This window comes from Dendropsophus ebraccatus, chromosome 6 (assembly GCF_027789765.1).
Source record: "Dendropsophus ebraccatus isolate aDenEbr1 chromosome 6, aDenEbr1.pat, whole genome shotgun sequence".
Lineage (NCBI taxonomy): Eukaryota > Metazoa > Chordata > Amphibia > Anura > Hylidae > Dendropsophus > Dendropsophus ebraccatus.
The window spans coordinates 15128304-15272482 of record NC_091459.1 but is presented as its reverse complement, the minus strand read 5'-3'; the positions used below and the strand labels follow the sequence as shown (position 1 = coordinate 15272482).

General features: G+C 43.9%; 1 protein-coding gene across 2 annotated transcripts; it reads right to left on the bottom strand.

The window, feature by feature from the left end:
• Nucleotides 1-42661: 42661 nt before the first annotated feature.
• On the bottom strand, nt 42662-87957 carry EPHB3 (EPH receptor B3). 2 transcript variants are annotated; one of them, XM_069974535.1, is made up of 16 exons: nt 87669-87957; nt 58161-58225; nt 56882-57554; nt 56618-56773; nt 54745-55074; nt 54455-54579; nt 53112-53274; nt 51488-51593; nt 50396-50451; nt 47816-47938; nt 47387-47634; nt 45257-45472; nt 44818-44967; nt 44541-44734; nt 43675-43830; nt 42662-43574 (listed from the first exon to the last, which is right to left on the bottom strand). In XM_069974535.1, the coding sequence occupies exons 1-16, from the start codon at nt 87715-87717 to the stop codon at nt 43466-43468; spliced, it is 2919 nt and encodes a 972-aa protein (XP_069830636.1). In that variant the 5' UTR covers nt 87718-87957; the 3' UTR covers nt 42662-43465. The 2 variants fall into 2 exon arrangements, with proteins under 2 accessions (XP_069830636.1, XP_069830637.1); XM_069974536.1 differs by having other exon boundaries at nt 50396-50448.
• Between the last annotated feature and the right edge of the window lie 56222 nt (nt 87958-144179).

Here is a 144179-nt window from a genome sequence, read left to right as displayed (position 1 = left end):
GGAATTGTAGTTTTGCAACACCTGGAGGGACGGAGTTTGACACCCCTGATACTGAGGTAGATCCCAACTGTATAAAGGTTCTGCAGACCTGATAAGTGATTATAGTGCAATTACATCCTGTCACTCACAGTAGGCGTCTTCTCTGCATGAAGAGACGTCCACTTTTCCTTTTCTTCTCCATCTGGCTCCGGCCATCATAAAGGCTTCTCTGGCCATGACTCCTCTCCACGGGATCTGTCAGACAGACATTTTAGGCTTCATGCTCCAGCAACATCCTCATCTATACATCCCCCCATATAGAATAGCCCCCCTGCTGTACATTATTCTATAAAGAATAGCCCCCCTGCTGTACATCCCCCTATATAGAATAGCCCCCTGCATCCACCCCATATAGAATAGCCCCCTGCATCCCCCTCCCATATAGAATAGTCCCCCTGCATCCCCCTCCAATATAGAATAGCCCCCTGCATCCCCCTCCCATATAGAATAGCCCCCTGCATCCCCCTCCAATATAGAATAGCCCCCCTGCATCCTCCTCCAATATAGAATAGCCCCCCCTGCATCCCCCCATATAGAATTGCATCCCCCCATATAGAATAGCCCCCCTGCATCCCCCTTCCATATAGAATAGCCCCCTGCATCCCCCTCCCATATAGAATAGCCCCCCTGCATCCCCCTCCAATGTAGAATAGCCCCCCTGCATCCTCCTCCAATATAGAATAGCCCCCCCCTGCATCCCCCTCCCATATAGAATAGCCCCCTGCATCCCCCTACAATATAGAATAGCCCCCCTGCACCCTCCTCCAATATCGAATAGCCCCCCCCTGCATCCCCCTCCCATATAGAATAGCCCCCTGCATCCCCCTCCCATATAGAATAGCCCCCTGCATCCCCCTCCCATATAGAATAGCCCCCTGCATCCCCCCAATATAGAATAGCCCCCCTGCATCCCCCATATAGAATAGCCCCCCTGCATCCCCCCATATAGAATAGCCCCCTGCATCCCCCATATAGAATAGCCCCCCCTGCATCCCCCCATATAGAATAGCCCCCCTGCATCCCCCTCCCATATAGAATAGCCCCCCTGCATCCCCCTCCCATATAGAATACCCCCCTGCATCCCCCTCCCATATAGAATAGCCCCCTGCATCCCCCTCCTATATAAAATAGCCCCCTGCATCCCCCCATATAGAATAGCCCCCCCTGCACCCCCCTCATATAGAATAGCCCCCTGCACCCCCCTCATATAGAATAGCCTCCTGCATCCCCCCATATAGAATAGCCCCATGCATCCCCCTCCCATATAGAATAGCCCTCTTGCATCCCCCTCCCATATAGAATAGCCCCCTGCATCCCCCCCCCCCCCCCCCCCCCCCCCAATATAGAATAGCCCCGGTCGCATCGGCCCCACGTTGATTGGATTGGAGGAGCATGTCAGGAGCGGGCCGCAGTGGTGATTTTTTTTTTTTCCATTAGACAGCCCGGGCGGCCCACGGACTGGTAATCTGGCCAGCCCAGCAGGCATTTGCCCGCCTTGCCAGATTACCAGTCCGGGCCTGCAGACGTATTTCTGACGATGGGACAGGAAATTTATTCAGTTTGGAAGACGGATAGAAAATAGATAAAAAACTGGTGGATTAGGCTGCAAACACACAGGGCGGATCCGCAGCAGATTTCTCGCTGCAAATTTGCTGTGGATCCGCCCCGTGTGTTTGCAGCCTTAGGCTATGTTCACACACAGTAAAAGACCGGCCGTTGCGTGACCCGGCCGGGTCCCGAGAATCGCCGGTCTCTGAAAAGATCATCCCGGCCGCTACTGCAGTCTTTGCAGCCGCAGAGTACTGATGTGGGCGCATCAGTGCGTGCCCGCATCAGAACCCCACACTGCACACAATGGAGAGTGCGGCCGGAGCCGTTCGCTCCATAGTGTGCACTGACAGGGTTTCCTGCGGCCGCAGAAAACTGACATGTTAGGTTTTCTACGGCGCCGCGAGAGATCCCTTTCGGAGTGTATATCATGTGTATACACTCTGGCCGGGATTCCATAGAAGACAAGGCAACGTATCTCTTTGTAAAAAGTACGGCCATTGTTGCAATTACTTTTACGAAAAGAAACATTGTGTGACCATAACCTTAGGCTATGTTCCCACACAGTATTTTTGCTCAGTATTTTGCAACTAAAATCAGGAGTGGATTGAAAACACAGAAATGTTCTAACACTTGAAATTGAGTGGATGGTCGGAATTTAATGGTAAATAACGGCCCTTATTTTAAAACAACGACCGCCATACGCACAGCAATGGTGTTTTTGAGACAAGCAGAACAATCCCATTGAGGTCTATGGGACAAAAAAATTAAAACACCATGTGGGTAAGGACGACCAACTTCTATTGACCTCCAACTAACATCTGGCAAAAAAAAAAAAAAAATGGCTTGGCGGTTTTATTGCTGTTTTTCAGAGATTATAAGGCAGTGTGAAGCCAGCCTAAGTAATATGCTAGCAAGCTCTAAAAGGGAGGGTTTCTAATCTCAGCACCTGTGTGAACATATCTTTTTTTTTTTTTTTTTTTTTTTTTTTTTTATTGGAAGAGTTTAATAACTGTCTCTCTTTTTCCTCATGTGAGTTCCATGTAATGTTGCAGATCTATTGCTAAAAACAAATTCTTGGACTTACTGACTCACTTCTCACATTTGGATTCTAACCTGGTTTTTGGTTAAACACACTACAGGAGCCCCGCATTTTACCTTAAAAAATATTCATGTGGTGTCCCACTACGGGTGTTTTGTGTTTCTTACACCTGTCGCAAAAGCTTTTTCTCCAGGTTAAGTGGTGATTAAAGATGAGCGAACCTGGAGCATGCTCGAGTCCATCCGAACCCGAACTTTCGGCATTTGATTAGCGGTGGCTGCTGAAGTTGGATAAAGCCCTAAGGCTTGTGGAAAACATGGATATAGTCATTGGCTGTATCCATGTTTTCCAGACAACCTTAGAGCTTTATCCAACTTCAGCAGCCACCGCTAATCAAATGCTGATCGTTCGGGTTCGGATGGACTCGAACCCGAACCCGGTTCGCTCATCTCTAGTAGTGATGAAGGTATTCTGTAGTTCTCAGGACTACTGTGACAAGAGCCCAAGGGACCCATCACAACCCGGCAGGTCACTGACCATTTTGGGGAGTACAGCCAGCCTCTATACAAAGCAGGTACTACCATCACCCCTGTGTGCTGGACTAGCACTGGCGTCATGACATTACCACCCTTGGCTGAGCTGTACAACACATCCAACCAACCACCACAGCAACACCTTAGCACGTCACCGGTCGGGCATCCCCACATTTTTGTGATGAATCTGAGAAACTGGACAGCTGCTTTGATGGTGCACCTGTATTTTCAAGTGTCCTCCTATAACAGGGATGGGCAACCTTCAGCTGCTGCAAAACTACAATTCCCATCATGCCTGGACAGCCAAAGGCAAACTATTCGGAGAGCGTTTTACGAGCCGTGGAAAGCACCCACACATAGTCCTCCCCCCAATAGCCGTGGTATGTTGCTGATAATCCTGGCACTATCCTGCTCCAGTGATTTCCTATGGACGTCGGGCTCATCTCTCTTTGCACTCAATATGCAAATGAGCGGGCGGCCGTTTTATTGGCATTTAAACAGTGATTTATGTGTGTCATTGATGGTGCAGTTGTCAAATCGGCTTCCCGCAATCGTTTTGTCATGGTGGCCTGAGGCTTTACTAGACCTCCGAGGCTGCTGTGACTGAGTTATTGCTGATTTATTATTGCTATAGTCTCACCATAAAAAAAAATCAACACCCCCCATTTACTATTTCCATAATTTTTCAATTAAAAAATAGAAACAGATAAATATTATTGGGATGACCACTTGTGGAATTGTCCAGACTATTAAAATACACCATTACTGGTCCCATGTGATAAATGGCACACATAAAAAACAAAAAACAAATGCCAGAATCAGATTCTTTTGACCATCTGATGTCCTGGCTACAGAAGCCAACCAGGCCCTGAGGCAGAGTCTGATCTGCTATGTTTGTCAGGTAACATAATACACTGCAGTACAGATCTGTACTGCAGTGTATTATATGTGCTATAAACAGATGACACAGTCAAGTCCCTTAGTGCTACAGTATAATAAAAGTAAAATGTAATAAAATACATAAATAAGTAAATCCATATGTAAATAAATAAAATACACAATTCCTCTTCCCCATTGTTCCCCATTATACATTGTCTTTGAAAAAATTATGAATAATCCAGACCCAGGGCTGTATTTACCACTAGGCACCCGTGGTACGGTGCTAAGGGCAACACCTTGCAGGGGGGCAGCACCAGGGAGCAGGGGGAAGGAAACAACTTTTTCTTAGTTGTGCAGACACAGTATGGCGGTGTTATCCAGTCACAGTATAGCTGTGTTGTTCAGGTCTGCTGTGGCGGTGTTATTCAGTCACAGTATGGCGGTATTGTTCAAGTCTGGTGTGGCGGTATTATCCAGTCACAGTATGGTGGTATTGGTCAGGTCTGGTATGGCGGTGTTATCCAGTCACAGTATGGTGGTATTGGTCAGGTCTGGTATGGCGGTGTTATCCAGTCACAGTATGGTGGTATTGTTCAGGTCTGGTATGGCGGTGTTATCCAGTCACAGTATGGTGGTATGGTATGGTGGACAATGTTTCTACATGTACGGAAATGCATGTGGCCTAAAGCACGCTCCCCATGATGGGGCACCTTCAGGTTTAGTGCCTAGGGCAGCAGCAGCTGTTAATAAGGCCCTGTCCATACTAAAATTAAAAAAAATGTGGTATTTCTGTAATTGTACTAACCTACAGAGTGAAGGAGTTATTTATACTGCACAAAATAAAAAAAATTAAAATAAAAACCACAGCAGTATTCATACAACCTCATAAAAATAAAATAAAAAGCAATTCCTGACTCACATGTACCTCAAATTGATACCAATAGTATTAAATAGTTAGTAAGACTGGAGAAAGACACATCCATCAAGTTCAATCAAGCAGTGTGCGCTGACAGGGCAGAGAGCCGTAATTCAAGCAGAATTACTTTTTTTTTCCCCGTCTCTTCTCTGTGTTTTAGCTAGGAGGAGGTATGGTCCATAAACAGTCAGACGACAAAACCACAGACCATGACGTAAAAAACGAGCCCCCCATAATTCATGATGATTCAGTGGGCTCCGAAACAGTTAAAGCTCTGCGCTACCAAACTGACGTGCCTGTGTCAGTACAGTAGTGAGGACGTTTTACTGCTCTGGAGCCCACTGCATCATATTGAATTATTAGTTCAGTCCGTGCCATACAATCTGCCTACGGGCTGTATATACGGAATGTTGGAATGCAGCCTAAGGCTATGCTCAGATGTTGAGATATTTGAGGGTTTGGCACAGGTTCTGCGGCTAAATCCTGATATAAACTGAGGGTCCTATTGCACAGAGCGATTTTTAACGACTAACGATAAACGATCGCAAACGAGATGTTTATAGTTAACTTGAAATTGTTCACCATATTACACAGAACGATGGTCGTTAGTCACGATTGTTATTGCGATTGTTACTATGATCGTTTATTCCTTCTGATCCCAGCAAAACAATGAACAATGTGCAATTACACTGAACGATTAGTGAACAAATGCGAAACTTGAGGGAACGAATGTGGAATTACAGCGAATGATTAACGAACGATTAACAATAATTTTAGGTTCAGATCTAAATCAACAACATTACACAGAACGATTATCGTTTAAATTTGAACGATATAACAATTTTTCAAACGATAATCGTCCCATGTAATAGGGCCCTGACACTCCACCTTAAGAGTAAATGAATGGGGTACTTCTACATACCCATGGCTGGGAACCTGGGGCTCTCCAGCTACTGCAAAAATACAATTCCCATCATGCCTGGACAGCCAAAGCTAAAGCTTCAACTATCCAGGCATGATGGGAATTGTAGTTTTACAACAGCTTGGAGGGTCTGCTACCCCTGTTATATACTATTTGCATGCAGTGGGAAAAAAATCCATGATGGATACGTACGTAGCATGACTACGGACCGACCATTTTAGTAAACTAAAGATCGGCACTTGTTTACCGGACGGTCTGATAATTAGGCAGTAGGGGCAGCATGGGCATCGTTAGCGACGTCCATGCAGCCCTTGCCCAAACACTTGAAACCTTACCTCTCCCCGCTCTCAGTCTTTTCTTCTGTGCTCCACAGCTGACAGACTGCTCAGCCAATCACAGGCTGCGGCGATCCTGGCCTGTGATTGGTTGAGGGTCCCGTCAGCTGACAGGCCACTCAGGCTCCGCTGCCGCCGGAAAGCTGCAGAGCGCAAGAGAGAAGACCAGAAGCAGGGAGAGGTAAGGTATCAGGTGTTTGGGCAATTGTTAGCCGTCGGTGCCCAACCTAAGTCCAAACCTAAGCCCAGTAGACAGTAAAGGAAGGTCCCGGCACTCACCAAATTCTTTAGTGTACTTTTATTGTGGTATTCACATGATACAGGTACAAACAAGGATGACGCGGCATTTCGGCCTGTGGCCTTCCTCAGTTGATGAAGGCCACAGGCTGAAACGCCTCGCCCTGCTTGTTAGTACATGCATGATGTGAATACCACAATAAAAGTACACTAAAGAATTTGGTGAGTGCCGGGACCTTCCTTTATTGTCTACTGGGACTATTGCCTACCATGAGCACAACCTCTACAGCAGAGTGCCGTCTTACCCCTATACTACAAACCTAAGTCCAAACCTAAACCAACAATCAGCCAATGATTGTTTCCTCGGCTGATCGGCGTTTCTATAATCGGCCAAATCGCCCCGATTCGGCCCATTATAGCTCTGTGTAATAGGGCCCAAAGCCTGCAGTGAATAGAAAAGGAAAAGAGAATTACACTACTACTTTTGGCTTCTAAAATTGCCTCAAAACGGCCTATGTGTGAAACCACCCTGGCAGTCACTGTTTCCATTTCACGGAATACGAGCAATAAAGAAAATTTATGTTTTTAAAACACCCATTCCCATTTCTACGTTTTATCAGGATTGTGAGATTATTGTGGAACAAACACTGGGGCTTTAACCATTTCAAAGGTATAAAAAATCTACGGAAAATGAAGCAAAGCACAGCGAGACCTAATGTTTGGCCTGACTGGTAATGCTTCGCTGTTTCCCTGCCAAGGTCTTACCGCCATTTTTTGGCAACTTTCTCCATAAACACACTATGTAATAATATTTCAGTATTGTAATCTGTTTAATATTATTATGATCTTTGTGTAATTGACTGTAAGCTGACCTCGCTTTCCTGACAAATACTGGATGGTTTAAGTAAATACATAGATACTTCGGGCTTGTAATTGACTAGTTATTATGGGCAGACGGAGGATGACTAATACGGAACGCAGCTCATCTGCTACAACAAAGGCCAAGTTCTGGAACTTTCTTTAGAAGAGTTAAGTAGAGAGATAAAAAGGGAGGAGGAACCGAGAATAAAAAAGCAGAAAAGCTGGTTGTAGGGACGTAAGGATCATTGTGTTGTGGGTTCTCCACCCAGACACAAATCCCTCGGCAGTGACGAACCATTCAGCTTCATGGAGACAGAATGCAGAATTGTGCGGCATTCCTGAGCACAGCAGTTTAGTATCAGGCAGGACCAGCAAGTCAGCTCCATTGTCTTCTGCTTTTTATATCACGGACAATTCTACATTGTCTGTTTTGCATACTGGAAATTCCATTGGTTGCCTGTTCGGTGTATTGTGTCGTGACATGAAAGCCGGTCTTTACATAGCGATCTCTGCCATCTGTTCACTCAAATTCTACTATTAAAGCATTTTCAACTTTTATAATGGAAGCCGGAACGTTAGAGAGGTTATTTAGCTCTGGAAGTCATTGATAGAAGACGGAACGCTGTAAGAGAATCATGGCACAAAAAAAATGATAGACTTTGAAGGCAAATAAGGATGGATTTCTAACCTTTTTACCATGAGAGATTCCCTTTCTAAGGAAGAAGATCTGATTTCTTCTTCTTTTTTTTTTTTTGCTAATTTGAATGTACTGTAAATCTTCCAGATCAGGCAACTCATTTTAAGGGTATATTCACACGTACCGGATCCGCAGCTGATTTCATCTAAATAACTGAACACAGCATCAAATCCGCACCATCAGATCTGCTGCGGATCCTGTACGTGTGAACGCACCCTAGAACACGAGGAAACACAAAGTGCAGCTTCTAAATCTATAATATTCTTATTTGTAGGGAAAAAAGTCATGCATGTGAATAGGGACAGCATCCTAATGGGATTCAAAGTCAGGAATTTAAAGGGGAAACTATGAGCAGGTTAGACCAATCTAACCGGCTGATATGTCCCTATTGCACAGGAGACGCAGAGGAGGAAGGTATGTATCTTACCTTAATCCTCCATGCGGTTCCGGTGCAGTTAGTAGTTGAAACCACAGCCCGGAGCCCCCATAGCATCGACTTGGCGCTATAGAGGCAGTTTTCCTAACGGTGCTCCGGGTCGTGGATTCAACTACTAACTGCATCTGAACAGCGCAGAGGAGGAAGGTAAGAGACATACCTTACTCCTCTGCGTCCTGTGCACAATAGGAACATATCAGCAGTTCCCCTTTAACATATTAATCAGAAACCTTACAGGAGTTGTCCAGTGAAAAACTTTTTCTTTCAAATCAACTAATATCAGAAAGTTATGTAGATTTGTAATATACTACTATTAAAAAATCTCAAATCTTCCCATACTTATCAGCTGCTGTATGTAATGGAAGAAATGTTGTTTTATTTTCACTCTGACAGAGTGCTCTCTGCTGACATCTCTGGCCAAGACAGGAACTGTTTCTATGGGGATTCATATGAAACCAAGACAAAATTCCTGTCTCGGCCAGAGATGTCAGAGTGTTAGAGTGAAAATAAAACAACACTTCCTGCAGGACATACAGCAGCTAATAAGTATGGGAAGACTTGAGATTTTTTTAATAGAAGTGAATTACAAATCTATATAACATTCTGACGCCAGTTGATTTGAAAGGAAAAGTTTTTCGCTGGACAACCCCTTAAATTTTGTTTCTCCTGAGCCATTCAGAGGTATACTTGTTCCTGTAAATTGGACCATTGTTCTTTATAACCAAAACGTTCTTCGGTTTGGTCACAAAGAAACAAGTGAAAATAAATAGATGGGCGTCCTCTGTTGGCTTTCCAGTGTTCCACCACTATTCTGAGCCATGAGCTGCAGAGGGCATCTCATGCTTTACGCTGTGCCACCCTTCACTTCATACACAGCGCTGCACCGTACATCGTCTGAGAAAGCAGAACCATACTCTCACACGCTGTGCTGCACAGCGCTGTGTATGAGGAGGAGGGCAGCACAGTCTAAAACATGAGATGCCCCCTGCAGCTGACGTCACGGCACAGAATGGCGGTGCTGGAACGCAGCTGTGCAGTGATGTCACACTTCCAGCGGCAGAGTTCCATAAAAAGTAATCATGGCTGGAGAACCCCTTTAAAACTCTTAGACAGCAAGGAGGAATATTGCTTCATTGTCACCTGGACATTCATGCATCAATAACCTTTGATCTTAAAGGAGTTAAAGGGGTACTAAGAGCCTTATTATTTTTATGGAGATTTTTTTTTTTTTAGCATTGTCAGGAACTGTCCAGAGCAGGAGAGGTTTTCTATGGGGATTTGCTGCTGCTCTGGACAGTTCCTGACATGGACAGAGGTGGCAGCAGAGAGCACTGTGTCAGACTGGAAAGAATACATCACTTCTTGCAGGACATACGGCAGCTGATAAGTACCGTACTGGAAGACTGGAGATTTTTAAATAGAAGTAAATTACACATCTATATAGCTTTCTGACACCAGTTGATTTGAAAGAAAAAGATCTTCGCCGGAGTACCCCTTTAACATACCGTCAGCACAGAGAACTTGTCAATAATAAAGCAGGGAAGCCATAGAAAATATATTTTTTAGCAGACAATGGTTATTTTATGATTACCCTCTCTCCATATACGTAATACCGGATAATATAAATGGCCTCCTATATATTGTGGACAAATCTGCATCTCTTCGAGCCGATGTTTATGAAATGCTGATTATCCAATTCCCTAATTTATAAGAACAGCTCGAAACCCCGTTCTGATGCTGGAAATGAGAGTTGTGAGCGGCGGCGGCCGTTGCTTTCATCCAGTCACCAATTAGTATCAGAGAAATGATGAGACTAAATTGCTCTTCAGCGGTCATTCATCTATGTAAATGGAGAGACCCAGAACATTAGGATGCAACCTTCTACTGTTCTCTACAGTCATTTTCCTATCACATAACCCACCGGAAAACTGACAAAATGGACTCGCACATTTACATGTATGGGGATAAAAACAATTAGAAAGTAAAAGATTTGTCATGTTCATCCCCTGGAATAACTGCGCTTTAAAGTTTCCGAATTCAGTAAAAAACCTACGACCTGGACATATAAAGATAATGGGGGAGATTTATCAAACATGATGTAAAGTGAGACTGGCCCAGTTGCCCCTAGCAACCAATCAGATTCCACCTTTCATTTTCCTGTGCCTGTGAGGAATGTAAAGTGGAATCTGATTGGTTGCTAGGGGCAACTGGGCCAGTCTCACTTTACACCATGTTTGATAAATTTCCCCGATATATGAGTATAAATAAGATCATTTTCTGCACAAGAATAGATTTTTATTAGTATGAAATTAGAGAGGAAGGGTCTGCTTTTATTGTTAGCACCCCTTGTGTCCATTGTATACAACTGTTATGTAGCTTAGTTGAAAATCTGGTAAGTGCACTATTATTTAGCATCAAAACAAATAAAAAAAGAAAAGTCAGTTAAAAAATTTGGATGAATTTTTTTTTTACCTTTTAGGCTATGTTCACACTGCGTATGAATCCGTCCGCAGTTCTTACGCCGCCGTATATGTGCGGCTGAAACGACGGGCGTGGGAAAAGTAGACATGCGGCCGGATGCGTACGAACCGCGAACATACGCCCGTAGTAGAGTTATGCTTCCCTAGCTTGTTTCCTAGCGATCTGAAACAGGTCATTTTCTTAGAAATCTTCGCCCAGCCCAATAAAACTCACAGAACCTTTTGGATCGAAAAATCAAGTTAAATTTGGCTGAAATAAGTACTTTGTACGGGACCGCATGGAAATCCACGGCCGTGAGTTTCAACATTTCCGTCCTCAAACAATGGTCTTGTTCATTTTTCACGGCGCCGTATACAATCCGGCCGTAAGCTCATACGTAGTGTGCACTGTGCGGGCGTATATCGAATACTTCCCAGCGAATGCATCAACCTCAAAAATACGTGCGTATATTCGCGGTTCGCTCTACGGACAGATTCATACGCAGTGTGAACATAGCCTAAGGCTGTATGTATGCTTTACTACTATTACATGGCAGCCCTTCTGGGCTTGGTCCCCTGGTGTTGTTTCCTCAAATAAATACATAAAATGGTGTATGATATGGTGGGCACTAAGCAAAAGTCTCTGTCAGTAGTAATAACTTTTTACAGTATTCAGAAATTTGTAAATTAATGGGCCATTGCTTTAGCGAGATATTGTACACAGTTAAGGCTGACTTCACACTGCTTTAAAATCTTGAAAAAAATGCCATGGTGTATTTTTATTTTTATTTTTTTTTGCAAAAAAGGCCAGTGGCCAGATGTTACCTGGAGGTTAATGGAAGTATGTGATCCGCCTTCCATGGGATTGTTCTTGCTGTGCGTATGGCGTTTTTTTGTTTTCTGGCGTTTTTTGTCACGTTTTGTGGTCCAGCGGCTAGGTCATATGAAAAAAAAACCCAGCACACAAAATCTCCTCAACCACAAAAAAAATCAATCACATGTAATGTCAAAAACGCCAGAAAAAATGTTGTTTTTTTCTGGCATTTTTTTTTTTGGGCTGAAAACCGCCAGACAAAAAGTGTGTGTAAGTGCACCCTGATTAGCGCTTGTTTGCAGTGCCTTTAAAAGGCAAGACTAATCGTGTGACCGGGCAACCCTAACGATCACTGTATGATGTGCTATTGGCCGTACATTCCATTTACATTGAAAGCTGAGCGGCCATTAGAGGCACAAAAGAGGCAATAAGCTGATGAGCAGGCGTTTTCCCGCTCCGCAATAGGACCCTTAAAGGGGTATGCCGCTCAAACATAACTTTTGATATGTTGCTGCCCATGGTGAGACTTACAATTCCTTCCATACTTGTTATTATCTATTCAGTCTCCTTCCCCCAGTTCTCAGCTGCTGCTCTCTGCTGAAAACACAAGAATCTGTGCGTGAGCTTTTCTCTCTGTCTCCCCCTCCTCCCTTCTGAGACAGCTAATGTAAACAAGTCCCGGCAGGCTTTATCTGCAACATTGTAGCTTCTTTGTAATGCCGGGAGGGTTATTCTGAGGTCAAGTTGCTAATGAACTCACTGTGATTATCCTTTCTAGCTTTACAAAGAAGCTAAAAAGTTGCAGATAAAGCCAGCCAAGGATTTATTTACAGAAGAGAGAGGGAGACAGAAAGAAAGTCTCACACAAAGAATTCAGCAGAAAGAAGCAGCTGAGAACTGGGGGAAGGAGACTGAATACATAATAACAAGTATGGAAGGAATTGTTAGTCTCACCATGGGCAGCAACATATCAAAAGTTATGTTTGAGTGGAATACCCCTTTAAGGCCCTATTATACGAGCTAATCTTAGAGGAGCAGGTGGGTTTGACCTTGGGAGGAGTGAGGGGGCTGCCCGGATGATCTTTAGATCGTCTGGGTGGCCCATAGAAGATAGCAGCGGTCTGCTGCCTATTACACGGAGCAACGACCAGCAGACAATCGCTATCGGCATCGTTGTCTTTGAACGTGTTCAAAGACAACGAACTGCTGACATCGTACCTATTACACCAATTATCAGCTGTAATGGCCAATAATCAACCGCATACTGCCAATAATCCCTTTGTGTAATAGGACTTTACACTTTTTACAACGCTCCTTGCCACCAATCTCCTTTCGTGGCTATTAACCCCTTCCAGTCAGTAATCTGTATATATACGTTCCTGCACTGATGAGGCTTCTTGATGTGAGCGGGACCGCTGCAGTGAGAGCGATCCTGCGCACATCAGTGTCCGGGGCTGCAGTTAATGAGAGTCAGCTGCGATCCTGCAGCTGACTCTCATTAACAGTCGGCTTAGGTTGCAATACTGTAGATCAGTTCACTATCTAAAAAAACGTCCATGTTATTCTCCTATTGAGTTTTTACAGAAACATTATACGCGAATCAGCAGAGAATAGGTAAATCAATGCAAGTCTGTGTACCTGTAAAACGAAGGGGATTTTGTATATCTCCGCTGTTAGTACGGGAGGCTTGTTGATAATGAGCAAAAATATATGAAATAAAAATTCTGGCACATATGCAAAATAAAAAAGATTGTGCATGTAAGTTGGCAGCAAATGGGCAGTGTCATATAGCCACTCATAAATGACCAGATGGCAAAATAAAGGAGGTATTTACCAATGCGAGGGTGACTCATGTCCCCCACACTCAGAGCGGCTTCATGAGCTCATGTCATTTTCTTACTTTAAGTAATTATATGCTGCAGTCCAATCTAGATTAGGATCATTTGGAAGGATTTAATAGTTTTCGTATACTGAAAGAAACAAGGAGGAAAAACAAACCAGACAGGTCTAAATAGTCCATAGCTAAAACAGCACATTCATCTAAAAGATATCAGCCGCAGAAGATGAGCTAATCTGTGCAGAGCAGATAACCCTGCCATGGATGTCCCAGCTCTCTCTATACAACTCCACATTATACAATGGGCATTTAGGAGGTTTCATTTAGAAGAAAGACATTTAATTTGGGTACAGTGGGGCGAAACAAGAAAAGGTAAAATAAGCAAAATAAGGCTATCTGTCATGATGCCATTATAGTTAAATACTTTAGAGGGTTTTTTTTTAAGTGTTTGTGTCGTAACTTTTAAAATCTAAATCAACAGTAGATGTGATATAAAGCAAGTTTGCAATTTACATCCATAATTTTTTTTTGTTGTTGTTATCATGTTGTAAAACAAAGCTATACTTACCAGAAATACAGGTCCAGTCTCCTGAAGGCTGCTATATAACAGCTATACTTACTTGTATACAGGTCCAGTCTCCTGAAGGCTGCTATATAACAGCTATACTTACTGTATCCAGGTCCAGTCTCCTAAAGGCAGCTATATAACAGCTATACTTACTGTATCCAGGTCCAGTCTCCTGAAGGCAGCTATATAACAGCTATACTTACTGTATCTAGGTCCGGTCTCCTGAAGGCATCTATCTAACAGCTATACTTACGTCTATCCAGGTCCAGTCTCCTCCAGGATGCTATATAACAGCTATACTTACTCTATCCAGGTCCAGTCTCCTCCAGGATGCTATATAACAGCTACACTTACTCTATCCAGGTCCCGTCTCCTGAAGGCAGCAATATAACAGCTATCCTTACTGTATCCAGGTCCAGTCTCCTGAAGGCAGCTATATAACAGCTATACTTTCTGTATCCAGGTTCAGTCTCCTGAAGACAGCTATATAACAGCTATACTTACTGTATCAAGGTCCAGTCTCCTGAAGGCAGCTATATAACAGCTATACTTACTCTATCCAGGTCCAGTCCCCTGAAGTCAGCTATATAACAGCTATGCTTACTGTATCCAGGTCCAGTCTCCTGAAGGCAGCTATATAACAGCTATACTTACTGTATCCAGGTCCAGTCTCCTGAAGGCAGCTATATAACAGCTATACATACTGTATCCATGTCTGGTCTCCTGAAGGCAGCTATATAACAACTATACTTACTTGTATCCAGGTCCAGTCTACTGGAACTCTTTAGTCTGGTTCTAATTGAAATAAAGAGACTAAACACATGAAGTCCCAGCCAGTACAGAGAGTCACAGCTTAATGTGTTCATCAGTCACATGACTGCCTTGTCTGTGAGCGCACAGATGACCTGGGAAACACTGGACTTCCTGTGTTCAACTCTTTGAAAAAAAAAGAGTCAGGAGTCTGGAAAGTTTACTAAGGAAAACTGTATGTGAACTCACTGTTATTTTCACACAGTCACACAACTGCACCTTAATCTGGAACTACCAAACCACTAAACCATAGCACGATTGCTGCAGAAGTCTTGGCAAGCTCAGATTTTAAAGGGGTTGTTCTCCAAAAAAATGATTTCTTTCAAATCAACTATTACCAGAAAGTGGCCGAGGTTTGTAATTTATTTCTATAAAAAAAAATAATCTCAAGTATTCCAGTACTTATCAGCTGCTGTATGTCCCGCAGGAAGTGGTGTTTTTTTTCCAGTTTGGAGTGCAAGAGAGGTTTTCTATGGGGATTTGCTACTGCTCTGGACAGTTCCTGACATGGACAGAGGTGGCACCAGAGAGCACTGTGTCAGACTGGAAAGAATATGCCACTTCCTGCAGGATAAACAGCAGCTGATAAGTATTGGAAAGAGATTTTTTTAATAGAAGTAAATTACAAATCTCTGGCACCAGTTGATTTGAAAGAAAAAAAAATGATGAACTACCCCTCTAAATTCACAATCCAGCCATGTGAAAGAGCCTTTCCTTGAATAGACACTGGGTACATCTCTATTCGCCGCTACAGTCACGCCTGCTGCCATTTGCCTTCTGCAGAAGTTGTGAATTAGCTGCTAGGCTGCAGATAAGACAGGACACTGGCTACTGTATTGTCTACATTCAAGAAATGACAGGTTGCCGCTAGCTCAGGGACATTTACAAAGACTGGTGCCATTTAATATCTTAATTAGTGAGAAGTGGTCTGGAAAGGAAGCGATGTGTAGTAGTAGATGAACAAGAGGGATAACATTCCAGGGAAGACAGCGCTCATGGCTGCCCATCATGCATATCAGCAGGTCACATGGAGGTAGCAACACAGGTGACATGTAACAACAGAAGATTAAAGGAGGCAAAAGGAGTGGACAATGTTTAAAAGGATCTAAGGTCCACTTAAAAAACATAAAAAAAACGGAAATAATGCTAACATGGTATTAGTAACCCTCATGCGCAGACCAATGGGAACACTTCAAAGGGATTGTTTTTTTACTTTTTTTTTTGCACATACTAGAAGAGCCATAGACTTAGGGTGATATTACACGGGCCGATGGGGGCCCGATAATACCTGTAAACGAGCAGCGATCTGTTAGATCGTATCTCGTTTACTGGACCTATTACACGGCCCGATAATCGTTCAACAAGGGCTGCAGGGACATCGTTACCGATGTCCTTGCAGCCCTTGCTTAACTATATACATTACCTATCCACGCTCCAGGGCTGCTGCTGCTGCTGCGGTCTTCTTCTCCACGGGTCCGGCACGCTCTAACTTCAGAGTGGCCTGTCAGCTGACAGGCCGCTCAGCCAATCACAGGCCAGGACCACTCTGAAGCTAGAGCGAGCAGGACGCGGGGAGAAGAAGACCGCAGCAGCAGCAGCCCTGGAACGTGGATAGGTAATTACACGTAGCGGTGCGCGGTCGGCGCCCGACAAAAATAGGTCAGAACCTTTATGAACGATCAGCCGATGATCGTTGTCATCGGCTGATCGTTGTATTTATTACATAGAGCAATAATCGGGCCGATTCGGCCGACTATCGTTCCGTGTAATAGTACCCTTAGACTTTACAATATGCAAGCTATGTTCGGTCTGTTTCACGAACGTACTGTATATGTTGTGTTTGCAGGACAGTTTACTACACGTGTTTCCCCCAAATAAAACGTATACATTCATGAAAGAGACAAAATAGCCGGCCACTAGTAGAAAGCCTATGGCCACACTGTGGTTTTTTTTTTTTCTGTCTTTCAAATCAACTGGTGTCAGAAAGTTTTATAGATTTGTAATTTACGTCTTTAAAATAAACCTCCAGTCTTCTAGCTGTATGTCACAGACATAGACATAGATATGCAGGACATCTAGCAGCTGATAAGTACTGGAAAATTTGAGAGCGTTCAAAGATGGGCAAGCAGAGGCTATGTTCACACAACGCACTATTTTTGAAAAGAAGCGCCATTGTTTTCCATTAAAACAACAGCCGTTATTTATACTGCAATGAAATGCACTGAAGTCAATGCAACAACGGACGTTCTTTTAAAAAATAGTACGTTGTGTAAACATATGTTCCCACACAGTATTTTTGCTTAGTATTTTGCAACCCAAAGCAGGAGTGGATTGAAAACATAGAAAGGCTATTTAGTGGATGGCCACCATTTAATGGCAAATAATTGCCGTTGTTTTGAAACAACCGTTGTCGTTTTGAAATAAGGCCGTTATTTGCCATTAAATGTATACTTTGTATATTTGTATGTATGACCTTGGTATGTATGATCACCTCTAGATCTAAAAGGGAGAGAAGTCCAGTTTCTTATCTAGAATTGTTCAACCCCTTTAATAAACATCTCACTTTTAGGCCATGTTCAAACAACATACTTTTTATTTAAAAAGAAAAAACGGCTGTTCTTTTCTATTAACACAAGGGCCTTTCTTTTCCCAATGCAATGATTTGTCCTGAAGTCAATGCAAACAACGGCCATTGTTTCATACAATGTATTGAACAGCTATAATGATCATGATCATGTCAATTATTTCTGGCCGTTGTCCATAGACTTCTATGCACTTTTCATTTTTAAGCAATGGCCGTTGTTTGATACTCAAAACAACGGCAATTGTTTCAAGTGCCAAATAACGGCCCTTGTGTATACTTTGTGTGAGATCAAACATGGTGTAAAGTGAGACTGGCTCAGTTGCCCCTAGCAACCAATCAGATTCCACCTTTCATTCCTCACAGACTCTTTGGAAAATGAAAGGAGGAATCTGATTGGTTGCTAGGGGCGACTGAGCCAGTTTCACTTTACACCATGTTTGATAAATCTCCTCCTATGGTACTTATCAAAGACCAGAGAATGTATAATAGATGAACACAGGTGAATGTAAAAAAAATATAACAATAATAATAATAAAGTATGACTTTATATGTCACTAGGTCCCACAACTGCTGTGGTCTCCGGACTCTGGGCAGACACTTGTTATGCTGCGTTTACACGGAACGATTATCGTTCGAATTTGACCGATAATCGTACATGTAAACGCAGCGAACGATCCAACGACGAGCGAGAAATCGTTCATTTCTTACAACATGTTCTTAAATCATCGTTCGCATAAAATTCGCAGACCGTTCTGTGTAAACGGTCGTTCACCGATTTAACCTATGTGCGAGATAGGCTTAAGCGATCGCAAAACGATTTTTCCGTACGATATATCGTTCCGTCTAAACGCTGATCGTTCTAAAAAATAAAATTGTTACTTCGTACGAATTATCGCTCCGTGTAAACGCAGCATTACACTGTGCTCAGGCTTTTACCCCCAGACGAGGGCAGAGAGCACAAGCTCACTCCTCTGCTTCATATAGAAGGAAAAGTTAAAATAACATCTCAGTTAATTATTGTAGAGGAGAAATAGCTGCGAATGCCAGATCCCTCCCTGAAGAACACTGAGGTGTGAATAGAGGATTGTTCGGAGAGCTCGAGTGAGCAGGAATCATGTGGGAAACTACTGATAAACCTGTCTCATTCTGATTAACTAGGTCCACGCAGGTGTTTACACTAGCCGGCTGCAGCATCTGCACCCTTCCCTGCCCGCCATGCACCGCACTGCCAGCGTCCACTGACCGGGCGAGAAGCAGAAGGCAATCATTGCCACCGGTGGGAAGAAGTTAAACTTTAAGATGATAAAACAACAGTGAGATTTTCTGGGTCTTTGACTCTGCAGCATAGAACACAAACATACCACCAGCTACCATACAGCTACTACTGACGCTTATCTATGTGACATAATCAGAGGAACTGCAATCCACCTGGAGCATATGGTCATGTTCACACTGTGTATGGGCCGGAGACAAATTAAAGGGGTAGTGCGGTGCTAAACAATTATTCACAAAATAACACACATTACAAAGTTATACAACTTTTGTAATGTATGTTATGTATGTGAATGGCCCCCTTCCCCGTCTTCCCCCCGCCACCCACGCTAGACCCGGAAGTGTTGGTGCATTATACACATCACATCTCGTGTCGACCCCCGTCCGCCATCTTGGGACAATGACGACATCTTCGGGAGGCCGGCCGATCCGCTCCATCCGTCTCTCATGCCGGCCCCCTCTGCCGCGATTGGCTAAGCACAGTTATGACGCGGCAGAGGGGGGCCGGCATGAGGGACGGATGGAGCGGCTCGGCCGGCCTCCCGAAGATGTCGTCATTGTCCCAAGATGGCAGACGGGGGTCGACACGAGATGCGATGTGTATAATGCACCAACACTTCCGGGTCTAGCGTGGGTGGGGGGGAAGACGGGGAAGGGGGCCATTCACTAACATAACATACATTACAAAGTTGTATAACTTTGTAATGTGTGTTATTTTGTGAATAATTGTTTAATGCCGCACTACCCCTTTAATGGGTGTACCATAACTGGAGGGAATCTATGAATAGTGACGCTTCATGGTCATGTTCATACGCTGTAAGAGACCGGCTGTTCCGTGACCCGGCCGGTCTCAGAAAAGATCATCCCGGACAGTACTGTAGTGGGGATTAGAACTCCCCACTGCACACTATGGAGCGTGCTCCCGGAGCCGCTCGCTCCACTGTGTGCACTGCTTAAGGCTGCATTTACACAACCGTAAAATTTTAGGGACCATTGAAGTGAATGAAGCTATTCACATGATCCGTGCTGCGACCCGCACCGCGAAAAATAGGACATGTCCTAGTGTGGATTGCGCCATGGATTCCCCCCCCCCCAACCCCACCTCAGAGATAACAGGAGCGCCAGATGTGCTCTCCTGTCATCACATCTACTTCTCACCTATTCCCCTGGACCGCCCAGCTTCATGTTGACTAGAAGTGGCCTGGACTACGCTGCCTTCTTCTCCCGGGAGCGCAGTCCAGGCCACTTCCATTGAGCGTGTGTAGCCGACCTGCATGGGGAATAGGTGAGTAGTAGAAGCAATGACAGGAGAGCACATCATGCGCTCCTGTCATCTCTGCTGCTGGGGGGGATCCGTGCCGGGAGCAGCGTGCGGGGGGAGGGATCCTCCTCCAGATCGCGGCACGTATCGTGAATAAGGCCGAGGCTGGGGTCACACTGTGTTTTTGCAATCAGTAGGGTGGGTTCGCAGAATTGCAGTGGATTTCACCCTGTGAGTTTGCGGCTAAATGCACTGTGATTCTGTTATGTGTGAACACACCCTTATGAAAAAAAATGGATGAAAAACCGAATGCATTTGTATCTGTATTTCCATTGACTTCCATTATTAAAAAAAAACAAAAAACGGATCCTATTTTTAAATGTACACAAAAATGGGGTGGACCAAGTTTTTGAGTGCACTAAAAAACTGATGAGTTTTTCTAGATGGTGGAAGTCAGTGGAAAAATGGATCAAAACAGATGCACACAAATGCACCCGTTTTTTTTTTTTTTTTGTTTTGTTTTTTCAAAAAAGCAGTGTGAACCCTCGCCTAACAGAGATCACAATTTTTTATCACTTTTGTGTAAAAACACAAATCGCTCATTTTGCTATTGATCCCTCGGTGCGGCATAGATTACTTTAAACTTGTCCAAACATGCTTAACAAAACATTCAACATATCTCAGCTAGAATATTGTGCTAGGCAAGAATTACACAATCATCTACCTGCCATTACAACAAGCTTCTTTGAGGTAGGAATGGGGGAACGCATTCTTGCTGTCTGCAGTTACCATTACGGGCATACTTTATACATTAAAGGAGTAGTTCAGCACAAAGAAAAAAAAAATCTTTAAAATCAACCGGTGCCAGAAAGTGCAAGAGATTTGTAATTTACTTCTATTTAAAAATCTTAAGTCTTCCAGTACTTATCAGCTGCTGTATGTCCTGCAGGAAGTGGTGTTTTGTTTCCAGTCTGACACAGCGCTCTTTGCTGCCACCTCTGTCCATGTCAGGAACTCTCCAGAGCAGGAGAGGTTTTCTATGTAATCCATGGCCAGTGTCTAGCACAGGAGTAGGGAACTTTGGCTCTCCAGCTGTTGCAAAACTACAACTCCCATCATGCCTGGACAGCCAAAGCTAAAGCTTTGGCTGTCCAGGCATGATGGGAGTTGTAGTTTTGCAACAGCTGGCGAGCCAAGGATCCCTACCCCTGGTCTAGTATCTGCAGCCTAATTTCCATTCTAAGCACATGGTCTCAGATGAAAGGTGTCTCTGCCTAGTTAGCGCCAGTGTGACGGTGTTAGTGACAGGGCAGGCTTTCGCATTAGATCGGGCCTGTATTCCATCACAATAAATGATGCATCGATGATCCATAACTTCTTTACCACGCTTCCCTGCTCTTACGCAGCTGATGCGGCAGCTGTCCCTGAATCCGCTCTGTAAGCCGTCAACTGTTCCCATTCTAAAGGAGAAAAGGCTAACAGTGAGGGGAATTGTCCTCGGCAGCCACCACATTTGCTAAAACTGCTAATTGAAGCAGCGAATTAGTGACAGATTAACCCCGCAGATCCAGCTTTTGTTGCCATTCTTCTTATCTAATCCCAGTTAGTTTAGGAGTATCACATGATCTATAGGCTTATTATGATGGGAGCCAAGCCGTCCTGTGAAACATTCCATGCATGAGCGCATGGAGAGGTACCCCCACCCAGATAGATATATATAGATATATATATATATATATATAACAGCATATCCACCGATCTATGACTATACATAAGGCCCTACTCACACATTGGTTGCTAGGGGCAACTAAGCCAGTTTCACTTTACACCATGTTTGATAAATCTCCCCCAATGTATTTAAATTACCCTATTCCCAAATCCGTACAGGGCCGTGATCCATGCCGCAAAAAAAAAAACAAGAAAAAAAAAAAAGGACAGGCTCTAGAACCCTATGGGATCCGTATTTTAGCGGATGCAATTGGCAAAAAAAAAAACGCAAATAGGGGGAGATTTATCAAACATGGTGTAAAGTGAGACTGGCTCAGTTGCCCCTAGCAACCAATCAGATTCCACCTTTCATTCCTCACAGACTCGTTGGAAAATGAAAGGTGGAATCTGATTGGTTGCTAGGGGCAACTGAGCCAGTTTCACTTTACATCATGTTTGATAAATCTCCCCCATTGTGACTAGTTTATTATTAAGTACACTTTAAAATTTTTGTGGATCAGCAAAAAATTACAGATGCAATATGGACGGAATATTGTGGTCTGAAAAATATACTGACATGTAAATAGACCTCAGGGCCCTATTCACTCTTCCGTAATTCTGTTCGCGGGTCCGCAGTTCCAGGCAGAAAATGGGGTCAATGTATTTCAGTAGCCCCATTCACACATCCGTACTGGTCCGTGATCCGTGCCGCAAAGAAAGGACAGGCTGCAGTGCGGACTGATATTACTCCACGGACACACCAATAGAACTCTATGGAATCTGTATTTTAGTGGATGCGATCTGCAAAAAATAAGGATCGGCAAATGGCGACTAGTTAATTATTTAGTACACATTTTCATTTTTGCAGATCAGCAAAAAATACGGATGCAATATGGATGGAATTTTGTGGATTGGAGATGAAAAATTGCAAACTCAAATTTACGAAGGGGAAGATATACTGATGTCCAAATAGCCCCTAAGGCCCTATTCACATGTCCGCAATTATGGACAGAAAATAGGGTCAGTCTATTTCAATAGCCCCATTCACACATCCGTAGTTGTGTACAGGGCCGTGCCGCAAAAAAAAAAAAAAAAAAAAAAAGGCCCTAGTGTGGACTGAAATTCCTCCACGGACACACCAATAGAACTCTATGGGATCCGTATTTTTTGATGCTGTCATCCGCAAAAAAATACGGACCTGCAATCGGCAAACAGTGACTAGTTCATCATTAAGTACACTGTTTCATTTTTGCGGATCAGCAAAAATTACGGATGGAATTTCGTGGATTGGGGACAAAAAAATTGCGGAGTGACAAATATACTGACGTGTGACTATTGTAATATTTGCGGATAGGAGGATACATTATAGGCAGTGGCGTAGCTATAGGGGTCGCAGCGGTCGCCATGGCGACCGGGCCCCTACGCTAGGGGGGCCCGCACGTCCCCCTTGCCACTTGTCTCTGAGCATCCCGAGAATCTGCGGCTGTGCAGCTTCTCGGGATGCACTGATCGCTTTGATGTTCCGCCCGCACAGTGAGCGGAACATTAAAGCGATCAGAATACAGGAGAAGGACCTGTCAGCGTCCTCCTCCTGTATTTCCTCCCATAGGCTGCCGGCACTTCATACCAGCAGCCTATGGGAGGCCGGGACGTGACCTCTCCGGCAGGCATGATGACGCCTGCCGGAAGTCCCGTCCCTGCGGCTCGCAAGATGGAGCCCGGAGAGGAGGAGGAGAGCTGCTGCCTGCAGCCACAGCGCGGATTGGGAGAGTAGGTTGTTTTTTTTTTTAGGGGCACCTCTTGGGGCATTATTAGTTCATGGGGGCATCTCTGGGGGCATTATTAGTTTATGGGGGCACCTCTGGGGGCATTATTAGTTCATGGGGGGCACCTCTGGGGCATTATTAGTTCATGGGGCACCTCTGGGGGCATTATTAGCTCATGGGGGCACCTCTGGGGGCATTATTAGTTCATGAGGGCACCTCTGGGGGCATTATAAGTATATGGGGGCACCTCTGGGGGCACTATTAGTATATGGGGGCACCTCTGGGGGCATTATTAGTTTATGGGATCACCTCTGGGGGCATTATTAGTATATGGGGGCACCTCTGGGGGCACTATTAGTATATGGGGGCACCTCTGGGGGCATTATTAGCTCATGGGGGCACCTCTGGGGGCGTTATTAGCATATGGGGGCACCTCTGGGGGCATTATTAGTTCATGGGGGCACCTCTGGGGGCACTATTAGCTCATGGGGGCACCTCTGGGGGCACTATTAGCTCATGGGGGCACCTCTGGGGGCATTATTAGCTCATGGGGGCACAGCAGGGAATCCTACATACAGGGGGCACAGCAGGGGATCCTACATACAGGGGGCATCCCACACAGCGCAGTTACTTTGGGAGCCTACAGGGGGGAGAAAGGAAGTTGCTAGAAATGTGCGGAGCCTAAATTGTTTGTCTCGCAGGTTCTGAAAAGATGAAACATATCTGGAAGGACTCATCATGGAGGTCTGGGCCGGATGGAGAGGAAAAGGGAAAGTGACGCCTCAGATCAAAGAAGACGTCACCTGTGAGTCCCTGTATGACGGTTTTCTTATTTTGTAGAACATCATTTAGTAGGGGCGCCCCGAGGTGGCAGCTACTACATTATCTGTACTCAGAGATATCACTGTGTTATCTGTGGTGTTACATAGGACTGCAGGTGACAGCTACTACATTATCTGTACTCAGAGATATCACTGTGTTATCTGTGGTGTTACATAGGACTGCAGGTGACAGCTACATTATCTGTACTCAGAGATATCACTGTGTTATCTGTGGTGTTACATAGGACTGCAGGTGACTACTACATTATCTGTAATCAGAGGGATATCGCTGTTATCTGTGGAGTTACATAGGACTGCAGGTGATATCAGGTGACTTCTCCAGGTTGCAGAAGTTCAAACTTCATCGTGCCCTGCTGACAGTTTATTATGGGAGTTGTAGTTTTGCAGCATGTGGCTCTTCAGGTTGCAGCACTACAACCCCCATCGTTTCCAACTGGCAGTTTATGATGAGAGTTGTAGTTTTTAAGCTGGAGAGTCAAAGATTGGAATACAATGATTAGACAATGACACAGTACAGTCCATTAATTATAGGGGGCAGTAGTGCAGTACATGAGGTGGAGGCAGTGACAGGGCATTAGAACATGGTGGCACATTAGAGTAATTGGATATAACGTTAGATAGGACTTTGCCTGATCGGGTGAGATGGGGGGCCCCAAGCAAACATTTTGCACCAGGGCCCATCAGCCTTTAGCTACACCCCTGATTATAGGCCAATATTCTTTGCATATTTTATATACACGATTACATCTCTGATTCCACCCCATACTACGATGATAAATACGAGGAAGCAAACCTATATCTTCCTTGGGGCGAGAAGCATTTTTGCAACTATGGGAGCTGCTCTTTAGCCATACATTTGTCAGCTATACCTGCAACCAGATACTATGTGTGGCCCCATTAAAATATTAACATTCAGCCAAGTCGAGACTTGACCAATCTTCAGCACAGATTTTTCTGATGTCTTTGAACAGGGCGATACGGAAACCAAGTAGTTCCCAGTTCTCTTTTTGAAGGTACACAGCACAGATTTTTTTTTATTTTTTTACATTTCTTTCCCCCTGTTTTTATTGGATAATACGCAGCCAATTTAATCATTAGTAGGTTGTTTCAACTCGTGAAAGAAATGATGTTTGTTATGTTGGTTAGGGGATTGTGTACTTGCACAAACACTGCATAGAAAGTTGGAAGCCCAGCTGGAGCGAGACTCTACAAAAGGAAATGCACATTCAGCAGGTGGAGGGCGACACAATTCAGCTCAATCTTTTCAGGAGATTCTGTCTCTTTCATCTAATGAATAGATAATTAGGAGTTAGGAATCCAAATTCTCTCATTCTGCTTAAGGAGAAGAAAAAAAAAAAAAAAGGAAATATTTTTTTTTCACCCAAAAGGGCGAGGACTTGGTAACAACACCTCCTCAAAGATGGAGAACAAGAGCTTGTTCAGAGTAGCAACCAACTTACACTCTGGCTGGGTTTAAGGCTGTTGACACAATGCAGTATTTTTTAAAAGAACGGCCGTTCTTTTCAGCCCGGGCGGCATTGCATTGAAATCAATGCATTGCCACCCGTTCCATGCAAACTCCGTGCCGACAACGGCCGTGCAAAAAAAATGAGCAAGTCAATTAATAACGGCCGCTGTTCATGCTGCTGTCCGAGCTCTGACGGCCGCAGGAACATTAAAAAAACAGCCGGTGTTTAAACAGTATAACAACGTTGCTAAGCAGTGTGTGAACATAGCCTAAAGGTTTTGCTGGACAAAAGACTGGCAAATTGCTGCGGTTTGGATTTGCACATGAAAGTAAATCACGTCCGTTATTGATTTTGAAAAATTGCTCTTTTTTTTCTCCACCTGTTTACACATCATTTTATTTCCACTGAAAGTTACAGCCGTATTTTGGTATTATTTTACTGTGTGAACATAGCCGCATTGTAAAAGGTGTGCGGTTTCGCAGCTCGGCTCACTACCCATACATGTGAACCCAGGAAGTGATGAGAAACATTTGTTCCACAACCCAGTGGCTGAATACATTTAGGCTAGTGTTAAATAGGACGTCGAGAATTCACGTTACCAGTTCAACATTAACACAATAGAATTGCATGTCCAGAGCTTTTAAGCTATCAGGTGTTTTAGAAACAGTGTGAAGGATTTTGCTGAAGCTATCATTCCCTTACAGTCTAGAAAAAAAACACAACACCTCTGTGTATTCTAGACTATCGATAATTGACTTTATATACATGTTCATACCACTGAAATTGTCACCGTTACCTTAGAAAAGTTTTGACGTGTCACAGAGATATGTCAAAAGTTTTGATCGTTCCGAGTCGGAGTGTTCACACCCATACCGATCAGGAGAAGACCGCAGCTGCAGGGCATCCTCTCCCGGCTCCGTGTCAGCATAATCAGTCGGCTCCATATACTTTATGAGCCCGACTGATCACGTGACACAGAGCGGGGAGAGGACCACGCTTAGCTTCTTACACTTTCCCCTCGCCCCGACCAACTCTATAAGGGAAAATCCCAATTCACAATTTATGACAGCAGCCGTATTATATAAGAATACTGGGATATTAGGTATTGTGCCATTTAGGTGACCCCCATTTAAGTGAACCACGTGATACCTAATGACATAGCTAGTCTAGGGCAGAAGCCGTTCTCCACCGAGTCCCGAGCAGGACACCCACCCAACATGCCATCTGTATGCCTAACAAATAAGATGGAAACAAGCTAGTGCAGATGGCAAAAACCACACCAAGGAAGAAACTATGACCAACTATATACAACTATTTATACAGAAGATATGCTTCAGCACAAGCCCTCCGTGTAAAACTTTTCAAGACATCTTGGAACAAGAATAAACGCAGATTTAAAGGTCGAAACAAGGCTTCCATGTGACACATGCTTTCCAAACTTGTTCCTAATTGTCAAACCCACAAGAGAACACAGGGGTATGTAATAAACACGTAAAGCACACCACAAAAAGAGTAATTATTGAAAAATTCATAATTCTGTATTCAAAAAATATATAATGGCAAGAACAAATACACATATATGAAAACATAATGGCTGCAAAGCCCCCTAACCAACTTAAAAACAATTAAAAAATACAACAAGGGCACCTATGAAGTATAAAGGTACCCATGGACTCAAGCTAATGTGCCAAACCCTTCTGTGTTCTGCAGTTATTGCCTGTGCCAGTGAAGGTATGTGGCGCTCCTCCCAAAGCGTAAAGTACCTAAAAACATTCGTCTTGCATTAACATGGTGACACTAGTGAGAATACTTTTTTTTTTTTTTACATTGTTGCACAAATATTTATAGCCCCAGGGTAGTATATCCTTATTACCCCCACAGTGACAACAAGAAATTTGCATTGTCCAGAAAAAAAATTTTGGTGACATTTTTTCTAATTTTCCATCTTTCTATCTATATCCTAAAATAATCCTGATATCTTGTAGTTTTCATTCTCACCACTGGGGCTAAAACTAAGCTGAGACTTCCTGTTCTGTCTGTAGTGATAAGAGGAGGCTGCTGTAAAGTGATCTGTACTGCATTTCAGCGTCATGTGACACCAGTAGATATAGGAAATCCTACAACTGGGTCAAGGAACCCTTGGATTTATTTGTGGGTATTTAATTCCCACAGTCCAAAATTTCTGAACAGAGTAAAGCAAGTAGTGGGACTGTGGTTGAATCGCTATAATGATTCTTATAGCGTGTGTTTATTGACATATATACAAGTGAGTGGAAATCAAACACAAACAATTATATATAAATAACGTAGATCCTAGTCTGATTATTTTATTTTACAGGGGTTGCAGATATAGAGGATAGGTCACCCCTGTTGAACCCTGCCTATTGCTAAGGAGGGACCCCCTGGTTTAGGCGTCCCCAAACGTCAGGAAGGACTGACTGTGCTTGGGTTACAGCTGTCTATTGTCACTGATGTCAGTGGTCAAGATATGAATGTATACAGATAAGATGTAAAACATGGCAGGTGTAGAGATAGGTTTGTAGTTTAGTGTAGTGATATCCCTTCTTCCGTTTCCCAACGCGTTTCCCTTGTTCTGTAGCGACAAGTTCCTCAGGGAATAGGAAGATTGTTGGTAAATAATTGGGATATACCTTAGTAATGGCAGTGGTCTTATCCAAAGGGGATTGGTGTTCACAATCAGATGTCAGTGGCAAAACATGCAGGGAGTCACCCCTGTTCAGATGTAAGGAAGGTGGTCCCTGGGCACTCCAAAGTTCGTTATATAACATATAAAACGTTGTTCCTCTGTAGTGTTTCCTCTTCTTAATTGCCCGGTTATTCAGATGCTTTGAGAAGAGCCCCTTCCAGAAGATGGATTTATCCCGATGTGTCCCCATTGCAGAGTGATGCGCTGTGAGGCGTGTGTTGAAGCCGGTCCGTAGTCTCACTGATGATGAGCTAGATGCTGTCTGTTTGACTGCGGTCCGTGCGTCCACGTGTGTGGACTTCTGTTTCTAAGTATTGGCTCAGCAATAGGCAAAGTTCAACAGGGGTGACCTATCCTCTATATCTGTAACCCCTATAAAATAAAATAATCAGACTAGGATCTACTTTATTTGTATATAATTGTTTGTGTTTAATTTCCACTCACTTGTATATATGTCCATAAACACACGCTATAAGAATCATTATAGCGATTCAACCACAGTCCCACCAGTAGATAAAGGAGACAATAGCTCCCTGTGGAATAACCTCTTCAAAGGTCACAGAGCGCACTCAGTAATGTTTTACATTCATCTCAAGGGGACAGAGTCTTTCTATTGTTGTCTATGTCTATGAGTCTTGCTGTAAAGCATGTCACTAAATGCTGTTAAGAACAACCCAGACAATATGGCTACCCCCATAACAATGTACTGGAAGTAAATTTAAAATAAAGTCAGAAAATAGAAACAGATTAGAATAATAGAACAAGTTTTAGTATCTGACGCTTATCAGTTAAAGAAAATTTAGGTGACACATTACCTTTAAGACAAATGAACAATGAATAGCTATGTTCACACACAGTATTTCTGTCAGTCTTTTTTCAACCAAATCCAAGAGGGGGCTGTCAGTCCCACTTCTGATCTTAGGGCCCTATTCCACCGGACGATTATCGTTAGCATAATCGTTAACGATTAACAATCTCAAACGACCGATATTGCGAAAGACCTGAAAACATTCACTCATTTCCATGGAACGATAATCGTTACTTATGATCGTAATTGCGATCGTTTCTTCTTCCGTATTTCTTCGCTATTGCGTTCGTATCTATTGCGAACGACCGAACGATGTCTTATTCAATGCGAATGATTTGCGAACGTTTTGCGAACGAGCAACGATAAAAATAGGTCCAGGTCTTATAAAGCGATCAACGATTTCTCGTTCGGTCGTTAATCGTTACTGCATTTCAACCGAACGATTATCGTTTAGATTCGAACGATTTAACGATAATCTGAACGATAATCGTCCGGTGGAATAGGGCCCTTAGTTGAAAAGAAAGAATGACAAATACTGTGTGTGTGAACACAGCCCAAAAATATAATGGTGCCGATTATGTTGTTTCCGAAATGTTGGATGAATTCATGACAGTACTCTGCAGGGGAACTGGGATAAACAATGAGAACACCTTATAGCCGATTTCTGCTGAAGAAGGATTTCTGTGAAACACCACGGCACTAAATTAAGGAAGAATGTGTTCTACATCACAGAGCATTATAAACGGCCTAAATATAAGAAGAACACAGGTGTCCTGCAGGGCGGAAGTCAAGCAATACTGGAATCTGCCCCAACAGCTTTCTTGGGGAATCTATCAAAGGAGATGACTCAGGAGGCACTTCAGAAAGAAGAACTGGCTCAGTGATTCCATGTGACTACAGTATACAAAGAAAAGAAAGAAAGAGACAGAGAAAAAAAATGACACTGGGACACTGATTAGAGCGTCTCAACTAAATCCCAGTGTCAGATCCCCATAACCTTAGTAAGCCATGTGTCCCAGCCAACAAAAAGAGTCTCAGTAAGACAGGAACAGTCTACCCAATACCTGCAGACACTGCAATGAGCAGCTCAAGAACAGAAATGACTTTCATGGCTTAAAAAAAAAAAAAAAGTGTACTAATGAAGAGAACACACATCATAGTTATTAAAGGAACTTATGGGATAAGAATAGTGTGGCTGTCCGCCATGTTGTGTGTTGCATTGCAGTTTAGCCCCATTCACATCGTTAGAACTAAGGGTCCTATTACACGGCCCGATCATAAACGAGCACCGATCTGCTAGATTGGCACTCGTTTATTGAGCAATTACACACGCTGACTATCAGACAGCAAGGGCTGCACTGACATCTTTAGCGATGTCCGTGCAGCCCGTGCCTTTAGTCTAAAATAATTAAGTATTAAAGGGGTATTCCACCCAAGAGCTAAAAAAAATGAATTCTCCCTTTTTGGTCTTACACACCAAACCCCCCGAGTATTTTGAGCCATCTCCTGTCTTTCTAGCTGCCGCCGTTCCTGAGCTACAAGTTTTTCTAAAAGCGGGTCTATATCCAAGATGGCGCCGGCCAGGAAACAACATTTCCCAGCATGCACTGCACCTCAGAGCCAAATGCAAAGTATCAGCTCCTGTGCAGTTATCTCTGGCTGCTGTTTTTGCATAAAAGTCGGTCCTTCTCTGTGACTGTTTCTACCTCACACACAACAGGACCTGTTACCTCACAACACTAACTGGACTCAAGATCCTTTTATGCATTGCCTCTCACTGCAGAGACCAGGGAAGATCGGAGGACACCAGGGACCGTGGTAAGGCAACTAGATGCTTTATTATTTTATACTATAATCATCAGCAGTTGGCCGTGCAACGCTATTACACATAGCGATGTGCGCCTGATGATTTTAACTATTATCGTTCATAAACTCACTCCAATGACCGCTCGTTAACGCTAATTCGCTAATCGGTTCGTAAAATTAGAAATCTTTCAGTCATTCGTAAAAAGGTTTAATAAAAGTAGGTGTGTCGTATGGTCATGATCACCCCGGCGAATGTTTTAAACGACCATGTAACAACGGCAAAATAATCGTTATTATGTATTATCGTTTGCTAAAATAAATCGTTTAGTGATCGTTAACAAGCGGTTGTTGGAGCGAGTTCATGAACGATAATCGTTCCGTAAACAAATCGTAAAGAAACGACCAGCCGATGATCGTTTTATCGGCTGATTGTTCTCTCTATTACACGGAGCGATAATCGGCTTAATTTGGCCGATTATCACTCCGCGTTATAGGGCCCTAAGCCGCAATACCAGACCCAACCTTTGGACTGGGACGTGGCTGTCCTGGAAGAAAACTTTAATCCTGTAAGCCACTTTACGTTTCAAGATATATTGTGGGAAAGCGCAGAACGGCCCAGGTAACTCTAGGACATAGTCATAAGGTTCTCGAAATCTACAAAAAACAGTTCGCCGGAAGGTTTAATATGTCCAAAATCTGTCCAGCAATAAGGAATTCACCGCTATGAACTTCAACAGTGCGTTCACCGGTTTTCACAGAATTCTTCTCAGCAAAAGTAATTTTACTTAAACAAATCACAGTGAAACTCCATCCAGTAAAACATAAGGCCGGCCGAGGAGGGAGAGGCCGCATACCACAAATAGATTCCCCCCAGATCCTGTGCAGACCCTACCAATCTGTTTATCGTCCCACTTGCCTACCCTCCATTTTACATCGTAACTTTTTTTTTTTTGGCCGGTCTCCCAGCTCTAGTCCTTCACAGTCACTAGACAGCTTTACCTTTTTGGCCGTGGAACCAAGAAACATTCACCTTTTCTAGACAAACATGTCAGCCATGCAAGTCTTCAACCTTCCCCCGACAAGAATAATTGAATCTAACAGTGTGCTTAAAAAGGATCCATGTTTCCAGTGTGCAAAGTCCTGAATCCACTTGTCTTTTCCATTGAATTTCTTCCAGATTTGAATGAATGTACTGTATGCATTAGACTCAACCTTTTCTGACCTCACACGGTGAACAGTGAAATCTGTCAGAGCCGTCGAAGGCTTCTAGTTATAAGTAGAAAGTGATAGCGGAGAATGTGTCTACGTTACAAAGCACCTGTCCCGGGCACTATGAAGGGAGACATTTACTAGGCCAATCTAATATTCATGACAACGCTGCCTATCAGTTTACTTGGAATCGTCTTAAGAATATTAGTCGGGAAGAGTTTCGGTGATGTCACTCCTTCCATGTAATCGGATAGGTTGCCGTTGTATTAAAGTTGGCACAGAACATGATTGGCACCTCTACACGGGTGATGGATGCTTGGTCAATCTAGTCGGACATGATACAGGTGAACTATCAAAGGGGTTAGTCAGCGGTTTTATTCTGTTTTTAAAATTGGATGGGATTTTTTTTTTTTCTAAAAAAGGTCAAACTGATCTCCCCCAGTGCCTAGTCCCCGATGACCACCACCTGATCTTGACCTTGAACAAAGGAAATACCCAGTAATCCAATCCCGAGCCAAGACTAGCTGAGCAGTCATTTCCTGCAAGTCCCGAGAGGGAGAGCAGCATGTGGTGAGCAGCGGGGACCAGACACCATTGGAATGACAGTGGTGAGGCTGGAGAGTATGGCTTTTTTTTTTTAATCTTAGTCTAGGATAAAAGGCTGGACAGCACATGCCTGGGATAAACATATATATCCTAAGATAATAAGGAAATACTATAAGGGCAGACTAGATGGACCTGGAGGTCTTTTTCTACTGACAATCTTCTATGTAACACCTGTACTCTTTTTTTTCTACAGCCTAAAGGGGTTGTTCACAAAAAAAGAAAAAAAAAAGAAAAATTCTTTCAAATCAACTGGTGCCATTAAGTGCCAGAGATTTGTAATTTACATATATATATATATATATATATATATATATATATATATATATATATATAAATATATATATATATATATATATATATATATATATATATATATGCAGTGTCCCAGAACATGCAGACTACTACTCCTATTATGGCCATTTCTATTGCTGTGTCAATGCCTGTTCTGGTAAGTGTTTGCACTGCAACTGCTGCTGGTTTTCCCCTAGTATTCTCTGGTATTGTGCATTTTCATGTGTATTCTCATGTGTTCCTGTGTATTACAGTGTACAGTGGTATGCAAGGCTGTTGATCACGTGACCTGTAACCATGGTTCCTCCAATGGCCGACTAGCTCTGGCCAGGAGCAACCATGTGACCTCCCACTTCCTGCTGACAAGTTAGTCTTCCCCCTGCTTCCAAGCAAGGAGGATGTGTGTCGTCCCTCTCCTGCCTCAGAGGAGTTGGGCTTCTTCTCTGCAGCTCCCACTTCACCATAAGAAGAGTGACTGAGTCTGCTGCTGTATTCAAGTCTTCGGCTGTATCTGCCTGCTCAAATGACCGGAGTCTTCTCTCTCATCTGGGTGTCATTCCGTTATTTCTCCTCATCGCTGCAAGGATTCACAGCAAGTATTATTCTCAAGCTAATCCACCCAGCACCGCTATTTCTCTCATACTCCTACTCCCATCATCCGGCACGTATTCTCACAGCCTATGCAGCACCACTCCTGCCTTATTTGTCAAAGCCTGCTATATACCCGGTTGCATCCGGACAGAACTGTTGCTACTAGTTACCTCATCTATAATAAAACCGCTGTTACTGAACCCTGGCATTGGTGTCCACTAACTGGTGCCCTGACTAAGTGCAGCGAAGAATCGCATGCCCATCATCACCCGCAGATTCCACAGACCGGCCCTACAGCTGTGCCGCCCTCAGGCCTATACCGTGACAAGTATAACCCCTGCGGCTGTCCCGGTCATTGCCCGCTCATAACACCAGCACTGCGGAAGTGGCCCCCAGGGGCCAGGGCATCGCATTTTTGGCGTCACGAACAGGATACAGACTGTGTTGTGCCAACTGTCAGTGTCCCCAGAACTGTACTGTTACCCCCCAGAGACTTTGCTATTGCCGCGCTGCGGCCTGCTAAGGGGTCAAGTCAGCCGGTGACGCACTGTCTTCGCGCGCGCGCGCGCTCCGCCCCGGCCCTGCAGTATCCAAGCCTCTGTTGCAGGAGGGAAGGAGATTGTGCCCGGACCGCCGGAAGTGTTGATGCTGACTTCCGCCCTATTCCTCTCCGGTCCCGGACACCCTGCCTATCGGTGCCTGCTGTTCCAGCAAGCTCTCCTCGCCCCTGCTTTCTTCCAGGCGCCTTACACCAGAACCCCTCGTCATGTCCACCGGCCATCACAGTGACTCTGACGGGTCCGGCAGTTCGCCGACGGCCCGAAGAAGGCTTCCCGCGGCTCCCGTTGCTATGGCTACCGCAGCGGTCCCATTCTTCATTGGGCCCAACAATCTTCCCAGTTATAAAGGAGAACCCCACACGTTGGCTGATTTCAAGGAAAAAATTTCCCGCACCCTTGAACTTGTCTCACTCTCTCCCACTCAGCAGGTGCAGTTGCTGCTAGGACAACTTGAGGGTCCCGCTGCCGAGGAGGTGCGGTCATGGCCAGCTACGGAGAAAGCTAATGTACAACAGATCCTGACCCGGCTGAGTAAAGAATTTGAGGTACAGTCACCCACGGAGGTCCGCCTTAAGTTTTATGACCGACGACAAAGGCCAGGTGAGACCCTCAGAGACTATGCACTAGCACTCCAATCTGCCTACCGGGCCCTGAGACAGGTTGATACCATAGACCCCTCGGCTGTGGAGAGTATGATCACTGACCGCTTCATAGAGGGGGTGGACTCTAGACTCATCCAGAGCCAACTGCGTATGCTAGCTGCCCAAAACCCTACAATGCCTTTCCTGGACTTCAAGACTCTGGCTCTGAGGGTGGTTGGCATTGACAATCCCTGTGCCGGCTGTACTCCAGGTTCAGATTGCCCGGATCCGGTGGGACCTATACCCTCACCTCCAGTGCCCACTATGGTTCCACCAGTTTCCGCTATACAAGCTGCCCAACAGTCTATCCCGGCTAATTCACCAGCGATCCCTGCTCTCCTTACGCAAGTGGTTGACTCTCTCTGCCAAGCCCTAAGGGGGCTACAAGGGGCCTATCCAACACCTCCACCACCACAGGACCCCTGCCCTGAGTATTCAGTTCCCGATCGGCCTCCTCCACCGAGACTTAGATCCCCTGAGCGCCCCTATTGCCGCCACTGTAGGCGACATGGACACTACCGCTCTCAGTGCTATCAGTTAAACGGGCTACCCCTGGGTCCGAGGGCCAACACCCAGGAGGTCGAGATCCAGGCCCGCAGGAAGCACAGTGGTTCTCAAGGTTCCTCTCACAATGCCCGCATGTGACTCTCTGGGTGGACGGAGTCCCCCTGGAGGCTCTGGTAGATACAGGTTCCCAGGTTACCACTATCCCGAGGCATGTGTTTGAAGAACATTGGGATCTGAGAACCCTAGGTCCAGTTGAGAAATACCGTCTGAAACTTATTGCTAGTAATGGTCCTCCTATTGTGCAACTAGGTTACTGGGAACCCACTGTCTGCATAGGGAAGCGGGAGCTAGCGCGTCAGGGTATCATTGTTACTGAGGCTCAGGGAGATAGTGGGACCGTGGTATTAGGCATGAATATTATCCGTCATGTATTCACTGAAGTGTTGGATGCCTTGAATGCCTCTATGTCTTGTGCTATGTCTCCTCAGTACAGGCAAGCCGTTCAGAAGACCATAAAGGTGCTCGCCGCTCAGCGGAAATTTGCCAATCCTCGAGGAGAAATCTGCCGTGTCCGCACTAGAGATGCTCGTCCGATCACCATCCCAGCTAACAGTGAGTTCCTCATCTGGTGCAGGGTCCGTCCAGGCCTCAACAATGCTGATTATGTGGCCCTTCTGGATGCTATTGAAATTGAGGGGCAACCTCTTGTCAGGGCCGCTAGAAGCCTGGTGACCGTCTCCAATGGTCAGGTCCCTGTCCGTCTGGTGAACCTTGGAGACTCCTCAGCTGACCTACCCAAGTTCACCACCGTGGCCATGTTATACCAACTCGATCCTGAGGACATCGTCTGTGAGGAGACCATCGCCTATCAGAGTTCCATCCGTGGCACTCAAAGGGACTCAAACAGGGCTCTCGCCCCTTGGTGGGATGAACTCCATATTGGCGATGCCAATACCCCACTTGAATACCTCCACGGCATCCTCAAGGTGGCCAAAAGGTATCACGAGGCCTTCAGCAAACACTCCCTCGATTTCGGGAAGACCAACCTGGTCCAGCATCGGATCAACACTGGGGACCATTTGCCTATCAAAGAGAAACATCGGCCAATCCCTCCTGCCAGCTATCAGCAGGTCAAGAAACTGCTCAAGGAGATGAAAGACTCTAACGTTATCCAAGAGAGTCAGAGTCCGTGGGCTGCCCCTATTGTCCTCGTGAGGAAGAAAGACGGTAACATCCGGTTCTGCGTGGATTATAGGAAGATAAACACAATCACCCACAAGGATGCCTATCCTTTGCCCCGGATCGAAGAGTCTATTGCTGCTTTGGGGTCAGCCGCCTACTTCTCCACCTTGGACCTCACCAGTGGGTACTGGCAGGTGCCCATGGCACCCGAAGACCGTGAGAAGACGGCCTTCACCACCCCCATGGGACTATTCGAATTCACCAGCATGCCCTTCGGTCTGTGCAACGCCCCCGCTACCTTCCAGCGGTTGATGGAAAGGTGTCTCGGCCATCTCAACTTTCAGAGTGTCCTGCTCTACCTAGATGATGTGATTGTCTATTCACGTACCTACGAAGATCACGTCCATCATCTGGCTGAAGTGTTCCAGGTCCTAATCGATCACGGCCTGAAAATCAAGCCTTCCAAGTGCCACCTTCTCAAACCCCAAGTGAACTATCTGGGGCACGTTGTGAGTGCTGAGGGGATACGACCCGATCCAGAGAAGATCTCGGCTGTGGAACACTGGGATACCCCTAAGACCGTCAAGGAGGTGAGAAGCTTTCTGGGATTTGCCGGCTATTACCGCCGCTTCATTCCCCACTTTGCCCAAGTGGCCGAGCCCCTCAATGAGTTACTCCGGGGTTGCCCTCGAGAAAGCTACAACCGACGACTCCCCGTCGAGTGGTCCGAACGGCAGGAGGTTGCTTTTCAAACCCTGAAACGCCTGTTGACCACGCCTCCTATCCTGGCCTACCCGGACTATAACCTTCCTTTCCGGCTTTACACAGACGCCAGCTTCCAAGGCCTGGGAGCTGTGCTGTCCCAGGTTCAAGATGGCCAAGAGAGAGTCGTAGCTTATGCCAGCCGGAGTCTTCGGGGTGCTGAAAAGAACGATAACAATTATAGCTCCTTCAAGTTGGAGTTACTAGCCCTAGTGTGGGCCGTCACTGAAAAGTTCAAGGACTACCTGGCTGCCACCCCTGTTACCATCTATACGGATAACAACCCGTTGGCGCATCTCAACACTGCTCGGCTGGGCGCCCTGGAGCAGCGGTGGGCTTCTCGACTGGCCAATTTCCAGTTTGAAATTAAGTACCGCAGTGGCAAGGCTAACGTCAATGCAGACCTTCTGTCCCGACTATCCAAGGGCGAAGAGGCCCCAGAGGACAGCGATTGGGAAGACGTAGAAATGCCTCCCTTCTATCAAAGGTTCGCTACCCAGAGTGCTATTGATGTAGCCGGGCCTGAAACGCCTTCGCCTCCACCTAGGGCCCCGCAAGACTTGGCCAGGTGGCAGACCATCCAGGAAGAGTCCCGTGTCCTGGGGGAGATCTATGACTACCTCTCTACTGGTCGGGTCCCCATGCGGATAAAGAGGCCCTATCCTGATGTCGAGCTAAGGCGACTCTGGAGGCAAAGAAAGAGGCTCTTCTTACAGAAGGGACTGATCCTGCGGAACTCTCTTGATCCGGTCTCTGGGGAGAGGTGCCACCAGATCCTCATTCCCCGACGAGACGCTAAGATGGTGCTAGATGCCTACCATGACCGGTCCGGTCATTTCGGGGTACACAAGACGGAGGCCACTATCCGACAGCGGTTCTACTGGATCGGGATGAGGGCTGACATCGAGAACTGGTGTGCTGAGTGCCCTGCCTGTAATATCTCCAAAGCTGGGGGAAGAGAAGTCAGGGCCCCTTTGCATCCAATCACCTCCCACCGGCCGAATCAGCTAGTCGCCCTGGACCATGTGAAGCTAGCCCCTACAAGATGCGGGTATACCTACGCCCTCACCATGGTTGACCACTACTCCAAGTGGGTAGTCGTGGTACCTGTCAGGGACTTGACCGCCAAGACCACTGCTCTTACTTTTTACAAGGAGTATGTAAAGCACTATGGGTGCCCAGAGTCTCTGCTGACGGACCGGGGTCCGGCCTTCGAGTCGCAACTTTTCCAGGAGCTGTGTGCCTACCATGAATGTAAGAAGCTCCGCACCACGGCCTATCACCCTCAAGGGAATGGTCTGTGTGAAAAAGTTAACCAGGTCTTTATCAACATGCTCCGAACGGCTTCAGTGACAAAGAGAGTAGAGTGGCCCCACTTGTTGGATGAACTAGTGGAGATCTATAACAATACCACTCATTGTTCCACTGGCTACTCCCCGTTCTACCTGATGTTCGGCCGCCAAGGCCAACTTCCTCAGGACCGTGCTCTTGGAGTCCAAGCTCCTGACACCTTCAACCCCCTACCTGAAACTGACTGGGTTCGGGAACATCAGAGGAGAATCCAGGATGCCCGGGAAATTGTTGACCGGAGGATGGGGGAGGCTCAGCAGCGCCAAGAGGATGCCTACAACCTAAGGGCGAATGCCACACCACTACAAGTGGGGGATAAAGTTTGGCTAAAGAAATATCATCGCTCTCACAAACTTGAAAGCCTTTGGGAGCCTGAGCCCTATGTCATCTCCTCTATCCCTTACCCAGAGACTGATGTGTATGAAGTCAAAAAGCCTGGGCTAGCCCCACAGACGGTGCATCGGAATAGGATAAAACGTTGCACTAAGGAGGACCTACAGGGCCTTACAGCACCGTGTCCGGTACCTGCATCCACGCCTCCGGCTCCCCCAGCAGCTCCAGCTAAACCTCTCTCTCTGGAAGAAATGTTCCAAGTTGAACCGTTCCTCATGGCCGTAGGCTATCCAGCGTTCCCTGTACCCGTTTCAGCGGTTTCTCCACTTCCAATTGTGCCTCCAACGACTCCATCTCTACAACCAGACACTGGGGGTGATCTTCCACCGGTACCTGCACCAATCACTGTTGAAGAGGATCCTCCGCTGAGACGGTCTGAGCGCTCTACCAGAGGAATTCCTCCACTTCGTTACAGAGACCAGAGCCCTTAAACTGTTTCTGTTGTCTAACTGTTTTGTTCCAGTTCCTGCAACGTTCAAGGTTCGTGCCTGGTCCTCCTGACCAAGTTCCCTGTACTAACCAGCCATGAGCTGATGGACACTTACAGTAACAAAAGGTTCTCTAGTGCCTGTCCCAGAGCCTTTTACATGGACGATGTCTAATTGCCTAAAAGAGACTCTACCTAACAGAGACACTTAACCCATTCCTTCCTAATGCACTTTCCTGTGATTGTGTGTTCCACACAGGGTATTATTGCACTTATTTCATTATTGCACTTTTTCTACTATTGCATTTCAGTGTTATCAGAGTCTTTGTATTTCCTCCTCTGAGTAAGCAAAAGGTTATTTAGATTGCCTCAGAGTAGAGTGCCTCTTTTGTAAAACAGTATATTTTCCAGTGTCAAAGTCAGATAGCTCCTCCTCTGAGTAAGAGAAGTCAGTTTACATATACCTCAGAGAAAGTCCAGTTTATGTAGGAGTGTATTTTCTCATCCAGTCTCATTATTGTGTATTATTATCGTATCTATAGCTGGAAAGATCTAGTTGAGCCAGTTCGTATGCAGATTTTCCTCAGATTTTCATTCAGATTTCTCTCAGATTTTCATTCAGATTCATATGAGCCAGTTCTCCTCAAGACCTCGCAGTATTTGTTGTCTGTTGTGTTTCCCTTCCTTTTGTTTCCAGTATTTGTTCGCCTCTGTCTTGTCCCAACACAGTAGTTATCACACATAGTCATACCTAACCTTCACACTTGTCCATACATATCGCACCTTGGATATCTTTTCGTGTGTTTGGCCTGTGGAGTGCTTGTGTGTGTGATTGAGTGGTATGAAAGGGAGCTCCCCATGTATGTTTGCTTTTATTATTTTGTTCTTTTCTCTTCCAGGTATCCAAGACACTACTCAGACACGCCAAGGTAGTACACAGGTCTTCACAGTTCTCTTTTCCAGTAGGGTAACACATTTAACAGAAAACCTACTGTCTAACTGGCTGGAATATTGAGGGTCACCCGCCAGCAGTTAAGTTGTCCTGGCTTACATGTCAGATGGTTCACGCACTAGCTACCTGGTCGCCAGAGTACGTTAGGCACCCCTAGGTGAAGTCCTGCCACTAGGGTTTCTCATCCTCTCTCTCTCTTCTCACCTGTCCCTTGGGCGTGGGAAACACACACCTCATCACACTCACTCTCATCATTCATTCCTGTTGTTTGATTGTCCAGTCTATTCATGTTTGCTGCCTTCTAGATTCGCCGAGGTCGGCTCAAATTTGCTAGGGAGGTATGCAGTGTCCCAGAACATGCAGACTACTACTCCTATTATGGCCATTTCTATTGCTGTGTCAATGCCTGTTCTGGTAAGTGTTTGCACTGCAACTGCTGCTGGTTTTCCCCTAGTATTCTCTGGTATTGTGCATTTTCATGTGTATTCTCATGTGTTCCTGTGTATTACAGTGTACAGTGGTATGCAAGGCTGTTGATCACGTGACCTGTAACCATGGTTCCTCCAATGGCCGACTAGCTCTGGCCAGGAGCAACCATGTGACCTCCCACTTCCTGCTGACAAGTTAGTCTTCCCCCTGCTTCCAAGCAAGGAGGATGTGTGTCGTCCCTCTCCTGCCTCAGAGGAGTTGGGCTTCTTCTCTGCAGCTCCCACTTCACCATAAGAAGAGTGACTGATTCTGCTGCTGTATTCAAGTCTTCGGCTGTATCTGCCTGCTCAAATGACCGGAGTCTTCTCTCTCATCTGGGTGTCATTCCGTTATTTCTCCTCATCGCTGCAAGGATTCACAGCAAGTATTATTCTCAAGCTAATCCACCCAGCAACGCTATTTCTCTCATACTCCTACTCCCATCATCCGGCACGTATTCTCACAGCCTATGCAGCACCACTCCTGCCTTATTTGTCAAAGCCTGCTATATACCCGGTTGCATCCGGACAGAACTGTTGCTACTAGTTACCTCATCTATAATAAAACCGCTGTTACTGAACCCTGGCATTGGTGTCCACTAACTGGTGCCCTGACTAAGTGCAGCGAAGAATCGCATGCCCATCATCACCCGCAGATTCCACAGACCGGCCCTACAGCTGTGCCGCCCTCAGGCCTATACCGTGACAAGTATAACCCCTGCGGCTGTCCCGGTCATTGCCCGCTCATAACACCAGCACTGCGGAAGTGGCCCCCAGGGGCCAGGGCATCGCATATTATATATATATATATATATATATCCCCCTTTTATACCAGTACTTATCAGCCGCTGTATGTCCTGCAGGAAGTGGTGTATTCTCTCCAGTCTGACACAGTACTCTCTGCTGCCACCTCTGTCCATGTCAGGAACAGTTCAGAGCAGTAGCAAATCCCTATAGAAACCTCTCCTGCTCTGGACAGTTCCAGACATGGACAGAGGTGGCAGCAGAGAGCACTGTGTCAGACTGGAGATTTTTTTTTAATAGAAGTAAATTACAAATCTCTGGTACCAGCTGATTTAATGAATTTTTTCTGAGCTACCCCTTTAACTGTCAATTCTTCATTATTCTGACTTGGGCAGGAAGAGGTGAAAATACTTCTCGAGATCGAGAGTTTCTAAAATCTGAACATTACATATAAGTCACAAGAAAAGCACCCAGCTCAAAGGCTTTCCTTGTTGTAGGACTAGGAGGACATTACCCTACATACCAAACCATCTTGAGCATAGGACTTTTCCAAGACAAACCCATTTCTCACAGTCCATAGAACAGAACCACACACACATTTTTCTTAAATAATTTAATTGAAAAAGGTATTTCTTAAAAAAAAAATTATAAAATGTAAAGTTATGATGACATTTTCCGTTCTGAACACATCCCCATATCACTGAAAATGTGAGTATACTCACAAAATAAAGAGCATAATATGGCTGCAGGAAGGGAGTGGAAATAAAAGGAATACCCTAGGTCAAAGAACAGTAAAAGCGGCAGCTGGAAAAAAACGGGGGGAAAAAAAAAAATGTAAAAAAAATTCGGGAACAATGGAGGGGGTTGTGAAGGCGATGGGAAATGCCAGAGAAAATAGGGGGGGTGTTACTAAGCAGGATAACATGGCATAAAACAGAAGGGAGTGAACTGTACGGTACTACTTCCTTTTCGAGGCACAGGGAGGCGTTCGTTCAATTGAAGACAAAACATGGTACCAGGGAGTGTATCAGGTTAATAAACAAAAACAGATTAATAATTCAATGGCCGACAGTAACCCAGACGGAAAGGTCTCCGTACACCCTCGCTTCTGTACATGTGCACAGGCACCGTATACTTCATGCAGGCATCAACTAAAGAGCGGGAGACTGAGGGATTATCCGTCATCGATACATACCCAATAAAACAAATAGCTAGCTCTGCAACCCCGCACCTTTTTTATAGTCCAAGAGGTTTGTGGAAGACACGAGAATATATTGCCTTTCTTATACTCTCAAAAAGTCCCTCTTCCTTACACATATAGACTGCTCACAATCATACATATACAATATACTACATCCAAGCATCCATAGGTCATCACTCATACAAATTGATTCATGTTGCGAGCCTGAACTACAACACAATCTGTCCGGCATACAGCAGCCTATCACAATGGCGTGTAAATAAATCTGCAAGGAGAGGGCTGAGAGTTCTTAATTGTGCAAAAGGAACTGTGACTCCACTCGAAACCCCACCATCCGTGGTCTCTCTCTTGTGCTCCCGTAGAGCCCTAACAAGTCTGTATAATTTCTTCAATATGAAGAGCTTTGTCTCGTGGTGGTGTCGTCGGGTCACACCTGGACAGGAAGAGTTTGGCTCATCTGCAGTCTCATGTCTTGGACACTGTTGAGAAGCTTCTTTTGATGGCCAGCTAATGTCACCCCGATACGGAGTAAATCCCTAAAAGTAGAAAATTTGGGAAAATTAGAATTGCAAAAAAAAAGAAAAAAGAAAAACAACTACCAGCCATAGAGCACTTGTATAACTTAGTATCACTTACTCAGCCGTCATCTGAGCCACCAAATGAAAAGAGGTAAATCCAGCACCCATGAAGTTCTCCTGATACTGGCCCATCTTGATTGCCTCCAACCAGTCACCCACAGTGGGGAACGTCGTATAATCTGGGACTGTACGATCTAGAAGCTGCTGGGACACACTGATGAAGAAAGAGAGAGTGGGGTAAGAACATGACAAAGAGGACAACATACATGGAATATTAAAGTGATATTGTCCCCCCCTTCCAAACAAGGATTTCTCAGCACCATTCTTAAGCTTATATTCTGGATTCATATCTTACCATATGAAAGGATTCCTTGGTGGTCTCTGCCCTAAAAGAAGAGTGTCATAGGGGCGGGGCTTAATGGCAGTGGTGCCCCATATCTCCGCCCACATCGGCACCATAGGTCCCACTCCTCTATGATGTAATCTGCGTCTAGGCCTCACCCCCTATGCAGCCACTGGAATGGGCCGACCTAGAGGCCCCCTCTGATCTGGATGTAACAGAAAGGGTGGGGCCTAGACATTGATGCAGTCAAAGAGAGGACAGGGCATACAGCGCAGATGTAGGCGGAGATATGGGGCACCACCACCGTTAAGCCCCGGCCCTGCAACACTGTCCGCCAACAATAACATGCATTTTTGAGCGGAGAGACCACAAAGAAATCCTTTATACGGTAAGATATGAAATGTCCAGAATATAAGCTTAAGAATGGTGCTAAGAACTCCTGATATGGAAAGGGAAGGGGGGGGGGGGGGAGCAACTTAGAGGTTTTAGAATGCAGATGCATGGGGATTGGGGGGGGGGGGGGGGTTAAGAGGGGGGTACTAAGAGCACAGCTGGACTAGTAATGTGGCACAGACACTAACCCTGCTTGTGCGGGACTGGTCACTTTTAGACTGGCAGCATTGCGTATTAATTTGTCCAAGGAACTAACTATCTGTGAAAATTTAGGCCTCAAGTTGCGGTCGCGGAGCCAGCAGTCGAGCATGAGTTGATGCAGAGCGGACGGACAATCCATGGGAGGTGGTAGACGATAATCCTGTTCCACGGCATTTATTACCTACGAAGAGGGAATGTACCATTAATTCATGGACAAACCCAACTCTTCAAACGTTTCCTCCACTTTTCCACCACTATACTTACATCTTGATTTGACATGTCCCAGTAGGGTCGCTCCCCATATGACATCACTTCCCACATGACAATGCCGTAACTCCAAACGTCGCTCGCGGATGTGAACTTTCGATAAGAGATAGCTTCTGGAGCGGTCCACCGAATGGGGATTTTTCCTCCCTACAGAAGGTAAAGCAAACATAAAACTTGTCATCTATTTCATATACCTTGATGCCCAAGAGAAATAAGAACAAAACACAACTCATCACTATGTAAATTTCCGTAGAAAAAAAAACTAGGATCTCCATTAACCCATATATTTTTTTCTCTTTTAGCAATGGCCGAGATAATTAAGTTTACAGGGTCTTGCACTACTAATCTAAGCTCTTTCATTACAGGCACTGGGTGGGTAGGTGGGGCAGCTGAACCAATACTGCTTAAGTTAACGTTATCAAAGCCATCGACTTACCAAAGAGCTAGTATAAGTGGGGTCAGATCGGCTGTTCTCCAGGAATCTTGACAGACCAAAGTCAGAGACCTTACAGACAAGGTTGCTGTTCACCAAGATGTTCCGAGCAGCAAGATCCCGATGGACATAGTTCATTTCGGACAAATACTTCATGCCCGATGCGATACCACGTAGTATGCCCACTAGCTGGATTACAGTGAATTGTCCATCGTTCATCTGAAGAAAATAAAAAAAAACAATAAAATAGTCAAGTAAAATGACAACACCCAACCTTAAAGTCATCTGACCAATAGGTGAAAAGGTCTCCTGATACTGTTCATAAATGTAACTATTCAGAAACTTATCAGCAGAAGATAAGTCGGGAATGAGCGCGAGGACTTTACTTTCCAAAGAAACAATCAATTCTATTCAGCTTCAAGGCAAATAAAGAGCAAACATCATACATTTGGAATCGCTACATGCTGCAGCAACTCTTAAAGGAGAAGTCCGGCCATAACAAATTGTTTTAAGGGCAGGGGAGAAAATGACCATGATTGATTTCTTACCTCTCCCTGTGCCCATGATGTGCTGCCTGACCGGCCTCGGGACCCCCACCGGAACCCATACATACCCCCACATCATCACAACTCGGGGGGAAATGCCTGTCCTGGCTGATGGACTGGGGTGGGACGCCACTCCAGTCACTGACTCGCTGAGCGGGCTGTCAATCAGCTGGGTCGTGACCAGGAGATCCCATCACCCAAAGGGGTCCTGGGGCCAGTCAGATGGTGGATCAGGGCACGGGGAGAGATGAGTTAGTGCAGTTTGTTGTTTTCCCCCCCATGTGCCCTGCCATTAAAAAAAAAAAACCCTAGAAGAAACTATACAGGTTTCTAGCACAAAAAAAAAAAAAAAAAAAAGATCTCATCTTCTAGGTAGGCGTTCTGCATAAAATACTGCAATCTACATAGGAAGTGAAGCAAAGTTGGAGAACACCGATGGCATAACATATTTAAAAGTCAAATGTGTGTGATGCATACGGTGACTAACAGTGCATTGTTTGGCGGAATTATAAGCTTAGAGCCGGGGATTATTCGGTCTCCTAAATCCGGTGCTCTATCCCACCTTGGTTTCTTTTTTTCTTTGCGCATAGTTCACTATGTATAAAAGTAAAACCATAGTAAAAGACTCCCATCATGTAAAAACGGATCAAAATGTGTCTTTTTTTAGCGTAAAAAAAATAAAAACTGATGCTTTTTTTTTTATTATAATGGAAGTCAATGGAAAAACGGATCAAATTGGACGGAGAAAAAAAAACACAAAACCAAAAAAAAACACGTAGTGTAAACCCAGCCTAAGCCTCCTCTAGTGAGCGTTCGCCTACACGGGTCTCACCGGACAATTCATTTACTTGTGGCAGGGACATTTATATGTAATTATTATTTACGCCATTTATTTCCTCGTTCGCCTTCACTTTAGAAACAATGCGAAAACTAATGAAAATGTATATTAGATTAGCATTCATGGCCGCAGACTGGAACTTAGATCATTGTTTCTTGTAAATGATTCCAGACTATGTCACGGAGCAGATTAAACCCACAGTTTACCTTATTGAATTCAGACATGCTATGACTAACACAACGCAAAAACAAAAAATTTACAGTTTTCCCCCAGACAACAAAGAAAACACACCACTGTGACCATCACAAATTCCCTTCATATCGGTGGTAATAATGTGCATCAATAAAGGGGTTGTTAACCAAAATATATTTTTTTTCTGTCAAATCAACTGGTGCCAGAGATTTGTAATTCTATTAAAAAAAAAAAAAATCTCAAGGCCAAAACTTATCAGCTGCTGTATGTCCTGCATGAAGTGGTGTATTCTCTCCAGTCTGACACAGTGCTCTCTGCTGCTACCTGTGTCCATGTCAGGAACTGTCCAAAGCAGTAGCAAATCCCCATAGAAAACCTCTCCTGCTCTCCAGACTGGGAAGAATACACTAACTCTTGCAGAACATACAGCAGCTGGTACGTACTGGAAGACTTTTTAGAGGTAAATTACATATCTCTGGCACCAGTTGATTTGAAAACATTTTTTTTTCTGAGAACTACCCCTTTAAGTCAACATCTGATAAATTACCCCAAACTTACCCTCAGAAAAGAATCAAGTGCCCCATTCTCCATGAATTCGGTTAAGATCATCACTGGCCGACTTCTGGTCACAACGCCTTCCAGTCGTATGATGTTCGGATGATCGAACTGTCCCATAATACTCGCTTCCCCCAAAAAGTCACGTCGTTGTTGTTCGGTGTAGCCTGCTTTTAGAGTCTTGATGGCCACCAGCTGCTCTCGGCGTCCGGCCTGTTTCAGTCTCCCCCGGCAAACCTCTCCAAACTCGCCTGGAACAGAAGACAAGAAATCAATCTGGCCGTTCTTTGTGCCCTGTAACAGATCCCATCCCACTTAGTATATTCATGATAAACTCATGTCTGCGCTATAAATCCCCAATCGTATCATTAAGAGGAGAACAAGAAGCGGCGGACTTGTAACAGATAACGTTAACGTGTCCAAGAGACAAACCTGCGCCAATCACTTCTTCAATCTTCACACACGAAATGTCAATTTCTTTGGCAAAGTCTCTCACGGCTTCATTGGGATCCTCGTAAGTGAATGGATCGATATAAAGCTTCATGCCAGGAACCACTGCGAGAACAAGAAGTATGGAGCACAGTTATCAACAAATCGACAAAATCACCTATACAAAGAGACACGCTGAAGGCCAGAGTTATTCTTAGGACAAATGTAGTCAGATTTTAATGTTATTCTGGAAGGCTTGGGAGTTTTTAATAGAAGTAAATCAGAAATCTTTGAAACTTTCTGGCACCAGTTGATTTTAAAGAAAATTTTATTGTAGTTTTGTAACAGCTGGAGAGCCAAGGTTCCCAACCCCAGAAATATGGTGTCCATGAATGCAAGTCAATCAAGTTGCGGAGACATTGATAGGTCTTCTTGTAGTTAATGGGGGCTTCATGTGGAACAACAAGTAGAATAAGAAAACCAGCAAGATGGCTGGTAACCCATAGATAATGCAAGCGGGGGAGGAAGCATACATTATAACTCCTTAAAGGAAAAGACCTGACACAATACAAGAGGTGCGGCACTGGGAGAGACGGGAGGGGTGGAACCATTCATGGGGAGGACTGGTATGTACAGACAATGGGTCACAAGAAATCATGTCATTTACCAAACACAAAATTACTAATGCGGCAGCTCCGACAGCCACAAGCCACTGACAACGTCCAATTACCATAATGAGGGGAGGGCCGTCACTTAGAGGTAGCAAACACAACGAATGCAAACACCATTTAATGGACCACTAACCCCCAACAGATAAATAGCCCAATAAAGAGAGCTACAAGTACAAGTAGATGAGACTTTACGCCACTCAAGGCACCACAGGTAGTCGTCTACATTTCCTGGGATGGGTTGATAACAGACAGGCCCCTATTGTATGACAAACGTGCAAATGCCTGACCAAGGTGCAGCGGCAATAAATAACAGACTGTGACTACTAAACAAGACGGAATCACAAAATCTGTAACCGACAGTGGTCACATGACTTGGGAAACTTTCTTTGCACAAACAGTTAGAGGTAAGCTGGGCAAGGGTTATTTTTAGTGTATGGCCGGGGAGGGGGGTGGATATAGAGGCCGCAGGTCACTTACCTCCACGGTTCCAGCGCCGGGTCCCAGATCACGACACCCCGTTCTTCCGTCCCGCTGCCGCTTCCTGGTCTGAGCTACGGCTTGAAGACATGACGTCTCAAGGCAGCTCAGCCATTCAGCGGCCGAGGCGGGACCCCAGTACGACCGCTGAATGGCTGAGCTGCCTTGAGACGTCACGTCTCAAGCCGTAGCTCAGACCAGGAAGCGGCAGCGGGACGGGAGAACGGGGCCACAATCCAGGACCAGTCGCTGGAATCGGGGAGGTAAGTGACTGATGGCTTCTATTTCCACCCCCTCCCCAGCCGTACACTAAAAATAACCCCAGCCCGAAGTACCTCTTTAAAAGGTGTAGTCTTGAAGATTATGAAATCTGGCAGACGGCGAAGGTAGGGAGGAAATTGATTGCAAATAGTAACTTACCTCTCCCCGTGCCCACGGTGAGCGGTGGGGATGGCTCCGGGACCCCCGTCAGGAGGCATTACCCCCCCCCGAGTTGTGATGGTGTCATGACTGTGGGGGGGGGAGAGGCCTGTCCCGCCTGATGGACTGGCCGCTCAGCCAATCAGTGACTAGAGCAGCGTCCTGCCCCGTTCACTGACTGGTTAAGCGGCCAGTCCATCAGCCGGGTTGTGACGTGTCAGCTCCCGAAGCCCAGCAGGCGTCCTGAGGCCAGTCCCGCCACTCACCACCGGCACGGGGAGAGGGAGAGGTTAGTTACTATTTATAATCAATTTCCCTCCTGCCCCTCTAGGCTGCAGGATTTCATAATTTTAAAAAAAATGCTAATGCAAAAAAAAACAAAAAAAAAAAACAACACTCTACAACTCATAGCATGAGATTTCTTCATCTTGTGCCCAACATATTTTTTGCAAAAATGACAACAGAACGTGCAATCTCGTTTTTGCGTCAGAATTGAAAAAAAAAAAAACTTAAGAAATATATAATATAGCAATACAAAAAAGAACAAAATCATAAAAAGGTAAAAGATAAAAGATGGCACACGCGGAGGTCTATCATGGGCACAAATATAAAACGACAGACTCCAATTTCCCAACAAGCATGGAGAAATACGGGCGGCTGGAAATAGTGTTAACAAGTGCCAATTAGTGCTGAACACCACAGGACATTAATTACAAATCGCCAAGCAATGCATAGTGAGAGGAGACATAATGTGCAGCCACCCAGAACAAGCAAGTCAGCTGCAACTAGCAGAAGAAAGGTCATCAGATGCTCCAGCCACAAAAAGCCGTCCCCGTCAATGGCACAAACAGGGGGGAGAGGATATAAAATCACAGGTTAATAAGAGGGCAGGGACCATTCATCTTCTACAACAATGAGACATCCATCCATCCACAGGCAATACAAAGCATAGGATCATCACTAAGGGACCAGTGAGGACCAACACTAGTCTATGGCAAGTGAAAAGCATACTCACTGTATTGCTGCAGCTTCTCAGTGTACTCAGATTCGGGGTCATTCCTCTGTTTTCTGCTAAACAGAATAAAAAATATATATAGTCAGCCCACTTTACACTGGGATACCCCAATAATATAGAAGCTCATATCTGGAGTTTATGTTACAATCTGAAGTTTCTACTTTTACAGCAAAAACAGGATATATTGGATCTTAAAGTGTCACTGTTGTTTGTTTATTAGACGAAAAATGCATTTTTTATCATGAAAAAGCAGTTTGAAGCTCTCCCTCCTGTCTTCATGGTTCTCTTATGGAGAGGTGAGGGGTGGAGGGAGATGAGGCACCAACACAGGACAACAAAGAGTTAATTTACAGCTACATCACCGGGCTATCCCCTCTGAAGTCAGCACTGACCTGTCTGACCTCTGAATACGGCTTTCAAACAGGTGCCGCTGTGTAATCCTTTGTTTTCTGCTTTCTGCTGCCGACTAATCTCCCTCCTCCCCCCTACCCTCTCCATAGGTTACACAGGGCTCGACTGATGTAAGAGTCGAGATTTCCTGATAATGAGCAGTGGATGAGAGAGAGGAGGGAGGGGGGGCCTGGGGAAAGTCTTTTTGAATGCAGATAATGGCATATTTGCCTAATAAACCCAATTACAAAGTTTCTTAAAATCGCCTGGACTATTGATTTCTGCAAAGACAAAAACAAACACACAGGAAAGTGACACTTTATAGGGAACCAACCAGTACAATTGTGCTGATATGGTTCCCGGCTGCACCGTATAGCTCCCTGAGCGTCTATGGTAGTAGCTTTACATGGGGGAAGAAGTGGTTTTAATCAGACGCCTGAGGTCGGGAAAAGGGCGGTAACTAGTCATCTGGGCAGAGAGCTGCCAGTGACTAGTCACGGCTCTGTCCATTCCTGCAGGACATACAACGGCTGATAAGTACTGGAAGACTTGAGGTTTTTTTAATAGAAGTAAAATTACAAATCTCTGGCACCAGTTGATTTGAAAAAAAAAAGATTTTTGGTGAACAACCCCTTTACGCTTTAAAATAAAACATACATTATTTTACCCCCAACCAGGTTTCTACCCCAGTACACAACTCACCTGAAACAAACTATTACAATAACGACCACTGCTATTATAAAAATGAGGCCAGCTGTCACAGAGCCAACAACCATCGGGACCTGCTCCTGGAGACTGCTCCGATCCCCTGTGGGGGAAACATGGAAGGAAACAAGGAGGAGGGGAAGTGAGGGATCAGTGGGTCCAGGAATATCAAGGAAGTGACCAATCACAAGGACAGAGTGCAGAATCGGTGGACAAGAAGGCGCTTGGAGCGAGGACTGATAAACGGGAGGAGGGGAAAGGGAAGGGGAAAGGAGAGGAGAAAGAGTGAAGAGAGGGGAGCACCTGCCTGTTAGAAATGGTTAGGGGCAGCAGATTTGGGTAAGAAGCAAATAGCATATGAACAATGGCACAGAAGTATATACAATCTAATCAATGTTCTCTGCTATAACTTATTAAACTATAACTGTCATATAATAATAATAATAATAATAATAATAATAATAATAATAATAAATATTATTTCTTGGCACAAATCAATAGTACAAGTGATTTTAAGAAACTCTGTAATAGGTTTTATTAGGCAAAAAAGCCTTTTTCTGTACTCAAAAAGCTGTTTCCCAGCTTCCCCCCCCCCACCTCACTTCTTATCTGTACATTTTCAGGCAAAGCTGTCCTCTCATTACAGAGGAGCAAAGTGAAGACTGGTTTGCTGAGCCCCAATATAACCTATGAAGGGGGAGGGATGAGTAAGCAGGAAGAGGAGACAAGCAGCTGTACAGTTTGGAGACTGTCTGGGCACATAAAATGCTGAATTTAGAGGTCAGAAATGTCAGTGCTCAGAGGAGATTGCAGGGTGTAGTGTTTTGCAGGGCTGCCTTTTCTCCTCTCTGTGCTCCCTCACCCCCCTTGACCCCTCCCCCCTCCATAGAGCATAATGGACACAAAATTCCTGCTTCTTCTGAAGTGAGGGAGGAGGTAGGAAAAAAGCTTTTTGAGCACAGAAGGAAATTCTTTTGCTTAGTAAAACCCATTAGAGAGTTTCTTACAATCACTTGTACTATTGATACTTATTGATGTCTGACAAGCGACATTTAAAGTGACAGTTACACTTTAAGACCTGACCTGGGCAGAGAAACTGGATTTAAATGACCAGATTGTAAAAGGAACCAAAAAATACTATTCAAAGCTAAAGTGTAGGGAGCATAATTATGCCGCGTCTTTCATTTCTAGCGGATAGGCACCATTGCTTTAGAGCCTGTCAAATAGAACTTTCCCTTGGCTTGTTACAACTGGCAGCAGCCTAACCTAACACGCTGACATGTACATGCCCCCAGTGAGTTAGTCTGGATTACTTTGGAGGCGTACCTGCATAGAAAAGAGCGTCTGGCTGCTAAAGTATAAAAACTAAAATATGGAGGAGATGATGACAAGTGAGATTGTAATAGTAGACGATGAAGGGAAGAAAAAGTGAATAAAACTGTAAAAAACACATAACGTACTTAGTAGCGGGACGTTAGAAAACAACTCAAGACAAGATGTGGTGGGGGGGTAAATCTACGGCTCAAGAAGATTTGTTAATAGGGTTAGGGAGGATTCATTTGAGCTTTAGGGAAAGAAGAAATTGAAAAGAAAAGGAATTTAAAAATAAGAATTTACGCACCATCCACAGCTACTGTTGGGAACTCCCGCGGCTCGCTGTATGCGCCGTATCCAGCTACTGTACGAGCACGAACTTGTACCACGTATATATTGTCTGGAAACAATCCCTCCACACGCACACTGGTGCGCTGACTGGTCACTGTGTTTCCAGCACCGCTATGGCCCTGACCATGAAAGAAAAGAGAAAATAAATATAACTTAATGTTGCTGAAATTACGTAGACTTTGTGAAGGTAAGTAGACAAGAAGAACATCTATTTACACCCAGTCTACAGTAGAATGTATATTAACCCTTTCACGACCTGGGGTCACTGATGCCTCAATGCCCAGGTCGTGTTTGGACATCAGCTTATGGGATCATAATGATCGGGGCTCTGCGATCTGAGCCCACGATGGACACCGGCAGAGAATTCTCCCTCTGTAGAGGGAGAATTCTCTGTCAGGAGCCCTATAGATGCTGCGGTTGTGCTGACCGCAGTAGCTACAGGGTTAACTCTCAGCACCGGCTCCGGTGCTGAGAGTCGCGGCGGGTCCCCAGTTACCACCGATAGCCGGGACCCGCCGTGGATAACACAGGCGCACCTCCTGCGCCTGTGTCATCCTGGATCATTAATTAATGTCGCTGCAGCATCAGGCACAGGCTGCAGTGACGTTAATTAACTGTGGAGCGGCGGGAGGGGGTTAAAGGGGAAGTCTCGTGCCAGGCCAAAAAAAATTATTCTGGGCTAGGGGTACATAAAAAAAGAAGTCATATTTTCACACATTTGGTACCAGCAGTGCTGTGTCCCGCTCCTGGACCCTGCCGGCTGTCTTCTTAGCTCCCCTCCGGCCAAGTCACAAGCCGATTGACGCACACCCCGATCTACCAGTCAGTGACTGGGGCGGGACACCGCTGCAGTCACTGATTGGCTGAGCGGCCTTACTCCCACCCACTTGTGACATTCAACCCGCGTTGTGACGTACCCAGAGACCGGGAGAAGAGGACACCCGGCAAGGTATAGGAGCCCGGTAATGTGGTGCAGCAGGGAAAAAGAGACAGGTAAGTATATTGGGGAGGATTTATCAAACTGGTGTATGGTAGAACTGGCTCAGTTGCCCCTAGCAACCAATCAGGTTTAACTTTTGATTCCTCACAGATTCCTTGGAAAATTAAAAGGTGGAATCTGATTGGTTGCTAGGGGCAACTGAGGCAATTGTACTTTACACCATGTTTGATTAATCTCCCCCATTGGTTTTTTTTTTACTTTTCTCCCAGCCCCTGCCCATAAATATTTTTAATTTTTTTTAATTTAAAAAAGCTAGAAGACGAGAACGGATTTGAAGAGCTGTAGGCGTTACCACTCACCTTTGCGTAATATCTTATCTCGTAATCCAGGATGATGCCGTTTGGACTCTCGGGGGGCGCCCAGGATAACATGAGAGAATTGGCAGAGCTGCCATGAGACTGTACAATAGGAACTGCCGAAGGAGCTGGAAGGGAAGTATACAGAGTCAGCGTTAAGTTAGCCAGCACCGTTCCCGATGTCATGTTCGTGCACACCCTATAATTACACCACCAGTTCTGATCACCCTGTTATTTTATCATGTTCACGGTTTTACATCAAAACACTTCCAGTTCTTCAAGTGCGCACTTACCAGCTTGGTTGGTGGTTATATTCACAGAGTAATAATTTGGAGGGTGGGGGCTCTTGCTCGACACTCCATTAACCGCCTGGATTTCAAAACTGTATTTTGTGTGAGCCTGGAGATGACTGACTGAGACATGTCGCTGGGTGACTCCGAGCTGACGCGGCCAAAACTGAACGTTATCGTCGCAACGGGAGCACAGCCGCGCGGAGCATTTCTTACAGATCACGTTATAAGATATATCTTCCCGGCCACCTAAGTTTGCGGGTTCTCCCCACTCTAGGACGACAGATGTCTCGTTTACATTGGAAATCACATTTTGTGGTGCAGAAGGCACAGCTGAAATAATAAAATAAAATAAAATAAAAATTACATAAAAGCAGAGGTAAGACAACCCTGGAAAATTAAAGTGCATAGTTCTATGGGAAACTTTAAAATGGGTACTACAGCGAAACTTTTTTTTCTTTAAAAATCAACTGGTTTCAGAAGTTATATAGATTTGTAATTTACTTCTATTTAAAAATCTCCAGTCTTACAGTACTTATCAGCTGCTGTATGTCCTGCAGGAAGTGGTATATTCTTTCCAGTCTGACACAGCGTTCTCTGCAGACATCTCTGTCTATGAAAGAAACTGTCCAGAGCAGGAGCAAATTCCCATAGAAATCCTCTCCTGCTCTGGACAGTTCCTGACATGGACAGAGGTGGCAGCAGAGAGCAGTGTGTCATATTGGAAAGAATACACCACTTCCTGCAGGACATGCAGCAGCTGATAAATACTGGAAGACTGGAGATTTTTAAAATAGAAGCAAATTACAAATCTATATAACTTTCTGAAACCAGTTTCGTCGGATTGCCCCTTTTTAAGAGATTACTAGACTCATGGACACATGCACAAGCTCCTTGGTGTAACTCAATTCACACATTTTTTAGATGAAAACAACAAAAAAAAAAAAACACAAGAATCTCCTTTTAGTTACAGTTTGGAACCGTCCCCTTCAGATTCCATTAATATTCATGGGTGGCAGTAAGACACAACACAGACATGTTCTCATCTGCTGCTGACGCTTAGATCTTCCTGTCCAAACCTATAAATGGCTAAGTGGACATTTCCTATGTTTCAAGAAGGGAGAACTGGAAGCTCTTAACAGCAGAATAGTCCCAGGACCGGCAGCAGATGAGAATTTTTTTTTCTTATTTTGCCACCATGAGCACCTCCAACTTAAAAATATTACCCTGGACTACCCCTTTAAGTAAAAGCACAACATGTTTCTATACTCTTGTATATTTGATATTACCAGTACAAATTTGTTATATACATTCTATATATTTTGTACTCTTGGTATAATTACACTTTATTTTTGTTGTAAGTTTAAAAATTTTGTGAAAAACTCAATAAAAAAACTATATAACCGGAAAAAGCACAACCTAGAAAAGCAAATCCCATACATTCACAATTTTTTTTAAATGCATTTACAACTCTTTTTATTCCAACACATGAACTGGAGAAGTCCGGTACAGGCAAAAATAAAAATAATTATTCTGGGCTGGGAGAACACACAATACCATATCCTGCTCCCCACCGACTAGGTCACGACCCGGCTGATGGATGCCCCGCTCAGCCAGTCAGGGAGTGAGTGGGGCGGGACACCACTGAGGTCACCGATTGGCTGAATGGGCTAAATGCCACCCGTTTGTGAATCTGAAGTACCCAGAAGCTGGAAGATGATGACACCCGGCAGGGAACGGGAGCCCGGTGGTGCGGCACAATCCCGGCAAAGCATAGGTGTCTTTTTTTATTCCTCCCCCCGGACTTCTCCTTTAAACATCTGTACCAGAATATAAAGCTATATACACAATTCAGGCCGGTTTCCTCAACACTTACATGTGCACGGTTTCTCCGCCGTCTCTCCATCAGCTCTGTAGTAACCCATCTGGCAAGAACAGACGGTGGCTGCGGTAGACGGGGCTCGGCTATTTGCAGGACAGGCAATGCAGGGCCCTTCTCCCTGCTTGGACTTGTACGTGCCACGGTTGCAGGCTAGGGAAGGAAATGAGATGTTAAAACCGGATAGAATATGGATAATAAGGAAGATATGGAAAGAATGGAAAGAACCCGTGTACAGAAGTTTAGTCTTAAAGGGATTACCTAGGCACTGCGTGTCCTTGGCGGCCGCTTCATATCCTGCTGAACACGTACAAGAACCCACTGGTACCATCCACTCGCCATCTCCGTTGCAATAGAGTTTTAGTGGCACAGAAACTTCAAGGGCATTGGGCACACAAGCACCGGGGGCAATGACCAAGGAAGTGGGTTCTGCACCCGTCAACGTCTCCGGAAAACTAGCAAATCCTGCTATTGTCTGTGGACACTTTTTATAGAAAACACGCACCGAAATTAAGGAAACACAGGCACCCAAGTCTTGAAAAGCCAAGTAAAAACCAGCGCGGGAGAGGGGGCCAAAGCTCCGCACTTTAGTGTTAACACGACCAGAGTCGCGTCGCGAAAAGCTCTCATCCGGTGCAATGGTATCCACCTTAATGTATGGAGTCTCCATCCAGGAGGGACTGGTCTCAGAGGCCGAGTCCGTGTCAGACTCATAGTAAAAGAGATTGAAGGTCTCCTTGCAGGATCCGGGGATATTGGGAAGGCTGTTACAGTCCCGTACGGTGAATTTCAGCTCAACATAGACACGCTGTACATCCTGTCGCGGTATGAACTGTGTCCTCAGCCAGTTATTCTGGTTCAACATCTGCACATTGCACACTTGATAAGTCCGAATTGGATTTGATGCATCGTCGTAGCCGCTTACTTCCTCCCACTACAAAGAAAAAAAAGGACAAGATGAGGAACAGAAGGAAGAAATATGTTCTGTTTATGGAGTTCTTTAAAGTAACTGGAAGGATCTAGAAGGTTAGGCTGAGTCCACACTATGTTTTTGCATTCCTTTTTTTTTTTTCATACATTTTTGCAAAAAAAATGGATGGAAAAACGGATGGAAAAGCGGATGCAATTCTGTGCATTCGTTTTTATATTGACTTCCATTATATCTATCTACCTATATATAAATCAAATCAAAACGCATCTTTTTTTTAACGTACTTGACCTCATTTTGTGTACGTTAAAAAAAAAGGATGCGTTTTTATCTTTTTTTTATAATGGAAGCCAATGGGAAAACGGATGCAAACAAATGCATTAGTTTTTTGCAAAAACAGATGGAAAAAAAATAAAAATAAATCAGATCTCAAAAATGTAGTGTAAACCCAGCCTTTAAAAAAAAATAATAATAATAATATTAATAATAATATTATTAATAATAATAATAATAATAATAATAATAATAATAATAATAATAATAATAAATAAATAATAATAATAATAAATAAATAAATATATATAATTTTATTTATTTATTTTTTCTACTTACTCCAGACTCGGGATAGGTGACCCATGCCAGCTCTGATGTAGTCCATCGAGTGTCCAAGAGAGTTTCTACACAAAACAAAAGAATATCCCGTAAAAGATTATTAACTTGAATCATAACATAAAAAGAAGTTATTCCCATATAAAACAAACATTGGACGCTTTCCAGAGACACACACCGGTCTTTCATGTTGCAGTGCCACACATACGCACTATGTATATGGGCAGGGCTAGACAAATACTGGGTTGCCAATGCAACTAGACCTTTCCTGTTGGCATCTAACCATAGTAATATCTTTGACGTTACAAACCTACATCAAAAGTCTAGTGCAGTACGATACGCTTACAGGGGTTGTTCACCAACATTTTTATTTTTTTTTTTAAATTTCAAAACAAGTGCCATAGATTTATAATTTACATCTATTCAAAAAATCTCGTCTTCCAGTACTTATCAGCTGCTGTATGTCCTACAGGAAGTGGTGTATTCTTCCTAGTCTGACACAGTGCTCTCTGCTGCCACCTCTGTCCATGTCAGCAACTGTCCAGAGCAGCAACGAATCCCCATAGCAAACCTTTTCTGCTTCCAGACTTAAAATAATAATATACCACTTCCTGCAGGACATAAAGCAGCTGATAAGTCCTGGAAGACAACATTTTTTTAATAGAAATAAATTACTAATCTCTGACACCAGTTGATTTGAATGAAATTTTTTTTGGTGAACTATCCCTTTAACTAGGAAGGGGACAACGGAGCAGTATTTATATTAGGGTTAATGGTCCGTCCACGTTATGCACCAAGATCGCACAATTCTCGAAGCGCACCATAGCGGACTTAGCGTGTCCCAGCCAAAGTCATCTTATAGTCCTAGCCTAAACCAGCAACACAACCACCTCAGTCAGGATTTAGTAGAAATATGCTGCAATAACACACCCGAGTCCCAGTCCCTAGCCAAAAGGTCAACACTAGTGCTAAAATGTTACGTTCTCCAAGAACGGCCGCTCCGGTCTGAAGACACAGCCATGTTGACATTAGGAGGCACATATTAAAAGTATATTTTACACCAATTTTCCCCTCCAAGAGTTATTGAAAAGCTGTCTTCAGACTTATGGAGAGGCCTCGTTCCATGTGTATAACCACCCAATCCCACCGGGAGAGAGGAAAATTACGGCAACTTTCTGCAGGTGACTCCTAGCCGGGACAGGGGACAGTGTGATGAGTGCCCCTTTATTGTAGAATAAGGTTTATATTCCATTTACCTACAGAAATACATCGCTAAATAAATACACAAACTAGACAGTCATTCCATCGCAGGTTACATATTTATAGACAGTATGGATCTGGGGAGCTCTGTAATATTTTCTCTGGAAAGCTGCCTGTAATATGAAGTACAGAATGACGGCTCTAGTGAAGAAGCTATGAGCAATATAACAGCAAGCTTAAAGGGGTTGTTCAACAATTTTTTTTTCTTTCAGATCAACTGGTGCCAGAGATTTGTAATTTACTAAGTCCTCCATTACTTATCAGCTGCTGCGTGTCCTGCAGGAAGTGGTGTTTTCCCTCCAGTCTGACACAATGCTCTCTGTTTCCATATCAGAAACAGTCCAGAGCAGTAACAAATACATAAAACATAGAAATAGAAAACCTCTCTAGCCCTCCAAACTGGAAAAATACACCACTTCCTACAGGACATGCAGCAGCTGATAAGTACTGGAAGGCTTGAGATATATATATATAATTTTTTTTTTTTAAATAAGTTAATTACAAATCTGTCACCAGTTGACTTTTTTGTGTAAACAACCCCTTGAACTTTGATTAAAGACTCTGGTCTTCCACTGCTATATGTCCTGCAGGAAGTGGTGCATTTTCTCCAGTCTGACACATTGCTCTCTGCTGCCACCTCTGTCCATGTAAGGAACTGTCCAAAGCAGTAGCAAATCCCCATAGAAAACCTCTACTGCTCTCCAGACTACAAATAACACACAACTTCCTGCAGGACATACAGCAGCTGATAAGTACTGGAAGACTGGAGATTTTTTTTTTATTAGAAGTAAATTACAAATCTCTGTTACCAGTTGATTTGAAAGACTTTTTTTTTTGTGTGAACAATCCCTTTAACTCCCAAATTATACTAATCTACCCACTTGTAGCTCAGACAAAGACAAAGGAAATCAAAACAGTGAGAAGCATTGCACTCTAGTCTTCTCTTATAGTTTGTGGGGCTTGAATATAAAATTCATGTTTTCTGTGAACATAAGGTTGGGGGAAAGGCTGCATCAAAGTAAGAGCCGCTGCATAAAGAGCCATATTTCTACAGCGGGATTAGAGGCTGATTTACACTTGTGTGGTTTTCAGCGGGTTTCCATGCATTTTAAAGGGATGGTAATCAGGGGAAATCGACACTGAAGCAAAACAAATGCTCTGGCGTCATTTCCATATCTGCAAGCAGCTTAGTCTTCTTACCCAAGAGCAGACTGTGCAATTCTGCAGGCATAGACGTGCTGCGTGTAGAGATGGACACAACCGTGCATGCAAAACATACTGCCCCTCCATACTGACCGGCATTACTAGCCATGTCAGAACATGGGGGTCAAAGTCAGGCCCTCCAGCTGTTACAAAACTACAATTCCCATCATGCCTGGACAGCCAAAGCTTTAGCGATTAAAAATCTCAAAAAGCCGCTATGGCGAATGACTCGAAATCATTCGGCCAATTACACAGAACGACGGTCGTTACTTATGATTGTTCTTGCAGTCGTTTTGTCGTCGCTACTACATATGTTTCAGCTATGACTTATTACACTGAGCGATGTGCGAACGATCAAAGATAAAAATAGGTCAGAATGCTATCAAATGACCAACGATTTCTCGTTTAATGGTTGTCTGCTATTACACAAAACGATCATCGTTTAAATGCGAACGATCTTTTCAAACTATCGTGTAATACGGCCTTTAAAGGGACAAAGTCTGTCTATTGTCCTCTATGTCCACGAGTCTTGCTGTAAAGCATGTCGCTAAATGCTGTTAAGAACAGTCCAGCCAATATGGACGATCCCATAACAATGTAAACAAAGTAAAAAAAAAAAAAGATACGGTCAGAAAGTAATAGAAACAGATTAGAATAAAAAAAATTTAGCATCTTGCTCTAATCAGTAAAAGAAAATTTAGGTGACACATCCCCTTTGAAAAGGGTAGTATAGGGATTTTTTTTATTTTATTTAGTAGCTTTACAGCAGGAGGGGGAGGGGGGAGTACTTTTATTCTGCTGTGCCGGGATGGACATGGCAACTAGTCATCTGGGCGGGGAGCCACCTGTGACTAGTCACAGCTCTCTGCCTGTCAGCGCGCTCTGTGGTGATTATTGACAGGCCGAGAGAAGCGACTAGTCGGGGGTGGCTCCCTGCCCAGATGACTAGTTGCACCATGGCAGAATAAAAGTACTTTTTCCCCACTTTAAAGCTACGGCCACAGCCATGGCTTCGGGGAGCTGCACAGCAGAGGTATACCGTGCAGCAGGGACCCATATCAGCACAAATATACTAAGTGTCCAAGATAAGGAGGACTGGACAGTGGGACAGACACTGCCAAAATGGTGACAGCGGACATGTCCAAAAATGGCAAGAAGTCAGTACGAAAGGGTGTTTAAAAAAAAAAAAAAAAAAAAGGCTGTGATCTTCTCATCCAAATATTTCTATAGGTCAAGTCAGAATGTGCTCTGAAAACAGAGGAACAGAATTCTAAAAATGTTCTCGCAGAATTGATGTTGGATAGAGAGATTTCACTGTAGGGTTTATAGCATGAAGCAACTTCAGGGCAGCTACTAAAAATTCTATGTAAAAACAAGCTTTCCTATAGAAGAACCAGCCTTTAAAAAAAAAAGGAAAAAAAAAAAAACACACGAAGCATCTGGGTGCCACAAATTGGACCAGATGCCGAGAGCTGATTTTCCGATCTTTATGTACTAGTCAGCGGAACAAATGCAGATGTAATGTTGCATATAATAAACTGTGTCCAAAGAATTCCAGGGGCGCCCTAATCTCATCCCATCATTGCAGATGGAGTTTACGTCCGTTTACAAAAAGTTACAAAATGTTTGCAACAAACTGCAATGGCAAAAAAAATCCCTTATATCAACTACAACTCCGAGCACTCAAGAAAGTCAGCTTCTTATTTTATATATATATATATATATATATATATATATATATATATATATATATATATATAAAAAAAAAACAAAAAAAAACAGTAAAATGTCTAAGTTGCCATCAGCTTTATAGGGTGTATTCACCTTCCAATCATTTCTTAGGGTACTATTACAAGGAACGGCCCTATCCGGCCAATTATGGTTCCATGTAATAAACACAACGATCAGCCAATGACAACAATCATCGGCTGATTGTTGTTATAGGTTTGGACCGATAATTGTCGGGCGCCGATCGTGCATTGCTACATGTAATAGCGGTGCGCAGTCAGTGGCTGATGATTTGCAAACTGCATACATTACCTATCCATGGTCCAGGGCTCCTCCTGTGCTGTGCTTCTCCCTGGGTCTCGCTCACTGTAGCCGATCACTGGCCGAGACCACAGTGGCCAGTGATTGGCTGAGCGGCCTGTCCGCTAAGACAGGCCGCTCTGAAGCTGCAGCGTGCGGGACCTGGAGAGAAGCAGAGCGCAGGAGGAGCCCAGCACCATGGATAGGTAATGTACAGAGTTTAAGCAAGGTTTGCAAGGACATCGGTAACTATGTCCATGCAGCCCTCGTTAAACGATTATCAGGCCGTGTAATAGGCCCAGTAAACGAGCGCCGATCTAGCAGATCAGCGCTCGTTTACAGTTATCGGGCCATGTAATAGTACCCTTAGGCCTCATTCACACTTCAGTATTTTTCATCAGTATTTACCACGTAGAAATGACTGAATCCTTTGCAACGCATTGATTTCTATTGCGCTATTAATACATCCGACGCAAAAAAAAATTAAAAAAGATAAAAAAAATAATAGGATAGCACAAGCCAAAAAGACAGAAATGACTGCACATCGCACCCATGGCTGACACGAAAGCTTATTCAGCTACATTTAAAACCAACATCAGAAGTTAGTATATAATTTGGCCAAACCATATTGCCTCATGTACCACGTGCAGGTCTTCTGATACATGAGTCCCTAACCAAAAAAACATCACTGTGCCGGTCAGCGACCACAATCCTCGCAAAATGTGCGCAAGCAGAGAAGGGGGGCCACGGAATGGCCCTGCAACCCCGCAGGTGGAAAAAGTGGACGCCAAGCAACACAAGTGTGAACAAGCTCTTACCTCTCTCTCCATTCCTCTGCAGGTAGAATGGGAGAATATTAGGAGATCCTTCCCTTATGTACACAGGTGCTTCCTACTAATTTGGATCACATGGGTCTTACAAAGCACGAGTGCTAGCCACAATGAAAAAAGGGACAGAAATAATAGGATAGGTTGACTTGTGAATGTGGCCGTAGGAAACATTTGTTGCTACAGTAGATACAATGGAATCTATTGGGATTCATTAATTGGTCCTAAAAACCCCATGGAACGGGACCAAGACTGAGCGCAGAGGTGAAGCCGGCCTCGCACATGGACGTTAACAATTGCCATAATAGTGCGTCCTCCCCACAAAGCCAGCACATCAATGGCACGCCGTATCCCCGTCCCCAGTGAGTCATAGCAGAGAAAGTTTAGACAGCTGCCAAGTCTCCGCAGCTCCAATGTCACCGTCACTTTGCCACCAAGCTGATATGAACATTGCGGCCCTTGACTTTAATTAACATTTCCATCAGCTTCGTCTCATCCGAGCTGAAGCAATCTTCAAAAAAAACAAGGCTGGGACTATCTAGGGTGGAAAGGGTTATTTTTTCCAGTCCTGATTAGATGCCGAATGACCCATCCAATAACCCCCGTTAAGTCTGATGAAAACGGAAAGCTGCTTTTCCTCCCCGGCGACTTACTAGTTTATGAAAATGAAGCAAGAAAAGTTAACCTATGACCCCCCTCCAAAAGGAAACCAACTTTAAAGAGCGAATTATCATAAAAATAATATTTGCACATTTAAAAAAAATCATAGGACAGCAATTGGCAGCGATGCCCTTTGTCATTCCATTTCAAGAATTTAAAAAAAAAAAAAATTTCCGAAGCTGAAAACAAGTACTGTAAAATATCAGCTAGCAGGGTACCGTCATGTTATGTATCATTCCAATGAGCAGACCAAGAAAAAAAAAAAGTTATAATGCTCCCCGAGGTCATCTGGGCATCACTGCTGAGGAGATACATGACAGGAACTCACCAAGAACCCTTTTACACAGCTTAATCCATCGTGCGGGTTATTAAAGGGGTACTCTGGTGTCAGAAAGTTCTATAAATTTGTAATTTACTTCTACTTAAAAATCTCAATTCTTCCAGTACTTATCAACTGCTGCAGGAAGTGGTGTATTTTTTTCAGTCTGACACAGTGCTCTCTGCTGCCACCTCTGTCCATGTCCAGAGCAGCAGCAAATTCCTCATAGAAAACCTCTCCTTCTCTGGACAGTTCTAGTCTCGGACAGAGGTGGCAACAGAGAGCACTGTGTCAGACTGGAAATAGAACCCCAATAAATTTAAAATTTTAGTTAATTACAAATCTATATAATTTTCTGAAACCAGTTGATTTGAAAGAAAAAAATATTTCGCCGAAGTATCCCGTTAACTTCATCATAGTCGGCCTCAGATTCCTGTTTATACAGAAAGATGTGCAGCCAAGTACCCATGATATTAGTTGACGCTAATGTGATTAGGCGACAAACAACCGATATCCTGCTCGTCGGTTGATCGCTGGGCCAACCAGCATTCCCGTCCACCAATAACCGACCTGTGTAAAACTGCTTTAAAAAGTCCCACGTTATTCATGAATCTACAGTCAGACAATGTTCTCTTCTGGCCTTGTTCATATTTTCATTGTTCTACTCATTCGTAAGAGCAGAACAACAAGACCTGACACCAGTGCTGGAACCGATGAATGCCAGACAGCGACAGCACCAGATGGACCCTATTGAATATAATGGGGGTCTAGCAAGTTTCCGGCCTGGAGTCAGGCATTTTACCAGACAAAAGTGCGCCATACAGAATGGAATCCGCTACAAAGGATCCTAATGGACCGCAGCCTTAGGCTATGTTCACACAACGTATCCTTTCAATTTTTTTAAATTGAAACAACGGCCATTCTTGTCATAGAGAAATGTGCTGTATTGAGATCAATGCAAATAATGGCCGTTGTGATAATTGACATGTCAATTATCTACATCAATGCAATAACAGCCCTTGTTTGACTCTCGCGGCCATTGTTTTTGAGTGCCAAACAATGGCCGATTGTTCATACATTGTGTGAACACAGCCTTAGGGTACTACGCGATTTTTCGACGATCAATGATTAACGATAAACTCAAACGACCGCTATGGCGAATGACCTGAAATCGTTCACCCAATTACATGGAACGATGATTGTAACTTATGATCGTCATCCTGTGGCCACTGTGTTCGCCACTACTGCGAACGACGTCTTATTACACGCAAACGATAAAAATAGGTCCAACCAATTTTTCGTTGGTCGTTTAATCGTTATCTGCTAATACACTAAACAATTGTTCAAATCTGAACGATTTAACGATTTTTCGAACGATAATTGTTCAGTGTAATAGGGCCCTTAGGCTATGTTCCCATACAGTATTCTGCAACCAAAAGCAGCAATGGATTGAAAAAATAAAGGCTATATTTTAAAATAACTATTATAATAAATATTTGCCATTAAATGGCCAACCACTCAACTTCCGCAGAGTGTGAACATAGCCCTTCTAGGTTTTCTATTCACTCCTGGTTTTGGTTGCAAAATACTGACCAAAATACTTTGTGGGAACATAGCCTAAGGCTATGTTCACACTCTGTATAAACAGCAGCTGCAGTTTGACATATTCCTGCGGCCGATATGGTAGAACATAGTTTTATTCTATTTGGATTGAGGGCACATATGGGTGGTGCCTGCAATCCAATTAAGCATTGAACTCTATGCATCAGAACGGCCATACATTGTGTGGACAGAGCTGGAACAACGGCCATAGCTCCTGGACTGTTGGCTGCAGATAAATAATAAGTCAATTATTTGTGCGGCCGTAGCAAACGTCAATTTTCCCATAGAGTTCAATGCAGTGCATTGTTTTAAAGAGGTTGTCCAGCGAAAATGTTTTTCTTTCAAATCAACTGATATCAGAAAGTTATATAGATTTGTAATTTACTTCTATTAAAAAAAATCTCCAGTCTTCCCATACTTATCAGCTACTGTATGTCCTGCAGGAAATTCTTTCACATTAGAAAGTTATATAGATTTGTAATTTACTTCTATTAAAAAATGTTGTCTTCCCGTACTTATCAGCTACTGTATGTCCTGCAGGAAATGTTTTATTTTCAGTCTGACACAGTGCTCTCTGCTGCCATCTCTGGCCGAGACAGGAACTGTCCAGAGCAGGAGAGGTTTTTTTATGGGGATTCATAGAAAACCAAGACAGAGTTCCTGTCTCGACCAGAGATGTCAGCAGAGAGCACTGTATCAGACTGAAAATAAAACATTTCCTGCAGGACATACAGTAGCTGATAAGTACGGGAAGACAAAAATTTTTAATAGAAGTAAATTACAAATCTATATAACTTTCTAATTTGAAAGAAAAATAAATTTCGCTGGACAACCCCTTTAAGGCAAGAACATTTGTGGTTTTAATTGCCAACAAAGGCCGTTTTGGTCTTTAAAAAAAAAAAAAATCACACTGTGTGAACAGCTCCTAAGAGTAAATTTAACTTCTGGAGGGTCAGGACAAGTTTCACCTTACTGAAACACTAAGCACAGTAACCTTGACTTTTGCTGCGGAAAGGGATGGTATGCAAATTCAGAGATCTACATTGACAAATCTTCCACCTAACCATAATCCTTAGCACTTCCTTATCGATAGAACATATATTCTACGCACGAATTACTCGTTTTTCAATTGCACAATCGGCGGAATTTAGGTGTTATTTTTTTTTTTTCACCGACTTTACATCCAACATACGGAAACCTTTCCGATTAGCCAGAGCTGAAATATTTGCTCTCTCTCCCCGGAGTGTAATGCCTCTACATGGACATTCATTGTGTTCATCCGTATGTTCTACCCACTGGCAGCAATGACATCAGCTGTAAAATATGGAGACTCTTAAGTACAGCAGGAGACGCCAAATGAGATAATTTCAAGCACTTTCCGAAGAGTTTGTACAACAGGCCTGGAGGTATAAGTGGAGCGCCGCAGCATCTAAAAATATTTACCTGCCCCCCCACCAGGAACTCCGGCACGTCACCGACCCCTTTCCTCAGTCTTTTAGATGCGTTGTAAAAATATGGACTTTCCGTAATTTACTACACGCTGTGGTGAACGGATCGTGCCAGACATCTGTGTGTAATACATACGGATGATTGCAGGGTTGTCGAGAATCCAATTGTTTGTATTTAAATTTAATTGGAACATTTATCCCTATAAACATATGCAAATGAGCGTATACTTATCTGCGGATGGACCTGAATACAAGCAGCCATCGGTGGGGATGTAAACCGCAGATTTGACTGACCATGGATTTTTCCGGCAAAAAAAAAAAAAAAGCCGACAATCTATGAGCAGCATCAAGTCTGACTAGTTCCACTCCCGGTCACAGATACAGGCCTGGCCGGGACATAGCAGCTACGAGAAATAATCTGGGCAGCAGCAAAATCGGTCATCTGCTTTATCATTTTAATTTCTTAAAGTAGCAGATTGAAACATATCCTATTTTATGGCCCCGACATATGGAACCTGGCAAAACTATTTTCCATTATTCATCCAGAATACAGCTTAGCGCAATAGATCGCAATAATTTAAAGACTACTTCGTGACTTAGGGTGTGTTCACACTATGAAATCCACGCAGAAAACATCCAGCAGATTCCGGCACTCACCCAGACTTGACTTGCCGCCGGTCACGTAGACTCCATTCTATGCTTAGACAGATTCCGCCGACCGCCCAATGAATTGACATGTCAATTGTTTGGGCGGATGGCGGAATCTGCCCGAGCATTGAATACAGTCTATGGCAGGGGCGGAGAGCCAAGTGGGGGGGGGGGGGGGGGGGGGGGGGAAATGCGCTGGATGTTATACGTGCAGATTCTGTAGTGTTAACACGCTCAAAGAGTATGTGCACACTGAGGAATAGGCAAGGAATTGGAGAAAGTTTTCTGCTTGAAATTCCTTGCCTATTCAGCTCTGGCAGAATAGGAGCCCCCTTGACTTCTATAGGATTCCTCTAGCGGAATCCGCCGTAAGGGTGCGTGCACATTACAGAATCTGCATGTATGAACCGCGGCGGATTCAGTCGCTCGTACCTGCGCGCGGCGGCGCATCTCCACCTGTGCAGATTCCGCATTCTGCCGAAAGAATTGACATGTCAGTTCTTTTGTGCGGGTACGAGCGATGGAATCCGCCGGGGGTCATACAAGCGGAATCCGTAGTGTGTACGCACCCTCAGAATTGACATGGCAGAGATACATGCGGGCACAAGCGGTGGAACGCGCAGCGGGTTATCCACCCAGATTCCATAGTGTTAACACGCCTATAGGGCGGAAAGCGGATCTGTGGCAGAAAATTCTGCTGTGTGAACAACAGAGCAGAAATCCCATTGAACACAATAGGACGCTGCTCTGTACAAATTTTATGGGAGCAATTTCAAGCGGAAATTAAGAGCGGATTCCGCTTCAAATTCCTCAGTGTGCACATACCCAAAAGATGACAAGTTTAAATTTTCTACAAGATTCTGGGGAACCTTCAGCCCTCCATCTGTTGCAAAATTACAAATGCCAGCATGCCTGGACAGCCCAATACATATTGGACGATCAACTTTTATGGGGGTAAAAAAACAAATAGAAACAAAACAAAACTGGATCCCTACCCTCACAATAAAACTAACTTTCTTAGTACAAATAAAAGGCAATTCAGCCAAGTAAACATCCCAGAGGCAATTCCATGTCCAATATATACAATGCATCACGTATGTATATGTATGTGTAAGTATAGGTTTGTGTGTGTGTGTGTGTGTGTGTGTGTGTGTGTGTGTGTGTGTGTGTGTGTGTGTATATATATATATGTATACATACACACACACACACACACTTATTTCTAAAACATAGTTCTGCGAGTGGAAGGGATAGGTTGAGAACCACCACAATGGTGAATTACTGATACATCCCATGGCTGCTAGAAACGTTACCCCCTTCCCTTTCGGAACGTGTTTTCTGCATGTCCGCACCAATATATTATCGTCCATTTGCAGCCATAACTTTCCCTTATGCATTCTATACAGTCACGCCGGCCAAACATCTCTATTTTATCCCCTCTATGCGTAGAACGGTAAAACCCTAAACCTAGAAATGATTTGTATTGGTAATTTACGGCTTCAGTGACACAAAGGCGCGGATGAACAGCGTGTTACTGTAGATAACCGTTCACATATGGGCGAAAATGGATCAGGGCAACACCCAGAGCATTAAAAAAACTGTAGGAATGTAGTGTAGTAATAACAGTGCTCATATAACAATATGATAGAAAAAAACAATATAAAAAGGAAAAAAAAAAACTGCACCGCAGGAGTAGTGAAGAGCCACTCCAACTAGACCGGAAAGGACCAATGTATTAGACCTGTTTTGTACAAGGATTCTTTATTAGCATTACATTACACATGTGTTGCCAAACTACAATGAGAGGATTTACAAAGGGTTTGGTACGGAACAGGAGGTGGTGGGGGGAGGGGAGCCAAGAACCTTCTCATATCTTATTTCTGGTATTGTGGCAGATCTAACTCCAGAGCTGCTAATTCTACGGCTTCCCTCGCTCTTTCCCAGGCAGTAAACCTCGTCTTCTTAGGTACAATGTGGTGGGAAGGGATTTTTATGACTCGCATCGATTCTGAGGCCATGCACTCCCCTTAGCACTAAGATTTTACAATACAGACGGAAGTGGCTCTATACCCCCAGCTGTCACAACGCACACTTACACTCTTCTACCGTCCTCAGATTGGGCGGGTCAGCAACATATCCAAGGTGGCGGCCAAGATCCGGTATTACGGGACTGTTTGTTGATGGCTTTGGTGCGTGACGCGGCTGTTCTGTCTTTCTACATCTGTTATATCTATACCCTTGTGGGAGAGATCTGCCTGTTCTTCCGTTACTAGGCTTTATCCACTGTAGGATTTTATATACTTCGTAACTTTTACAGGTTTTATACAAACCTTAGGGTAGGTTCCCGCTGAGGAATAGTTGAGGAATTTCAAGCCGCACTTATTTTTTTATGCGTATTCCGCTTAAAACTCCACCTTAAAATATGTACAGAGCAATGTCCCATTGTGTTCAATGGGGTTTCCACTAACAACGAATTTATGTGCGGAATGTTCCGGCCCGGATCCGCTTTCTGCACAAAGAGTTTACACATCCTCTAGAGATGAAGAAAAGGAAAACTTTCCTCTTTAATTCCTCGCTTATTCCTCAGTGTGAATATACCCTTCACGGAATTTCCAATTTTCACAATGTGCACGGAATCTGCTCGAAATTCCGCCAATATACCATCACCAGTCTACTTTCCCATAGCTTTTAATTGGCTTTCCTCGCATTTGTGTACAAGAGGAAATTTTTTGTCTGGAAATTTTGTCGTATTCTGCTCGAAGAATGGACCAGTCCATTCTATGGGTGCCTATACACTACAGAATCCGGGCGGATAACGTCGCTTGCCCCCATCTCCACCCGTGCTATAGAGTCCATTCTATGGTCGGGCGGATTCCGTCGTCTGCCCAAAGCATTGACATGTCAATCCTTTGGGCAGACGGCGAAATGGAGTCTAAGGTACGGACAGAGATGGGGGCGAGCGATGGAATCCGCCGGGATTTCGTAGTGTGAACGCACCATTTGGGCGGATTCAACTAGAGGAATCCTAGAGAAGTCAATGGGCCTTGAATTCTGCTCAAATTCCGCTCCTATTCTGCCAGAGCTGAATAGGCAAGGAATTTCAAGCAGAAAATTTTCCAATTCAAATTGCTCAGTGTGAACAGACCCTTAGGGCCCTATTCCACGGGACGATTATCGTTCAGATTATCGTTAAATCGTTCAAATCTGAACGATAATCGTTCGGTTGAAATGCAGTTAACGATTAACGACCGAACGAGAAATCGTTGATCGTTTAATAAGACCTGGACCTATTTTTATCGTTGCTCGTTCGCAAATCGTTCGCATTGAATAAGACATCGTTCGGTCGTTCTCAATAGATACGAACGCAATAGCGAATAAATAGCGAAGAGAAACGATCGCAATTACGATCATAAGTAACGATTATCGTTCCATGGAAATGAGTGAACGTTTTCAGGTCTTTCGCAATAGCGGTCGTTTGAGATCGTTAATCGTTAACGATTATCCAAACGATAATCGTCCCGTGGAATAGGGCCCTTAGGGCCCTATTCCACCGGACGATTATCGTTCAGATTATCGTTAAATCGTTCGAATCTAAACGATAATCGTTCGGTTGAAATGCAGTAACGATTAACGACCGAACGAGAAATCGTTGATCGCTTTATAAGACCTGGACCTATTTTTATCGTTGCTCGTTCGCAAAACGTTCGCAAATCGTTCGCATTGAATAAGACATCGTTCGGTCGTTCGCAATAGATACGAACGCAATAGCGAATAAATACGGAAGAAGAAACGATCGCAATTACGATCATAAGTAACGATTATCGTTCCATGGAAATGAGTGAACGTTTTCAGGTCTTTCGCAATAGCGGTCGTTTGAGATCGTTAATCGTTAACGATTATGCTAACGATAATCGTCCGGTGGAATAGGGCCCTTACAAGGTATCACAAGGACAGATGACGTCAGTTCAGTAGAGACAAGGGTTGGGTTGGTGTGAACTCTCGGCAGGTTTGCTCATCTCTAAATTGGAAACATTACAACAGCGACCCACTAAAAACTAAAAAAAAAAATTTAAATCCTGAAAAACAACAAAGATTAAAGCCTCTTCACATATCTCCCTGGCTCCTCCACGATCGTCCTGAGGTTACTCGCTAACCTTCAGGTAATTTGAAATAATTATTCCCAAGATGCCAGAACTGCTTGTCATACTTTCGCTGTAATTCTGGTACGCGCACAGGTATGCCATTAAAAAGAAAAGAACAAAAGCCCTCCGGGGATATCCTGCAGACACCAATCCCATGGTGGGCACCGTATAGGAGTTATATACAAAATCCAAACACACAACACTCTTCCCTGAGAATTTTTTTTTTTCTTTTTACAACATAAGGTTTCAGTGTAATTTCTAACTCTGGCGATGTTTCAAGTTGGACACATTTTTCTCATTAAAAGGGGGAAAAAAAAAAAAAGAATAAAAAGAAAGGCCTGGATTTGGTGCAGATTGCTGTGTAAAACAGGGAAAGCTAATCCTAACACAACCCCCTCCATCAGACAGTCCCTGGGGAGACCCCCCTCCCTACAGGACAGCTCGGCTTAGAAAAAGGCCCCTGTTGAGGGGGAGGTGTAAGCGCACATGTACAAGCTTTTCCAGCCCCAGATTAGAAAAACTTCTTTTTGGCTGCCCTTTGCCACGCTAAAATGGCTCCAGGGGGTAACGTCTAATGATATTTAATATTGAGACTTGGGGACAGATTCATGTTTCAGCAATGACCAAGGCTATTTTTTTTTATCGTTTGTCGCAATGAATGTTTAAGTGCAACCCCGTGATGTGTATTACACCCTGTGACGCCCTATTACACGGGACGATTATCGGGCAGAAAAATCGCTATATTGTTTGCATTTAAACAAGAATTTAAATTCAACTATAGAAAAAAAATCGCTCATGTGTCGTTGATCGTTGATTTAGATCTGACCCTAAAACCATCGTTAATCGTTCACTGTAATTCCGGATTCGTTCACTAATTGTTCAGTGTAATTGCACATTGTTTCTTCTTTTGCTGGGATCAGATGGAGTACACGATTGTAGCCACGATCGTTGCAACGGTCGTAACCAACGATTATCATTCTGCGATTATCTTTCGAATTTTCGCGATAACGATTGCATTTGAACGATGAGGCGGTGTACACACTAGGTTTTTGCAATCCGTTTAAAAAAAAAAAAAAAAAACTATGAAAAACTGATGAAAAGAACGGATGCAGCTGTGTGCATCCGTTTTTTCATTGACTTTTATTATAAAAAGAAATGGATCAGTTTTTAGTGTACACACAAAAACATGGTCAACCTAATTTTTGTGACCGTTAAAAAAAACGGATCCGTTTTGATCCGTTCTTTTTTTTTATAATGGAAGTCAATGGAAAAAAAAAATCTAAATGGGTGCACACAATTGCATCAGTTTTTTTTTCCCCAGCACTTTTTCATCCGTTTTTTACAAAAAAAAATAATTGCAAAAACGTAGTGTGAACCCAGCCTAATCGGCACGTGTAAACACAGCGAGCAATCAAGCAACGAGCGAGAAATCGTTCATCTTGGTCTTTCAACATGTTCTCAAATCGTCATTGGTCGTTCACTAAAAATTCGCAGATCGCTTCGTCTAAACAGTCTTTCACCGATTCACCCTGTGTGTGAAATGAGCTTATGCGACCTTAAAACGATCGTTTTTTCAAACGATTTATTTCTTCTGATTGCTGATCGTAATAAAAATCTAATCATTGCTTCAAAAATCGATAAACGATCAATTGGGCGAATGATCGCTGCGTTTAAACGGACCTTAATATGTTGAGCGACAATCTAGTTTACGATCCTTTATGATTAACCGATAAAAATCGGTTAATCTAATAGGACCCCAAGTCGCAGAGGGTCCTATTAGACTAATCGTTTTTTTGTTTTTGTTTTTTTTTAACAATTCGCGATGAATGATCGCAAATGAGATTGTTTATCGTTAACCTGAAATCGTTCACCACATTACACAGAACGATGGTCGTTAGATAAGATCGTTATAACAAAGGTTACTGCGATCGTTTACTTCATCTGATCTCGGCAAATGATGGAACGATTTTGGAATTACACTGAGCGATTTTAGAGTCAGATCTAAATCATCGATCGTTGCCTGTGATTACACAGGGCGATTATGGTTTAAATTTAACGATTATCCGCACGATAATCGTCCCGTGTAATAGGGCCCTTACTAATCTCTGCAACAAGCTGAATGGCTGACGATATGGGGCAAAATTCTACAACAGGGGTAGGGAACCTTGGCTCTCCAGCTGTTGCAAAACTACAATTCCCATCATGCCTGGACAGCCAAAGCTTCGCTTTGGCTGTCCAGGCATGATGGGAATTGTAGTTTTGCAACAGCTGGAGAGCCAAGGTTCCCTACCAAATTTTTTACAATAACCGTTCCCGAATAATGCCAAGTAAATTAAATCCCCTTTTTTACAAGCAATCCGTCCAACCATAAACTCCCTGTAAAGTGTTAAGTGGGTGCAACTTCACCTATTATGTATTCAGCCAGTAGCAATCCCCCCCCCCCCAAAAAAAATTTTTTTTTGCAGTTCTATTACGATGGTCATTATAAATCTTGGTTGGAGTTTCCATGGTAACACTCTAGGAATTGTGCCAAAAAGAACTTTGATACTGCTTGTATCATATTGTTGTTACATTATTCTGGGCAAAGGGCCAGGACACCGAATGACGGACAGAAGATCGATGTCATCTTGTAGTCTATGACTGGCAAAAACAATATCAAGACATATGCCATGGTCATGTGACTGTACGAAATGAACACCACGCTAACACACATTGGGGGAGATTTATCAAACACGGTGTAAAGTGAAACAGGCCCAGTTGCCCCTAGCAACCAATCAGATTCCACCTTTCATTCCTCACAGACTCTTTGGAAAATGAAAGGTGGAATCTGATTGGTTGCTAGGGGCAACTGAGCCAGTTTCACTTTATCCTATGTTAAATAAATCTATCTATATATATATATATATATATATATATATATATATATCTATATATCTATATATTTATATCTATATATAAGTTTTTTTAGCAGAACCGAGTAGTAGATGCCTAGAACAGACTTTCAGCAGACATGGTAGTTAAATCTGCTTATAAACCTGCCTGGTATATATCGAACATAAGATAATAAGAAGGGAAATACTAAAAGGGCAGACTAGATGGACCAGGGGGCTTTTTCTGCCGAAAATCATCTATGTTTCTAGAAACCAAGAACAAAAAGAGAAAAAAAAAAAAAAACTTTAAAGATGCCAGATCAGGTCAATGGGGACGTGCTCTGTCTGGGACTAATATGGATGCAAAAAATGCAGCATTACGCCCATATGAACCCAGCCTCACGTAACGTACGGACAACAGTCGTAGTTTGGCACTCAAAAACAGTGTCCGTTGTAGCGTCGTTGTTGCATTAAAAATTGCATTGAAATCAATGCCCAACGGCCAGAAATAATGGCCATGTCAATTATAGCAAACAACGGCCGTTTTCCAATACATGGTGTGGACAATGGCTGTTGTTTTCACTGACTTATATGCAACTTATTTCACTGTGAAAAGAACGGCTGCTGTTTTAATTGAAAACAACGGCCATTCTTTTCGTATAATGTATGTTGTGTTAACATAGCCTTAAAGTGACTGTACCACCAGGCCCAGGCTGAAGCACTGGAGGAGGCCGACCCACCCTTAGCGGGAGGAAACCCCCGCCCCTCTATGATAGGATTCCATTGATTCTAATGGAGTGACGTCATGGAGGGGCTGGGGTTTCTTCCCACTGGGGGTGGGTCAGCCGCCTCCAGTGCTTCAGCCTGGACCTGGTGGTACAGTCACTTTAAAGGGATTATCCAGTGCTACAAAAACATGGTCACTTTCTTTCAGAGACAGCACTACTTGCCTCCAGGTGAGGTGCGGTTTGCAATTAAGCTCCATTCACTTCAATGGAACTGAGCAGCAAAACCCTGCCCAAGCTGGAGACAAGAGTGGGGCTGTCTCTGGAAGAAAGTGGCCATGTTTTTGTAGCGCTGGATAACCCCTGTAAAAGGGACAATCATGTTAATCCTACTGACCTGGGTGAGCCTAACCCACCGATTTCTCAGTGCTGGCCAACCATGCTCTGTATCGCAGTGTCTGGGCTCTCCCCGGAAAGAAGGATTAAATAGGTTGAATTTTAACACATGATCCTTTTGTTCTCAGGAGAGATGGGACAACACCAGAGACAGGCAGCGGCTTACTCCCTTCCTGCTGACGACACACGCACGCTCCACCAAGCTAAGCGCGCACGGCTGAGTGAGCATTTCAGCAACAGCTATGGAAAGTGTATGGCCGGATTAAGCAATAGAACCTGATGATACACTATGAATCAACGCCATCCTTGGGACACCACAGGCGCTTCATTGTTTGTTTACATGGATCCCGTCCAAGGGTGAGAAATACTTCCATAGAGTGTGAGCAATACACTAGATGTGTCAGTGCCAGAAAACACTTTACACAACTACTATTCAGGGCTCGGAGAATATAGAGTCGTCAGCTTTACTAATCCTGATCCTTTGTCCTTTCACTGTCACATCCCGCACACTGGTCACTCACCCTGCTCACTCGCGGGTTAACATTGTGTCTCCTCATCTCTCGATAACACAATACCATGATGACAAATTAGACACTCAGAAGTGCTGCCAGTTGTGTCTGGTCGGGAAGGTCTCTAGCAAGACAGGTTTTCTGACATTATGGGAAGGGCATATGATATGTAAGAAACCAGGTTCTTGTTTTATTTTGCTCAGGCAGCTTTGTATAGAACACTTGTAAGAGACAATTCTGATGTAATATCAGGTAACTAGAACATACGGAGAGCAAGCGGCCATACTAAAGAGCCCTATTATGCTGTGTTTACACGGAGCGATAATTTGCCCAATCGATCATTTAACGATTTTGAACGATTTAGACAAATAAATTGTTCGAAAATTCTTAAGAAAAATCGTTATTGCGATCTTTTTAAGATCCCTTAAGCCCATCTTTCACATAGGGTGAATCTTTGAAAGACTGTTTACACGAAGCGATCTGCAAATTTTTAGCGAACACCAAACGACAACTTGAAGACTTTTGAAAGATCAAAATGAATGATTTCTCGCTCATCACTTGATCGTTCGCTGTGTGTACACAGAACGATTATCGCTCAAATGCGATCGTTATTGCGAAAATTTGAACGATAATTGTGCCGCGTAAACGTAGCATTAGACAGATTATCGTTCTAGCGTTCTTCTAATTGGGTAAATGCTGGCAACTAGAGATGAGAGAATCTACAGTGAATCGCTTTGTTCCTATCTGTATTCTGCTCATCAGACTGCGGCTTTGAAGTCTGCTCCACTCCGTGCCGCTCCTCCCCGGGTGCTGGGAAAAGATGGATCCAGTCCTGGGAAACTTCTCCCAGTTGCACCTGGGGAGGAGCAGCACGGAGCGGAGCAGACTTCAAAGCCGCAGCCTGATGAGTAGAATACAGATAGGAACAAAGTGTCTGACTTTGTTCCTACTGTAGATTCACTCATCTCTAGTCAGGCAACGATCAACAGACTGTACAAAATAATCGTTAATCGTTCGCTAATCATTCATTTTAATTCCACATCGTTCTTTCCTTCCATGGAGTAAACGATCGTGGTAATGAACGAACTAACAACTATCGCTGTGTAATACGGTGAACGATTTCAGATTAACGATAAACAATCTCATTAGCAAGCGTTTATCGTTAAACGTTAATCTCTGTCTACCAGGACCCTAAAGGCCCTATTACAAATACTGATAATCACCTAAAAATTCGCTATAACGATCGATAGCTAGTGATAACTAGCGATTTAGTAGCAAACGATTCTAATGCTATTACATTCACCGATTGCTATTATATACGATCATATTTACGGTCGTTCTTCAGGACGACCCACACATCATGTTTTATTTGCAAACGGCTTATTAAATAAACAGATTTGCGAACGATCTTTTTGCGGCGATCATTTTTCAATGCGTTGAAAGACAATGATTAACAATTTTTCCTTCGTCGTTGGATAATCGATCATTTTCAGTCGTTATAGTGAATTTTTAAACGATAACCGCTCCGTGTAATACGGTCTTTAGGCTCAAGCCCATGACAGGGTACTACAGACTATAGGTACTCCATGTCTGCCATATGCAATACACAGAACAGCTGTCATTATTGATCTGTGCAACATGCCATATGCTCCAAGGGTGGCTTCACTGGGAACAGAATTGCAAGTTTGCAGCAAAATCCACTGCGATTCCCGATACTGTCAGTTTGAATAGGATTTCATACCCAAAGCTGAATTTTTATTCTGCTGTATGAAAACCCCATCCCTCTTAACCCGCGGCGGCCCAGTGACTACTTTACCGGTCCACACTCCAGCCCGCTCAGTCAATCAGTGGGTGCGGCAGGACAGCGCACTGATTGGCTGAGTGGGGCGTCAGGATATGGGGAGCCACAGAAGCCGCCGGAGCATGGACCGGTAAAGAATTCCCCCAGCCACCACAGGTTAAGGGGGGGGGGGGGGGGCTGTCACTTACATACGTGCAGCTGTTTTCGCTGCGAACATGCAGCTGGAAATCCGCTGCGAATCCGTTACATGTGAAGCTACCCTTAGGCTACGTTTTGCGCAGTATTTCGCAACCAAAACCAGGAGTGGATTGAACACACAGAAAGGCTCTGTTCACACACTGTTGAAATTTAGTTGATGGCCGCCATTTAATGAAGCAGTTCACCAAAAATGTTGGTGGACCCCCCGGTAGGCGCTGGCACGTACACTCACCGCAACTGATCGATGTCCCGCGGCGCCATTCATATCCGGTGCGCGCTCACTTCAGCTTCTGCAGTGACTCCTCTTCTCTGTCTTGTAATTGAAAGCCGGAAGTTACGCGCTTCCATACAGAACGCATGGATGCGAGTGATTTCGGCCGTACAATCACAGGACAGAGAAGGAGTCACAGCTGAGGCAAAGGCGAACGTGCGCCGGATTTGAACAGTGCCGCGGAACACCAATCAGCTGTGTTGAGTATACGTGCCAGCGCCTACCGGGGGGGGCCAATAATATTTTTTGTGAACTGCTTCTTTAGTGGTAAATAACGGCCGTTCTTTTAAAATAACAGCAAATATTTGCCATTAAATGATGACCATCCACTCAATTTCAACAGTGTGTGAACAGATCCTTTCTCTGTTTCCAATCCACTCCTGGTTTTGGTTGCAAAATACTGAATGGGAACAAATATGTTCCCACTAGGTAAAAAGAACAGCCGTTGATATGAAATACGGCCGTTCCTTTTACATAGTGTGAACATAGCCTACAACAGCAAGCAGCATGGACCAAAAAAACACTAAGACAAAGAAGAACAGCAGCATGCTAAGGACAAATAATATCCTACCACATTGTAAATGTAAATCCACAAATTCTAATTGACTAAACATAATATTTCATATGTAAATTAACATTCCATACAAATGCGCAAGAGCGTAGACTAGCAATGAGAACGAGCGAGATAAAGTGAAAACAAATGCTGGCGAGGCAGAAGGGAGAGAACTATTGTGTCTGTCCCCCAGCTCTTTCCACAAGCATGCACTCACACATATGACTAGGTCAGGAGACCGCCGGTGAATAATCATGAAACAAGTCACATAAAAGCAAAAAAAAAAAAAAGAGCAAGAAAAACACACAAAAGTAAGTAAACACAACACATATTTGACCCGGCATTCCTTCAAGGACTAAAGTGGTTTAACTCTATATTTGAGAAAACAGATTATTCACAAATTCCAATGAGGTAAACCTCAAAAACTGCCCGAACCAGAAGAGAAGAAGAAGGGTGTGATCAGCACACAAAACTTCATGGTCCCCATGCAGTAAAAACATAGGAAAGTCAGGCTGTACAAAGCTGCCCCGAAAGCAAACACACAGGACCATCTGTAAGTCTAGACACGCACAATGGGTTTCTGGTTTCAAGAGGTATCATTGACATTGATCCTGTGCGCACAGGAAGTGGAGGGGTTAATGAAGACTCCATGAAAAATCCATACCGGGGATGGGAGAAAGTCGACGACATCATCGCAGGTTTCTGACGCGTCAATGCCAAAAAGTTACTCATAGTCTATGATCTAGTCTTACGATCATGGATAGGGAACCTTGGCTCTCCAGCTGTTACAAAACTACAACTCCCATCATGCCTGGACAGCCAAAGCTTCGCTTTGGCTGTCAGGCATGATGGGAGTTGTAGTTTTGTAACAGCTGGAGAGCCAAGGTTCCCCTACCCCTGCTCATAGCACATTAGATCTGGAATCTCGTGTCTGTTTGTTGCGTTGTTTTTACGCTTTATCTGCAAAGGGTTAACAGAAAAGGGAGGCCGATCCACATGAATATGTATGTCGGCTCACACAATCAAACAATAACCATACATCAAACAATACGAAAAACCTCAGCAAATGGAATGACTTTATTAAAAGAGAACATTACAATAAAGCTTCGAATATTCCGCCTCTTTCACATTAAAACACAGGAATAAAAAAAAAAAAAAAAAAAAAAAAAAAAAGCGCAACGTCTCGTCCGAACATCAAACAAGCTTCCATACACTCCTCCATCAGAAACTGCAAACCAACAACCACAGGAATGGAAAAACATCCCAAGGCGCATGGAGCGCGGAAACATAACCAACAACACAACAAACTGCGCTCCGCATCTGTGGGAGAAGGAACCAGGGGGACACTTAAGGGCTTTGCGTCTATTTTTTTGGTGAATAAATAGATTTTTCGCCAATTTTTGGTCTAAGTTCTATTAATTTTGCAATTTTTTTTAAATCTACCTGTTTTGAGTATTCACCCAAAACTTCGCATAAGGCTGGGTTCACACTACGTCCCCTGTTTTTTAGTGTACACAAAAATGTGGTCAACCACGTTTTTGTGTATGTTAAAAAAAACGGATGCGTTTTGATCCATCTTTATGTTTATAATGGAAGTCAACGAAAAAAACATCCACAAAAATGCGTCTGTTTTTCTATCAGTTTTTTGCTAAAAAACAAAAAACAAAACGTAGAGTGAACCCAGCCCAATACGGGATTTGCTCTCAATTTATCATTTGCGACAGTTGAACAAAGTGGTGAATGCCTACGTCTGGTCATTTCCAGGTGAATTCGTTTGTGCAATTATTTTGCGAATATTTTGTGAAAATCTTCACGAATTCATGAAAAGTTTGTTAAATTAGTCCGATTTTTCTGGGTAAAGAGCAGACGAATACTCTGTCGAAAAATTGCATGTTTTAGACTCAATAGTAGATGTCCCCCTAAGTGTTGCACAAAATGGTGAGTGCCGACATCTGGTCAGTACCAGTTTGTGCAATTTTTTGCAAATATTTTGTGAAAATTTTCAAAAAAATTCATGAAAAGTTTGTTAAATTAGTCCTATTTTGCTGGGTAAAGAGCAGACGAATACTCTGTTGTTTTAGACTCCATAGTAGATGTCCCCCATAGTATCTCTCACATAAGTAACAAACTGGCCGGAGATATGTGAACACACAGGAATCTGCGGGGGTGTAAAAACTTACGACCCACCTGTGTCTCTACCCTTCCCACTTGTCCACAAACAGATCCAGAGGAGCAGACATAACAAGCCGGGCCGGAGCAGGAGAGTATATATGGGCACACTGACTTATACCAGATTATCACTTCTCGCCCTTATGAGGTGACGTATTGTACTGTAGCAGCACAGACACCGTATGCAGGGCGGCAGGGTTTATGCAGGGTTCATACACTGCAGGAAAGGGGTGACAGGGGAGCTAGAATACAGGAGACTGCCAAATGGCACAAGCTGCACATTTATCACCGTGGCGCACATGGCAGAACATTTGGCACGTCGGACATTTCCTTTTACGCAAACATCATTACATGTAATAAAGTGGTGGATGTGACGTGCAGGTTAGGAGACCTTATTCTGCACCAGATACCATAGATTTACAACTCCACAGTCCCCTCATTTCTAGACACTTGATGTTCACCAAAAAAAAAAATATTTAAGTTTAGATATAGTATAGATTTGTAGTTTACTTCCCATACTTATCAGCTGCTGTATGTAAGTGGTGTTTTCTCTCCAGTCTGAAACATTTCTCTCTGCTGCCACCACTGTCCATGTCAGAAACTGTCCAGGCCAGTAGCAGTATTTCCTCTGCTCTCCAGACTAGAAAGAATACACCACTTCCTGCAGGACATACAGCAGCTGATGAGTACTGGAAGACTGGATATTTTTTAATAAAGGTAAATTGAAACCACAACTGCAAACCTTTCATCATCCTGAGGTATAAACTCTTTGCTGTGGCAGCTAGTGGTTCTAACTTTACACACAAACTCCAACTTGTATAAGTCTACTCATCTGCCCTGATCCCACACCACAGCAGCATGTCTCTGTATTCCCTGCAGAAAATGTTGGCTCAAGCACGTTACCTCTAAGATCTGTGACTGGATGAGCGGGCACTTCTGGCAGGGAGGACTGTGAGAATGGTGGGGAATAGGGGCAAGTGAGTACTCTACCTTTTTTTTATTTTTAATGGACCCTTACATTAAAGTATGTTCACATATGCTGGATCTGTTGCAAATCTGACATGTATTTAGAGGAAGAACCTGAGGGCAACGCTCAAGATTTCTGCCACGGACGTGTAGTTGTTGTGCTGGCGGATCCACACAAGAATTAGCCCACAATGATTGGGGCTAATCCACAGCTTATCTGTGCGGAATGCTCAAGACACATGAATATGCTCATTCTATTTGCTGGTGAGTTTTTTTCTTTTGTCACAATGTGGATTATAAAAAAAAAAGCTAACAATTCCAATGCATATGAATGAGGCATAAAATGCAGCACTCACTTTCACTAAATGCGCAAGTTATACAGGTTTGACAGATTTAGAAATGGAATTTGTAATGATTTCTAATGAAATCCTGTGTGTGTGAACAGGGCTATTACAGAGAGAGAGAGAGACATAAGTGTGTATGTGTCAAACAAACAAAGGCTTCAAGGGGTAGTTCACCAAAAATGTTTTCTTTCAAATCAACTGGTGCCAGAAAGTGCAGGAGATTTGTAATTTACTTCTATTAAAAAAATCTCAAGTCTTCCAGTACTTATCAGCTGCTGTATGTCCTGCAGGAAGTGGTGTATTCTTTTCAGTCTGACACAGTGCTCTCTGCTGCCACCTCTGTCCATGTCAGGAACTGTCCAGAGCGGTAGCAAATCTCCATAGAAAACCTCTCCTGCTCTCCAGACTGGAGAGAATATACCACTTCCTGCAGGACATACAGCAGTTGATAAGTACTGAAAGACTGGAGATTTTTTTAATAAAAGTGAATTACAGATCTTTGTCTCTTTCTGGCACCAGTTGATTTGAAAGAAAAACTTTTTTTTGGTGAACTACCCCTTTAAAAGCATAAAATAAACAAGAATTCTTAGTATTATTTGCTGCCTACATAACAATTACCTTTTTTTTTTAAAACTTTCTCCCCCCTGATAAGTGTGAATGATCCCTAAGATGGAGCCGGACAGGAGGTGTGGTACATAAGAAGATTACTTGGACACTATGTTACGCTGTCAGGAGGATTACAGTAATTACAGAGAACAAATGAATCTATTTCTTCTTTGTCTTTCCTCGGAATTTATTGAATGTTCATGAATTGTATTGTTCTGTACCTGTTGCCAAAACACATTCAGAGCGGCCATTTTGGTGGGCTGATCCTAGTCCATAGTGGTTTCTGCTAAACGAAGGAAGTAACATGTATATAGCTCTACATCCCCACTGATCGGGCACAGGACTGGTTTGTTGCTTTGTCTCTAGTTTGTTACATTGTATTTACTTCTTCTAAGTAGATTTTGTACACAGCACAGAGATCTGCAACAAACAATAGAAATCTGAAGAGCACAATACTTGTGTCTAGTACAGGGGCAGGGAACCCTGGCTCTCCAGCTGTTGCAAAACTACAACTCCCATCATGCCTGGACAGCCAAAGCTTCGCTTTGGCTGTCCAGGCATGATGGGAGTTGTAGTTTTGCAACAGCTGGAGAGCCAGGGTTCCCTGCCCCTGGTGTACGCTGATTTTTGTCCAGGTGAAATGCCCTGTCATGTGACCTGACCTTCCTGTTTTTGGGCTTGTTCCGTAAGGCTGGGTTCACACTGCGTTTTTGCAATCCATTTTTTATATAATTTTTTTTTTATGTGCATCCGTTTTGATCCATTTTTCCATTATATAAAGAACGGATCTGTTTTTTTTTTTTTACGTACACAAAAAAGTAGTCGACCTCATTTTTGTGTCCGTTAAAAAAAATAAACAAAAAACGGATCCCTTTCGATCCATCTTTTTTTTTTAATAATAAAAGGCAATGGAAAAAAAAACGCATCAATACGGACGCACACAAATGTATCTTTTTTTGCAAAGAAAAACGGATTGCAAAAACGCAGTGTGAGCCCAGCCTTAGGGTGCATGCACACTACGGAAAACGCACGTAAAGGCCGCCGGGGATTCCGTCGCTGGCCCCTGCTCACAGCAGCATGCATCTCGCCGCGCGTGCCGTAAACACCATTTTATGGCCGGGTCGATTCTGCTGTCCGCCGAAAGAATTCTTTCGACGGACGGCGGAATCCGTCTGTGCCTAGAATGGAGTCTGTGGCACGTGCCCACAAGCATGGAATCTGCAGCGGCCTTTATGCGCGAATTCAGTAGTGTGCATGCACCCTAACGGGACAAGCCCAAAAACAGGAAGGTCACATGATGGGGTATTTCACATGGACAACAATCAGTGTAGACCAGGGGTAGGGAACCTTGGCTCTCCAGCTGTTGCAAAACTACTACTTCCATCATGCCTGGACAGCCTTCGGCTGTCCAGGCATGATGGGAGTAGTAGTTTCCCAACAGCTGGAGAGCCAAGGTTTCCCTACCCCTGGTATAGACAATTCCCAGGAACTGGAGGAAGGGTGGAAGAATAGGAAGAAGGTGACAGTACACACAGCAGCAGCAGAAATTATTAACACCCATACAAACATCCCATTGTGTAACAAGTCACACAAAAGACCCTCTAAAAAAGGAAACGACGCTCCATTATTTCTTCATTTACGCCATTAAAATAATCAACTTATGCAAATGAGCCCCTCCAAATGGCGGCAGCATTGTCTTTCATCCAACGTTTACACTTCTTAGAGGTGTCTCAAGTGGAAATGGTCACCCACTGTTAACTTTAACCGCACCTTGTTCTTATCATCATCAGGTATTACAGATAGATAAGAGGAGGAAGATGGAAGAGGCAGAAGAGCAATGGAGGACTCCTTAGAAAAACACTGATCAATCAAGTCTATGGGAGGACTTCAGCAGCTTCCAGGCCATGGGTGACCCCCAACTAGAAGGCGATCACATTGATCAACATTGATGGCTAAAGCTTTCATGCCCCAGCGGGCACACACACCACCAAGGGGCTACTGTCCGGAATTCATAGACCTGAAGAGAGAAGAAGCCAAAGAAAGTCTTCTATCTCCTCCTTAGAAGCCCCCAGTGCCCGGTCCAGCAAAGTCACAGACCGCAGACAAAAATTATCACATAAAACAGGGGAAGGGAACCTTGGCTCTGCAGCTGGTGCAAAACTACAACTCCCATCATGCCTGGACAGCTAAAGCTAAAGCTGGAGAGTCACGGTTCCCTACCCCTGAGATATAACGTAAAGCAATGTCCCCCCCCAACCTGGGGAAAGCAAACTCCCATCATGTCTGGCCGGCCAAAGGCAGGAAGAGAGTTGTGGTTCAGTTGAACAGTTGAAGAGCCCCTGTGAGAGGAGGGGGTAAGGAATGGCAGGCTAGAGAGAAGCTGCAGCTCCCGGGCTTCACCCCAGCAGCCATTATCACAGCTGGAATATGGGAAGATTCTGATCTGGTTCAACATGAACAAAGAGAAATGGTGTGCAGAGGTGTGGGGAGCACACACAGGTGAGGACCCTCTCAGCAGTACAAGAGGGGGGCTCAGCACTAGATCCATCAGTACAAGAGGGGGGCTCAGCACTAGATCCATCAGTACAAGAGGGGGGCTCAGCACTAGATCCATCAGTACAAGAGGGGGGCTCAGCACTAGATCCATCAGTACAAGAGGGGGGCTCAGCACTAGATCCATCAGTACAAGGGGGGGCTCAGCACTAGATCCATCAGTACACGGGGGGCTCAACACTAGATCCATCAGTACACGGGGGGCTCAGCACTAGATCCATCAGTACAAGAGGGGGCTCAGCACTAGATCCATCAGTACAAGGGGGGGCTCAGCACTAGATCCATCAGTACACGGGGGGCTCAGCACTAGATCCATCAGTACACGGGGGGCTCAGCACTAGATCCATCAGTACACGGGGGGCTCAGCACTTGATCCATCAGTACACGGGGGGCTCAGCACTAGATCCATCAGTACACGGGGGGCTCAGCACTAGATCCATCAGTACACGGGGGGCTCAGCACTAGATCCATCAGTACACGGGGGGCTCAGCACTAGATCCATCAGTACACGGGGGGCTCAGCACTAGATCCATCAGTACAAGAGGGGGCTCAGCACTAGATCCACCAGTACAATAGGGGGCTCAGCACTAGATCCATCAGTACACGGGGGGCTCAGCAATGGATCCACCAGTACAAGAGGGCGCTCAGCACTAGATCCACCAGTACAAGAGGGCGCTCAGCACTAGATCCACCAGTACAAGAGGGCGCTCAGCACTAGATCCACCAGTACAAGAGGGCGCTCAGCACTAGATCCACCAGTACAAGAGGGGGCTCAGCACTAGATCCATCAGTACACGGGGGGCTCAGCACTAGATTCATCAGTACAAGAGGGGGCTCAGCACTAGATCCACCAGTACACAGGGGGCTCAGCACTAGATCCACCAGTACAAGAGGGGGCTCAGCACTGGATCCATCAATCCCTGTACCAACAGGTGAAGACCCCCTCTATCAGCCCCAGCCCCCGCAGGTGGGGACCCCTCCAGCAGTATATGGGGGGGCTCAGCACCAGATCCCACAGGTGGGGACCCCTCCAGCAGTATATGGGGGGGCTCAGCCCCTGCTCCCTCAGGTGGGGACCCCTCCAGCAGTATATGGGGGTCTCAGCCCCTGCTCCCTCAGGTGGGGACCCCTCCAGCAGTATATGGGGGGCTCAGCCCCTGCTCCCTCAGGTGGGGACCCCTCCAGCAGTATATGGGGGTCTCAGCCCCTGCTCCCTCAGGTGGGGACCCCTCCAGCAGTACACGGGGGGCTCATCCCCTGCAGTTACAGGTGGGGACCCCTCCAGCAGTACACGGGGGGCTCAGCCCCAGCATTCCCCGCTCCCACAGGTGGCACAGCCGGTATGGAGCCCCGGGCAGCCGTCTCCCGGATTAGCAGGCAGAGCACGTCGTGTTCCCGGCCCCTCCATCTCACCTTCCAGTCCGGAGACCCCCGCCAGCAGCAGCAGCAGCCCCCCCAGCATGTCTGGGTCACCGGCACACACGTCCCCCGCTCCGTATATCCAGCACAGCCCGGTCTCCTCCCGGTCTCCCGCCGCCGCTCTTCCGTGCCTCCTCCTCCGGACACTATAGCTTCCCCGGGGTACACTCGTGCCACTCTGGACCCCCGCGGGTGTTTACAGTCTCGTGGGCCCCCCCGCGGGTGTACTCGGGTAACTCCCGACCTCACACTGGCGAATCCCGCACTGCAGCCACAGCTCAGTCTGGGGGAGGGGGCGCGTCAATCACGGCTCAGGCCCCGCCCACCTGCCCTGTCAGCAGTCACCTCTCCTATTGCTCGTCTGCTACCAGCGCAGGCTTCACCCAGCTAGACGCGGCACACGTGGGGGAACGGAGCGCGGTGGGCGGGATCTAGTAAAAAAGAAAAAAAAGATGAATTGAGTTGGGCGGGCTGTGATGCACGGACGCCCCGCCCCTTACGCCTATTGGTCCTTCTCTTAGTTGCCATAGTAATATATTGGAGAATGTCAATCAGTGCGGAGTACCGGCTGCAGACAGCGACCTCTGGTGGTCACACTGGTCATTTCAGGCAAGAGGTAAAGGAAGAAATAAAGAGCGAAGAGCAGGAAATAGGAAAAGTGCGGGCAGCATTAGAGGCGATCTATCATCGGCCGCTCTCTATACAATCCTGGAGGGCTTCAGGCCGCCATTCCCGGGCCTTCTGTAGTGATGTCATCGGCGTGTAGTTACAGAGAGATCAGGCCTGCACATTCCCCCAGACAGAATGAAGTATTCATGTGATACATAGCAATGGGAAATCCTGGTCTCATGAGGGAAGGTGGTGGCTACAATAGACGTGGACTGGGCTAGTGATAGCGCCCCACAAGATCACAATATCACACTGCAACTAATAGGGGGCGAAGAGCTTATAGTCACAACAAGCCCCCTAGTATTGGTGCACTAGTATGTGCTGCTCCACATTGGGGCACCAGTATGTGCTGCTCCACATTGGGGCACCAGTATGTGCTGCTCCACATTGGGGCACCAGTATGTGCTGCTCCACATTGGGGCACCAGTATGTGCTGCTCCACATTGGGGCACCAGTATGTGCTGCTCCACATTGGGGCACCAGTATGTGCTGCTCCACATTGGGGCACCAGTATGTGCTGCTCCACATTGGGGCACCAGTATGTGCTGCTCCACATTGGGGCACCAGTATGTGCTGCTCCACATTGGGGCACCAGTATGTGCTGCTCCACATTGGGGCACCAGTATGTGCTGCTCCACATTGGGGCACCAGTATGTGCTGCTCCACATTGGGGCACCAGTATGTGCTGCTCCACATTGGGGCACCAGTATGTGCTGCTCCACATTGGGGCACCAGTATGTGCTGCTCCACATTGGGGCACCAGTATGTGCTGCTCCACATTGGGGCACCAGTATGTGCTGCTCCACATTGGGGCACCAGTATGTGCTGCTCCACATTGGGGCACCAGTATGTGCTGCTCCACATTGGGGCACCAGTATGTGCTGCTCCACATTGGGGCACCAGTATGTGCTGCTCCACATTGGGGCACCAGTATGTGCTGCTCCACATTGGGGCACCAGTATGTGCTGCTCCACATTGGGGCACCAGTATGTGCTGCTTCACATTGGGGGCCCGATATGTGCTGATCCACATTGGGGGCCCGATATGTGCTGATCCACATTGGGGGCCCGATATGTGCTGCTCCACATTGGGGGACTGGTATGTGCCGCTCCACATTGGGGGACTGATATGTGCCGCTCCACATTGGGGGACCGATATGTGCTGCTCCACATTGGGGGGCCGATATGTGCTGCTCCACATTGGGGGCCCGATATGTGCTGCTCCACATTGGGGGCCCGATATGTGCTGCTCCACATTGGGGCACCAGTATGTGTTGCTCCACATTGGGGCACCAGTATGTGCTGCTCCACATTGGGGCACCAGTATGTGCTGCTCCACATTGGGGCACCAGTATGTGCTGCTCCACATTGGGGCACCAGTATGTGCTGCTCCACATTGGGGCACCAGTATGTGCTGCTCCACATTGGGGCACCAGTATGTGCTGCTCCACATTGGGGCACCATTATGTGCTGCTCCACATTGGGGGACCGGTATGTGCTGCTCCACATTGGGGCACCAGTATGTGCTGCTCCACATTGGGGCACCAGTATGTGCTGCTCCACGTTGGGGCACCAGTATGTGCTGCTCCACATTGGGGGACTGGTATGTGCTGCTCCACATTGGGGCACCAGTATGTGCTGCTCCACATTGGGGGACTGGTATGTGCTGCTCCACATTGGGGCACCAGTATGTGCTGCTCCACATTGGGGGCCCGATATGTGCTGCTCCACATTGGGCCACCACCATTATGTGCTGCTCCACATTGGGCCACCATTATGTGCTGCTCCACATTGGGCCACCACCAGTATGTGCTGCTCCACATTGGGGGACTGGTATGTGCTGCTCCACATTTGGGCACCAGTATGTGCTGCTCCACATTGAGGGACCGATATGTGCTGCTCCACATTGGGGGACCGATATGTGCCGCTCCACATAGGGGGACCGATATGTGCTGCTCTACATTGGGACACCAGTATGTGCTGCTCCACATTGGGGGACTGATATGTGCCGCTCCACATTGGGGGACAGATATGTGCCGCTCCACATTGGGACACCATTATGTGCTGCTCTACATTGGGGGACCAATATGTGCTGCTCCACATTGGGGCACCAGTATGTGCTGCTCCACATTGTGACACCAATATGTGCTGCTCCACATTGTGACACCAGTATGTGCTGCTCCACATTTGGGCACCAATATGTGCTGCTCCACATTGGAGGACTAGTATGTGCTGCTCCACATTAGGGGACCAGTATGTGCTGCTCCACATTGGGGGAGAGATTCATCACAAAGACGAGACAGTCTATCAATGCGCCAGATTTATCATGGGGGCTCAGGCTGTTTATTAAATCTATATATCACATATAGACTGATCTAAATGGAGCCCAACTATTGGTTTTAACGGCACCATCGTTTTGCACCCTAAGGCTATGTTCACACTCGCCGCAGAACTACGGCCGTAGTTTTGAGGGTGAAACATTGCTTTATTTGCAATGGGATCCCGGCCGGAGCGTACACACATCGTTCCGGCCGGGATCCCATGCGGCGCCAGAAAAAACTGACATGTCAGTTTTCTGTGGCCAGTATTCAGTAAATTCCGGCCGCAGAAAGACCTGTCAGTTCACACAGTGAAGCGAGCGGCTCCGGCTGCTCGCTTTACTGTGTGCTATGGAAAGCTCTGATGCGTGTGCGCACTGATGCGCCCACATCAGAGCTCTGCGGCCGGAAAGATCACCGGGCTGAGACTGGCCGAAAGATGATCCGGGCTGAGACTGGCCGTTCCGTGACTCAGCCGGGGTAACGGAATGGCTGGTCTCACACGCCGTGTGAACATAGCCTAAAGGAGAAGTCCGGCCTACACTCTTTTTTTTAAATTGCAGGGACATGGGGGAAAATAACAAAGGGTCCTGACTTACCTCTCCCTGTGCTTCTTCAGCCCCGGATCGCCGCTCCAGGACCCCCGTTGGGCTCCAGGATCTCTGGCGCTGACACGTCACGACCCGGCTGATGGCCAGACTTCTCCTTTAATTTGGCACATTTACTAGGCACAGTGTCACATCTAGAGCCATGCCCTTCTCCCCTAAGGCGTAACCCTTCATCTGGGTGTCTTATGGTGCGTTTACACATAACGATTATCGTGCGAATTTGCGCGATAACGATCAAATTCGAACGATAATCGTACGTGTAAACGCAGTGAACGATCAAACAACGAACGAGAAATCGTTCATTTTGATCTTTCAACATGTTATCAAATCGTCGTTCGCAAAAAATTCGCAGATCGTTCCTTGTGAACAGTCGTTCGCCGATTTAACCAATGTGCAAGATAGGCTTAAGCGATCGCAAAACGATTTTCCGGACGATATATCGTACCGTCTAATCGCTGATCGTTATGAAAAAAAAAATCGTTACTCCGACATCGTTAATCGTACGATCGGGCCAATTATCGTTTCGTGTAAACGCACCATAAAAATGGTAAATCTGGGCCATGTTAAGGCTCACTTAGATGAAAGCTGTTCTGTAAACCAACAACAACCCTCATCAGCTTCTCCATCTATCATCCTGTACCCACTGTAACAACTAGTCTGAGATCACATGATCACACCAGCAATGCAATCCAATAGGACAACAATTTACAGGTATCAATTTGACGTCTGATGAAGAAAGACTTATTCTCATCATTCAAACCATAGAAATTAAAGGGGAACCTGTCAGCAGTTTCCCTTATTACAGCTCACTGTGATTTACTTTGATGCAATCTAATTGCTTAGGGTATGTCCGCACACGCCAGAGGTTCATTGCAGTAAGACAATGAAGGACGGCTGGACGGCAATGACATGATTGCTGCAATCAAATAATTAATTACTGCAACTAAATGCAATGAAAATGCAGGTGTGAACGCAGCCTTACTATTGGCTGAATCAAAATTAAAAGTAGTTCTCCCCCTTTCTTCAACTGGTGCCATAAAGTGCCAGAGATTTGTAATTTACTTCTATTAAAAAAAAAAAATCTCAAGCCTTCAAGTACTTATCAGCTGCTGTATGTCCAGCAGGAAGTGGTGTATTCTTTCCAGTCTGACACAGTGCTCTCTGCTGCCACCTCTGTCCATGTCAGGAACTGTGCAGAGCAGTAGCAAAACCTGGACTGGAAAAAAATACGCCACTTCCCGCAGGACCTACAGCAGTTGATAAGTACTGGAAGATGTGAGATTTTTTTTAAAAGACGTAAATTACAAATTTCTGGAACCAAAAGAATTAAAAGAATAATTTTTCTTGGTGAACTACCCCTTTAATGCACCCTCAATCCCAGAGCGCTGTTCCAAGTGGTTAACATACAGACTGGTACATAAGGCGAGAGGACCCTGCCTGCGAGGGCTTAGGGCCCTATTCTACGGGACGATTATCGTTCATATTATCGTTAAATCGTTCAAATCTAATCCAGTCCTTTTAGGCGGAACGATTATCGTTCGAATTTGCACGATAACGATCGCATTTGAGCGATAATCGTTCCGTGTAAGCACAGCGAACGATCAAGGGACGAGCGAGAAATCGTTCCTTTTGATCTTTCAACATGTTCTCAAATCGTCGTTGATCGTTCGCAAAAAATTCGCAGACCGTTCCGTGTAAACAGTCTTTCAACGATTTCACCTATGTGTGAGATAGGCTTAAGATCGCAAAACGATTTCTCTGTACAATGTATCGTTCCGTCTAAACGCTGATCGTTATAAAAAACACATCGTTCATTCAAAATCGTTAATCGTAAGATCGGGCGAATTATCGCTCCGTCTTAAAGGACCATAAGCCATAATCGTTCTGGTGAATAGCAGTTAACGATTAACGACCGAACGAGAAATCGTTGATCGTTTAATAAGACCTGGACCTATTTTTATCGTTGCTCGTTCGCAAATCGTTCGCATTGAATAAGACGCCGTTCGGTCGTCCGCAGTAGTGACAAACGCAATAGCAACAACAAGATGACCGAATGAACAATCATAAGTAACGATTATCGTTCCATGTAAATGGGTGAACGATTTCAGGTCTTTCGCAATATCGGTCATTTGGATCGTTTATCGTTAACGATTATGCGAACGATAATCGTCCCGTGGAATAGGGCCCTTACAAGGTGCGGAGCGGGGGGGGCAGTTATTTATTCCCACCAAACACTTTTATTCTGACAAGAACAAAACTTTGTGGATGTATCGTAACTTGTAACATAGACAAAATTACAAAGGAGCGATCCCACATAACATGGTCCTGATGTGTATCATGACTTGCAGACATCATGGCAGCTGTCTTCTGGAATGTGTAAATATCTCAGCTCCATAGAAGAAAACAAGACGGTAATTGTCACCGCCTCGCAGAACGATCTGCCTGGGAGGAAACCGATACCCCAATAATACCCTGATGTACACTGAAAAGTACTTGTACAAATGACTATTCTAAGGGGCAGATTTATCAAACATGGCGTACAGTGAAACTGGGTTAGTTGCCCCTAGCAACCAATCAGATTGCACCTTTTATTTTCCAAAGAGCCTGTGATGAATGAAAGGTGAAATCTGATTGGTTGCTAGGGGCAATTACTAGCAATGTAAAGTGAAACAGGCTCAGTTTTCCCTAGCAACCAATCAGATTCCACCTTTCATTTTCCAACGAGTCTGTGAGGAATGAAAGGTGGAATCTGATTGGTTGCTAGGGGCACCTGAGCCTGTTTCACTTTACACCATGTTTGATAAATCTGAATGATTATCCACTACCGCCAGTTCCTCCCTACTGAGATAATGCACACTTCACATCGGAGCTGAAGTGATGGCAGCATAGCACGTACTCTAGCACATAGCTCACAGTAACAGTATCATAGGCTTCGGATAATTAATTGTAATCCCTAAACAGCACTACTATCCTCCAGATGCTTCCAAACAAAAGATTTTCCAGTTGCACGCTGAGTCATTAAACGCTGGTCATTAGATCATTTCATATACATTTGCCAGTATATAGAATTATAGTCATACGCAGTAAGCTGGTAGTTTGCCAATAAAAAAAAAATTCTTTCAAATAAACTAGTCCCAAAAAGTGACAGAAATTTGTCATCTACTTTTATTAAAAAAAAATCTCGTCTTCCAGTATTTATCAGCTGCTGAATGTCCTGCAGGAAGTGGTGCATTCTCTCCAGTCTGACACAGTGCTCTCTGCTGCCCCCTCTGTCCGTGTCAGGAACTGTCCAGAGCAGGAGAGGTTTTCTATGGGGATTTGCAACTGTTAGGGTGGGTTCACACGTACAGGATCTGCAGCAGATTTGAATCTGCAGCAGATCCGCAGAAGATTTCATGGCCCAGAATTGATTTGCTTTGAATCTGCAGCTTCAAATCTGCGCCATCAAATCTGCTGCAGATCCTGTACGTGTGAACGCACCCTGCTGCAGAGAGAGAGAATACACCACTTCCTGCAGGACATACAGCAGCTGATAAATACTGGAAGACCAGAATTTTTAATAGAAGTAAATTACAAATCTCTGGCACTTTCTGGGACCAGTTGAATTGGAAGTAATTTTTTTTTTAGTTAACAATCCCTTTAAAGGAAGCTAAATGCTACTCTTGGACTTTCCCGGTGTGACACAATCATTATCTCACACTGGTACACCTACGTTGATATTCAGGTGATTTCTTCATTCCCATCTGACATCCTATGTTTCGGGCATTTAGTAGGATAAAGTGTATGAAATCCTCCCATGTGACTCAGAGGCCTGTGCTGTCATCTCTCCAGGCCCAGGGCTATGCTGGCAGTTTTTAATGACAGTGATTCCTCCTTCTCCTGGGATAGTCTAATAGGCACTTTTGACCCCACTTGGAATGACAGGATGTCATTGTCTCACTACACATATGGTGTTAAGATGTTAACTGATTACGGACAGGCACTTTTAGTGCGTCTCAGTTATCTTTACTTGCCAATGTGTGACTGATGTATTTAGTATATCGGAAACCCGGATAACCTCAAACCGTGTTACTGTTTACTGAAGATTCCAGGTCAGCGGGCATGTTTGGCAGAAGATTAGAGAGGTGAATGTATTGCTAGAAAAGAAAAATGACAAAAGCACCTAGATAATAATAACATATAGATTATTGTTACCCAAAGCACTGGCTGTCATTCTGCAATATATAGTTGGTGCTATGTCTCCGCACTCAAAGTAGGGGAGGGGGTGCCAGTTAAAGCGATTATCGTGAATACAAGGTATATCAACTGCACACCAATTGCCATCAATTTTTATATTGTTATTTTATGCACTGAAAAGATTTTTTAGAATTTTTTACAGTTTCCAACACAGGTAGCGAGGATTTAACTTAAGTTGTGGTGTGCCTTTGTCAACATGGTATAGTGTGCTCAAGAGTTATAGGAGACACCGTGTGTGGGAACTGCCTAGGAGTAAGAGATGGCGCCGGCAGCCGGGGCGACAGGTTCCCTTTAAGTGTTTCTGTCACTTTAAAAAAAAAAAAATCTTTTTTCTGTGTCTTAAAGGGAACCTGTCACCCGTGACGCTGGCGCAGAGCCCGCCTGACCCCCCCGGTGCAGCCCCGGATACTTACCCTTTCCTGCAAGTCCCGCTCCTGGAACCGGTCTCGGGACGGAGATATCGGCGCCCGAAGCTGAGCGTGCGCTGTATGCTAATCAGCAGAGATAAGTCCGATGCCATAGAGACTGAATGGAGCCGTCATTCTCTATGGGCATCGGACTCATCTCTGCAACGTGCGTGCACCGCTTCTGACGGGGAAATCTTCTTCATGGGATTGGTTCCAGGAGCGGGCCTTGCAGGAAAGGGTAAGTATCCGGGGCTGCGACGGGGGGTCGGGCGGCAGGTTCCCTTTAAAAACATTCCAAACTATAAAGTTTATTTCAACTCCTAAATACATGTGAGCAACATTTCGACACCTAAGAGTCTTGGTCAAACATGGGGTCGAAACAATGTTCACATGTATTAGGAATATAAAACTTTGAGCACTAGCTCAGCACGTAACACTGGGGAAGATTGTCCAACAGCATCTGCAGTGTAATCTAAAAAAAAAGAATGCAACTTTTCAACCCCTGAAGGTCTCTGTCAAGCTTGGGTCGAAATGTTGCATTCTTTGTACTGGATTATGTGAATAAACTTGGATTGGATCACACTCTGGATGCTGTTGGACAATCTAAGTTCTATATGACTGCTTTAGGGATTGCAGACTTCCCAGCATGCATCTACAATTAACTGTGGCTACAGGTGCTGTTGGACTTGCTGCTTTTTTGCTTATGTTTTTTTTTAAAGTTTTTTTTTTAAATGTCAGTATCTGTTAAAAAGAATTGTACAACTGAGAGTTTTTCTGTGTAATTAAACTATTAGTCATGTAATTAGGCATCCTTGAGAAAGGTACAGATCAGATACAATGGCTCCTAGGGTAACACCATTCCCCAATCCCACCCTCACTGCTTTTATGTGTGCACTTTGTTACATGTTGTGTTATGTGGTTTCACTATACAAGTATCAGGAGGCAAAAACACTCATCAAGTTTTTACCTATCATGAGACTAGGGCTCTCGTCAGAGTTTTCACCTAAGATGGTACTGATTGTTCCCGCTGTATATTTCAGCAGATGACAAGAACTAAGTGGAGTGTACAGTCTGGACAGTAAAACTTGAAAGCGTGATTCATGAGATGACTCAGGTAGCGACCACATCACTGGACTTCCTCACACCTGATGCACAGATACCCTGAGGAAATAAGCCTGACTGTAGAAAAACAAGTCTCTTATCTGTCATTATCTTACTTAGGTCACCTGTGCGTATTAGAAGAGTCTGTATGGGTCCATTAACACAGACAGATTATCGGACAGGTTATCTGCCAAATATTTGAAGCCAAAACCAGGAATGGATTTGGAAAGAGGAGAAATCTCAGTCTTTCCTTTATGACCTGATCTCTGTTTATAGTCTGTTTCTGGCTTTGGCTTCAAATCTTTAGCAGATAATCTGCCCTATTCCACGGAACGATTATCGTTCATAAACTCGCTCCAACGACCGCTCGTTAACGATCACTAAACGTTTTTTTTTTTTTAGCGAGTGATAACACATAACACATGTGGAAACGTGAACGATATATGTAGTGCAACGATTATTTTGCGGTCGTTAATTGGTCGTTTAAAATCATGACCATAAGACACGCCTACTTTTTTAAAAACCTTTTTACGAACGACTGAAAGATTTCTAATTTTACGAACCGATTAGCGAATTATCTTTCAAAGACCAACGATTTATTTTTTGACATGCTGAAAAACAATTTTGAACGATTTTGCAGTTGTCGTTCGCTCGTTTACAGCTATTCCACCGAACGATTATCGTTAACGAGCGGCCGTTGGAGCGAGTTTATGAATGATAATGGTTTCCGTGAAATAGGGCCTTTAGTGGACCCTATGTTTGGATTGTTTATTTATTTATTTGTTTATTTATATTATACTATATTATTTATTTATTTATTTGTCAGGCTGATAGAGAGGGAATGACCACAGGCAGAAGTTTTGTTGATGGTGTCGCATACATATTATTATACATTATTACACATTATACATTATTTTTATTTTTTTATTTAATAATAAAAATATATTTTGTATTTAATAATATTATATCACTGTTCTTCTAATTAGATTTAAAAGATTTTTTTTCTGTTGTTGTTGGAGTACCCCTTTAATGGAATGAATTTGTTTGTGACCGGGTAAACTTCACAGCTTGATAAGGCAAAGTGGGAGTCCTTGTTTATTCTGTCGTGTGTCTGTACATAGCAGATCGCATATGCAAACGTTGCTAGGCAAATGAATTGATAGCATAAGACTACCATCTGGTGTAACATTAACATTTATTATACTGGCACTGATTATAGCAGTCTAGCGCGTTCACAGATTTTCTACCCATTTACAATGCCACTTAAAAAGTGTATAGTGCGTGCCGGAGATGCCAGACTTTAGTTTATTATATGTGCAATTAAGATACATACACATTTTACAATTATAGAAATAAAAAAATATATCTATCTATCTATCTATATATATATATATATATATATATATATATATATATATATATATAAAATTTTTGTAATTGTAATTGTGACACATAGGCACAAAGAGGAAAAGATATTGAAACAAACATGATAAAAAAACATAATAATATATATGCACACGATATACAGTATATACAGTATATATATATATATATATATATATATATATCGTGTGCATATATATTATTATGTTTTTTGATCATCTGTTTGTTTCAATATCTCTTCCTCTTTGTGCCTATGTGTCACCCAGTAGCCAGTCACTTCAAAAGAATGTTCATAGGGTGATAAGGCTGTTGACCTAGAGAGAGACAGTGATCCATGCAGTCAGCTACTGTGTCATTGTGTGGGTAGGGCGCACTGCAAGCAAGTGGAGGTTCATATAGGATGAATGGGACCTCCAGCTGTTGCAAAACTACAATTCCCATCATGCCTGGACAGGCATGATGAGAATTGTAGTTTTGCAACAGCTGGAGGGTCTGGGTTTGACACCTATGTACAATAATATATAAGGAATAGAGATGAGTGAATCATGTGTGAGAAGACTGTAGGCTGTGGTATAGGGCAGTCAATATTTTCCATGGGGCAGACAGAGACAGTAATAAAATAACTACTAATTATAAGGGTCTTTTTAGTGGGGGGGGGGGGGGGGGGGGGGGGGGCATGTAAATAGCCCTTAAAGGGAATGTGCCATCAAAATATAAATAATAATAATAATAATGTTTTTATGTTAAACATATTTTTTAAGAATTTTTGGTGACATTTTTTCTAATTTCCCATTTTTTTACCTATATTATAAAATAGTCCTGTTATCTTTTAGTTTTCATTAGATAGTAGATAGAGGAGACAATAGCAGCTCCCTGTGGAATAACCTCTTCACAGGTCACAGAGCGCGCTCAATCACATTTCACCTTCATCTCAAGGGGACAGAGTCTGACATGTTGTCTATGTCCATGAGTCCATGCTGTTAAGGACAGTTCAAGCAATATGTCACACCATTAGGCTATGTTCACACAATGTAAGAGACCGGCCGTTCCGTGACCCAGTCACGGAATGGCCAATCTCTGAAAAGATCATCAGAACTCTGCAGCGCTAAAGATCATCCGGCCAGATGATCTTTAGCGCCACTGAGTTCTGATGCGGGCACATCCATGCGCGCCCACCTCAGAACTCCCCACAGCACACAATGGCCGGAGCCGCCCATAGTGTGCACTGACAGGGTTTTCCGCAGCTGCTGTCCACTGGATAGCGACCGCAGAAAACTGACATGTCAGTTTTCTACGGCGCCGTGAGGGATCCCTGACGGAGTGTATACCATATACACTCCGGCCGGGATTCCCTCAGATGGCAGCACAACGTGAGTTCCCAGGGAATCTTGGCCGTTGTAACAAAGGCCAGGATTCCCACGGAACTTACATTGTGTGAACATAGCCTAAAAATGTACAAAGAGTGAAATAAATAAAAATTAAATAAAAAGTAAAGATAGAAACAGATTAGAATAAAAGAACAATTTTGGTATCTGACTGTAATCAGTAAAAAATAATAATAATAATTAGGTGACACATTCCCTTTAAGTCTGATGTGGTGGACCCCAACTACATGGTACAGCTGTATTATGTATGGAGGCAAAATAACTGGTAACTACAGCAGTGATGTAAGCAGGCTGTAGGAAGAAATACCAGATTAGTACATTGTATGTAGATTCTATATACAGTCTTATAACAGCAGAATTCAATTATTTCTTAGTAGCTTGTGGGCCCGATGGCTTCAAATGATGCCGCTGCTGAGATCTCATAAGAAGTGTACAGTGGAAAATGTAATTGTTTGCAGTTTCTCCGGTATATTATGAGAATTATAGGAAGCAATTAGTATATAGATAATAGATAATAAGTATATAAAAGGGAGGCTGCCACTATATATAGTGCAAGGTGCAGGGCTCTCCGTGAAGAAGTCATGTGCTAGTCCTGGGGATAACGCCTGGACTGACTCCAAAAAGAAGAAGCTTTATAATCCCCTCCAGTATATTTCTTCTCTCTTTATGATCCCAGCATATGTATGGCACATGGAGACAAAACAATAGCCAGTGAACCATGGGATGAATTTTGTTTAACAAATAGACTTGTAGTAACAGCAGCTTCCACTACTTTCTATAGGTTTTATCTATGAAACCTTTTTCTTTCTCCTGTATTTGCCACTTTTATAAATGTGGGGACGGACCTATGACCAGATATTTGCAGTGGGATATATAATACTGATGACCGGTGAATGAAGCCAGACTAGGCCCAGGTCCAGTCCTCTATTACTGCTGTATATGCAAAAGAAGAGACTGTGGAGCCTCATTGAAGAGTCTCAAAACACAGGACTAGCCAGATATCCCTCCGGGAAGTACCTAGCCAGGGGGCCGCTCCTGTAAGGAAACCACCAAAACCACCATATTAAGTGGCCCAATAAGTCAATGTAATCACAAGGGAAAAACCAAGGCCAAATATCCATCCACATACAGCTGTTTCGGGGTGTTGCCCCTCATCAGTGTGGAGCAGGATTCTGGCTAGGTGGGAGCAATGCCTAGTAAAGCCATAAGAGAAACAGATCGCTAATCTCAGGGAGACCAGCCAAATGACAACACTGCCGGCTGCTAGTGAGAGCGCTCAATGCAGTGAAATCCTAGGTGCATTGCCCCCCTGGGAAACATGAATATGCAAAAGAAGAGCCTCATTATGGCTTTACTAGGAGCCTTTCTTATGGCTCTACTATGCATTGCTCCCACCTAGCCAGAATCCTGCTCCACACTGATGAGGGGCAACACCCTGAAACAGCTGTATGTGGATGGTTACCTGGCCTTGGTTTTTCCCTTGCCATTACATGGACTTATAGGGCCACTTTATGTGGTGGTTTTGGTGGTTTCCTTACAGGAGCCACCCCTTGGCTGGGTCCTTCACGAAGGGATATCTGGCTAGTCCTGTGTTTCACGACTCTTCAATGAGGCTCCACTGGTTCTTCTTTTGCATATTCATGTTTCTCAGGAGGCAATGCACCTAGGATTTCACTGCATTGAGCACCTTCACTAGCAACCGGCAGTGTTATCATTTGGCTGGTCTCCCTGAGATCAGTGATCTGTTTCTCCTATTACTGCTGTGACTGAGCTCTTGCTTCTTCTATGGTAACTATAAATCAGAATTATAGGAGCCGTATAGGTATTCTTAAAAAAGCATAACTGACCTCGCTAGAAATATAAATTCAATGTATGGAGAAAAGTATTTCTAAAAGTATGTTACATGGCTAACCAGAATCGACCTTTGCTGTCCTGAAAATTTTCTGTTTACAGTGTCTATAGTGATTTTTTTTTTCTGGCGTCAGAAAGTTAAATAGATTTGTAAATTAATTGTTTTAAAAAAATTCAGTACTTATCAACTGCTGTATGTCCTGCAGGAAGTAGTGTATTCTCTCCAGTCTGACACAGTGCTCTCTGCTGACACCTCTGTCCATGTCAGGAACTGTCCAGAGCAGGAGAGGATTTCCATGGGGATTTGCTGCTGTTCTGGACAGAGTTGGCAGCAGAGAGCACTGTGTCAGGGTGGGTTCATACTGAGGAATTCTCGCGGATATTGTCACATGTGACATGTCACTTCTTTCGGCGGATAGCGGAATACGCCGGCCCATAGAATGGTGTCTATGGAGCCGGCGGAAAGGCTCGCGGCCGTGCGCACAGACATACTGCGGGATTCCGCTGAGTTTATCCGTGAGAATTCCTCAGTATGAACCCACCCTCAGTCTGGAGAGAATACACCAGTTCCTGCAGGACATACAGCAGCTGATAAGTACTGGAAGACTTGAGATTTTTAAATAGAATTTACAAATCTATATCACTTTCTGAAACCAGTTGATTTGAAATCATTTTAATGCTCAAGTCATACCCAAAATGTATTCTGTCACCAGGACAAACCTGGCAAAGCTGGAGCTATTCCTGGGAAACTTTGGCCAGTACTGGATCCAGCTTTTCCAGGCACCTGCGGTGCAGCAGCACAGACTTCAAGGGCAGAAAGCTGATAAGCAGATTGCTGAGCTAACAAAAGACTTGCTTAGTCTGCCCTTGAAGTCTGTGCTGCTCCACCCAGGGTGCCTTGAAAAGCTGCAACCAATCCTGGAATTATTGCAGGCAACATACGAAAAATCGTTCGTATGACGTTGATCGTTCATTTAGATCTGAACCTAGAATTATCGCTAATCATTCGCTGTAATTCCACATTCATTTGCTCAAGTTCGACATTTGTTTACTAATCGTTCAGTGTTATTGCACATGCTGCCTGGGTGATCGCTAGATTGTGCGGACAGCCCATAGCATACAGCAGCGGTCTGCTGCCGCCGCTCCTATTCCACAGGGTGATGGCGGCAGAACATGTTTGAAAGACAAACGACGCAACGATCAGGTGACATGAGTGATGTCGGCTGATCGTTGCCTTCTATTCCATGGGACGATAATCGGCCGTGACGGCCGATATCGGCTGAATACGGCTGATAATCGGTCCGTGGAATAGAGCCTTAAGTTTCCCATGACTGGATCCAGCTTTTCCAGGCACCTGGGGTAGAGAGGAACAGAGCAGCCTGGACTTTGAAAGCGATTCACTTACGGCCCTATTCCACGGAACGATTATTGGCCGTATTCAGCCAATAATCGTCCCGTGGAATAGAAGGCAACGATCAGCCAACATCGTTCATGTCGGCTGATCATTGGGTCGTTTGTCTTTCAAATATGTTGAAAGACAAACGACTCATACAGCAATGATCTGCTGCCGTCGCTCCGTGGAATAGGAGCATCGGCAGCAGATGCTGCTATATGCTACAGGCTGCCCGGACAATCTAGCGATCACCCGGGAAGCCCCCCTTGCAGCCCTGGCCGCACTCACCCGCTCACTGCTACCGCGTGGAACAGCGGCAGCAGCGAGCGGGGAACGAGGAGCAAACAAGCGCTAATAGCGCTCGTTTGCTCCTCTCAGTCGGCCTGTGGAATAGGGGCTTTAAAGCCTCGTTCCCCGCTCGCTGCCGCCGCTATTCAATGCGGCTGCAGCGAGCGGGTGAGTGTGGGAGGGGGCGGGGCTGCCCGGGTGATCGCTGATCGTCCGGGCAGCCCATAGGATACAGCAGCGTCTGCTGCCGATGCTCCTATTCAACGGAGCAACGGCTGCAGATCGTTGCTGTATCAGTCGCTTGTTTTTCAACATGTTGAAAAACAAGCGACTGCAATGATCAGCCGACATGAACGATGTCGGCTGATCGTTGCACTCTATTCCACGGGACGAGTAGCGGCCGATATCGGCCGAATACGGACGATAACCGTTCCGTGGAATAGGGCCTTTAGTTTGTATTGTAAATTGGCTCTAGTCCAGCTCCATGTGTTTGTATGTTGCAGCCAGTGATAGATTTGACAACCACCGGCCATATAATATTTACAAATCTCAATTAAGATGGAGCATTCAGCTTGTGGTGTTTATATCCCCCGCACACATGTTGTAGCGCTGGCAAATTACACGAAGATACAAACAGACATTTAGTTAGGAACTGGGGGACGGGTTGGGAGACAACCTAAATAGATTTATATTAGCCACAGTCGGGGAGCGGGGTCGTTGAACTGTTCCTTCTTGACAGGAGACAGTATAATTTGTTGATCTTATTCTTCTGTGCCTTGGATCATTTACTGTGATAATTTGGGAGCTTACATTAAAGGCTTTTAGACCGGGTTTTACTACAGTCGTAAAGTGAGAACTAGTCTTTGTGATCTCTTATCAGCCAAATTCCATCAACAGAAGTAGTATGTCCCCATATACAGGCCGGGTTATATGAGACGCAAACACAGACGGCCCAGGAGGCTTTGCTTTTATCACAGATGCATGTCATAGTTAATATGTTTACCAAGCTCTTGCCATACAATAAACAGGAGTTTAAAGAGAACATATGTGGAGGTGGAAGAAAGACCAGCGACTTCTAAGGGATCCCAGTCATTACCGAGGGGGCGGTATACTGGTTACTTAGGGATCCGGCAGAATTTTTATGTGCATTGGTTTGGAATCCACTTATAGATAAGGAATTCCTGTTTCATGAGCGCAGTTTAGCTCGGCCGGCACACAGCGATGTTACATGCCAAACCCATTTTGTAATTTTGTGAAATGTCTTTATCATGTGCTCAGATTTCTGGATGTTATAAATCAACGCACATGACATATAAAGGGGCACTCCGGCGAATATGTTTCCTTTCGAATCAACTGGTTTCAGAAAGTTATATAGATTTGTAATTTACGTCCATTTAAAAATCTCAAGTCTTCCCATACTTATCAGCTGCTGTATGTCCTGCGGGAAGTGGTGTTTTCTTTCCAGTCTGACACAGTGCTCTCTGCTGCTGACTTCCATTATAAGACTATGTTCACACAACGTAGATTTTCGTAAAATCATGGCCATTGTACATCGGCCATGATTATTACGAAAATATTCGTGCCTTTGCTGCCTATGGGATCCCGGCCGGAGCATATACACATAGGGGGAGATTTATGAAAGGGTGTAAATATACACCCGGTGTAAACTGCCCACTGCAATCAATCACAGCTCCTCTTATATTTTACCCGAGCTGAAAGCTGAGCTGTAATTGGTTGCTGTGGGTAGTTTACACCGGGTGTATATTTACACCCTTTCATAAATCTCCCCCATAGTATATGCTCCGGCCAGGATCCCTAGCGGCGCTGCAAACAACTGACTTGTCAGTTTTCTGCAGCCGCTATTCAGTGAATAGCGGCCGAAGAAAACAATGTCAGTGCACACTGTGGAGCGAGCGGCTCTGGCCGCTCGCTCCATAGCGTGCAGGGGAGAGTTCTGATGCGGGCGCACATGGATGCAGTACCGGCCGGGATGATCTTTTCAGAGTCCAGCTGGGTCACGTAACGGCCGTTCTCTTACGCTGTATGAACATGGCCTAAAAAAGGATAAAAAAACATCCATTTTAGCGTACACAAACACATGGCCGACCGCATTTTTGTGTGCGCCAGAAAAAAAACAAATGCATTTTTTTTTAATAATAGAAGTCAATGGACACAAATGCATTCGTTTTTTTTATCCTTTTTTTTTTTTGCATAAAACAAACTGCAAAAACGCACACGGCCTTACAAATTTAGTAAACATAAAACTCCAGATAGATGTATAGTAAATCCATTCATATACTTTATCGAGCCTATACATGAATGGGCTTAAAAACTGACAATCATTTGCATATACTCGGTGAACTTGTTACTTTGACCCCCCGGACGGTCAATGGGGCTGCTAAGCAGAATTTAAGAAGCAATATTGGCAGGTCAGGACTTCAATCTGTGCAGCCCTGTGTGACAAGGCACCTGCTGCTCAGAGTCAGCAATGTCTTATAGCGGCTGCACTGAGAGACGGGGTTGTTGTCTACACTCAATACATGTCATACTGATTAATTGACTTCCTATGAAAGTCGCCCTGGTGTGTATGTGTGCGTTTCCGATTTAGTCTTATTTAGGACAGGAACTAATGTGGGGGATGACAGTCTCTGTACTGCACTGTGGAATCTGTTAGCGTTATACATGTATCAGCTATATGGCTTTATAATATATGTCACTTTAGATAATTTATAGAACAGCTCATGTCTTCAGTTTATTATGTAATGCACAGTCTTCTGTCTCCTGTCCCAATATCTGTATTTCCAGCACTGAGCAATGGGGAAAGTATCTTTGGTTTAAATGATTGATCCATTACACTGAGAATTGTAGGGAAATAGAAATAACATTTTCTTTATAAATCACATTTTTAATTATTACCAGAACATTAGTTAATATCAGTTATTAACCTCTTATTAACGACTGCCGGCTCTGTGGTTGTTGCGTATAGAGCGGGCACAGCGTAGTTATAGCAAGCTATACATAAACATATTTGGTATCAAAACACATGGAATTGTCTGTACTATTACAATAAAATGTTATTGATCAGTGTAAACAAAAAAATACCGTGTGCCAGAATTTCAGATTTTTGTTCATATTGTATATCAGATAAAGTAGGATAAAAAGTGAACACAATGTCTCATCTAACCCAAATGGCACAGAAAAAAAAATACAGATCACAGCAGCAGAAAGCATTATGCCTCTGGCCACAAGGGGAAGACCCCCACCCCGAGGAGGCAGCATTGCAGCAGTACAATTTAAAAAAAAAAAAAAATCTTCAAGGATTACTCAGGCGAAAATCTTTTTCTTTCAAATCAACTGGTTTCAGAAGTTATATAGTACTTATCAGCTGCTGTATGTCCTTCAGAAAGTGGTCTCCAGTCTGACACAGTGCTCTCTGCTGCCACCTCTGTCCATGTCAGGAACTGTCCAGAACAAGAGAGGTTTTTTAGGGGGATTTGTTACTGCTCTGGACAGTTCCTGACATGGACAGAGGTGGTAGCAGAGAGCACTGTGTCAGACTAAAAAGAATACACCACTTCCTGCAGGACATACAGCAGCTGATAAGTACTGGAAGACTGGAGATTTTTAAATAGAAGTTATTTACGAACCAATACAACTATTCACAGGATGGAGCAGAGATAGGGAAGCTTGGCTCTTCAGCTAAAGCTTTGGCTGCTCAGGCATGATGGGAGTTGTAGTTTTGCAACAGCTGGAGAGCCGAGGTTCCCTACCCCTGTGATAGAGGATAAGTCTCTCATCATGAGGACTCTGACTGGGACCCACTCATGGTCCTAAAAAGCGGCCACTTTAACAACAATGGGGGAGATTTATCAAACATGGTGTAAAGTGAAACTGGCTCAGTTGCCCCTAGTAACCAATCAGATTCCACCTTTCATTTTCCAAAGAGTCTGTGAGGAATGAAAGGTGGAATCTGATTGGTTACTAGGGGCAACTGAGCCAGTTTCACTTTACACCATGTTTGATAAATCTCCATGTTTTTAAATAATATTTAATTTTTTTTTTAATAAGTTAAGATCCTGAAGTTAAGTTGAATAAACAGCTGAGTGATTGTCTCCATTTATCGCGTGGGTGGCTGATCTAACACACACAGGAAAGGAACAAAGAATCCCTGTCACATAGAAGACGCCTAATACGGGTTCCCTGTCCGCAGCTCGTACAATCAATATCAATCATCACAAATACAAGTGACATGACTCAATGCAATGCTCTCAGACTACAGCGTACTACATGCCTTACAGCAAAGTCCTCAGAATTACTTTTGGAGGATTAGAAGCTTCCCCTGGGCCGTAGACCCCCCATATCCCCCTCCCCGCCATAGACAGATAATGTGTATATAAATGAGGCAGTGTATCCCATGTTATATTCTGCTCAGGAACTGCCCTGCTGATCAGCTGCTGTCCATTCAATAGACAGTGGGCTATATATATCAGGGGCGGCGGGCACTGACAGCAAAGGGTAGGAGGGCAAGATGTGTGCCTGGGCCCCCCAAACATACAACATAACAAAGATATATCCATATACATACATGCAGCATACACTACTCGTACATAGGACACATGGCACACATATACACTACTCATACATAGGACATATGCCGCACATATACACTACTCATACATAGGACACATGGCACACATATACACTACTCATACATAGGACATATGCCGCACATATACACTACTCATACATAGGAGACATGGCACACATATACACTACTCATACATAGGAGACATGGCACACATATACACTACTCATACATAGGAGACATGCAGCACATATACACTACTCATACATAGGAGACATGGCACACATATACACTACTCATACATAGGAGACATGCAGCACATATACACTACTCATACATAGGAGACATGCAGCACATATACACTACTCATACATAGGAGACATGGCACACATATACACTATTCATACATAGGACATATGCCGCACATATACACTACTCATACATAGGACATATGCTGTACATATACACAATACTCATACATAGGACACAGGGCACACATATACACTACTCATATATAGGACATATGCCGAACATATACACTACTCATACATAGGAGACATGGCACACATATACATTACTCATACATAGGACATATGCGCACATATACACTACTCATACATAGGACATATGCTGTACATATACACTACTCATACATAGGAGACATGCAGCTCATATACACAATACTCATACATAGGACACAGGGCACACATATACACTTCTCATACATAGGACATATGCCGCACATATACACTACTTATACATAGGACATATGCCGCACATATTCACTACTCATACATAGGATACATGCCGCACATATACACTACTCATACATAGTATACATGCCGCACATATACACTACTCATACATAGGACACATGGCACACATATACACAATACTCATACATAGGACATATGCAACACATATACACAATACTCATACATAGGACACATGGCACACACATACACTTCTCATACATAGGACACATGGCACACATATACACTACTCATACATAGAATACATGGCACACATATACACTACTCATACATAGCATACATGGCACATATACACTACTCATACATAGGACACATGCCGCACATACACACTACTCATACATAGGACACATGGCACACATATACACTACTCATACATAGGATACATGGCACACATCTACACTATTTATACATAGGACACGTGGCACATGAACACTACTCATACACAATCTGTGTGTGTGAACCTTTCTCTCTTGTCTCCCCCTCCTCCCTTCTGAGACAGGTGATGTAAACAAGTCCCTGGTTGGCTTTATCTGCAACATTGTAGCTTCTTTGTAATGCTGGGAGGGTTATTCTGAGGTCACGTTGCTGATGAACTCACTGTCATTAACTTCCCAGCATTACAAAGAAGCTACAATGTTGCAGATAAAGCCAACCAGGGACTTGTTTACATCACCTGTCTCAGAAGGGAGGAGGGGGAGACAGAGAGAAAAACTCACACACAGATTTTTGTGTCTTTAGGAGAAAGCAGCAGCCGAGAAATGAATAGGAGACTGAATAGATAATAACAAGTATGGAAGGAATTGTTAGTCTTACCACCAAAGTTATGATTGAGTGGAATACCCCTTTAATTGCAAACCAGACCTGGACTGGAGACAAGAACGGAGCTGTCTCTGGAAGAAAGTGGCCATGTTTTTGTAGAGCTGGATAACCCCTTTAAAAATGGAGTGCACAGTGCAACTGTATATTGTATACCCTTTAACCCTTTAAGAAAGTTACTTGACAAGTCATTGGAAAGAATTATTGTCCAGTCTGGAATATCAGGTAAGTTGCATAAGAGGTGGTCAGAAGTATAAGGTACAGAACTTACTTAGCTGAAAGAACTCAGTGTCATCGTCCCTGGCACAAGGCGGGTGGCATGTTTACATGGGTGGAGTTGCAGAATTTAATTAAGGAAAGGAGCCCCAGGCTGTAGAATGAAAAGTTTATATGATCAGATGGAAGAAAGAAAGGGGAAGTGGTGGGTTTACCAGGAATAAAAACCCCTTGGCACTAATTGTAGAATGCCAGGAAGAAAGTTCTGGAATAAGCGAGGCATTATTGTTGTGGCCGCAACGTGGGGGAGTTACTAATGATTCAAAGGAATCCTTTATATGGCTCTGTTCACACAACGTCAAAAATAGAGAAAAGGCGTCCAAATCTGAAATTTACATTTGCCGTGATTTAACTGACTACAATGGCAATGCATTGAAGTCAATGGAAAGACGGACGTCCAATGCGCACAATGTATTGAATAACAGACGTTTTTGCCACAGACGGCAAAATAATGAACATGATCATTATTTTCGGACGTCTTTTGCAAACAGCGGACGTTTTTTATTTGTAGTCCACACGCAGTTTTTCTTTTGTCACCGTTCTCTTTCTCCGTTTTGACTATTAATTCAATGGACTTTTCAATTAAGCCGCATCCAAAGGCCGATTAGTAACCAAACTAGAATAATGTACAAACACCAGTCACTGCACTAAGGATCCATTTACACAGAAAAATTATCTGCCAAAGATTTGAAGCCAAAGCCAGGAACAGACTATAAACAGAGATCAGGTCATAAAGGTCATTCCTGGCTTTGGCTTCAAATCATTGGCAGATATTCTGTCAGATAATCTTTCTGTGTAAATGAACCCTAAGGGGAAGCCAGACAGCTAAATGACGTCCGTAATTTTAGACTCAAAATGACGGACGTCATTTTAAATGGAACTGAAAAAATGTTGTGTGAACATCATATGGGCTGTCATGTTCCTATAAGGCAGGGGTAGGGAACCTTGGCTCTCCAGCTGTTGCAAAACTACAACTCCCATCATGCCTGGACAGCCAAGGCTAAAGCTGTTGCAAAACTACAACTCCCATCATGCCTGGACAGCCAAAGCTAAAGCTGTTGCAAAACTACAACTCCCATCATGCCTGGACAGCCAAAGCTAAAGCTTTGGCTGTCCAGGCATGATGGGAGTTGTAGTTTTGCAACAGCTGGAGAGCCAAAGTTCCCTACCCCTGCTGTAAAGCAAGAGACTGAAGATACAATCCAATCGTACAGCTAAGTGGCTTTGTTCTAGAAAGGCAGGTGATATATGTAACGTGTGACAGCGAGGGGCACAAGGCCAAATCAATCTCTCAGAGGATGTGAGGGATCCTATATACTAGCTGAACAGCATGCTGAGCGGCTAATGGGGGAGATTTGCGCGTTCTATCAGGGTGACATCCCAGCCGGTCAGGAGGGATTCCGGAGTGTTTATTATAAGTAGGAACGGCGAATGATAATGGCAGCATGTGTCTTCCCAGAAGGACCCCTAAGGGATTGCGTCTGAGTGTCTCACAATGGTGGAACCTAATTATACAAGGTGTCCCCAGGTGTCTAATACTTGGTAATTCACCACCTGCCTCCTGTTCACAATGGACAGAACTGATGAATAAGAGTAATGACTTTTGGTGGTTTTACACGGAACGATTATCGTTTGAATTTGCACGATAACGATCGAATTCGAACGATAATCGTATGTGTAAACGCAGCGAACGATCAAGCGACGAGCGAGAAATCCTTCATTTTGATCTTTGAACATGTTCTCAAATCGTCGTTGGTCGTTTGCAAAAAATTCGCAGATCGTTCGTGTAAACAGTCGTTCACCGATTTAATCTATGTGCGACATAGGCTTAAGCGATCGCAAAACGTTTTTTTCCGTACGGTATATTGTTCCGTCTAAACGCTGATCGTTATAAAAAAAAAAAAGCGTTATATCGAAATCGGTAATGGTACGATCGGGCGAATTATCGCTCCGTGTAAATGCAGTTCAAGCAGTTTAAGTCTCCTTAGTGATATATAGCTATACTGCTGAATACCTGGTAGTTTTGTGATGTGGTATAATAGCCTTGATTCTTCTGTATCTTTTCAGTAGTTGTAGGTGTTGAGGTGTCGGGTTGGGACCGAGGCCCGGCCGGTGGCTCCACTACTACCAACTCTCGGCATGCGGTGAGTAATCCAATGGTTTTCCACGGAGTAGCAGTGACGTCACTGTAGTAGTTGCCGTAGTTCATGCAGGTCAAACATCTAACATGTTTCGGCGATCAGCAGTCGCCCTCATCAGAGATAATTTTGGCCTTGATGGCCTTGGTGTATACACTACGGACGGTGTTCTATACACAATAATGTGATCCAACTCTGTCAATAAACAGCGGCCGTTGTTTATTGTAAAAATAACCTGGGTCAATGTGGCCATGATATGCATTGAAGTCAATGTATCCACGTTGTTCCTTTAACTTCAATGCATATCAATGCAGTATGAAAAGAACAGCCATTGTTTTAATGGTAAACAGTGGCTATTCTTTAAAAAAAAAAAAAATAGTACGTTGTGTGAACTTAGCCTTAGGCTAGGTTGACACTATATAAAAACAACGTCCGTATTTCACAACAATGGCCATTTTTATGAAATACGGACGTTGTTTTTACATAGTGTCAACCTAGCCTAAAACATAAGTGCATTTCTCGCTAGTGTACACAGTCTTTGGGGACTGCAGTTATTAAATAGGATTTTAATTGCATAAAATAACAGTGAGAGAATGTTTTCCAGGAAAAAGCTGGCAGAGCCAAGGAGTAAGAAGGTCCAAGGTAGATTAGGCTGTGGTACAATGTTTATGCCGTGTGCCAGGCACCTTCCCTCGTCCTGGCTTTACAATCTGCAGCTTTACGTCTTTGTTAAATACAAAGCCTAGCTCACAGTTTATAATTCAATGTTATTGGAGTGAATGTTGTCAGCAGGTAAACTTTGTTTAGTGTGAGATGTGGCGTAGCTACCATAGAAGCAGGGTAGGCAGCTGCTATGGGGCCCATGCAGGAGGGGGGCCCGGGGGGGGGGAGGTTAGAGCCATCCTGTGTCCTTCTGTCTGCTTAACCCCTTATGTACTGCAGTGTGTAAGTGACCCAATGTTTACTTACATGCTGCAACACAAAAAAAGGGTTAAGAAACAGAAGACAAAGAGATCTCTGCTTCTCTCCTCTGATAACCCCTGACCTCTGTTCTCGGCTGCCTGCCGCAATCAAATAAGAAAATGTGCAGAGGTCAGGAGTAATCAGTGCACCAGCAGTGAAGCAGATATCTCCTTGTCTTCTGAACTTCGGGTCACTTACACACTACAGTACATAAGGAGTTAAGTAGAAGGTACTCTGCCCCTGCACCCATGTATTTAACCATACGGGTTCCTAATGGCCCCTTATAGTTATACAGTGGACTGACAGATCAAGTAGCCATTGACTCTCTGCTCTGCCAGTCACTCTTGTGATTCTGCCTCTGGCCACAAGAGATTTTATTTTTTGGTCACATCACAGAGTATATATATATATATATATATATATATATATATATATATATATATATATATATATGCAGTGCTTTGCGTTGTGCGTAGGGGAGGGGGGGGCCCTTACATTTTTTTTTGCTATGGGGTCCCGTGAATCCTAGCTATGCACCTGCGTGTGAGGGTCATAAGGCAATATACTGTATATGTGCTGAAGGTCATAAGTCATTATACTGTATATATGCTGAAGGTCATAAGGCAATGGAGCGTCTCTTTGTACATGCTGTATATTTCATGATCACGAGAGGTGCTGAGTTACTAATTCAGGAACACAAAGACTTACATGTGTCACACTAACATCGCTAATAATACCAGTGTAACAGAATCTCTGTATCCTGCGGCCTCCGGCCTGACATCATCACTCCCAGACTAGAGCTTGTCATCAGATGGGACGCCATGGGCATCTTAGCTCTGCTTTGTCAGATGTCAGATTGCGGGGCACATGATTTCACATTCGTCCTGAAAAGCCGCACTGTTATGTAAGAGATAGATAGAATTCCGCCAGCAGAACGGATGTTCTTGGAATAAGATGCCTCTTGTTTGCCTGGTTCTCCCTCTTTACCCAGCTGCATCCAGAGACCTTCCAACTGGAAAATCTGAGCTTTTAGGAGAGCGTCCAATCATAAGAGCGCTATGCCATCTCGTTCCCATCCACATAATAATAATACGACAAATCATTAGCACACGGACATCTTGTTTCCTTTTCCATGTTTTAATACAATAGCCTGCTAGAACCATAAGGCTGGGTTCACACTGAGGAATTCTCGCGGATTTTCAGGCGGATTCCGCACAGAATTCCGCCTGTAAAGAATGAACATTGTGAATTTACATTGGCTATTTGTTCACACAGCGGAATTTCCGCGCTGAAAATTCCACCGCGGATCCGCTTTCCGCCTGAAGAATTGACATGTCAATTCTATGGCCCTGTTCACACTCAGCAAGAACGGCAGAATTCCGAATCCCGCCATGCTCAGTGTCCTCCTTTGAGTGAATGAGAGGGCGCGCGCCATTCTTGCTCAGTGTGAACGGGGCCTTAAGTCGGATTCCGCTAGAGGAATCCTATAGAAGTCAATGGGGCTAGAATTCTGCTTGAAATTCTGCTTGCATTCCACTTGAATTTCGTTCGAATTCTGCTCCTACTCTGCCAGAGCTGAATAGGCGAGGAATTTCAAGCAGAATACTTTCTGCTTCAATTCCTCGAGAATTCCTCAGTGTGTACCCAGCCTAATGAAACATTGTGAAAGGGGTACTCCAGTGAAATAAATCTCAAGACTTCCAGTACTTATCAGCCGCTGTATGTCCTGCAGGAAGTGGTGTATTCTTTCCAGTCTGACACAGTTCTCTCTGCTGCCACCTCTGTCCCTATCAGGAACTGTGCAGAGCAGCCGCAATACCCCATAGAAAACCTCTCCTGCTCTGGACAGTTCCTGTCTTGGACAAAGGTGGCAGCAGAGAGCACTGTGTCAGATGGAAAAGAATACACCACTTCATGCAGGGCATACAGCAGCTGATAAGTATGGGAAGACTTGAGATTTTTAAATAGAAGTAATTTACAAATCTATATAACTTTCTGAAACCAATTGATTTGAAAAAAAAAAAGAAAAGATTTTCGCCCCTTTAAGCTCAGAGACGTTCCTGATTTAGGCCTGATAACATTCCTTAGGTATTAGTGGAAGGAATTGTGCAGATCTCGGAGGCTCTGTATCTGCGTCTGGCATGGGCACGGAGCTCGCACATTTCTGTATGTTCTGCTAGGATCAGCTTCATTTGATTTCTCTGTCATATGGAAAACATTAGCAGACTCAGCAAACAATTTCCATAAGCTCTGGTATACATAGCAGAGAATATTTAGCGCTATCAAGCTTATTATGAAAGATCTTTGTGTGTTTGCCGGCCTTGGAACATATGTGAGAGTGTAGGAATTTCTTTCCAATTGCCGTACGGCCAAAATATGTTTTGCTTAAGTTCTTACTTTGATGAATGTCTGCAGAGGGGTACGACAAGCGCCAAAGTGGAGGGGAGAAGCTTTTCAGCTTCAAGGGGCATGACTTGGAAGCATTATTACTGCAGCCGATCACTACTTGTTGACTGACCAAAATGTTCTTCCTGTTTAACAGGCGCTATTCTTTTTGTTCATCACTTTTCGTCAAAGGTCGAGTAACTTTTCTACTATAGGGCTTCACTTGTCATCTGCTTAGCCTCATGTGTTTTAGCCCAGAACTGCTTGTTACCATTAAAACCAGACAAGTCACTTTATAGATAAACCCTTAAAGGGGTCATCCGGGTAACAAAAACAATATTCTAAACAATCCCCCTTCCCAATGTATAACCTATCTTGCACCCTTTCCCTGTTTTTTTCTCATATTTACCTGCTCTGGATGTCTAAAATCATCTTCTCTGTGTCCTCTCTGACCACACTTAGCTCCCTCTTCCCTCCTCCCTTTGTAGACACAGGACATGTGATCTCCTCTATGGGGGTCAGGTTAGCTGTTTATTGACTTGGTAACCCTCCCCCCCCCCCCCAGGAGACATCATCTGCATCTCCATGCACCTGTGCTGCTTTCATAGACTTGCATGTGTCCATGAACCTAGGTTTCTGTAATATAAGTTATAGTTCTGTCTCTGCTGTCAGTGAATCCTGAGGGTTCCCTGCTGGCAACCGCACTGCGAGATAGAGTTCATAGGCTTACTGCATCTTTGCTCTATCTAGATCAGTTCCTAGCTCTTTGGCTTTTGTGGATACTGTCCTGCACTGTAACTTCTCCTTGTCCACAGCGTGGGTTGAGGTTGTCTCTAGTTTTCCCTTTCCTAAGAGGTTTTAACACTGCATGGTGCTGTGTAGCGCTACTTGTAGGAAAGTTGTGAGAGGTGTACTGTCTTGCGTCCTTCCCATATGGGGTGCTAGCTAAGACTGAACTATTCTTCCTGTCTCTCACGTGACTCACTTCCTCCCAGCATGTAAGGTGCGCTGTGAGTGAGTGAAGAATGCAACAGAAGAAACAAGGAGAGAGATGATAAGACAGAAGAAAACGAGAATCCTACTGGTCTGCAGATTCTGGTGACAAACAAGGAGATAGTAACCCTTTAAGTCCTTCAGCTGTGCGGCTTCCAAATACACATACGCAATACAGCGACATCTAGTGGCGAAACTTAGTACTGCTTTCATCACCACAAAACTACAAGAAGTACAGACTTTTGAAAGGGGTGTATGTATATGTAACACTTGTGGTGGGATACCACAGTTCTATCTCTGTCAGTGAATGCAGGCATACGTACCTGTCTGTGTCACAACTTTGTATATTGTAAGTGTTATGGGTGTTCTTAGAGTCTGGATGGAACTAGAATGTTTTCATTCACAGTCAGCAAGCAGAGATCTAAACCTACACTACACCGTCTGGGGAGCCCATAGGAGATAGCCGATACGGCCGATAATCGCTTTGTGTAATAAGGCCTTAAGGAATTTCCCCACACACTTCGTCCAGATACACTGCAGTCAGTATGGCTCCAGATACGTGTGACCACCGACCCTATTTAGTCACTCCCAGGTCGTCTAGCTGCTGATCATACTGCACACGGTGGTTACTCTGGATATTAGCTGGTTGTCATAATAATGTGTATAATTTGCATAGAAATCACTTTAAAGTCTTGACATAAAAGAAAAAAAAAAGATAGGGGGAGATTTATCAAACATGGCGTAAAGTGAAACTGGCTCAGTTGCCCCTAGTAACCAATCAGATTCCACCTTTCATTCCTCACAGACTCTTTGGAAAATGAAAGGTGGAATCTGATTGGTTGCTAGGGGCAACTGAGCCAGTTTCACTTTATACCATGTTTGATAAATCTCCCCCATAATTTCAAAAACTTCAGCATAAGTTTGGGAAACTTTGACAAAGCTTTATTGAATCATAGGGACAGACAAATACGTAATGCTGTCTTATTATTATAACATATAGGGGGAGATTTATCACACATGGTGTAAAGTGAAACTGGCCCCTAGCAACCAATCAGATTCCACCTTTCTTTCCTCACAGACTCTTTGGAAAATGAAAGGTGGAATCTGATTGGTTGCTAGGGGCAACTGAGCCAGTTTCACTTTACGTCATGTTTGATAAATCTCCCCCATACTCTCAATTTCAATGCTAAGCTGTATTTTGTCAGTGGAGGTAACCTTTAATGGGAGCCGGGGGGTAATAAAACAGAGGAACTCCTGGATATAGACCTGATAAGCTCAGGTTTCCAGTCCCGGCATTGGGAAATGACCTCACAAACTGCTTTATAATGGAAGATTTTTTCACACAGTCACAACGGTACTATGACGAGTATGGTTTTTTATGTTTTTTAGTGGACCAATTTCATATGGAAAAGCATTTATTATTTCACACTGCTAGTAGCACATTATAAAAGTTTCAGATTTTTTATATAGGGAGATAGAGAAAAGAAACATAAAAATCTATTATTTAGGAGCTCACTGTTGCTTTCCCGCCATCTGCAAAACTTTATGTATTCATCGCATGTAACTTTGTACAGTCATGTGAAACTTCTGGTTTCCCGAACATTTGTGCCCACATAAATACTTGATCTTCATTCAAATATTATAGATGTAAAGAGGATATAATTGAAAACAAAACTTTAATTTTTAAGCAAAACTTCACAGACATACAATTAAAACTTTTATTAAAAGGGTACTCCGAAAAAAAAAAAATATATTTTTTTTTTCAAGTCAACTGGTTTGAGAAAGTTATATAGATTTGTAATTTTGTTCTGTTTATAAATCTCCAGTCTTTCCATACTTATCAGCTTCTGTATGTCCTGCAGGAAGTGGTGTATTCTCTCCAGTCTGACACAGTGCTCTCTGCTGCCACCTCTGTCCATGTCAGGAACTGTCCAGAGCAGGAGAGGTTTTCTATGGGGATTTGCTGCTGACATGGACAGAGGCAGTGTCAGACTGGCCCACCAGAGTACCAGAGGATCCTCCGGTGGGCCCCCAGCTTTAGAACCTGCACAAACACTGAGTGACATGTTGTTTGTCACTGGTTCTATATTGATGGGCCCCCAGGATCACTTTCTCTGGTGGGCCCCAGACACCCCAGTCCGACACTGGACAGAGGTGGCAGCAGAGAGCACTGTGTCAGACTGAAATAAAAACATCACTTCCTGCGGGACATACAGCAGCTAATAAGTATGGGAAGACTTGAGATTTTTAAATAGAAGTAAATTACAAATCTTTCTAACTTTCGAAAAACGGTTGGTTTGAAAGACAAATATTTTTGCTTGAGTACCCCTTTAAAAAAAAAAAAAGTTTTTGACATTGTAGGCTAAAGTTGTTTGCCAGGTGGCCGTAAAAAATATAGGAATACCGATTCATAGTTTACAGCATGTCACCACTGCTTTGTGATACTGTTTTTAGCCACATAGCAGGTGCGCAGGAAGGCGTCCGAGGGGGAAGGGGGTGATTTATCAATCTGAACTGCAGACACAGACTGCAAAAAGTCATCGAAAACTCCTATTTTGCACAAAAACTTTGCAACTTTTTGCCATCTATGCCAATCTATGACTATGAGGAAATTTTAAATTTTACAGCATTGGAATACCTATTCATTGTATAGTCAGTTTGTTTGCATATTTTTGTTCAATTACATCAATATCACTATTTCTTCTTCATGTAACATACAGGAACATGGTTATTTTAATCTTTTTTTTTTTTTTAATAAACTCAAGCGTCTTGCAACATACGGTTGTGAATATACTCCACAGAACCCACTTTTTCATGTTCTAATGCAGAGGTAGGGAACCGTGCCTCTTCAGCTGTTGCAAAACTACTACTCCCATCATGCCTGGACAGCCAAAGCTTTAGCTTTGGCTGTCCAGGCATGATGGGAGTAGTAGTTTTGCAACAGCTGTAGATCCAAGCTTCCCTACCCCTGGTGTAATGCCTCACTTTGTGCAGCTGTCAGTGACTTAGTTTATCAGTGATCAGTCAGTCTATAGACGCAATAGACACAACATCCAAGGTCACTGATAGAGGCAGCTGCAGTATTTCCTATGAGCGCTCCTTGGTGGCCTATACGATATTATCATCACGCAATAAGCTGACATTAGTCATGTTTCCTATATTGACTCCCAAGTGGCTCTTGACAGCTGAATTGTTATGACCATCCCAGTTTTCAGCTGCGGCTTAGTGGAGAACAGTGGTAGAATTCTGGAATAGGCCAATTCAGGTAACTAGAGCTCCACAAGCATAGAAGTCAGCAAAAGCAGAGCTCACCCTTAGATTAGCCACAGGTTTTTTTTTTATAACTTTTTATATTTTTCTTCATCACCAAATATTGCAGCAAACTACGCAAGTTTTGATTAAACAACGCAATAAAATTGCATGTTAGTGTGACTGATGCACAACTTTAGTGTTTCCCTGTAGTGGTAAAAGTATGTAATAGCCCCCCATGGGTATTCCCATCTAGATAGTTATCGCTAGAGATGAGCAAAGACAACCTGGCGAATCGAAATTCGCTGCAAATCGCGCTGTCAATTCACTTTGTTCTGCGAAGCAAATTCCTGCTGATCCGTTAAGGAAATTCACAAAAAAACTAAATGGTGGCCACACATACTGTCTAGAGCGTCACTGAGCAGGAGAAAGGGATTAACCCAAATCCCTAGCGTCCGTCCAATCAGCTGCAGGCCCCTCTGTGATGTCAGCTCCTCCCCCTCTATATAAGGAGGTTCAGTAACGGAGGCGGCCAGTCGGCTGTGTGTGGAGGAGAGAGAAGGATGGCAGCAGGCAGTTACAGCAGAGCAGGGAGAGACTAACAGCGATATAGGGACAGAGAGGAGAGGAATGGCGGAAATTGGATGACTTTTTTTTTTTTTTATTGTGATTTTCAGATTTTTGACACTTTTACAACAACATGCTTTACAAATTTGCCTTCTGTAATAGTCCCAGTACTGTAGCTAATGTAGTTTGGCTGTTTTAATGAAATTCGTTGAGTCGATTTGCGAATCTTAACGAGTTTGACCGAAACTTTGCGAAGCTTGTAAAAATGAATTTTGCTCCTCTCTAATTATGGCAAATTAATGGAATATGCTATAAACATTCAATAGATACTGATTCCACCTCTTGGACCTGCACTTATCTCAAGATTAAAGGGAAACCATAAGCAAGTTAGACAAATCTAAGCTGCTGATATGTTCCCATTGTGCAGGAGATGCAGAGGAGGAAGATATGTTTCTTACCTTTATCCTCTCACCATTCCGGTGGAGTTAGTCTTTTGCTCCATGGTCCAGTGAGACTGTTAGAAACACTTCCCACCCCTATAGCGAGGATCCAGTCCCGGTCAGCCCGTCCCCTTCTAATTATAATCAATGGAGCGGGCCAGCTGGAGGCGGGCCTGATCGGCGTTATGGGGGCGGGCAGTGCTTATCGGACTGTGGAGCGAAAGACTAACTGCACCTAAAACGACGCCAAAGAGGAAGGTAAGAGACATACCTTGCCCTTCAGCGTTTCCTGTGCAATAGGGACATATTAGCAGGTTAGATTCCTCTAACTTGCCGATACTTCCCCTTTAAGAACGCAGTTTACACAATGATGCTATTGGAAGTCGTGCACACACCGTAGCACCATAAGCTATGTAGTATCCTTACTCCTAATTTCTCTACTTCAGGAAACATTAAGATTATGTGACTTCTGCAATAACCTGCAATTTTACTATAACTATTGAGCGATTATAAGTTGTCATGGAGCCCTATAGCCAAACAGGGAAACATTCCATCCTCTTCCACAGCAACCACAGAAATATTTCAGAATGCTCTCTGTATATACCGAAATATGGAATACTTTCAATGATTTGCAATTTTTCTGTCTTCTTCGATTACGGCAGTAGCCTTTTCTTTTAGCTTTGCGTCCAGTCTCCGGTTTCTTCTGATTGAGCAAGCTAGATAATAGACGGTACGAAACAAATAAGTGTTGGTGTCCCCGGCGAGGCTCGCATAGCTCTAACATTGGTTTGGTTCTCGGAGTAAAGCAAATGAAATAACAAATGTTGACTGCACATTAGGATTGAGTTATTATGGCTGTTTCCTGGTATTCTGGGTTACATGTTTTTGTAATTTGTGCTCTTGGATTTATGATCTGTTTGGTTGCCGTGTGCCTGTGCACAGTCGGAGGTGTATGGGAAGGAAAGGAATGTTCTGCAGGGCAATGAGCCTGAGCTCCGGAGTTATGGCTACCTTGGATCTCCTGACAATTAAGTAATTGTCTGCTGAAGACACTGGATTGACAACAGCCGAGCATTAACCCTCATCCTATCTGTGGTTAAGTCAAGGTAATGAACCTTAGTATTGTTGAGTAGACTTGCCGACCTGTTCTCCGAACCCAAACGCTTGGCATTGACTCCCATCAAGTTGGATGCCGCTCTAGGGATTCCTGAAAAACATGGATACAGCCATAGGTTGTATCCATGTTTTTCTGGCAGCCATAGGATGGCATCCAACTTCTCCAGCCGCCACGAGTCAATGCTGAGCATTTGGGTTCATAGAACATTACCAAACCCAAACATGTCGGCAAGTCTGCTCAACACTACTTATTGGCCAGTACTTTATAGGCAGGTCTTCTGTAGAGATGATCGAACAACGCTGATGTTCATGTTCGTACGTTCTCGAACCATCGATATTTGACTCCCGCAGTCTTCCTGTTCCCGTGGGGAAGGTGGAGACAGCCCGAGTCCTGCCTGGAAAACAGGGATACAGCCTGGGCCATAGGTATTCCTGTTTTCCAGGCGGCACTCGGTCTGTCTCCACCTTCCCCACGGGAACGGGAAGACTGCGGGAGTCAAATACCGATGGTTCGAGTTTGTACGAACCTCAACATCATCGCTGTTCGATCATCTCTAATCTTCTGTGCATATGGCTAAAACCAGAATTATTTTAGGATCAAAGTTATCCTCTATTCATAGGAAAGGAGATACATACTGATCAGTGGGGGTCCAACCATTGGGACAGAGGTCAGTTTTCCTCCAATAAATGCACAGACAACTCTCTATTCCTTTTCTATGGGATGTCAGAACTATTTGAGCCAATGAAACCAAAGGTAAATTTCAGAAATTTAGTTGTATTGCTTTGTAAGTGAAAGAACTCTCTTAAAGGGGAACTATTAGCAGGTTGGACGAAGCTAACCTGCTAATAGGTCCTTATTGCACAAGAGACGCTGAGGAGGAAGGTATGTGTCGTACCATCATCCTTGGTGCCGTTCCAGTGCACTTAGTCTTTTGCTCCATGGTCCGGAGAGACCGTTAGGAACACTGGGACACCGGTTAGGAGCACTGCCCGACCCCATAGCGCTGATCCGGCCCTATTCATTATCATTAGAAAGGGGGGAGGGGGCGGTCAGGAGCAGAATGGCGCTATGGTGGTGGGCAGTGCTCCTAACAGTCTCACCGGACCATGGAGCAAAAACTAACCGCATCAGAACAGCGCCGAGGATGAAGGTAAGAGACATATCTTCCTCTGCGTCTCCAGTACAATAGGGATATATCAGCAGGTTAGAGTCATCTAATGTGATAGTTCCCCATTAATGTGTATGATGAAGAATATGGTCATGAATGGTCAGATACGGACAGTTCTGCGATTTAAAGATGCGTTACGGCCAGACACTTACATAGATGAATTGCCCAATGTCTTCCTAATGCCATTGTACTGTGCGCTGTAACGGATGCCGATATAATAAGGTCAATGCTCGTCCGTCCTGCTGACTGTATTAGCCATCATATATAATAATGATTTCTATTGATTTTCTTTTAAATCTGCATTTTAAGTGAAGACTGAGTAATGACATGTCACTAGGTAGGAAGCCTTACATGTTGTCTAACGCGTTCACTAATAGATTTCAAATATTTCTCCTTGTGATAAATCGCTGTCATCCAAAACCCCTGCCCCCGAATGACCAGGAGAAGGGCAGTGTGAATATAGTACTCAGTGTCGGACTGGGGTATCTGGGGCCCGCCAGAGGAGATGATCCTGGGGGCCCACCAATGAAGAACCAGTGAGAAACAAAATGTCAGTGTAAGTGTAGATTCTAAAGCTGGGGGCCCACCGGGGGATTTCTCTGGTACTCTGGTGGGCCAGTCCGACAATAATAGTTCTCAATAGGCAAAGTAGCAGTTTATGATATGTTAACAGGCTTCAATGGAAATTCTGGTAAGGCTAGGTTCACACTAAGTTTTCAGTATCCGTTTAACGCATCCGTTTTTAACGCATGAAAAATGGATTGCAAAAAACGGATTCATTTGTGTGCATCCGTTTTTCCATTGACTTCCATTATTAAAAAAAACGGATCCGTTTTTTTTGGCGGACCAAAATGGACCAAAAAACGTTGCTGACCCTATTTTTCTGGACGTTAAAAAAAACGGATCCGTTAAACGGATGCTGAAAACGCAGTGTGAACCTAGCCTAAAGCTGCTGCAATAGGCTGGTTATACATGAAGCGTGTTGCTCAAAAATACATAGGGGGAGATTTATCAAACATGGTGTAAAGTGAAACTGGCTCGGTTGCCCCTAGCAACCAATCAGATTCCACCTTTCATTCCTCACAGACTCTTTGGAAAATGAAAGGTGGAATCTGATTGGTTGCTAGGGCCAACTGAGCCAGTTTCACTTTACACCATGTTTGATAAATCTCCCCCCATAATTTTTCATGGAATTTTTGCTCTTTTTGATAAAAAAAAATATGGTTGTTAATAAAAAAAAATTCCTGAATCCGCTGGTACTAGAAAGTGCCAGAGATTTTTAATTTACTTCTATTAAAAAAGTACTTATGAGCTGCTGTATGTCCTGCAGGAAGTGGTGTATTCTTTCCAGTCTGCCACAGCACTCTCTGCTGCCACCTCTGTCCATGTCAGGAACTGTCCAGAGCAGCAGCAAATCCCCATAGAAAACCCCTCTGATATATAAATATATATTTAATATATATTTCAGCAGGAAAGACATCTCTATATAACACCATATTTTGACATTTTGACACTAGCTGTATTGTAATATATTAGCATTGTTTACAGTGATGTATTTCCCACCATGGTAACACAGAAGTTGTTCCGTACATTGGTCATTGATCAGATATGAATAATTGATGGGGGGATTGGACGTTGTACATCCCCGAAGCGTTAAAGTTTTACCTTTTAGTCTGGATAAAAGGTCTTCACACACCATTGCACCTCTTGCATTTTTATTTTTTTATTTTATTGCCTGTGAGTTTCCTGGAGCTGCAGTCCATAGTGTTTCTAATTAAACACATGCCACAGAAACGTAGATTTTATGGCATCATTGTAACTTTTAACTCTGTAATTGGTGGTCTATTCCGACTAATTACTGGGGTGGATTACAGAGGAAGGACCTGCAGGGCTACATCCTGACTTTCACTTTACCTACTTTATTTAACAATTCAGTAAGGGTCCTATTCCACGGGCTGATGGGGGCCCGATCAATAATGTCAAGGAGCGCCGATCTGCTAGATCGGCGCTCATTACTGGGCCTATTACACGGCCCGATAATCGTTTACCAAGGCCTGCATGGACATCGTTATCGATGTCCTTGCAGCCCTTGTTTAAACACCATACTTTACCTAGTTGCAGGTCTTCTCCTGGGCTTCTCCTTCCTCCTGCTCCCGCGGACAGCAGCTTCAGTGCGGCCTGTCTGAGCCGACAGACCACTCAGCCAATCACTGGCCACAGCAGTCCTGGCCAGTGATTGGCTGAGCAGTCTGTCAGCTAAGACAGGCTGCAATGAATCTGCTGCTGCTGCGTGCGGGACCGGGTGGAAGAAGGAGCGCAGGAGAAGACCTGCAACATGCCTTTCCCTTTCAGCACAACCCCCCCCCCCCCCCGCACGTTATCAGAGTCAGTGCTCCACACACAGTATAATGCCCTGAATGTGCCCCCACACTGTATTATACATAAGGTATAACACTATTTCCACCATACAGTGATTACATATTACATGAAAACTGCACTGAACAGAACTATAAGATATCACCAATGATACCATTACATAATACTGCCACACCATGACCACTATCACTACAACCCTATAACAGAGTGCAGTTACATCCAGTGACTCCATCCTTCTCCGATCTGTCACTTTTTCTTTTTTCTCTCCATCCAGCCTGGGCCACCTTGATGTCTCTCCCGACTGTGAATCCTCTCTCCAGAATCTGTCAGAGAAACATTTTAGGCTCCAACACATACAGTAGTTAGGTCCCTTGTACCCCTATATAGTAGTTACAAGATCATCGGCTGATCGTTGTCTCTATTCCACGGAGCAATAATTGGCCAATTATCGCTCAGTGGAATAGGCCCCTAAGGGTCCTATTACACGGGCCGACTACGGCCAGATCATTTCCATAAACGAGCACCGATCTGTGAGATTGGCGCTCATTTACTGGACCTATAAGGCGATAATTGGACAGTAAGGGCTGCATGGACATCGTTGGCGATGTCAATGCAGCCCTTGCCCAAACACCTGATACCTTACCTCTCCCTGCTCCCGGTCTTCTCTCCTGTGCTCCGCAGCTTCCTGGTCTCGGTGGCTGCAGCGTCTGAGAGGCCTGCCAGCTGACAGGCCACTCAGCCAATCACAGGCTGCTTAGATGCTGCAGCCACCAGGACGGTGAAGCTGCAGGGCACAGGAGAGAAGACAGGGAGCGGGGAGAGGTAAGGTATCAGGTGTTTGGGGAATCGTCAGCCATTGGCCGTGATTTGCTATTATATGTAGGTAATTGGCTGATCGTCGTCTCTATGACACGGAGCGATAATCGGCACGATTCGGCCGCTTATCGTTCCGTGTAATACCACCCTAAGGCTGGGTTCACACTACATTTTTTTCAATCCGTTTTTTCATCCATTTTTGCAAAAAACGGATGGAAAAACTGTTACATTTGTGCGCATCCATTTTGATCCGTTTTTCCATTGACTTCCATTATAAAAAAAACAGATCAAAACACATCCTTTTTTTTAAATGTACACAAAAATGAGGTCAAGTACGTTTTTCTGTAACTAAAAAAAACGAATGCGCTTTGCTCAATTTTTTTTTTTTATAATAGAAGTCAATGGAAAAATGTATCAGAACGGATGCACACAAATGCACCTGTTTTTTCATCAGTTTTTTTTTTTTTTTTTGCAAAAACGGATGGAAAAAACGGATTGCAAAAACATAATGTGAACCCGGCCTTATCAAAGTGTAAATCTTTGTGTCTTCAACCAAATGTACACCATGAAGCCATTCTGTCCTGTATTGTATATTGCGGTTGCTGTGTTGCCCTTGGAATTAAATCAGCATAAATATGGGCTATTTTTGATTTGCCATCTGAAATCCTCGTAATCCTATTAGTGACATAAATAGCAGTTCATAAAATCAGTCATCTCCAGCACTCCCTGATGAAAAATACACATTGCATGTTCATCTGTCATCACAGACATGAGATCTTTGATAAATATGTACCTAGAATGTGCTGCCGGCCCGAGGCTATTCAGCTCGTGATTACACTATGAACTCGGCATTTCTCAGAAATAACTCAGGTACTTATCCCTTTAATATCCAATAAGAAGAGGACCCGGAAGGTAACCTGTGCCACAAATGCTCAGAACTATTTTTTATGCTGTATTAATGAACATCATTATTACATCATGTATTAATGAGATCAGTGCATCGTTTCACCAGTTCTGAGCTTGTCATTTTTAAAGGAGTTATTCACAAAGAATTTTTTTCAGATCAGCTGGTTCCAGCAAGTGTCAAAGATTCGTATTTTACTTCAATTAAAAAAAAAAAAATCTCAACTTTTCCAGTACTTATCAGCTGCTGTATGTCTTGCAGGAAGTGGTGTATTATTTCCAATGTGACACAGTGCTCTCTGCTGCCACCTCTGTCCATGTCAGGAACTGTTCAGAATAATATATTTTCCCGCTAGATGTGTTTCAGGGTGGTGTCTCCCTAATTTTCCAATTCTCCAATTACTGAGCCATCTGATCTCCCTCTCCGGGATCCACACCTTTTTATGTTGCCTTACCTAGGAGTTTGGCTGGAAGTGGATGAGAGGAGAGGCTCGGAGGACACTCATTCATTACATATGTGCTTTACAATGTTGTGCCCATAGCTTGAGCCTACCTATTGTTGTTACAAGGACACTCACCTTCTTGGAACAATTCACCCCGTAGTGCACTTATCATTTTCATTCTAGCCTTTTGTCTTTGTCAAATAAATAAAAGTAAATTATTTTAGTTAATGAGTTGACGTAGGATTTGTAAGATCAAGTAGAGGAAAAAATTATGGAATCACCTTGTAATTTGAAGTCTAAAACAAAGTCCATAAATGCTAATTAGTTTGCAGTTAAAAGGCAAAGTACTTACAGACCTTAAAGGGGAACTACCAGCAGGTTATACGAATCTGGTGGTTGGCCCCTGTAGCGCCTGGGATGCAGAGGAGGGCGGTACGTGTCTTACCTTCTTCCTCGCCACGGATCCAATGCAGTCAGTTGGCATAATCTTCAGCCTGGAGCCCACAGCATCATCCGGCCTGCACACTCCATTGATTGATTATACCCAACAAGAAAATTATCATTAAAATAATGAAAAAGAATTTTAAAACTCATTTAAAGGAGAAGTCTGGCCATAGCCAACAGCTAACAGCCAGCAGGGGAAGGGGAGAAAACAACAATCAGATTGCTTACCTCCCCTCCTGCCTGCGATGCATGGCCAGACCGGCTCCAGGACGCCACCAGCAAGCATTTTCCCCCGAGTTGTGATGATGTCACAACTCAGGGGAAAATACCTGTCGTGGCTGATGGACAGCCCGCTCAGCCAATCATTGGCGTCCCACCCCAGTCTGACTGGGTGAGGGGGCTGTCCATCAACTGGGTCATGTCATCGGCAGCTCAGGATATCCCATCACTGCAAAGGCACGGGGAGAGGTGAGTTAACATTGTTTGTTCCGTTCACCCTGTGCCCTGCCGTCTCTGAAAAAAATGTCACCAAACTTCTCCTTTAAGGGTATGTTCACACTTACCGGATCCGCAGGTTATTTTCTGCTGCGGATCTGCTGCGGATTTCATTTAAATGACTGAACACAGCATCAAATCTGCACCATCAAATCTGCTGCGGATCTGCTGCAGATCTGCTGCGGATCCTGTAGGTGTGAACGCACCCTAAGGCTATGTTCACACTGCGTATGAGTCCGGACACATTTCATACGCCGGCGTACATGTGCGGCTGAAACTACGGGCGTGGGAAAAGTAGACATGTGGCCGGATGCGTACGAACCGCGAACATACGCCCGTAGTAGAGTTATGCTTCCCTAGCTTGTTTCGAAGCGATCTGAGGCAGGTCATTTACTTGGAAATCTTCACCCAGCCCCGTAAATCACACAGAACCTTTTGGATAGAAAAATCAAGTTCAATTTGGCTGAAATAAGTACTCCGTACGGGACCGCATGGAAATCCACGGCCGTGAGTTTCAACATTTCCGGCCTCAAACAATGGTCTTGTTCATTTTTCACGGCGCCGTATACGATCCGGCCGTAAGCTCATAAGTAGTGTGCACTGTGCGGGCGTATATCGTATACTTTCAAACGAACCCTATCAACCTCAAAACTACGGGCGTATATTCGCGGTTCGCACTACGGCCGGAAACATACGCAGTGTCAACATAGTGTAAAGATGGAAATCAAACATGGAGTACAGAAATAGATACTGGTTGTTCTAATAAGAGCAGTTCTCTATTCACCTTCTCTTCAATGCTGACTTCTTTCCACTTCAGCTTGTCTCTGCAGAGTATGGTCCCATACATATAGTAATAATATACTCAATATTAACCCCTCTTATTAATAATGTCCCCTTTGCCCCCGCTGTGCCACTATATGCCCCTTGTGCATAGAGTTATTGTAGCCAATACATAAAGTTTCCCCATAGAGTAACAATGCCCCCTGTGCCCTCATACAGCAGTAATAATGCCCCCATGTAGTTATAGTTGCCCCTATATAATAATGACCCCTGTGCCCCCATACAGTAATAGCACCTCCTGTGGTTTCCGCCAGTATCAGAGGTGTCTCCAGTCCTGGCAGTTAGTGTGGGATCGCAGATATCATACTGACAGCCAAGAATTTGGGATCATACCAGGCTCTAGAGATCGAGCATTCTGCATACTGAATCACACCTAATCCACATTCTGGCTGTAGAATTTATTTTCATCAGTTTTCAGAAAAGTTTTCAGAAAAGACAACTCCACCATTTTGTATGTAATCTCTCTGCTTTTCAATACACTTTGTCCGTCTATCAACAAACATTGGCGTTCCCTCTTTGAATAAATGTTTTTGGCTGAGCCGCGAGCCATGAATGCACCTCTGTCTTCACTTTCTCATAAGACACAAATCTCCACCCACAAGGCAAGATTAGGACTATATAGGGATACGCTTTAAAGGGGTTATCTAGCGAAAATCTTTTTCTTTTAAATCAACTGATATCAGAAAGTTATATAAATTAGTAATAAATTTACTTCTATTTAAAAATCTAAAGTCTTCCCATACTTATCATCTGCTGTATGTCCTGCAGATAATGTTGTTTTCTTTTCAGTCTGACGCAGTGCTCTCTGCTGACATCTCTGGCCGAGGCAGGAACTGTGCAGAGCGGGAAAGGTTTTCTATGGGGATTTGCTGCTGCTCTGGACAGTACTCTGTGTTTTGTTTGTATTTTAGGTTTTAGCACATTGTAGAGCATTTCACTGGATAAAGTACTATTGATCACTGCACCTTTTTCCTGCTAATGTTCCAATATTGTTCCATGAGAATCCTAAAAAAATTTAGTAAATTTTCCAGCCGAGGGTTGACTTTCTCTTGTTCTGCGATTTTTTTCGGCTCCTTTCACATGGCTGATATTAATGTTACTGTCCTTGAACTTCTCAATTCATTCATTCACGCTTTGCGACAAAATACATTCTCCACACTGTGCAAAGTATGTAATCACATTGACACCGACAGGAAAGGTATCCGCTGTGGATTTCGCTGCAAACTTGCAGTGTGAAATCTGCTGCAGATACGTCCAGTGTGAACCTAGCCTTAGAGTTGTTGTAAAGGCATTCAGATGGCACTGAAACATGTTTTAACGTCCAGAAAGTTTTTGGGTGTGTGCTCCTGGCTACAGAAGGTGGGAGAGGGGCCCATTTTTATCTTGTCAGGGTTCTAGATATTCTATAGGAAGTCATATTTAGTTATTATAGTATGTGATGAAACCCCTCCCCTCTATGACGCCATTGATTCTAATGGAGCCGCGTCACAGAGGGGAGGGGGTTTCATCACATTGGGGGCGGATGGGCATGGTGTAAACTGGCTCAGTTGCCCCTAGCAACCAATCAGATTCCACCTTTCACTTTCCAAAAAGTCTGTGAGGAATGGAAAGTGGAATCTGATTGGTTGCTAGGGGCAACTGAGCCAGTTTCACTTTACACCATGTTTGATAAATCTCCCCCTATGTTTCTGGGCTAGCAACTAGCATAAATTTGTTACACTTTCAGAGTCAAGAGGCTGTGGTCCTAAACATAGACTTAGTCCAATGAAAGCAGGCCTACAGTGTACATTATACCAGTACTGGGCATCAGTTGATTAATGGGGTTATCCAGCATTAGAAAAAAAAAATGGCCACTTTCTTCCAGACACAGCACTGCTATTGTCTCCAGTTTTGGTGCAGGTTTTGCAACTTAGTTCCATTGGCTGGAGACAAGAGTGGTGCTGTCTCTGGAAGAATGTAACCATGTTTTTGTAGCTCTGGATAATCCCTTTAAGTAGACCATAGGCCCTGGGCTATTCCCAAGACTTGGACATTTCCATTCCCCCCGCCATGCCACGTCTATAGTTAACGCCACTTTTTTGGGCCCAGCATTTACAACTGCTTTTTACTATCTGTCCACATCAAAGTGCGGTGTCTCTATGTATTACAGTGTCCAGTCATCGATGACAGTGCCAGACTCTGTAGATAAACATCCTCTTACTAGTAATGCCCAGTGGTTAGTAAGGCCTGAGATGCACAAAGACGTTTTTTGTGCAATACAAGTATTTACTACTGTAAAACAAACACGTCAAGGAACGCTGACTGCTGCTCTATAAATTCAGTGACTCACAGGTGACATCTTCTCGGAGAGCAGATGTTCTCTTCTCTTTTCTACCCCGGCCCGGACTTATTTTTTTGTGCAGCACCCATACCAGAATGCCTCTGCATCCAGTTCTGCCTCTAATGGGGTCAATGGGCCCCATAACAGATCTCTCTGCATGGTGCGTCACTCTCCATGGGTCTTGCACCTTTTTTTTCCCATTGACCCTTGCATAAAGCAGTTTTACTGTCGTATTTTCTGTGATTCTGGGCAAAACCGCACATGTAGGTGGTATTACTGAGTGTGAACACTATGCATGCCGCCATTTGTTGTGTCAACATAGCTTGTACCAGCATTCACCTGATTGTTACCTGTCCTCATTCCAGCTCCTTCCTGCATGCGGCTAGTCCGGCTTCTTTTCTAACCCCTGGTATGTATACTGCAATTAGCTCACAATGGTTGAAAGAAAGGGGGGGGGGGGGGTGTTACCTTTCAACCTTTTTGCAGGATTCTTGCTGTTTTTTTGTCCAGTGTTTGTGGTGATAACCTTTTGGCTTGTATTTGACTATACTTGCTCCATGCCCTTGACTTCAACTCATGGCTTGTCTACGTCTGCTCAGTGTTTCTGCCCTTGAATTCCAGCTTCTCTGACTACAAGTGATCTGCATTCCTGGTTATTACTCCTGGCATGTCCTTAATTTGCCTGCCCTCCGACCCTGGTTTGACTGTTCAATCAGTCTGACATCTTCTCTGTGTTCCCATACAGGTCTCCAGATTTTCTGCTGTAACATTCCCAGTATTGGTTTCAGATCATTTGCTGTGTACTATCACATGTACCACCAGTATAGCTGGTAATTCTTTATCACAGCCTTCACGACATAAAGTGACTATATATCGCTAAGTTGGTTAAGAAAGGAAAAGAAGGACATTCTAGACTAGACTCTGTACATTGGTTAAAGGAGAAGTCATTTTTAGAATCCGGCAGCTGGCCGGAGTAGGGGGGAAATTTGATAACATTTGCTAACTTACCTCTCCCCGTGCCTGCGATGAGAGGCGGGACCGGCCTCTGGGTCCTTAAGCACTGCACAGGTTACCACCCAGGTAATAGACTGGCCAATCAGCCAGTTAGTGACTAGGGCGGGACGCTGCTCCAGTCACTCATTGGCTGAGCCAGTCCATCAGCCGGGACAGGCATTTTCCCCCAAATTGTGACGTCATCACAACTCGGGGGGAACATGCCTTCCGTCTGTGGTTCCGAGGCCAGTTGCAATGCTCACTGCGGGCACGTGGAGAGGTAAGTTTTACTCATTCATGCTCAACTTCCCCTCTGCCCTGCTGGCTGCTGGATTTTAAAAATGGACGGACTTCTCCTTTAAAGGGTCGCTGTTGTTACAAAACACTTTTTAATCATGTCAAAAGTTTTGTTTGGTCCGCGTGTGAGTTTTCAAACCTGTACCGATCGGGAGAACGAGCCGGGTGAAGACCACACTGCTGCATGTCTGCAGACTTATAATGAAGCTCTATGGAGCCCGACTCTTTTTTTCTAACTCAGAGCGGGGAGAGGATGTGCTGCAGCCCGGTCTTCTCCCTGCTCTTTTTCCCGATCGGTACAGGTGTGAATACTCAGACCCGGACTGATCAAAATTTTTGACATGTCTCTGACATGTCAAAAGTTTTTTTGTAACGACAGGGACACTTTAAACCTTTGCCAAACCAATTGTGTTAAAAGCGTCCACCTCATGTAAGCATAACATTAGCAGATGTGTAAATTCCTTGACATACAATTATGAAATGAAAACATGTAGGCATGAACCCTAGAGGCTGGAAAGTACAATCCCCAGAAATAAGTACTGTATGTCTTTGAAGAAAAAAATGAGGCAGAAAAATGTAGATCTAGCCTGCCCCACCATCTAACCTTCACCACAGTACTTGGGACTGGAGGCTATCCTTCCCTGAATATACTTAGACAACACTGCACCAATGCTGAATCATTCATTGTTTTATATTTGATAAATTAATTATTGTCGGACATTCATCAACTATTTATAACCCGTGATTTGCAGCTGGTGACAATAATTCAGATCCGCACAAAAGATCCAATCAGCCAATGAATGAATGTTTCCTCACTAGTCGCTGGCCCTTTTACACTGGCCGATTATCAAGAACGAGTATTCCTTGCAAGACCCACCAAGCCGATAATCCGCCCATGTAAATGTGCCCTGGTGAGTCTTGGCTGTCTCTGGTGGCAAGGCTTGCAGTTAGGCTATGTTCAGACAACATTTGTTCTGTTTTAAAAAAAAAAAAATGAAATCCGTCATTTCACTGGCCGCTGGTCTGACGGCTGTTGGTACATTATTCTAGTTTGGGTAAAAACGGTGAAAGGACGGTGAAAAAAGAAAAAACAGTGTGTGAACAACTAGAAAACCACGTCCGCTGTTTGCAATAGATGTCCGAAAATAATTGACATGATCATTATTTTTAGGTCCGCGCAGACAATGTCCGTGTTAGCTTGGGACTATGAGACACAGGACAAGTGAGGCCCTGACACTGGAACCCGCCCCACTGTCCCTGCCTTTTGGAGTTGTCGGCTCCTTAATAGACGGGCCCCAACCTGAAGACTGATCACTATGCTGGAATATGTGAAACACAAAGACGGAGACAAGACAATACAGACACAATAATAGGGAAGTCCACTGGTCCAGATCCAAACAGTCGTTGCGGTACCAAGGCAGGAGACGAAGGGGGTAGTCAAAAAGCCAAGCCTAAATATCAGGAAACCAGGAATAACACAGTAAGGTTACAATGCTAGCCTAGTCACACCCAAACGAGGCTCTATCGCAGACAAGAGAATATGATGGGGCAGTAGTCTTATGGAGGCTGAAGTCTCAGCCCCAGGGCTCCTCACAGAGCTGACTAGCAGTGCCGGCTGCCAGTCAGCATTACTATAATAGAGAACACCTAAGCCATTGGGCCGGGTGGCGGTGAGGCCCTGGCTGCGGCAAGAAACTACACCATCGGTGCGCCCCTAACAACTGGCACTGCTGGAAGCCAAGTGGGTCGTCCGGCTCCTGACAGTCCGTCATTTTATAGACGTGCATTGGACGTCCATCATCCCATAGACTTCAATGCATTGCATTAATTTCAAATAAATCGCGCCAATAATGGACGCCTTTTCTTTTTTTTTTTTATTTGAGTGAACATAGTGTTAGGGCCCTATTACATGGGACAATGATCATGCGGAAAATCGCTATATCATTCAAATTTAAGTGATAATCATCTAGTGTCATTGCAGGCAACAATCGAAAAATTGCTCATGTATCGTTGATCGATAATTTAGATCTGACCCTAAAATCATCATTAATCGTTTGCAAATTGCTGTGATTCCGCATTAGTTTTCTAATCGTTCAGTGTAATTGCACATCGTTCCTTCTTTTGCTGGGATCAGGTGGAGTAAACGATTGTAAATGATTTCAGGTTATCGATAAACAATCTCGTTTGCGATTGTTTATCGGTAATCGCTTATCGTTAAAAATTACTTCATCTAATAGGACCCTTATACTGCTTTTACATGGAACGATTATCATTCTAGTTTTCGCGATAACGATCGAATTTGAGCAGTGATAGGCTTGTGTAAACATAGCGAATGATCAAGCGACGAGCAAGAAATCGTTAATTTTGATCTTTCAACATGTTCTCAAATCGTCATTGGTCGTTCGCTAAAAATTCGCAGATCGCTTCATGTAAACAGTCTTTCACCGATTTACCCTATGTGTGAGATGGGCTTAAGTGATCTTAAAGGGGTACTCCAACGGGGGGGGGAACTCTTTTGCTGGGACCAGCGGGTCCCGCATCGCGGCGCTCCAGTGCCCGGTTCCCGGCCGCTTCTGGGTGTCTGACGCAGGCCCGAGACGTGGCGTCTCAGGTCCGCTCAGTCACTCAGTGAAGGAGGCGGGATCCGTTTCATGTCCGCTCAGATCCCACCTCTGTCACTGAGTGGCTGAGCAAACCTGAGACGTCACCCGGAAGCGGCCGGGCACCGGAGCGCCGCGATGCGGGAGCCGCCGCTGGAGCCGGAGAGGTGAGTGGACGTCTTTTCCCTCAGCCACCTCCTCCCCGATCCCAGCCCCCCGCTGGAGTACCCCTTTAAAACGATCGCAATAACAAATTTTCCAAACGACATATCGTTCCGTCTAAAGGCTGATCATTATAAAAAACACATTGTTACTTCAAAATCGTTTAACGATTGATTGGGCGAATTATCGCTCTGTGTAAACGCATCATAAAACAGCCGCTGTTTAGCAAGCTTTCCCCTCTCACAGATGACGTATGAGGAAGTCTGGATGACTTCTAGTGAATTATTACTCTGATTTTCACCTTTAAGCTTTGTTATTACGCTGAATCACCGCAGAAAGTTAATATACAGGCACAACACATTATATATGAACCTATTAAGATAAGAAGGATGCCCAAACCCATTACAGTAACCATGATATGTTAGCTAAGCCTTGTATTGTCACTTCTCCCATATATACTTTAATATTGTTTGCTTTTTTAAAATGCCAATAAACGATAAAATCTGGCCGTCCCGGACTGACTCAGCAGAATCCGACATCGTTGTCCTTGAGACTTGAATGAGGTCTTCTGTTTTTTTTTTTCTTTTTTCATTGCTACATTAAACAGATCTGGTTCTCTTTAATGCGGCAAATGAAAGAAATTAGGGATGTCTGATGTGTTTATTTCTTTTATAATCTGAAAATGTGAATTAAGGAAAGAAATAAATGTAAGGCCATAAAGCGAGGGGCTTGTTTTTACTGTTTGGAGCAAACACGATCACACACCAGCCGCTTCTAAACCTTCACTTCCTGTGATTTTTTTTCTTCTTTCTGTAGTTTAAATAGTCTAGGACCTCAGGCAAAAATTTCAGGGAACTTCCTCTTGTCTAGAAATCTTGTAACAGAATACTCATCATGACGGTTGTCTGTATGTAATGAATCATAAAACCCTTGAAGATATGAACTCTTTCTGAAGGCTCATGTCACAATACAGGAATCTTCTTGTATGATTTGCCCAAAAGGGATATGTCATTCTCGATGGACACTACCTTTAAGAATGCCAGTGAAAATAGCCCTTTGCGTTAACAATATTATACGAGTTAGCTTCTTGTAAATATGTTTTAAACCACACTTTTTAAAGGGGTACTCATTTTCTTTTAAATCATCTGGTTTCAGAAAGTTATATAGATTTGTAATTTACTTCTATTTAAAAAAAAATAATTCTTGCAGTACTTATCATCTGCTGTATGTCCTGCAGGAAGTGGTGTATTCTTTTCAGTCTGACATAGTGCTCTCTGCTGCCACCTCTGTCCATGTCAGGTACTGTAAAGAGCAGTATATAAATTTCTCCTGTTCTGGACAGTTCCTGACATGGACAGAGGTGGTAGCAGAGAGCACTGTGTCAGACTGAAAAGAAAACACCACTTCCTGCAGGACATACAGCAGATAATAAGTACTGGAATATTTTTTAAATAGAAGTAAATTACAAATCTATATACCTTTCTGAAATTGATTTAAAATCATTTTTTTTTTGCCTGAGTACTCCTTTAAGGTTTTGTTCACATCTTGGTTTTTGGGCATGTATTTCAAGTATTTAAAAGCTATACATACCCATAAATTTACATGACTTGTGGCAAAAGTGAATGTATTTTGCATATGGTCAGGTAGAATGCCTAGGTACAGTATACCCTAACAATATTGAGGAATCATCAATAACATTTCTCAACACAAAAAAACAAACAAAAACAAATAATAATAAAATACACGATCGGAATCTTCTTATAATCCCAATTATAATGATATACAGAGGTAACATCATCCTTGAAGTTGATAAGGTGACCATACACCTTCCATAACTGATGGGCAAGTGATTGTTTGGTCATCAGGTTTCTCTCCGGTCCCTTCCCCTCCTCCCTATACCCAGGAACATTCAGCAAGGCTTCCCATTCTTTATTGGGAGGGAAGGGGTTATGCCGCACCCAGACCACTCTGACTGCGGATTATGCCTCTAAGAACAAAGGTAAATAGAACAGCGTGGCACTCTGACAAGCTAATGAAGGCCATGCTGGGCCGAAGCGCATCCTTACTGTACGTTTGATGCATGCTGCACTAAAATAAATTAGCAAATCTTGGTAAATGCCGAGCTCTTCTATTTACCTGCTGTTGGACCTATTCACCATGTGCACCACAACACTACTGGAGTGCCGTCCATTCTACTTTAAGAACATAGGGGTCGGGCAGTGTTTTTCCATCACTCCCAACCCCTATCTCAACCGTCCATCTGTCGGAGGACAGATGGGAGAGGCCCACTAACTTTACACCAACATTCGAACCAGCCATTGGCCAAGAAAAATATGGTGACCAAGAAATATAAGTGTTTTTTTTTTTTCAGAAATCAATAGTCCAGGCGATTTTAAGAAACTTTGTAATTGGGTTTATTATGCAAATATGCCATTATTTATATTGAAAAAGACTTTCCCCAGGTCCCACCCCCCCTCTCTCATGCACTGCTCATTATCAGGAAATCTCGACTCTTTTACATCAGTCGGGCCCTGTGTAACCTATGGAGAGGGGAGGGGGGAGGAGGGAGATTAGTCGGAAGCAGAGAAGAAAGGATTACACAGTGGGAGCTGTGTGAAAGTCAGTAGTCAGAGGTCAGTGCTAACTTCAGAGGAGATAGCCCAGTGATGTAGCTGTAAATTAACTCTTTGTTGTCCTGTTTTGGTGCCTCATCTCCCTCAACCCCTCCCCTCTCCATAAGAGAACCATGAAGACAGCTTCAAACTGCTTTTTTTTTAATTATAAAAATACATTTTTTTGGCTAATAAACCCAATTACAAAGTTTCTTAAAATCACCTGTAGTATTGATTTCTGCAAAAAAAAAATAAAAAAAAAATTAAACAACAGTGACACTTTAAAAATTACTCACACAAAAAAACTAGACCAGTAAAGAATTAACAGACAATGCACTGGCAAGGAGAACTCTGCTATGATAACCTGCAGGAATGTACTGTAGAAGATCCTGGTCGCTTATATGTGTTCCAGCCATACAGTCTAGGTACATAGTATCTATTTATTAGGTCGATTTTTGCTAATCAAACAGTTAGCTAAGTGGAATAATAAACATGCTAATATATCACTAATGACATAGTATAAACTGTGTACATTCCTCTATCACTATCATGAATAATGTTAATACATAGCATGTGGTATTGTTCACAGCCGTCTTGTGATCCTTAGAGAACTGGAGCTATAAGGCTACTTTTTACTTGGCAATAGTGAAGCTGTTAAAAACCAGACCACTAGCACATCCCCCTCTCACTAAATCTGAGCAAAAACAAGTTCTAGGTACAATTTTAGCTACTAAAGAGTCTTTCGTTTTGCAATGGAAACTTCAGACTATGTTCGTGAAATTGTTCACAGAATGTACAGCAAAAACGACGTGAAACTTGGCAGTGTTACCCGAAAATGCACTGCAGTCCTCAACAGGCCCTAAGATATATGGCAATTGCTGCACTACTCTGGCACATAATCCTGGCCTTTTAACCCCTTAGATGCCCTGGTTGTTATCAAACATAACATCTAAGGGGTTAAACAGACTCTCAACCTTATTGGCATCCCAGCAAAACAGCCACAGGGTGCTAATGGGGCAGTCATCATTGCATATATAATAGGATGCCTGTCAGCATTAGGCTATGTGCACACTTCGTAAGAGACCGGCCGTTCCGTTCCACAGAACGGCCGGTCTCTGAAAAGATCATCCCGGCCGGTACTGCAGTGATGATCTTTTTGGCTGCAGGGTTCTGATGCGGGTGCATCCGTGTGCGCCCACATCAGAACTCCCCATGGGGCTCGCTCCATAGTGTGCACTGACATGGTTTTCTACGGCCACTATTCAATGAATAGCGGGCACAGAAAACTGACATGTCAGTTGTTTGTGGCGCCGTTTGTGGCGCCGCTAAATGCCATGTGTATACGCTCCGGTCGGGATCCCATAGACAGCAATGCAACCTATATTCTCGTAATAACCATGGCCGTTGTACAACGGCCATGATTTTGCGGAAATATACGTTGTGTGAACATAGCCTTACTCTGTAAAGCATAATGCACTATAATACAACAGAATTGGAGTGTACTATACTAAGATCCAAAAAAAAAAGTAAAAAAAATGATAAAATGTAAGAAAATGTAAAAAAAATAACAATAATAAAATGTTTATAAATATTTACAATATGGATTATGTAAATAAAATGTATGGCTGCATTTTTGATAACTTATACTATAAAAACAATACTTAAAGACCATGAAAATAACAATACCAGAATTCCCTGTTTATTGTTAAAGGGGTATTCCACTCAAACATAACTTTTGATGCCAGATACTAGAATTATGCACTCTTATGAGTAACCACAGTGATATAGTTAGTTATGGCCGTCAGAGGATCTTAGGGCCCTATTCCACGGGACGATTATCGGTCAGATTATCGTTAAGTCGTTCGAATCTAAACGATAATCGTTCGGTTGAATAGCAGTTAACAATTAACGACCGAACGAGAAATCTTTGATCGTTTAATAAGACCTGGACCTATTTTTATCGTTGCTCGTTCGCAAATCGTTCGCATTGAATAAGATGTCACTCGGTCGTTCGCAGTAGTGTCGAAAACAATATCGACGACAAGACGACCGCAAGAACGATCATAAGTAACGATTATCTTTCCATGTAAATGGGTGAACGATTTCAGGTCTTTTGTAATAACGGTCATTTGGATCCTTTATCGCTAACGATTATGCGAACGATAATCGTCCCGTGGAATAGGGCCCTTAGAGGGGTTTTCCCTTCTCAACTAATATAGTTAAACTTATAGGGCTCGTCAAGTTAAATATTTTTGCAAAAATCTATTAATTTGCCAAATTTTCCTACCCCATCTATGCCAGCTCTTTCCCCCCTATTGTTGACAGTTCATTGTCTCGGCAGAGTAGTGGTCGGTAACCTAGACAATGAGTTGTCAACAATAAGTGGGAAAGAGCTGGCATAACAGGAGAAGGAAATAGTCTTACATTATCAGGCTAGCTTCACATAAATTATTTTTTATGACAAGAACGGCCATTGTTTTTAATTTTAAAAAACAGCCGTTCTTGTCATTAAAAAAAATGTTGCATTGAAGCCAATGCAAACAACAGCCGTTGTTCACAGAATGTGTTAAATAGAATGTCGTTGTTCGATACCTCCATGGAAATTATTGACATATTAATTACTTCCGTCCATTGTGCATTAAAATCAATGCAATTTTCAGAGCAACAACGGCCGTTGCATTTGAGCGCCAAACAACGGCCATTGTCAGTACCGTTTGTGAACATAGCCTTAGCCAGCGGCTCTCACATCTGTTGTTTTTTTGCACCATACTCTCCATTTTTTGGACCTGTCTTACAGGAGCTAAACTGAAGGCTACTGCAGTCACTTCACCAATACCATGTGTCCCTGCAGCTGCATTTCTCCCAGCAGTCACTCTTGAGGGAGAATCTACCCATGTCAGGCCCTTTCTTTGAGAACACATTAGCCAAGCTCTTCAGCAGAGGGTTTATCTGCCTTCCATGTGGCTTCAGCCACACTCCTCCTGATTTTGACTCCTTTTATAACCTGTCACTGTCTATAGTACTTCAGAGACATCTAGTGGTAGCAGGCAGTATTACATGCATATAATGCACAAGCCTGGAGAACAGAAATGGCTGCACATCGCACCCATGGTTGATCAGCTACATTAAAAACCAACATCAGAAGTTAGTATATAATTTGATCTAACCATATTGCCTCATGTACCATGTGCAGGTTTCTGATACACATGAGTCCCTACTCCCATTCTACCTGCTGGTGCATTGGTGAGTAGTAACGCCTTGTTCACACTTGTGTTGCTTGGTGGCCGCTTTCTCCGCCGGCGGTGCCTGTGGGGTGTGGGGGGGGGGGGCCAGGGGGTTTGGTCCTGTGACAGTGGGGTTGCAGGGCCACTCTGTTCCCCCCCCCCCCCTCCCCTGTTGTCGCTTGCTTTGCAGGGTTTGTGGTCACTGGCCAACACAGTGCTGATTTAGCGTAGGGACTCATGTGGGCCAGGGGACCTGCACGTGGTACATGAGGCAATGTGGCTTGATCAAATTATATACCAACATCCTGGCGTTGATTTTTAAATGTAGCCGAGAGGCATTAGTGTCGGCCGTAGGTGTGGGGTGCAGCAGCTCCTTTTTCCTCTTGTTTTGTATTAAATGCATATAATTCATGTTGGGTCCAAACAGAACTAACTGAGAAATGTAAGGAAAACAGACGCATCAACAGTTCCATAGAGACGTGCCACTATTTTTTATATATATTTTTTTTTTTGGGGGGGGTTCAAACTACATTTTTATATTCGTTATTACAAAAAAGGATGGAAAAACTGATGGAAAGATTGATGCATTTATGTGCATCCATTTTGATCTGCTTTTTCAATAACTTCCATCAGTAAAAAAAAAAAAAGAATCAAAACACATGGGCTGGTTTTTTTTTTACATACAGAAAAATGTGGGCAAACATGTTTTTGTGTACGTTAAAACAAAAGGTGCTTTTTGATCAGTTTTTTTGATAATCGAAGTCAATGGAAAAATGGATTAAAACAGATGCACACAAATGCACCTGTTTTCCATCAGTTTTTTCATCCGTTTTTTTTTTTTCAAAAATGTATGAAAAAAAAAAAACTACGTATTTTAAACCCAGTCTAAGAGGGAAAGTGTGAGTTACCTTTGGTTCAACCTTTTGTTGATAGTTTGACCTCATAATCTACCTCAAAGTTTGACCTCATAATGTCCCCTAAGTATTGATGAGCTGTCAGTTTCATCCTCTTTAAGAGAATCAAGCACAATTCTGCTGCTGAAAGCTCCAAGTGACTCTGTTTAAGTCTTTAACCAGACTTTTTGGCATTTCGTCATGTCCTTGTAGTGTATGGGCACAGTCATTTGTGTTTCATTTGCATCAATTTGTTCTAAATTATATTCATTAAATTAGATATTTATTGAACTAAGGCTTTTATGTCAGTTTATGTGCACCCAGCAGTAAAAGAGAAAAATAAAGAATCACCTTTGACTATGAAGTTGCTGTGTGACAGAATAATGTATTATGGCATTAAGATGACAAAGTTTTCTTATTACAGGAACAAAGAACAATGTCTATTTTGATCATTCTTAGATTCACTATGAGTTACCTCCATCAGGTTCAAAACTGGACCTCATGTAAAAAAAAAAAAAAATGCAATTGGCCCATAGTGACCAATCACAGATTAGTTGTCATATGTCCCTTCAGGACCGAACTATTTTTTTTTTTTTTTTTCGCGTTTGTTTTTTCCTCCTCGTGTTTAAAAAGCCATAGTGCTTACATTTTTCCACCTAGAGACCCACATGAGCCCTTATTTTTTGCGCCACTAATTGTACTTTCCAATGACGGGCTTAATTTTTGCATAAAGTACACTGCAAAACCAGAAAAAAATTAAATGTGTGATGAAATTGAAAAAAAAAACAACGCATTTTTTAAATTTGGGGAGTATTTGTATTTACGCCGTTTGCCCTGCGGTAAAACTGACTTGGTTTGCATGTTCCTCAAGTCGTTATGATTACAACGATATGTAACTTGCAGAACTTTTACTTTATTTAATGGCTTTTAAAAAATTAAAACCCTTTTTTAATAAATTAATGTTCCTTTAAAATCCCTCTATTCCCAGGCTTATAACGCTTTTATCCTTTGGTCTATGGGGCTGTGTCAGGTGTCATTTTTTGCGCCATGATGTGTTCTTTCTATCGGTACCTTGATTGCGCATATGCAACTTTTTGATCACTTTTTATTACAATTTTGAACTTTGCAATTGTTTTGCGCTTGCGCTATTTATCGTGCAAGATCAGGAATGTTATAACTTAATAGTTCAGGCAATTACATACGCGGCGATTCCAAACATGTTTGTTTGTTTATTTATTTATTTTTATTTATAAAATGGGAAAAGAGGGGTGATTCAAACTTTTATTAGGGGAGGGGATTATTTAATAATAAAAAAAAATTATTTACTTTTTTACACACTTACAAGAAGTTCCCCTGGAGTTCGGGTTATTCTTCCTGGGGTTAGGGTTATTCCCCCTGGGCTTAGGGTTAATCTCCCCTGGGGTTGGGGTTATTCCCCCCTGGGGTTAGGGTTAATCCCCCCTGGGGTTAGGGTTATTCCCCCTGCGGGACTTCTAGTATGCCTGCTCTAATCTCTATATATAAAGATATACTGCATAGATCCATGAGATAGGCACTCTATTGCTCTCGGCTGCTGCAGCCGAAAACAATAGAGTGCCGAGTCGGGATCAGCGCCATTACGCCGCAAACCCCTGCCCAGGTCAGATGCGGGGACTGCTCCTCCGTGACCACGTTGCAGGGGGGCGAACCCAACGCCCCCCCCCCCCCCCCGCTAGACACCGGGGAAGAGGAAAATGAGCATTTTAAATGCAGCTGTCAGCTTTGACAGCTGAATTTAAAAGGCTAATTAGTGGGCACGGCGATCGGTCCCGGGCTACAAGGCGGTTCAGAGCAGGGTCGCCGCGTGGCCCCCCTCTGAACTTCCCAACCCGCATGAGGATGTACAGTTACGCCCTAGTGCGGGAAGGGGTTAACCCTAAATGGTCTTACAGCATTATATTATTGGTTCAGTGGTTAGGATTGCTTCCAATCCATTGTCA

Excerpts from the sequence above, each read along its gene's own strand:
- EPHB3 (XM_069974535.1), bottom strand. The coding sequence starts at position 87,717 with ATGCTGGGGGGGCTGCTGCTGCTGCTGGCGGGGGTCTCCGGACTGGAA. Across the intron at positions 54,580-54,744 it reads TATAACCACCAACCAAGCTG|CTCCTTCGGCAGTTCCTATT; the intron begins GTAAGTGCGCAC and ends CTTCCCTTCCAG. Across the intron at positions 51,594-53,111 it reads CCCAACAGTAGCTGTGGATG|GGGATCGGAGCAGTCTCCAG; the intron begins GTGCGTAAATTC and ends TTTCCCCCACAG.